At 49.7% G+C, this 121,044-nt stretch overlaps 5 protein-coding genes and 14 non-coding genes across 21 annotated transcripts; 9 read left to right on the plus strand and 10 right to left on the minus strand.

Moving 5' to 3' along the window:
- The first annotated feature begins 2,018 nt into the window (after positions 1-2,018).
- Positions 2,019-2,100, plus strand: TRNAL-AAG. The gene has a single exon. It is a non-coding gene; the product is annotated as a tRNA-Leu (tRNA).
- A 3,073-nt stretch (positions 2,101-5,173) lies between these two features.
- On the minus strand, positions 5,174-5,246 carry TRNAV-AAC. The gene has a single exon. It is a non-coding gene; the product is annotated as a tRNA-Val (tRNA).
- Positions 5,247-6,020: 774 nt separating this feature from the next.
- Positions 6,021-6,092, minus strand: TRNAP-UGG. The gene has a single exon. It is a non-coding gene; the product is annotated as a tRNA-Pro (tRNA).
- A 4,994-nt stretch (positions 6,093-11,086) lies between these two features.
- On the minus strand, positions 11,087-11,159 carry TRNAT-UGU. Its single transcript has one exon. It is a non-coding gene; the product is annotated as a tRNA-Thr (tRNA).
- A 5,734-nt stretch (positions 11,160-16,893) lies between these two features.
- Positions 16,894-29,304, minus strand: TRIM7 (tripartite motif containing 7). 2 transcript variants are annotated; one of them, XM_038770067.1, is made up of 7 exons: positions 28,810-29,304; positions 26,492-26,587; positions 25,315-25,545; positions 21,913-21,935; positions 20,910-21,025; positions 20,098-20,133; positions 16,894-18,314 (listed from the first exon to the last, which is right to left on the minus strand). In XM_038770067.1, exons 1-7 carry the CDS (start codon positions 29,302-29,304, stop codon positions 17,800-17,802), a joined length of 1,512 nt encoding a protein of 503 aa, XP_038625995.1. In that variant the 3' UTR covers positions 16,894-17,799. The 2 variants fall into 2 exon arrangements, with proteins under 2 accessions (XP_038625995.1, XP_038625996.1); XM_038770068.1 differs by lacking the exons at positions 16,894-18,314; positions 20,098-20,133; positions 21,913-21,935 and having other exon boundaries at positions 20,947-21,025.
- Positions 29,305-34,329: 5,025 nt separating this feature from the next.
- Positions 34,330-34,401, plus strand: TRNAA-UGC. Its single transcript has one exon. It is a non-coding gene; the product is annotated as a tRNA-Ala (tRNA).
- Positions 34,402-36,770: 2,369 nt separating this feature from the next.
- On the plus strand, positions 36,771-36,843 carry TRNAK-CUU. The gene has a single exon. It is a non-coding gene; the product is annotated as a tRNA-Lys (tRNA).
- A 719-nt stretch (positions 36,844-37,562) lies between these two features.
- Positions 37,563-37,635, plus strand: TRNAV-CAC. The gene has a single exon. It is a non-coding gene; the product is annotated as a tRNA-Val (tRNA).
- Positions 37,636-39,934: 2,299 nt separating this feature from the next.
- TRNAL-CAA lies at positions 39,935-40,043 on the plus strand. The gene is made up of 2 exons: positions 39,935-39,972; positions 39,998-40,043. It is a non-coding gene; the product is annotated as a tRNA-Leu (tRNA).
- A 2,382-nt stretch (positions 40,044-42,425) lies between these two features.
- On the plus strand, positions 42,426-42,508 carry TRNAL-CAG. Its single transcript has one exon. It is a non-coding gene; the product is annotated as a tRNA-Leu (tRNA).
- Positions 42,509-44,268: 1,760 nt separating this feature from the next.
- Positions 44,269-44,340, minus strand: TRNAE-CUC. The gene has a single exon. It is a non-coding gene; the product is annotated as a tRNA-Glu (tRNA).
- Positions 44,341-54,548: 10,208 nt separating this feature from the next.
- TRIM41 (tripartite motif containing 41) lies at positions 54,549-59,150 on the plus strand. The gene is made up of 6 exons (XM_038769699.1): positions 54,549-55,349; positions 55,925-56,020; positions 56,928-57,158; positions 57,813-57,835; positions 57,996-58,123; positions 58,483-59,150. Exons 1-6 carry the CDS (start codon positions 54,549-54,551, stop codon positions 59,133-59,135), a joined length of 1,932 nt encoding a protein of 643 aa, XP_038625627.1. The 3' UTR covers positions 59,136-59,150.
- A 1,545-nt stretch (positions 59,151-60,695) lies between these two features.
- LOC119948147 (receptor of activated protein C kinase 1) lies at positions 60,696-67,889 on the minus strand. The gene is made up of 8 exons (XM_038770064.1): positions 67,683-67,889; positions 64,735-64,906; positions 63,839-63,986; positions 63,438-63,533; positions 63,211-63,321; positions 62,854-62,994; positions 61,591-61,701; positions 60,696-60,831 (listed from the first exon to the last, which is right to left on the minus strand). Exons 1-8 carry the CDS (start codon positions 67,789-67,791, stop codon positions 60,766-60,768), a joined length of 954 nt encoding a protein of 317 aa, XP_038625992.1. The 5' UTR covers positions 67,792-67,889; the 3' UTR covers positions 60,696-60,765.
- LOC119948345 lies at positions 62,734-62,799 on the minus strand. The gene has a single exon (XR_005456747.1). It is a non-coding gene; the product is annotated as a small nucleolar RNA SNORD95 (small nucleolar RNA).
- LOC119948357 lies at positions 66,141-66,210 on the minus strand. Its single transcript, XR_005456758.1, has one exon. It is a non-coding gene; the product is annotated as a small nucleolar RNA SNORD95 (small nucleolar RNA).
- A 647-nt stretch (positions 67,890-68,536) lies between the features above and the next one.
- On the plus strand, positions 68,537-68,609 carry TRNAK-CUU. The gene has a single exon. It is a non-coding gene; the product is annotated as a tRNA-Lys (tRNA).
- A 19,459-nt stretch (positions 68,610-88,068) lies between these two features.
- LOC119947998 (hereditary hemochromatosis protein homolog) lies at positions 88,069-94,857 on the plus strand. 2 transcript variants are annotated; one of them, XM_038769771.1, is made up of 7 exons: positions 88,069-88,330; positions 89,021-89,128; positions 90,221-90,481; positions 92,321-92,596; positions 93,491-93,766; positions 93,859-93,969; positions 94,061-94,857. In XM_038769771.1, the coding sequence occupies exons 1-7, from the start codon at positions 88,249-88,251 to the stop codon at positions 94,174-94,176; spliced, it is 1,230 nt and encodes a 409-aa protein (XP_038625699.1). In that variant the 5' UTR covers positions 88,069-88,248; the 3' UTR covers positions 94,177-94,857. The 2 variants fall into 2 exon arrangements, with proteins under 2 accessions (XP_038625699.1, XP_038625700.1); XM_038769772.1 differs by having other exon boundaries at positions 94,064-94,857.
- On the minus strand, positions 91,257-91,394 carry LOC119948325. Its single transcript, XR_005456729.1, has one exon. It is a non-coding gene; the product is annotated as a small nucleolar RNA SNORA7 (small nucleolar RNA).
- A 4,832-nt stretch (positions 94,858-99,689) lies between the features above and the next one.
- LOC119948153 (protein LEG1 homolog) lies at positions 99,690-111,543 on the minus strand. The gene is made up of 6 exons (XM_038770070.1): positions 111,120-111,543; positions 108,813-108,899; positions 105,722-105,906; positions 103,248-103,363; positions 102,534-102,772; positions 99,690-99,966 (listed from the first exon to the last, which is right to left on the minus strand). The coding sequence occupies exons 1-6, from the start codon at positions 111,421-111,423 to the stop codon at positions 99,818-99,820; spliced, it is 1,080 nt and encodes a 359-aa protein (XP_038625998.1). The 5' UTR covers positions 111,424-111,543; the 3' UTR covers positions 99,690-99,817.
- Between the last annotated feature and the right edge of the window lie 9,501 nt (positions 111,544-121,044).

Consider the following 121,044-nt stretch of genomic DNA (forward strand, 5'->3'; position numbering starts at 1 on the left):
CTAAGCGCTTGGTAAGTACAAATCGGCAACATTAAATTATGTGTTAAACACTGCTCTAGGCACTGGGGTACGGTAAAATATAATAGAATTTGTAGACATGATTCCTGCCCTCAGGGAGTTTACAATCCAGTGGAGAAGACAGAGATTAAAATAAATTACAGATGGAGGAAGTGATTTAGTATAAGGATTTGTGCATAAATGCTGTGGGCTTGAGGCTGGGGTGAGTATCAAAATGCTTCGAGGGCACAGATCCAAGTGAAGAGGTGACACAGAACAGGTGGAGAAATGAAGCAGTAGCCAGGGAAAGTCCCTTGGAGGACATCAATCAGTCAGTTGTGTTTATTGAGTGTATACTGTGTGCCTGGCACTGTACTAAGTGCTTGGAAGAGTACAAACAATATAACAGACACATTCCCAGTCCTCAACGAGCTTACAGTCTAGAAAATATATGATTTTAGTAGGGATTTAAATTAGTATTTAGTTTTTCACACATCCCTGGACTAGCCCTCTTTTTTAAAATGGCATTTTTTTTAAGCACGTCCTCTCTCCCACGCACTGTAATAAGCGTTGGGATAAGCTATAAGCTAATGAGGTTGGGCACAGTCCATGTTACCACCTGGGGTTTACAGTCTTCATCCCCATTTTACAGATGAGTTAACTGAGGCCTAGAGAAGTGAAGTGACTTGCCCAAGGTCACACAGCAGACAGATGGCGAAGCCCGGATTAGAACCCAGGTCCTTCTAACTCTGAAACGTACACTGTATTCACGAGGCCACATTTGAACTAGCCTTCTTGGGATATTTTTCCAGTTCTACAAGTCTGTGACTTGCAAAGTCTATGACTTCCTCTCCCCCTCGTCCCCCTCTCCATCCCCCGCATCTTACCTCCTTCCCTTCCCCACAGCACCTGTATATATTATATATGTTTGTACATATTTATTACTCTATTTATTTATTTATTTTACTTGTACCTATCTATTCTATTTATTTTATTTTGTTAGTATGTTTGGTTTTGTTCTCTGTCTCCCCCTTCTAGACTGTGAGCCCACTGTTGGGTAGGGACTGTCTCTCTATGTTGCCAGCTTGTACTTCCCAAGCGCTTAGTACAGTGCTCTGCACACAGTAAGCGCTCAAGAAATACGATTGATTGATTGATTGATTGCAAATGCTTGCGCACGCCTTTGTATGCAAGACTCGCTCCAGCCATTATTAGAATCGCCTCCCCGTTCGCGGTTCAGGGCAGAGAAGCATCATCATCATCATCAATCGTATTTATTGAGCGCTTACTATGTGCAAAGCACTGTACTAAGCGCTTGGGAAGTACAAATTGGCAACATAGAGAGACAGTCCCTACCCAACAGTGGGCTCACAGTCTAAAAGGGGGAAACAGAGAACAAAACCAAACATACTAACAAAATAAAATAAATAGAATAGATATGTACAAATAAAATAAATAGAGTAATGAATAGGTACAAACATAGAAGCAGCGTGGCTCAGTGGGAAAAGCCCGGGCTTTGGAGGCAGAGGGCGTGGGTTCCAATTCCGCTTCCACCACAAGTCTGCTGTGTGACCTTGGGCAAGTCGCTTAACTTCTCTGAGTCTCAGTTACCCCATCTGTAAAAATGGGGATTAAGACTGTGAGCCCTACGTGGGACAACTTGATCACATTGTATCCCCCTCAGCGTTTAGAACAGTGCTTTGCACGTAGTAAGCGCTTAACAAATGCCATTATTATTATTATTATTATTATTATTATTATTATTCTTATTATTCCTTCCTTCTCTCTCTGAAACCTCCAGTTTCTCCCCTTTACCATGTAATTCTCTGTCTCCCCTTTCTAGACTGTGAGCCCATTGTTGGGTAGGGACTGTCTCTATATGTTGCCAACTTGTACTTCCCAAGCGCTTAGTACAGTGCTCTGCACACAGTAAGCGCCTAATAAATAAGATTGATTCTTTGTCCAATTTGTCCTGAATCCCGTACTGAAGTGACTAATTTCTGAGCCGCCTTCCCGAGCGCGGTAGCGTGGCCGAGCGGTCTAAGGCGCTGGATTAAGGCTCCAGTCTCTTCGGGGGCGTGGGTTCGAATCCCACCGCTGCCAGTTACTTTTTTTTTTTTCTTTCTTCCCCCTCTTTCCCAGTCTCTTCCTAGTTTTCTCCCGACCCTCTACCTGCCAAGATATGGGGACCGAAATTGCATTTTGAGAAGGTACTGTCCAGGACTGAGCGACGCTTCCCCGCAAACCCTAACCATCATCATCATCATCAATCGTATTTATTGAGCGCTTACTATGTGCAGAGCACTGGACTAAGCGCTTGGGAAGTACAAATTGGCAACATATAGAGACAGTCCCTACCCAACAGTGGGCTCACAGTCTAAAAGGGGGAGACAGAGAACAAAACCAAACATACTAACAAAATAAAAGAAATAGAATAGATATGTACAAGTAAAATAGAGTAATAAATATGTACAAACATATATACAGGCGCTGTGGGGAAGGGAAGGAGGTAAGATGGGGGGGATGGAGAGGGGGACGAGGGGGAGAGGAAGGAAGGGGCTCAGTCTGGGAAGGCCTCCTGGAGGAGGTGAGCTCTCAGCAGGGCCTAACGGAACACGGAAAGCTAGGATTATACAGGGTTTACTTTGGCAGGAGGGAAAGGGGGGTTGGAGAATTGGAGGAATTGGAGGAAGTTGGAGGGGGAATAAGGGGAGGACGAGGGAAAAGAGGTAGGGAGGGATGTCAGAATTCAGGATGGGCATCTGCCTCCTTGTTTTGTTTCACTGTCTGTCTCCCCCTTTTAGATTGTGAGCCCGTTGTTGGGGAGGGACTGTCTCTATCTGTGGCCGAATTGTACTTTCCAAGCGCTTAGGACGGTGCTCGGCACACAGTAAGCGCTCAAAAAACCTCATCTGTAAAATGGGATGAAGACTGTGAGCCCCACGTGGGACAACCTGATCACCTTGTATCCCCCGGCGCTTAGAACAGTGCTTTGCACAGAGTAAGCGCTTAATAAATGCCCCCAAAAAAATACATACGAACGAACGAACGAACGAACGAACGAACGAACGAACGAACGAACGAACGAACGAACGAACGAACGAACGAACGAACGAACGAACGAACGAACGAACGAACGAACGAACGAACGAACGAACGAACGAACGAACGAACGAACGAACGAACGAACGATCGAACTAGCGAAGCACCCTGACAGGCGACAGCTTTCACGTGCTACGGTCACGTGTCGGGGCTCGCGCGGAGGGGGGCGTGGCGACGCACGGGCCGAGGGGGCGTGGTTCTAGGGACGTGGTGACGTAATGTCTGCGGGACGTGTCAAAGGAGGCGTGGCTTCAGAGCGTGGGGCGTGGCGACGTACTGGTTGAGGGGGTGGGTCCGGCAGGCTCGGGGGGCGTGGCTTCGGGGAGAAGGGGCTCGTGGGCTCTGCAAAATTGGGAAGCGGGGAATGGGTGTAGAGTGCTTGCAACTGTATTTACGTGATTTTGCTGGGCAGGGAGGAGAAGAAAGAGAATGTATGTGTCCGTCCGTTCAGCCTTCCTTTACTATATAATAATAATAATAATAATGCTATTTGTTAAGCGCTTACTATATGTGCAAAGCACTGGGGAGGATACAGGGTGATCACGTTGTCCTCCCAGTCTTCGTCCCCGTTTTCCAGATGAGGGAACTGAGGCTCAGAGAAGTGAAGTGGCTTGCCCAAGGCGAGGCCGAGAGGATTGACAGAAAGAAGGAGACTGGAAGAGGGAAAGGATGCAGAGAGAGGCAGGACGGTTAAAAGGTGAGAAGGAAAACACAAAGCAAACGCAGTCACTCTCCTCAGTTCCTTCAAATACAATCCCAGCACCAAAATCAATCAATCAATCAATCAATCGTATTTATTGAGCGCTTACTATGTGCAGAGCACTGTACTAAGCGCTTGGGAAGTACAAATTGGCATCACAAAAGAATCCCTTGGCCCAGAAAGGCCGCCCTTTTTCTTCCCCCCGGTATTTCGGGTTTAGGGAAAGACGGGGGAAAGAGTGAATATTTAACAAGGGAAAGATCGGGGAGAGAGGGAAAATCGAAAAAGAAAAAGTAAATAGAGTGGCTTAGTGAAAGGGCCCGGGCCTGGGTTCTAATCCTAACTCTGCCACTTGTCTGCTATGTGACCTCGGGCAAGGCGCCTAACTTCTCTCCCTTCTAGATTGGGAGCCCACTGTTGGGTAGGGACTGTCTCTATATGTTGCCAACTTGTACTTCCCAAGCGCTTAGTACAGTGCTCTGCACACAGTAAGCGCTCAATAAATACGATTGATTGATTGATTCTCTGTGCCTCTGATTGGGAATTAAGGCTCTTTAGACAGGGACTGTGTCCAACCCGATTACCTTGTACCTGGGCCAGCGTTATAGTACTAGTGCCTGGCTAATAGCGTGCCAGAAAAACAAGCAAATGGATTTTGGAGCAAATTAAGCCAATGTGGTCTTTGGAAGGCCAAATGACTCGAATTAGGTTAGCATGCTTTGGACTCATCGCCACGAGGACTAATTCTCTGGAGAAGACACTAATGCGAAGAAGAGTCCAGGAAAAACGTAGAAGGGGCAGAGCGGCAGCTAGATGGATAGAGACCATCATCATCATCATCAATCATATTTATTGAGCGCTTACTATGTGCAGAGCACTGTACTAAGCGCTTGGGAAGTACAAATTGGCAACATAAAGAGACAGTCCCTACCCAACAGTGGGTTCACAGTCTAAAAGGGGGAGACAAGAGAACAAAACCAAACATACTAACAAAATAAAATAAATAGAATAGATATGTACAAATAAAATAGAGTAATAAATATGTACAAACATATATACATGTGCTGTGGGGAAGGGAAGGAGGTAAGATGGGGGGATGGAGAGGGGGACGAGGGGGAGAGGAAGGAAGGGGCTCAGTCTGGGAAGGCCTCCTGGAGGAGGTGAGCTCTCAGCAGGGCCTTGAAGGGAGACCAGAACAACGAGAACGGAAGAACCTTTAGCAAGGTTACAGATTATGGCAGAAGAGAGGATTTTCTGGAGAAAATATATCCATAGACTCGCCATGAATCGGAAACGACTCGACGACACTTGATAATAATAATAATAATAATAATAGTGATGATAATAATACTAATGCTTCAAGAAAAAAAAAACTGTTTCCGCCCGGTCTCGAACCGGGGACCTTTCGCGTGTTAGGCGAACGTGATAACCACTACACTACGGAAACGTGCCTGACGAAAGGCCTCTCCATAGGTCTCTTGAACTCTTATTTTTTCATTTATTCATTCATTTCCTACTACATAATAATAATGATGATGGTATTTGTTAAGCGCTTACTATGTCCAAAGCACTGTTCTAAGCGCTGGGGGATACAAGGTGATCAGGTTGTCCCACGGGGGGCGCACAGTCTTCATCCCCATTTTACAGATGAGGGAACTGAGGCCCAGAGAAGTGAAGTGACTTGCCCAAAGTCACGCAGCTGACAAGTGTCGGAGTCAGGACTTGAATCCATGACCAAATGTGCACATTCCACAAATGTACACCCCCCTATTGCTGCGTGAATACGTATACACAGTGAATGCGTAAACACAAAGAGGAACATTCTACAGACAAATATGAACACACGAACACTTAGGAAACAGTATATTCAATCACAGGACCAAATCGCCCACTTAAGCAACACAATCTTACATATACTTATACAGGAGCATGCCTTAAATCAACCAATCAGCTCTTTACCGTGTGCAGAGCACTGTACTACAACTAAATATACACACAATCTATAAACTAATTCACGCAAAGCCACCCTACAAAAAGGAGAGTGAGGGGACACACCCCACAGAAACAGACCCACACCAGCAAAGAGAACACGCAAAGAAAAGCTATGCAAGAACGCAACCCCCTACATACGCACTTATCTTTTTCTTCGTTTCATTTTATTTCACTTAGAAAGAGAAAAATCCAACATTTTATTAAATGTTTAAAAAAAAAAATTTAAAAAGGGCTCGTCCGGGATTTGAACCCGGGACCTCTCGCACCCAAAGCGAGAATCATACCCCTAGACCAACGAGCCAGTTACTCTGAGGCCTTCTCCAATGGCTTTTAGTTGCTTGTTATGATGACTTTCATTAGTTTTGATTGGTGGTATTTTGTTCTACCCCACTGCTCATTTTTTTTATTTAGCCTGCGAACCGACAATTAAACCTCATTGATGCGGAAATCAACCCTCCAATGTGTGTGTGTGTGTGTGTGTGTGTGTGTGTGTGTGTGTGTGTGTGTGTGTGTGTGTGTGTGCGTGCGCGAGCGTGTATGTTTTGCTTGGGGGGGGCGGTGTAACTCCTCCTATACCATATGTTTTATTATAATCCAAGGGGAAAGGTATATTTTAGCATTTTACGCACTGTTAACGCCAACACAATCTTACTCTCGCTCACTTTTTGTGTACCTCCGGTTCGATGATGGCATCTACCACTGGGAACGATGGGTGAGCCAAGGTCACAAAGGACTTGATTATAGTGATCAAACTATCAATCAATCATGTTTATTGAGTGCTTACCGTGTACAGAGCACTGTACTAAGCCCTTGGGAGAGTACAATATCACAGAGTTGGTAGACGTGTTCCCTGCCCGCAGAGAGTTTACAGTCTAGATAGACCCTGCCAATCATGATTCTGCTGGCATTTGGTATCAGTGTGTGAATTACACTTTCACTCTCAGAAATAACAGGATTGTGTTTCACTTCTTGGTGACTATACGTTCCTATAATTTACAAGCATCCCTTTTCCTGTTTTCTTTATCCCCACCCCAGCAACCTTCCCATCCAGCCCCAATCTCCTTCCAATCACAACTCCAGGTCTTCACCTTCCAGTAATCCTTCCTGAATTAATGCCCTTCATATTCCAACCTACTAGCACCATCTGGCTTCTAATCTGCCTTCTCCTGAGTGTTCATTCTTGTCAAGTCTGTTTTGATTGCTCCATATCAATGTGGATGGTCTGTCTCTCAGATGCTCGCATCACAGCAGAGAAAAGCATCTACGGTATATATATATATATATGTTTGTACGATTTATTACTCTATTTTATTTTGTTAATACATTTGGTTTTGTCGCCTGTCTCCCCCTTCTAGACTGTGAGCCCGCTGTTGGGTAGGGACCATCTCTAGATGTTGCCGACTTGGACTTCCCAAGCGCTTAGTCCAGTGCTCTGCACACAGTAAGCGCTCCATAAATACGATTGAGTGAATGAATGACTCTATTTATTTTATTTGTACATATTTATTCTTTTTAGACTGAGCCCCCTCCTTCCTCTCCCCCTCCTCCCCCTCTCCATCCCCCATCTTACCTCCTTCCCTTCCCCACAGCACCTGTATATATGTATATATGTTTGTACATATTTATTACTCTATGTATTTATTTATTTATTTTACTTGTACATATCTATTGTATTTATTTTATTTTGTTAATATGTTTGGTTTTGTTCTCTGTCTCCCCCTTCTAGACTGTGAGCCCACTGTTGGGTAGGGACTGTATCTATATGTTGCCAACTTGTACTTCCCAAGCGCTTAGTACAGTGCTCTGCACACAGTAAGCGCTCAATAAATACGATTGATTGATTGATTGATTTCCTCCCACCATCAAGGGTCGCTGCTCCCAACATGCTCCGTGTGCACCAGGCCCCGGGACAGAAGATGCTCACACAGCATAAATCCTCTGCAAAATCCTGGGAAGATTGGTGGATGCAGTGTGTCCTGAACTCTGAGACCTAGGAGCCTGAAATTCTGCTCCTCTAGCGATTGCTCCCCATTAATTTTGTTTTTATTTTGTGTATTTGTCTGTGTTATGCTTTAAATGTTTCATCACTCCTGATGTGTCTGCCTCCAGTCCCTACCCCCTGTTTACACTCTAAGGAACAGGGACCATGTCTAATTCCCATCTTTGTCTTCTCTCCCAGCGCTTAGTACAGTGCTCTGTACCCAGTAAGTACGTAGCAAATACTATTACTACTAAATAAATAGTAATAGCTCCTGAGGGCAGGAGCTGTGTTTATTCTCTATATTGTATCCTAAATGGTTAACATCAGACTGCACACTTCATGTGGGCTCAGGAAAGATTAACCAGCTGACTGCCTGACTGACTGGCAGAGAATCAGAAGGCCAAGACTGTTCCGTCTTTGCTCTCTTTAAACCTGTCCCTTGGTTCACGACTGAATGCCACAGTCATTGCTGCTGCTGCTGCTGCTGCTGCTGCTGTCAATAACGATACAGAAATACACAAAGGTGAGGGGAGGGAGAAGATTATGTTGGCATAAACAATCAGCAATGAGTTAAAATAACACTTTTTTCTTAGTAATCTCAGTCATGATGATAATTACATAATAATTGCAGTATGTGTTAAGTGCTTACTATATGACAAGCACTGTACTATAGTACGCTGGGGTAGATACAAGGTCATTGGGTCTCACGTGGGGCTCACAGTCTAGGAAGGAGGAAGAACTGATATTGAATCCCCATTGTGCAGACAAAGGACCTGAGGCATAGAGAAGTGAAGTGACTTGCCCAAAGTCACACAGCGGGTAAGTGGCGAAGTCAGGATTAGAACCCAGGTCCTCTAACTCCCAGGCCCATGCTCTTTCCACAAGGCCATGCTGCTTCTCTACTATTATGACAAGAAGAAGAAGAAACGGAAGAATTATTATTTTAAAAATTAATAAATACAGCCCACCTCTACTGTCACTTGGGATTATGCCAACCCATTTTTAAGTCTCTGGCTGGGTGGGTGGGTCTGATGCCTGGGAGCTAAATTTAGACACACACCTGCCTTTATCATTCATCGCTTCTTGGTCCGCCTCTCTGGGAAGGGGTCTCTTGAAACATCTATTTAGCTCAGGACCCCAGTATGTAGCTAAAAAAAAATAATAGATTAATATTGCATATAATTCTTCCATGAGTTGAGAGAGGAGGGCTAAAGGGCTTTAAGAGGCAAAGTTGTCACAACTAATTTGTTCTTGGAATTAATTCCCTAGCCCTCTGGCTCTGTAAAATCACCAATCAACCACTCAGTGGTATTTATTGAGCACTTACTGTGTGCTCAATGTTAGCCTCTTGGGAGAGTATTCGTAGACATGTTCCCTGCCCACAAGGAGCTTATGGTCTAGACAGCTGAATTCACAAACCCATTCACCATAGGAAAGAATTGGGTACTATCCCCATGTAAAAATAGTTTGCCACTCTCTGGGTTTTGGGGTGCCTGGGCAGCCCTGGCTAAAGCCTCTTCCTTGTGGGACCCACTGAGAGAAGTCACAGAGGGCAGTGTATGTCTTGGTCCCGTTGCCACAGCAATAGTCAATGGATGATATCAGAGGGAGTGTGTAGTGCAGTATTGCCTAATGGAAAGAGCACAGGCCTAGGAGTCTGAAGACCCGGGTTCTAATCCCAACTCATCCAAGGTCATACAGCAGGTAAGTGGAGAAGTCACTTAACTTCTCTGTGCCCCAGTTACCTCTAGACTGTAAACTCGCTATGCGCCGGGAACATGACTGTACTCTCCCAAGCACTTAGTACAATGATTTGCACAGTAAATGCAATTGATTGATTGATTCATCACCTCATCTGTAAAATGAGGATTAAGACTGTGAGCTCCATGCAGGAGATGGACTGTGTCCAACCTGATTATCTTGTATCTACCCCAAGGCTTAGTACAGTGTCTGGCACATAGTAAGTGCTTAACAAAAAACACTGATGCCCAGGCCTATGCTCTTTCCACTCGGTCATGCTGTTTCCCTCAAAGCTATTAAAAATCTCAAAAACAAATGAATGCCTAGTTACCTTGTGCAACTGACTAGTGTCTGTATTTCTATCCACCCTACTTACCCTCCCTTCTGTGTCCTTATGTTGCCCCAGACTCGGGCCCTCCCCCTCGCTTCTAGCCTTCCCACTCAGGGTGACCACTGCTCAGAGCCCGAGAGTTAAAAGAGGAAAGGTATGTCTTACCTTCGGAAGGACAGGCACAGTAGTTGTGATGGTTTGCGCTGAGCCATTCACACTCTGCTCACAGGGTCTCTCTGATCCCCAGCAGCCCACAGTTGGGTAGGGACTGTCTCTATATGTTGCCAACTTGTACTTCCCAAGCGCTTAGTACAGTGCTCTGCACACAGTAAGCGCTCAATAAATACGATTGATTGATTGATTGAGTGCCACGACAGACAACTGGTAGAGAGAACCGGATGTGTCTGACACCTTAACAGCACCTGATACCACTGGGTTCTCACCCATTTTCGAAGCCACAACAATAATGATGGTATGTGTTAAGCGCTTACTATGTGCCAACCACTGTTCTAAGCACTGTGGTAGATACAAGTTAATCAGGCTGGACACAGGCCCTGTCCCGCATGGGGCTCACAGTCTAAGGAGGAGGGAGAACGTATTCTATTTATTTTATTTTGTTAGTATGTTTGGTTTTGTTCTCTGTCTCCCCCTTTTAGACTGTGAGCCCACTGTTGGGTAGGGACTGTCTCTATATGTTGCCAACTTGTACTTCCCAAGCGCTTAGTCCAGTACTCTGCACACAGTAAGCGCTCAATAAATACGATTGATTGATTGGATAATGAATCCCCATTTTACAGACGAGGAAATTGAGGCACAGATAAGTTAAGTGACTTTTTTTATGTTGCAATACAGGGTCTTTTCCACTTGGAAAACCCAGGGGAAATGCAACATCGCTGAGAGAGATGAGGGCTGACGCCCTGGGTAATTCTTGCCTGATCTGCATTGCCTTTTTTCTTTGCTCTTTGGGCAGCACTGAGCATTTAACAGGAAAGGTTTAGCCGTTCCAAGAGGACCAGGTGGAAGAGAAAGGGCGGGAGGAAAGGATGGAGCTAAAGGAAAAGCAAGCAGACTGAAATCTAAGCTGCCCGGCGATGCAGAAAGCTCAGTTCTTGGCGGCTCTCGCATCTTTCCTCTCCGACCTCAGTTTCCCGGGCCTCCAAACCCCCGCTTCCTGCTCACTCAAGAGAGACAGTGGTGCCTTTTTTTTAAGGAAATTTAAAAAAAAAAAAAGGCGAGGCTATAGAGGCCCCAGCGAGATTTGAACTCGCGACCCCTGGTTTACAAGACCAGTGCTCTAACCCCTGAGCTATGGAGCCAAACATACGTAATTTAGGCCGGAAAGCTGGGATGTTGTCAGGGCTGAGCATGGTTAGTGGATAATTATCATCATCATCATCATCATCATCAATCGTATTTATTGAGCGCTTACTATGTGCAGAGCACTGTACTAAGCGCTTGGGAAGTACAAATTGGCAACATAGAGAGACAGTCCCTACCCAACAGTGGGCTCACAGTCCCCCTCGTCCCCCTCTCCATCCCCCCGTCTTACCTCCTTCCCTTCCCCACAGCACCTGTATATATGTATATATGGTTGTACATATTTATTACTCTATTTATTTATTTATTTATTTTACTTGTACATTTCTATCCTACTTATTTTATTTTGTTGGTATGTTTGGTTCTGTTCTCTGTCTCCCCCTTTTAGACTGTGAGCCCACTGTTGGGTAGGGACTGTCTCTATGTGATGCCAATTTGTACTTCCCAAGCGCTTAGTACAGTGCTCTGCACATAGTAAGCGCTCAATAAATACGATTGATTGATTGATTGATTGATAAAAGGGGGAGACAGAGAACAAAACCAAACATACTAACAAAATAAAATAAATAGAATAGATATGTACAAATAAAATAGAGTAATAAATATGTACAAACATATATACATATATACAGGTGCTGTGGGGAAGGGAAGGAGGTAAGATGGGGGGGATGGAGAGGGGGACGAGGGGGAGAGGAAGGAAGGGGCTCAGTCTGGGAAGGCCTCCTGGAGGAGGTGAGCTCTCAGCAGAGCCTTGAAGGGAGGAAGAGAGCTAGCTTGGCGGATGGGCAGAGGGAGGATAATGAGAGGATGGAGAGGGATCGGCGGTCACAGATGCGCCTCCTTCCCCTGAACGAACTCTTGTATTAATGTCAGTCTCCCCCTCTAGACTGTAAACTCGTTGCGGGCAGGAAACGTGTCTACCAACTCTGTTGCATTGCCCTCTCCCAAGCGCTTAGTACGGTGCTCTGCACCCACTATGCGCTCAATCAATCAATGGTATTTATTGAGCGCTTACTATGTGCTGAGCACCGTACTAAGGGCTTGGGAGAGTTCAGTGCAACAGAGTTCGTTTATTACGTTGTCTGCCCACAACGAATTTGCAGTCGCTAAATACCGTTGATCGATTGACTGTGAATGATTGATTGAACTAGAGTCCAGTTCTCCCTCTCAGCTCGTCCGGGGAAAGAAGACCTGGGCTCTCGAACAGATGGGAGTTTGGGTTCTCTAGTAGAGGCTAGGGCCTGGGAGCCTGGGTTCTTAAAATGTAAAATGGGGATTAAGATTGTGAGCCCCCTGTGGGACAACCTGATCACCCTGTAACCTCCCCAGCGCTTAGAACAGTGCTTGCACATAGTAAGCGCTTAATAAATGCCATTATTATTATTATTATTTAGTAGTTGCTGGGGGCCTGGCTTCTCTAGTGGTTGCTGAGACGTGGGGGCTTGGGCCCGTTCAGACGCTTTAATGACTTGACTCTCTAATCTCACCTCTTTCTACAAATAATAGAGTCTATTTGATTTTTATACAGTCCATCTGGTGAAGTCCATGTGCACAGATCGTGACAACTGGAAATGTTAACACATTTGCAGTGGATGGAGAGAAGATTGAAAGAGTTGACAATTTCTCTCTCCTGGGATCGATGATCACTAATAAAGGAACTAGTAGTCAAGAAATACCCCGAAGATTAATGTCAGGAGGACTTGCTGTGAAGAGCCTGGAAATCTGCTGATGTAACAAGTGCCACAAAAATACAAATTGTCAATTCTGGGGTGTTTCCAGTGACAATGTATGGATCCGAAAGCTGGACGGTGAAAAAACAGGATAGAAAGAACATCGATTCTTTTGAAATGTAGTATTGGAGAAGGTTTTTGCGAATATCATGGATTGCCCTAACAACAAACAACTGGACTTTGGTGCAAATTAAGCCAAAGTGGTCTTTGGAAGGCCAAATGACTCGACTTCGATTAGCATATTTTGGACACATAATCAGGAGGATTAATTCAATTCGGCCCTCTCTACTGACCGACAACAATGCTTCTCCTTTGTAATAATAATAATAATGGCATTTATTAACCGCTTACTATGTGCAAAGCACTGTTCTAAGCTCTGGGGAGGTTACAAGGTGATCAGGTTGTCCCTCGGGGGGCTCACAATTTACTCCCTTACCCACCACCCCCGCCAGACATTTAACTCCCTTATCAAACATCCTGTCCCCCCACCCCCACCATCTTTTTCCCCTAACGCCCTGGCCACATACTTCAACAAAACTGAAACGATCTCCCAATTCCCCCTCCTCCTCCACCCTCTCCGACACTCCTTATTTTCTCTGCAGTAACTCAAGATGAATCCTCCCCCTTCCACTCCAAATCAACCCCCTCCACCTGTGCTTCTAACCCCATCCCTTCATACATTTTTAAAACACTCACCCTCTCCCTTCTTTCCTCCTTGTCTGACATCTTCACCTATTCACTTTCCGACGGCTTCTTCCGCACTGCTTTCAAACATGCTTATGTTTCCCCTATCCTTGAAAAAGCCTCCCTTGACCCCACGGCCCCTTCCAGTTAGAGCCCCATCTCCCTCCTACCATTTCTCTCCAAACTGTCCCCACTTCCTCTCCTCCAATTGTCTCCTAGATCACCTTCATCTGGCTTCCGCCCCTTTCACTCCACAGAAACAGCCTCCTCTAAGGTAATCAATGACCTTCTGACCCAATCAGACGGCCTCTACGCTCTCCTAATCCTCCTAGACCTCCCAACTGCCTTGAACCACTGTGGACCACCCCTTGAATCTTTATCTAATCTTGGATTGACTGACACTGTTTTCTCTGGGTTCTCCTCCTATCTCTCTGACCACTCCTCAGTCTGTTTTGCCGGCTCCCCTCTGCCTCCCACCCTCTGACAGGAGGGTTCCCTCAAAGCTCAGTTCTAGGTCCCTTTCTGTTCTCCCTCTACACCCACTCCCTTGGAGAACTCATTCGCTCCCAGAGCTTCGATTACCATCTCTATGCAGATCATTCCCAAATCTACATCCCCAGCCCTGCAATCTCTCATTTCCTCCTGCCTTCAAGACCTATCTACCTGGATATCCTGGCGACACCTCAAATTAAGCCTTTCCAAAACTGAACTCATTTTCCCACCCAAACCCTGTCCTCCCCTTCTTTCCCATCGCTGTAGACAACATCACTATCTTTCCCTATCTCACAAGGCCTTAACGTTGGCTTTGTCCTCGACTCATCTCTCTCATTCCACCTACGTATCTGATCTGTATCAAATCCTGTCGGTTCTACCTTCACAATACCTGCCTCTCCAGTAGACACTTCGGCCCATTGCCGCTGTTTGACTTCCCTCTGGGCTTGGAGGGACGAGGTTGCTGTGGATCTGGGGGCCTGGGTGGGGATGGGGCCTATCCTTGGAGGCAGTGAGGTGGACCCTGGGGCCGGAGAAGAGGGGAGAGTGTCCCTGAACCTTGGTGGGAGATGGGGAGATTGAAAAGATCCAGGAGCAGCCGCAGGACACCTGGGTCCCTGGAGTGTGGAATTCAATGCCGGTCCTCTCCCCTACTTAGACTATGAGCCCCATGTAGGACAATGACTGGATCCGATCTGGTTATCTCGTATCTCCAGCGCTTAGAACATGTGTGGCATATATTAAGTGCCTAACAAATACCATAATTATCATATTACCCTAGTGCTTAGATTGATTGATTGACTGGGCGATCGGCATTGAATCCCTCCCTCCGACTCATCGGCCCAGTGGGGAGATGGGTTATATTATTATGTAACATATTATATATTTATTGTTTAGGGTTAGGATGATCGTTATTGTTAAATATGATCTAATTATTTTGTCATTATAGATTATTATTGTTGTTATAAAGAGACCGATGGAGCTCAGAGCCAGAATGGGAGGGAAAAGACCCCGCCCCACCCCCCTCACGGGCCCAAAGGGAAGATGGACCGACACAAGGTGCCAGAGGCCCGGTTGCCTGGGTCCCAGGGCGGGGAGGGAGGAGGTGGGAGAACTTCTTCATTGATCTGGCATTCAGGAAGCCAGTTTTCCTAGGTGCTCCCTCTCTGCCGGAGGCCAGCGTGCCTTCCCGGGGCAGGATCGCCCTTAAACGTCATCACGGCTCGCATTGGTGATGCCACAGAGGTGTCAGATCTCCGCTCCACCCCTTTCGGTCTCTCCCTCCACTCTGGAAGCAGCGTGGCCTAGTGGAAAGAACTCGGGCCTGGGAATCAGAAGACCTGGGTTCTAATCCCATTTCTGCCACTTGCCTGCTGTGTGACCTTGGGGCAAGTCGATTGACTTCTCTGCACCTTAGTTACCTCATCTGTAAAATGGGTATCAAAACACTGTCAGCTACATGTGGGACCGGGACTGTGTCCATCCCGATTCTCTTGTATCTACCCCAGCACTTAGGACTGTGCCTGGCACATAGTAAGTGCTTCACAGATACCATTAAAAACAAAAATAAATAAGGGGTTTGCACTCAGGGTTTCAGAAATTCATGCTTGGACACACACAACACATGCGTATCCAAACACCCTGAGAAATGCTCATCCGTACATCTTTAAGAACCCAAACACTCACAACAGTGATTTATGGCTATTAGCACACACCAAGAGAAACAAATGGATTCAGCCTTTGGTACAGTGCTCTGCACATGGTAAATGATCCATTTGTTAGTGGTATTTCCCCTCTAGACTGTAAGCTTGTTGTGGGTAGGGAACATGTCTACCAACTCTGTTGTATTCTACTCTCCCAAGTGCTTAGTTTGGTGCTCTGCACACATTAAGTGCTCAATAAATACCACTGATTGATTTGTTAAGGACTTATTATGTGTCAAGCACTGTTCTAGGCACGAGTACCACTGATTGACTTGTTCGGGTAAGTGTTGAGTTGCTTATAAGCACACACACACACACTCACAGCTGCACTGAGTTACCTGTTCAGATACACAGGACTCACCCCCAAACCCCCATATTCAGATCCCCACATTCACCCACACAGAGCTCCCCCCACATAGGGACACCCAGATACAAAGATAAATAAACACACAATACAACAATTCATGTCTTGATATAAAGCCACCAATCCGAGGATGAGCTCAGACTCTGTATTTGTTTCTCGACCCCGTCTCATGAGAAGCAGTGAGCATCCACTCCCTCTTCAGCGCACAAACGGCCAGGAGCCATCGAACATTTTCGCAAAGGCACAATTAGGAAACTGAGGCACAGGCTGGTGAAGCCAATCATAAAAAGACCCCTAGTGCGAAAGGGCCCAACTCTGATTCCCGCCAGTGTAGGTTTGTATGTGCTCAGAATGTATTCAAGGGGTATCTGTGTAGGTGTGAATGTGTTGGTAGGTTTACGGGTGTGAGTGACGTGGTGTATCTGTTGGAGTGTTTGTTCTTGTGGATGTGTCTGTGCGCTGGGTCAGTGGGTAGGTTGAGGGTGTTTCAAGACGCCCTCAGTCATTCCATAACATCTCAATCAAGGTATTAGTTGAGCACTTGATGATAATGATAATAATAATTATGGTATTTATTACGCACTTACTGTGTGCCAGGCACTGTTCTAAGTGCTGGGGTGGATATAAGCATATTGGGTTGGATACAGTCCCTTGTCCCACATGGGGCTCACAGTCTCGACCCCCATTTTACAGATGAGGTAACTGAGGCCTAGAGAAGTGAAGTGACTTGCCCCAGGTCACACAGCAGACGAGTGGCGGAGCTGGGATTAGAACCTATGACCTTCGAACTCCCAGGCCATGCTGTAACCACTATGCCATGCTGCTTCTCTTACATATCTTGGCTCCAATGCCACTACGGAGCGGTCTTCGGACAACACGTGTCTATCTGGATAGAACACGGTGCGCTGTCGGGAGTAATGGTGGTGTGCCTGGGAGCCATCAAGGCACGCATACTACAACTGAAGTTTTCTTCAGCATCGTAGGAGAACTGAGTGGATTTGAATGCTGAGGTGAGTCCATGTTGATGCATTTTAAAGTGTACACGCAACTGTATAAACAAATGCTGTGTGAGTGGGTTTGTGGATCTGTGTGCTGGTGTGAGAATGTGTCAGGTGTGTATCTAAATAATAATGTGGGAGTGTGAGGGTGTGTCAGTTGTGTACCTCTGTCATTGTGTACCTACATTCTGAGAGTGGTCTATGTCAGCATGTGGGTTTATGACAACACACAGATACACAACCGACACACCCTCAGATATGTCTAGGTCATCTATGAAACCAAATACCGGTGCAAGCGTGGGTGTCGACTGTGCACCTGTGTGTTGGTGCGAGCATGGGCATCAGCAGTTCATCCGTGAGCGTGAGTGTCGATTGTGTGGGTCCCAAGCCGCGGGCACTGGTGACCTCTGGGATTTGTCACCGCACCTGTCGTGAACTGGCCAAAGTGCACGACGGCCAAAAAAAAAAAAAAGTCAAGTCAGAGGCTCCTCCGATCCATCTGCCAAGGCCCAGGAGCCGGGACACCGAGCCTGATGCCGGCTCCTCCTCCATCCACAAGCCGGGGGTGGTGGGGTCGGGGGGGAGAGGAGAAATGGGAGGGACGGGACACACCATCGGGGGGGGGGGTCCCAGAAAGAGGCCGGGCAGAGGACGGACCATCCCACCCCTCAAGGCCAGATGCGCAGGTAGGTCCCGGTGGAGCAGACGGAGAAGAGCGGGAAGACCCGCTCTTGGAAGGGCACGTGGAAGGTGTAGATGTGGTTCATCTCCTCGGCCGAGTAGAACGAAACCTCCCCGGCCTCCAGGTCCAGGTAGACGCGGACCCGGCTCAGCCGGCCGCCGGGGCTCAGCTGGGTGCGCTCGGGAGATGTCACGGCCCAGTACTGGCCGCCGTTCAACTGGAGGGCCCAGATGCCCTCCTCGGGGGTGAACGGCGTCAGGCCCTTGCGGCGGACGGACTCGCGGGCCACCCCGAAGGCCCAGCCGTCGGCCGAGCCCACCTCCACCTCCCAGTGATGACGCCCCAAGGTGAACCCGCGGGCGCCCAGGACGCGGGTGTTGGTGTCAAAACGGCGGGCGCTGGGCGGGACATCCAGGGGTTTGGGGCCCAAGCGGACGCTCTTGAGATCCAGGGACAGGATGAGGCGGGGGTTGGCCGTCTCGGGGTCCAGCGTCAGGTCCACTGTGGGGGGCAGGGAGAGGCAAGGAGCGGGCAGTCAGAGGGTCATCCCGTCCAACCCTCCACCTCCAAAAAGAAGAGTGGGCTGACATAAAGGGGGAGGCTAGCCGGTATCTACTATCTACTAGGGGGAGGCAAGCCTATATACCACCCGGGCTCCGGTCCCACCACTGGCCTGCTGTGGGACCTCAGGCAAGTCACTGAACCTCTCTGGGCCTCCGTCCCCTCATCTGCAAAACGGGGATTCAAAACCCGTTCTCCCTCCCTCTTAGACCCTGAGCCCCAAGGGGGACAGGGACTGCTTCTGATCTGACTGGTTGTTTTGGGTTTTTTGATTTCTATATGGTCTCTGTTAAACACTTACTTTGTGCCAGGCTCTGTACTAAGTGCTGGGGTAGATAGAAGCTAATTAGGTTGAACACGGTACCTGTCCCGCATAGGGGTCACAGTCTGAAATATCCACGTTACAGATGAGGGACCTGAGGTCCAGAAAAGCGAAGTGACTTGCCCAAGGTCACATAATAATAATAATAATAGTAATAATGGCATTTATTAAGTGCTTACTATGTGCAGAGCACTGTTCTAAATGCTGGGGAGGAGATCAGGTTGTCCCACGTGGGGCTCACAGTCCCCATTTTACAGATGACTGAGGTCATCTGAGGCACAGGGAAGTTAAGTGACTTGCCCAGTCACACAGCTGACAAGTGCGGAGCCAGGATTAGAACCCAGGTCCTCTGACCCCAGGCCCATGCTCCTTCCACTAGGTCACCCTGCTTCTGATTGTCTTACGTCTACCCCAGTGCGTAGCATATAGTAAGCACTTGATCAGCCCCATCATCCCTCTAGACTGTAAGCCCGCTGTAGGCAGGGAACGGGGTCTACCATTTCTGTTGTGTTGGACTCTCCCAAGCGCTTAGCGCAGTGCCCTGCCCACAGTAGGTGCTCAGTAAATACCACTGATCGATGGATTGAGCATCATCAGACTGAACCACACTTGAACGCACCCACGGTTGTCTTGTTTCAGCAACTAAGCAGGTTGGGCCTGGTTAGCTTTGGATAGGAGACCCCCTTCCTTCCCAACAAGTCTACCAGGCGCACTCCGGAGAGCTTCCCATCTCCCCTTCCTGCTCTGTTCCAGCCCAACCCCTTCCCCTCATCCGGAGGAGGCGGGCAGACAGAGGAGACTGAGAGGGAAAGAAAAAAAGTCAGTTGGAAAAATAGTGAGAAAGAAGCAAAAGTCCAACCTTGTACCTACCCCAGCACTTAGTACAGTGCCTGGCACACAGTAAGCACTCAACCATTTAAAAAAAAAAAAAACTCAACAAACCAACGACCCAGGATCAGCAGCGTGGCCTAGTGGAAAGAGCTCGGGCCTGGGAATCAGAGGATCTGGGTTCTAATCCCGGGTCCGTAACTTGCCTGCTGTGTGACCTGGGGCAAGTCACTTCACTTCTCTCTGCCTCGGTTTCCTCAACTGTAAAATGGGGAATCAAAACCTGTTCTCCCTTCTATTTTGACTGGAAGCTCCATGTGGGACAAGGACTGTATCCAACTTAACTTATATCTACCCCAGGCGCTTAGAACAGTGCTTGACACCTAGTAAGTGCTTAAAAAATACCATTAAAAAAACAATCACAGGCCCTGCATAGAGGGATTTCGGTTAGACGATGGTGAGGGCAGAGAAAGCGGGGGGCGGGGGGGTCGCTCAGAGAGAGACATAACGAGAGAGGGAAGATTCTTCAAGGTGTCACAAAAATGAACAACTGGGCCGGAAATCATAATTTACCTTTCTCCTCTTTTTCCAGTTCCCCTTGCAGATCCTCTGAAGAGTAAGAGAGACAGGACCCAGCTGAGTATTTACATTGAATTAACATCCGTAACTTCCTACCCAGCTCCTCTCCCCATCACCAAACTTCCCCCTAAACCCCGGCCCCCACCCCCAACTTGGGTTTTTCAGGACAGGCAAGGTGGTATCTGCAGCGAAGGCACCAGAAGTAGTGTGGCCTAGTGAATAGAGTCCAGGTCTGGGACTCAGAAGACCTGGGTTCTAATCCCAGCTCCACCACTTGTCTGCTGTGGGACTTGGGGTAAGTCACTTCTCTTCTCTTCACAGTTTCCTCATCTGTAAAATGGGGATTAAGACTGCGAGTCCCAGGTGGGACATGGACTGTGTCCAACTTGTTTATCTTGTATCTACCCCAGCGTTTAGGACAGCGCTGGGCACATAGTAACCGCATAACAGATACCATTAAAGAAAAGGGGGGGGGCACAAAGAACCTTCTTTCTCTCCCCTTCCCTCCCCCCCATGCGACCTAACAGGGTGCCATACGCCCTGGTCCGGGAACGCTGTGTCCTTCTCCGCACCACCAGCCCCACCCTCCAACTCCCGCAGGCTGCAACTTGTAGCCGTGGCTCCCACACGGGAATAATCTTGCTGCCGCCTGCTCCCGCCGCCTCCCCCTCAGGCTCTGGCGTCATGGCCCTCACTTCCCGCCTCCTCCCCCGAGACGAGGGAGCGGGCTTCCCCAGAAAGCCAGGCGGGCGTCCTTGCCCACTCTGAACAATGCCCTCCCTACCCCCAGCTCTCCGGCCGCTCACCTTTGAATTTCTTCAACAGCCCTTTCAGGACAAAGGTCTTGAGGGAAAGGTTCCAGACCTTACTCTTCATCTCGGAGCACACGGAGGAAGGCTTCGGGCCTGGGACGTTGTCACACCTGTGGGGAGAGAGACAGGAAGTCACCAGGGTCACCGATCACCACTGCTCCCCCGCCCCTGCCCATGGCCATCCCTGAAAGAGGGGAAGAAGGGACCTCCAGCAGGAAGGCCTGGGCTGTGCAATCTGTTTATGCTCTATCTTATCTTAGAGGAGCCTGGAAAGAGGATCCGAGTTCTAATCCCGCTCCGCCACTTATCTGCTGTCTGACCTTGGGCAAGGCATTTCACTTCTCTGGGCCTCAGTTGCCTCATCTGCAAAATGGGGATCCAATACCTGTTCTCCCTCCTACCTAGACTGGGAGCCCCATCGTGGGCTTTGCTGGTCTACGTATCGACTCCAGCGCTTAGCACAGTGCTTGGCACATTAGCGGCGTGGCCTGGTGGCTAGAGCAGGGACCTAGGAATCAGAAGGACCTGGGTTCTAGTACCAGCCCTGCCACTTGTCTGCAGAGGGACCTTGGGCAAGTCGTTTCACTTCCCTGAGCCTTAGTTACCTCATCTGTAAAACAGAGATTAAGACTGTGAGCCCCAAGTAGGACAGGGACTGTGTCCAACCTCATTTGCTTGTATCCACCCCAGCGCTTAGTACAGTGCCTGGCACATAGTAAGCGCTTGACAAATACCATAATTATTGTTGCAACGAGCTGGAGGGAGGAGTCTAGGCTCCAGACCTGCTCTGGTATAAACTGGCAGGGAGGGGCGGGGGACAAGAATGAGACAGACGAAGTAGAGGATGAGGCCAGAAGCCTGGAGAATTCGGTCAGCTCCGGCCCGCAATTGTGAGCTTGCCGGGCGGGCCTCTCTCGCCCTGAATATCTCCTTTTGCCCCAAAACTTCCTGCTCCCCTCTAGGGCGGGGTGGGAGCCAGCTGAGGATATCGACCTACCTGCTTAAGGTGCTCTTGACTTCCTGCAGGAAAGAGGAGAGAAAGGGTTACAGTGGTCAACCCCAGGAAGAGCGGAGAACTTGTTACAGTGGTCGCCCCCCAGGAAGAGGGGAGAACCTGTTACAGCGGTCACCCCGCAAGAAGAGGGGAGAACCAGCTACAGCGGTCACCCCCAGGAAGAGGGAAGAATCTGTTACAGTGGTCACCCCCCAGGAAGAGGGGAGAACTTGTTACGGCGGTCACCTCCCAGGAAGAGGGGAGAACCTGTTACAGCAGTAGCTCCCCAGGAAGAAGGGAGAACCTGTTACAGCAGTCACCCCCAGGAAGGGCAGAGAACCTGTTACAGCGGTCACCCTGCAAGAAGAGGGGAGAACCAGCTTCAGTGGTCACCCCCAGGAAGAGGGAAGAACCTGTTACAGTGGTCACCCCCCAGGAAGAGGGAAGAATCTGTTACAGTGGTCACCCCCCAGGAAGAGGGAAGAACTCGTTACAGCGGTCTCCTCCCAGGAAGAGGGGAGAACCTGTTACAGCAGTCACCCCCAGGAAGGGCAGAGAAGCTGTTACAACGGTCACCCTGCAAGAAGAGGGGAGAACCTGTTACAGAGGTCACCCCCAGGAAGAGCAGAGAACCTGTTACAGAGGTCACCCCCAGGAAGAGCAGAGAACCTGTTACAGTGGTCATCCCCCAGGAAGAGTGGAGAACCTGTTACGGCGATCACCCCACAAGAAGAAGGGAGAAACTGATATAGCAGTCACCCCCCGGAAGAGGGGAGAACCTTCTACAGTGGTCAGCTGTGACAGGCCTAAGGCCATTTTCTTTTGGCTAAACTGCGATTAGCGCCATTATCTCTTCGTCAGTAGACGTTGTTGACGTCCTCAACTGCAGCTGCTGACCCTGAGGAGACGCGGACGCTGAAGGGGTCCGATCAGGAAGTGGTACTCGCCCGTGGCCCCAAGCTAATGAGGAGAACAAGTAGGGCCAAGCAATTAAAAAGACTGAATTCGGCCAGATACGACCCTGGAGCCTGGATTCTATCCTTTGTTTGGTCAAGCTGAGGCGGGACTGTCGCATACACCACTAGCCTTTCCCGGGATCAGCAGATGCCTTGGGGACACACCCCCGGCCGCAGCTGGAAGGCGGCGCGGAAAAGCCGGGGACACGAGCCCCGGATCGGCGGATGCCGTCGGGACCCCCCCGACTGCAGTTGCTGATGGAGGGGCATGATGTTATCACTCAGTCGGCGGACATCGTTGACGTCCTCGACTGCAGCTGCTGACCCTGCGGGGCAAGATAGGGAGGTGGTGTTCGCGAACGCCCCGCAATTTAATGAGCAAAACGAGGTGGAGCACAGCCACCCCAGGCCCCAGAAAAATTGGTGCTGAAGAACAGCCCTCTGGGGACGAGATCACCATCAGCTGGTCCATGACTCTCACTTACTGCTAGGAAGGAGGGGCTCCTGGTTGACCTGGGTGTCTGAGTAGCTCCGGACCGTATTTCCGTGATTGGCACGGTTGGACTTAGGGGAGCCCGGTGGCTTGGGCCCTGATTGTCATGACTTTTCCTCTGAATGCTGGCATGCTAGGTAAAGTAGGGGAGCCCAGCCATTAGGCCGTGTTGTAGTGAAGTCTACTGGTATATTAGATGATCTTGGGGAGCCCGCTTGTGGGCCCTGTCTGCTTCTACCTTTCTGTGATTCTGCTTTGACCTAGGCGCGAGTGGAACCGAATAAAGAAATGGACCAAATAAAGAAATAAAAGACCTCAAGATTCTTATTTTAAACGCATCTCGGCTCGCTCTGTCTAGCTCCCCGGCTCAGACCAGGGGAGCATAAGTGGGATCCTTATCGGCCAGTGACCTCAACCCCAGGAAGAGGGGAGAACCCCTTACAACGGTCACCACCGGAAAGAAGAGGCCGGGTTGGACAGCACTATGAGCAAAAGTCCCCAGGCTGTCTGTCCCCGCCTGGGGATCACCAGGTAAACCTAACCCTACCGGCTCACTGGACCTCGATCTCATCTGTCCCATGCTGTCCCTCCGACCGACCACGGCTCTCCCCACCTTCAAAGCCCTCCTAAAAATCATATCTCCTCCAAGAAGCCTTCCCGGACTAACCCCTCATCTCCTCAACTATTTGCCCTCCCGTCTGGTCACCCCTGCGTTTGGGTCTGTACTCTTTTAAGCACTTTGACACTCACCCCACCCCTAGCCCCCTAGGACTTATGTCTATAGCCTTTCTTGATTTCATTATTCCTACTTAGACTGGGAGCCCCAGTGGGAACCGATTAACTTGTTTCTACCCCAGCCCTTAATACAGTGCTTGGCATATAGTAAGTGCCTAGCAAATACCACAGTTATTATTCAGTTATTATTCAGTGCGTGTCTCCACCACTGAACTGTTAGCTCCTTGAAGGCAGGAATTGTATCTACCCACTCTGCTGTATTGTATTCTCCCAAGTATTTAGCCCAGTGCTCTGCACACAATAAGCGCTAAATAGATACCATTGATTGACTAAGGAATTCAGTCTGAGGCACAAGGAAGATAAATGACTTGCCCAAGGTCACACAGCAGTCAAGTGGCAGAGCCAGGATTAGAACCCAGGTCCTTCTGACTCCTGAGCCCAAGCTTTATTCACTAAGCCATGCTGCTTATTGAGCACTTACTGTGTGTAGAGCACTGTACTAAGCACTTGAGAGAGGACAATATAACAGAGCTGGTAGACACATTCCCTGCCCAGAAGGAGCTTATATTCTAGAGGGGGACACAGACATCAATCAATCAATGGGATTTATTGAGCACTTACTGTAGGCAGAGCACTGTACTAAGTGCTTGGGAGAAGACAATATAACAGAGTCGGTAGACACATTCTCTGCCCAAGAGGAGCTTACAGTTTAGAGACTTGGCTCCTGTCCAGGATAAACCTGCTGCTGTCTCTGGCCTTCCCTCCCGGCTCATTCGGCACCGGGATCCTGTTGAGGCGTACAGGGTAAATTTGCTGCTCTCTGCTTCCTCTCCTGGAAGGCAAGCTGTGTGTAGTGACTCAACTGAAACTTGAAGAGGGACCCCAACTTCCCGTGGCTGAGTTATTGGCCCTGGGAGTGCTCCAATGATCGGCAGACTTCCCCATTCCTCAACGCCCAGTCCCCCTCCGCTCTCCTCTAATAATGTGGTGGTCATCCAGCATCACCCTGGGCAACTGTACAGGATGAACTTGCTGCGGCCTGTCCCCCCCCACCCCCCTGGCCAGATACTCATCACTCATCCGTCCCCAGCCCTCAAGCCTGCATTATCAAAGTCCCTAGTTACCCCCTCCCCTCCCCCTTGTCCAGCACTGGCCCAGAAGCAGCAAGTTAATCCTGTAAGTGCTTCCCCAAGCATGCCCGGCCCCGGCCCCGGGGCTCACCTGGAGAAAGTCGAGGTCAGGCTTGCAGGCGGTCTCCTCCATCTCGCTGACGAGCTTGGTGAGCAGAGCGATCTCGCCGCCGAGCTGGGCCAGATTCTCACCCTGGCGCCGGGCCACCTCCCGGGCCAGGGCCTCTAATCGCCCCAACAGCCGGCTCTCCTGCTCCGCCAGGAAAGCCCGCAGCGCCTGGAACTCGGCCATCACCCTCTCCCGCTCGGCAACCACCTGTTTCTGCTCGGCGGGGGCCGGGAGAGCAGGGGGGAAGGAAGGGGGGAAGGATCTCTAAGCACCAGTGTGGGTCAGTGGGGGAAATCTCTCCGGCCACCCCGGACGCCCAGGTTCCACCCCCCACTCATGCAGCTACATTTCGAGAAGCGGCATGGCCCGGTGGAGGAGCCCGGGCCCGGGACTCAGAGGACCTGGGTTCTAATCCCGGCTGCGCTACTTGTCTGCTGTGTGACCTCGGGCAAGCCACTCTACTTCTCTGGGCCTCAGTTCCCTCATCTGCAAAAGGGGGGTTCAATACCTGTTCCCTCTTCTACTTAGACCGTGAGCCCCATGTAGGATTATTTTGTATATCTCCCCAGTGCTTGGTGCAGTGCTTGACACATAGTAAGTGCTTAACAGATACCACAATTACACTACTACTGGCTGACTTCATTCTGAGCTGTGCACACCAATTCTGACATTCGTACATTTTAACCCCCTTCCACAAAATAATGATAATAATTCATTCATTCAAATAATAACGGTATTATATTAGGTGCTTATTAGGTGCCAAGCACTGTACTAAGTGCTGGGGTGAATACAAGATCATCAGGTTGGACACAGCCCCTGCCCCACATGGGACTGGCTCACAGTCCAAGTGGGAGGGAGAACTGGTAGTGAATCCCCACTTTACAGATGAGGAAACTGAGGCACAGAGAAGTAAGGAGACTTGTTCAAGGTCACACAGCACACAAGCGGCAGAGCCGGGATTAGAACCCAGGTCTCTGACTCCCAGACATGCGCTCTTTCCACTAGGCCACATTGCTCCCCATGTGTACTCGTTCTCTTCTCCTAGACACTCCCATGCCCTCCTTTTGTCACCTATCCATGAGAGCACTCTGCCCTCCACATTCCTCTCCTGCCCCTCACCTATACCCATTCCCGTTCACCCAGGACCCTGGCTCCTCACCATCAGCGCTTGACTCTCCTGCTCGTCAGTAGATTTAAATTCTTCAAAGTCCTCCAGTTCTTTCTTCAGGGTGGCCAGCCGGGCTTCTAGCAATTCCTGGGGACCAGAATTGTGGCACAGAGCGAGGGGTCTCCCTTCCCTATGCCTACCTCCTCCCCTTCCCTCAAAGAGGCCCACCGTCAACCAAGGAATAACTGACAGAACGACAGATTTTGAGCCTCTGAGGGAACACAGTGATGGGGACAGCTGACGTCTGGGGCCCTGAGGGGCTGGATAAGGGACACCAAGCTGAATCGCAGCAAGAGGGAGTTAGGTTAGACCAATATGCTGGTGAGGGAGACAAGAGGAAGAAGGGTTGGGGATGATCTCAGGCAAGATCTAACCGGTATGAAAGAGGAACGGTTCTGGTTGGGAGATGATGATGATGATGGCGGCATTTATTAAGCGCTTACTATGTGCAAAGCACTGTTCTAAGCGCTGAAGATGAGGGGCTGGCCGTGATAAACTCCCTCAGAGTTCCTTCCAGACTGGCAGCCGAGGGGAAAGTCCTCTAGACTGCAAGCTCGTGGTAGGCAGGGAATGTGCCTACCAACTCCGTTGTATCGGACTCCCCCAAGCGCTTAGTCCAATGCTCCACACACAGGTAAACTCTGGGAGTCAAAGGACCCGGGTTCTAATCCCAGCTCGGCCACTTGTCTGCTGTGTGACCCTGGGCAAATCACTTAACTTCTCTGTGGCTCAAAGTTTCCTCACCTGTAAAATGGGGATTAGGACGGTGGGCCTCCCATGGGACATGGACTGCGTCCATCCTGATTGGCTTGTATCTACCCCAGCGCTTAATACGGTGTAAGTACGTAGCAAGCGCTTAACACATTCCATGGCATTTTTTTTTAATACCACTGACGAGAAAGACAAGAGAAAGATGATGACGAGATCATTGTCATACTGTACTGTCCAGGGCTCTGCCCTCAGGAGCGCTCCCTAAATCGGATTGATTGAGCGACAGGGGCTCGCTTGACACCAGGGGGCGCTCGCGGCGGGCCACGCCGACTATGTCCCGAGAAGGCCAGCAGGGGTCGCTCGCGCAGTGCCACGCACACTAGGGCGGGAGGCGGGGGCTGCAGGGCGCCGGGGGGACCAACAGGGGGCGCCGCGGGCAGCGACACCTCCGCCCGCCCGGGGCAGGGGAGGGCTGGGGATCAATCAATCAATCGTATTTATTAAGCGCCTACTGTGTGCAGAGCACTGTACTAAGCGCTTGGGAAGTCCAAGTTGGCAACATATAGAGACAGTCCCTACCCAACAGCGGGCTCACAGTCTAAAAGGGGGAGACAGAGAATAAAACCAAACATACTAGCAAAATGAAATAAATAGAATGGATATGTACCAGTAAGAACACTGTACTAAGCGCTTGGGGAGTCCAAGTTGGCAACATATAGAGACAGTCCCTACCCAACATCGGGCTCACAGTCTAAAAGGGGGAGACAGAGAACAAAACCAAACATACTAGCAAAATGAAATAAATAGAATGGATATGTACCAGTAAGAACACTGTACTAAGCGCTTGGGGAGTCCAAGTTGGCAACATATAGAGACAGTCCCTACCCAACAGCGGGCTCACAGTCTAAATGGGGGAGACAGAGAATAAAACCAAACATACTAGCAAAATGAAATAAATAGAATGGATATGTACCAGTAAGAACACTGTACTACGCACTTGGGGAGTCCAAGTTGGCAACATATAGAGACAGTCCCTACCCAACAGCGGGCTCCCAGTCTAAAAGGGGGAGACAGAGAACAAAACCAAACATACTAGCAAAATGAAATAAATAGAATGGATATGTACCAGTAAGAACACTGTACTAAGCGCTTGGGGAGTCCAAGTTGGCAACATATAGAGACAGTCCCTACCCAACAGCGGGCTCACAGTCTAAATGGGGGAGACAGAGAATAAAACCAAACATACTAGCAAAATGAAATAAATAGAATGGATATGTACCAGTAAGAACACTGTACTACGCACTTGGGGAGTCCAAGTTGGCAACATATAGAGACAGTCCCTACCCAACAGCGGGCTCCCAGTCTAAAAGGGGGAGACAGAGAATAAAACCAAACATACTAGCAAAATGAAATAAATAGAATGGATATGTACCAGTAAGAACACTGTACTAAGCGCTTGGGGAGTCCAAGTTGGCAACATCTAGAGACAGTCCCTACCCAACAGCGGGCTCCCAGTCTAAAAGGGGGAGACGGAGAATAAAACCAAACATACTAGCGAAATGAAATAGATAGGTACCAGTAAACTACGCGGGTCTCACCTTGGCCTCCTGCACCGCCTCGTCCAGCGGCAGCACGGCGTGGGTCCGGTGTTCCCGAGCCCGGTCGCACACCACGCAGATGGGCCGCCCGTCGTCCTGGCAGAAGAGCTTCAGCGGCTCCCCGTGCTGGACGCAGCCGGCCGCCTGGGGCCCGGCCCGGCCCCTGCCCTGCCCCGGCGCGGGGAGGCTGTAGCGGCGAAGCAAGCCGGCCACCCCGGCCAGCTGGCGGTTGGGCCGCAGCTGGCTGGGCCGGGCGGGCTCCCGGCACTGGGGGCAGGGCAGGACCCGCGGGGCCGGGCTCAGCAAGGTGGCCCCCGAGCGGTCCCAGCAGCGGCCGATGCAGGCGCGGCAGAAGCTGTGGCCGCACTCGATGGACACGGGCTCGCAGAACAGCTCCAGGCAGATGGAGCAGGTCGCCTCGCCCTGCAACTCGGCGGCCAGGGCAAGGGCCTCCGCGCCGGGCCCGGCTCCGGGCCCCGGCCCCACGGCCGCCATCGGGCCCAGCTGGAGCCCAGCTCGCGGATTACGGTAGCGACTCCTCGGCGCGGGGGGGGGGCGAGTGACGTCATGGGGCCGGCCTGGGAGCCGGGATCATCATCATCATCAATTGCATTTATGGAGCGCTAACTGTGTGCAGAGCACTGGACTAAGCGCTTGGGAACTACAAGTTGGCAGTCCCTACCCAACAGTGGGCTCACAGTGTGCAGAGCGCTGTACTAAGCGCTTGGGAAGTCCAAGTTGGCAACATAGACAGTCCCTACCCAACAGTGGGCTCACAGTCTAAATCAATCAATCAATCAATCGTATTTATTGAGCAATTACTGTGTGCAGAGCACTGGACTAAGCGCTTGGGAAGTACAAATTGGCAACATATAGAGACAGTCCCTACCCAACAGTGGGCTCACAGTCTAAAAGGGGGAGACGGAGAACAAAACCAAACATACTAACGAAATAAAATAAATAGGATAGATATGTACAAGTAAAATAAATAGAGTAATAAATATGTACAAACATGTACAGGTGCTGTGGGGAAGGGAAGGAGGCAAGATGGGGGGATGGGGAGGGGGACGAGGGGGAGAGGGAGGAAGGGGCTCAGTCTGGGAAGGCCTCCTGGAGGAGGTGAGCTCTCAGCAGGGCCTTGAAGGGAGGAAGAGAGCTAGCCTGGCGGATGGGCAGAGGGAGGGCATTCCAGGCCCGGGGGAGGACGTGGGCCGGGGGTCGATGGCGGGACAGGCGAGAGCGAGGTACGGTGAGGAGGAGACGGAGAACAAAACCAAACATACTAACAAAATAAAATAAATAGAATAAAATAAATAACGTATGTATATTTATTTCTGTATTAAATTGTTATAATAATAATAATAGTGGCATTTATTAAGCGCTTACTACGTGCAAAGCACTGTTCTAAGCGCTGGGGAGGTTACCGGGTGATCAGGTTGTCCCACTTGGGGCTCCCAGGCTTCATCCCCATTTTTACAGATGAGGTAACTGAGGCACAGAGAAGTTAAGTGACTTGCCCAGAGTCACACAGCTGAGAAGTGGCAGAGATAGTTGTCTTATTTCCTGTTACTTCCTTGTTCATCCTAATGCTTCTATCTGTAGATAATTTTTGTCTGTATCCTTATTAGATGATAATAATGATCATAATAACTGGCATTTGTTAGGCACTTATACGCCAAGCACTGTATTAAGTGCTAGGGTAGATACAGGATGGGGGAAAGGCGACCAGGCCGAGGACCCGGCAGCGCCTAGTCCCTACTCCGCGTGGGACCTTGGGCAAGTTGGGTCCTTGGGCCCCAGTCACCTCATCTGTAAAATGGGGGATTCGACACCTGGGCTCCCTCCCTCTTGGACTGGGTGCCCCATGTGGGAGAGCAAGTCGCTCCCATTAGAGAAGCAGCGTGGCTCCGTGGAATAATAATAATAATAATAACGATGGCATTTATAAAGCGCTTACTATGTGCAAAGCACTGTTCTAAGCACTGGGGAGGTTACAGGGTGATCAGGTGGTCCCACGGGGGGGGTCCCAGTCTTCATCCCCATTTTCCAGGTGAGGTCACTGAGGCTCAGAGAAGTGAAGTGACTTGCCCAAAGTCACACAGCCGACAAGTGGCAGAGCCGGGATTCGAACCCATGACCTATGATTCCAAAGCCCGGGCTCTGTCCACTGAGCCACGCTGCCCGGGCTTTGGAGTCAGAGGTCATGGCTTCAAATCCCGACTTTGGGCAAGTCACTTCACTTCTCTGGGCCTCAGTTTCCTCATCTGGAAAATGGGGATTAAGACTGTGAGCCCCCGGTGGGACAACCTGATCGCCTTGTGCCTCCCCAGTGCTTTGCACATAGTAAGTGCTTAACAAATGCCATCGTTATTATTATTATTGTTCTCTATTCATCCCAGTGCTTGGCACATAGTAAACTCTTCAAGCATTATTATTATTCAGAATAATTCACCTGTCCACGTGGTTTGTTTTGTTGTTCGTCTCCCCCTTCTAGACTGTGAGCCCGCTGTTGGGTAGGGACCGTCTCTAGATGTTGCCGACTTGGACTTCCCAAGCTCTCCCCCTCTCCATCCCCCCCGCCTTACCTCCCACAGCACCTGTATATATGTTTGCATGTATTTATTACTCTATTTATTTTATTTGTACATATTTATTCTATTTATTTTATTTTGTTAATATGTTTGGTTTTGTTCACTGTCTCCCCCTTCTAGACTGTGAGCCCGCTGTTGGGTAGGGACTGTCTCTATTTGTTGCCAACTTGTACTTCCCAAGCGCTTAGTCCAGTGCTCTGAACACAGTAAGCGCTCAATAAATGCGATTGATTGATTGATTGACCGTCTCTATATGTTGCCAACTTGGACTTCCCAAGCGCTTAGTACAGTGCTCAGCACACAGTAAGCACTCAGTAAATACGATTGAATGAATGAATGAATAACGCTGATGATGATGATAGGTCGGTTCCCAGGCATGCTGACTCCCAGGACTATCCAAGGTCAGAGGAAAGGTGAACCTAGGGATTTCTAAGAGAGGAGGGAATCTGGGGGGATGTGAAATCTTTCTCCCTGCCCACTCCATCTGTTCCTCCCCTGGCCGCTCTTCCTCCTCTTCTCTGGTTGGCCTAGCCCAACCTCTCAGCTCTGGGAAATGGGCCAAAGCAGGTGGTAAGGGCAAGACCAGAGCTGGTATTTGTGTCCAGGCAGGGTTGGAGGCTTGAGAGACCTGGGAACTGGGCCAACACAAGGGAGAAATCAATCTCTCTCTCCTTCGCCCCATCATCCACTGCCTCCAGCCCCTGCTCCATCCTGGGTTAAAGTTTGATCTATCGGGGACCAAGAAAAATCTCTTCCTGACTTAGCCCTGGCCCAGGCGCTCTCCAGGGCTAAATATAGGGCCCCCCATCCCTGGGTCCTTTGCTGCTCCCAAATATCATCCTTTAAATAGAGGGGAATGCAGGCTGGACAGATTTCCTCAGGTTGATTACCTAGGAAAATCTCTCTCTCTTTCGCTCCCTCTTCTTCCCCCCCACCTCCCCACAGCTCTTTCTCTCTTGCTGGCGATACTGGCTCTATTTCCAGGAATCTTGCTCTAAAGCTGAGGTTCTGTCTCTGCTTCTAATTGTCCTCCTCTCCATCTTTTTGCCTAGCTTGTTGCTTCCTTCTACCTCTAATTTATTTTAGTCTGTCGCCCCCACTAGACTATAAACTTCTTGAGGGTAAGGATCTTTTCCTTTAACTCTATTGTACCCTCCTAAGCGCTTAGTACGGTCGTCTTTATAAGGGCTCAATAAATTGATTGATTTGCTTTCTTTTTTTATGGTACATCAGTGGTATTTATTGAGCTCTTACTATGTGCAGAGAGCACTGTACTAAGCATTTTGGAGAGTGCAGTATAAGAGAGTCGGTAGACGTGTTACCGGCCCACAAGGAGCTCACAGTCTAGCGGGAGAGACAGACATTAAAATAAATTGCAGATATGCACAGAAATGCTATGGGGCTGAGGGTGGAATGAATATCAAGTCCTTAAAGGGTACAGATCCAAGGGCAAGGGCGACGCAGAAAGGAGAGGGAGTAGAGGAAATGGGGGCTTAGTTAAGGAAGGTCTCTTGGAGGAGATGGGATTTTAATAAGGCTTTGAAGATGGGGAGAGTGATAGTCTGTCAGATATGAAGGGGAAGGGAGTTTCAGGTCAGAGGGAGGATGTCGGCAAGGGGTCGGTCCCCTAACCTCCCACAATGATTTTTTTTTCATTTGTTTTATGGTACTCGCCGGCCTGGGAGTCAAAGGACCTAGATTGTAATCCCACCTCCGCCACCAACCTCTATGTGCCCTTGGGCAAGTCATTCTAGACTGTGAGCCCGTTGTTGGGTAGGGGCCGTCTCTATATGTTGCCAACTTGGACTTCCCGAGCGCTTAGTACGGTGCTCTGCACACAGTAAGCGCTCAATAAATACGATCGAATGCATTTAACTTCTCTAGACCTCAGTTCCCTCATCTGCAAAATGGGGATTCAGTGCCTTTTCTCCCACTCAGTCTGTGTGCCCTATGTGGGACCTGATAATCTTGAATCTACCCCAGCGCTTAGTGCAGTGCTTGGCACATAGTAAGCGCCGAACAAATATCACAGTTCTTATTATGCCTGACACTATACCAAGCGCTGGGGTAGATCCAAGCTAATCGGGTTGGACACAGTCCCTGTCCCAAAGGGGGCTCGAGCTCTAAATGTCCCTGCCAACATCAAGACAAATGCCCCAGTGCGAATCCACTGCCCCACCCTTTGAGGGGTTCTGCCTCTGGTTTTGTTCTCTGTCTCCCCCTTTTAGACTGTGAGCCCACTGTTGGGTAGGGACTGTCTCTATATGTTGCCAATTTGTACTTCCCAAGCGCTTAGTACAGTGCTCTGCACATAGTAAGCGCTCAATAAATACGATTGATGATGATGATGATGACTGCGATCCCCATGCCATTACAGCCAACAGCTGACCTGTCATGATGCACTTAACCTATATTCAATCCCCCAAACCCATCAATCAATCGCCCAACGGTATTTAGGGAGCGCTTACCGTGGGCAGAGCACCGTAGTAAGCGCTCGGGAGAGTGCAGTCCAACAGAGTCGGTGGATCCGTGGCCTGTCCGCAATGAGCTTGAAGTCTAGAGGGGGAGACAGGCGTTAATATCAATGAAGAAATTACGGATATGGACGTAAGTGTTGTGAGGCTGAGAGGGGGGTGAGTATCGAGTGCCCAAAGATCACAGAACCGAATACCAAAACTAATACTAAAACTAAAACTCTTGTAGACTGTGAGCCCACTCTTTTAGACTGTGAGCCCACTCTTTTAGACTGTGAGCCCACTGTTGGATAGGGACTGTCTCTATATGTTGCCATCTTGTACTTCCCAAGCGCTTAGTACAGTGCTCTGCACACAGTAAGCGCTCAATAAATACGATTGATTGATTAATATCAAGAACAACACGATCACTTCTTACCGGTCAGTGGAGAATCTGAGAAGGCCTTGGCCGTGGTGGGGATGTAGCTCAGTGGTAGAGCGCATGCTTTGCATGTATGAGGCCCCGGGTTCGATCCCCGGCATCTCCAATTTTTAATCATGTTTCTCCACCTCCCACCGAAATGTGAAAATGTAAGAGAGAAAACACAGGTTGGGGAAGGAGGGCAGACGAAGAAGAGCAACCGGAGTCAGTTATGAGGGTCTCATTTTTGGGGGGAAAGATGTCCAGCTCCAGGAAATGTTGGGCTGCAGAAAGGGGGGAAAGAGAAAAGGGGAGAGAGCAGGCGAGGAGGGATCCTGGGCCTGGAGATTTCGTTCTGGGGAAAGGCAGGGGGGGATTGGGAATAAGGGGTAGGATGAAAAGAAGTTAATAATTATTATTATTAATAATAGTGACGGTGATCATATTAACGGTATCTGTTAAGCGCTCAAGTAGGTTGGACACAGTCCCTGTTCCCACGTAGATTAAAAAATCCTCAGATTATGATGTCCTCAGGTTCCCTAGGTTCAGGTTCCTAGACTGTGAGCCCACTGTTGGGTAGGGACTGTATATGTTGCCAACTTGGACTTCCCAAGCGCTTAGTCCAGTGTTCTGCACACAGTAAGCCCTCAATAAATACGATTGATTGATTCCCTGTTCCCACGCAGGCTATAAAACAATAATAATAATGGTATTTGTTAAGCGCTTACTATGTGCCCAGCACTGTTCTTCAGATTACACAGTCCTCAAGACCTGTTCAGCCCCCGCTTTTAAATTCAGCAGCCGCAGAAGTTACCAGAGCTGGTTTTGTAGGAAGCACGACCGATATCTGTGCAGACACAGAGAAGACAACAAGGGACTACAATAGTTTCAAATGGCGATGAAGAGGGATGCGGATGAAATTTCAGAAACGAGGGATCGAGAAGGAAATGGAATAAAGGAGGGAAAAGGGGAAAACTGCTATTGATGCCTGTCTACTTGTTTTGTTTTGTTGTCTGTCTCCCCCCTTCTAGACTATGGGCCCGTCGTTGGGTAGGGATCGTCTCTTTTGCCGAATTGTACTTTCCAAGCGCTTAGTACAGTGCTGTGCACATAGTAAGCGCACAATAAATACGATTGAATGAATGACAATAGTTGTGTTCAGCCCTTAGGTGAAAGGAGAGTCTGTACCCGCTCTCATCCCCAAAAAGGGAACGCAAATCGGGACCATGTCCAATTCCCACTTGTGTACTCTCTCAGCACTTAATATAGTGCTCGGCACACAGGAAACCCTTAATGCATTTACCTTCGTCTTCAAAGCGCTCAATCACCTTGCTCCCTCCTACCTTACTTCCCTGATTTCTTACTACAACCCAGCCCACACACTTCGCTCCTCTAATGCCAACCTACTCATTGTACCTCGATTTTTTTAATGTTATTTGTTAAGGGTTTACTCTGTGCCAAATACTGTTTTAAGCCCTGGGGTAGATACAAATTTATCAGATTGGACATAGTCCCGTCCCACATGGGGCTCACAGCCTAAGTAGGATCTCGTCTATCAAATCAATCAATCAATTAACAGCATTTATTGAGCGTTTACTATGTGCAGAGCACTGTACTAAGGGTTTGGGAGAGTACAATACGCAGAATTAGCAGGCACGTTCCCTGCCCATAAGGAGTCTACAGTCTAGAGGACGAGTTTACAGTCTATCTCGCCGCCGACCTCTCGCTCGAGTCCTGCCTCTGGCCTGGACCCCCTCCCAGATTATATCCGACAGACAATTACTCCCCCCACCTTCAAAGCCATATTCATTCATTCATTCACTCGCATTTATTGAGCGCTTACTGTGTGCAAAGCACTGTACTAAGCGCTGGGGAGAGTGGGCACAACTCTTCCAAGAGGCTTTCCCTGTCTAAGCCCTTATTTCCTCTTCTTCCACTCCCTTCTGTACTCTCCCAAGCGCTTAGTACAGTGCTCTGCACACAGTAAGCGCTCAATAAATACGATTGATGATGAGCAAACACTCAATAAATATTGCTTGACAGGAGGCCTTCCCAGACTGAGCCGCCTTTGTCCTCTCCTCCTCCCCATCCCACTCGCCCTACCTCCTTCCCCTCCCCACAGCACCTGTATATATGCTTGTACAGATGTATTACTCTATTTATTTTACTTGTACATATTTACTATTCTATTTATTTTCTTAATGAAGTGCATCTAGCTTTACTTCTATTTATTCTGATGACTTGACACCTGTCCACATGTTTTGTTTTGTTGTCTGTCTCCCCCTTCTAGACTGTGAGCCCGTTGTTGGGTAGGGACCGTCTCTATATGTTGCCGACTTGGACTTCCCAAGCGCTTAGTACAGTGCTGTGCACACAGTAAGCCCTCAATAAATACGATTGAATGAATGAATAAATGAATGATACTATTACCCAAATCCCAAAGAGAAACCAGGAGTTGACTACTAAAGTGCATAATTTGAAAGTGGGCACTCAGCTGCCCGGCTAGCTCAGTCGGTAGAGCATGAGACTCTTAATCTCAGGGTCGTGGGTTCGAGCCCCACGTTGGGCGGTTCAAACTTTTTGTTTCTGTCGGTTGACAAAACTCGAATTGGTTTCTAAATTGAACTCTTAAAGAGCCGTCCACACCACTAAATAGCCGTAATTCACACCACCCCCTGCCCTTACTTCCCCAGTAGTAGTTTTTGGTTCAGCACTCCAACAAAAAACGAAATGCGCCCAGTATACCCGCACACTCCACCTAAACGGGATGAAAGCGTCATCGCGCTACGAAACGGAAACCATCTCAACATAAAAACATACATCCCAACATTGACGTCTGATCCCGGCTCCGCAACTTCTTGACCTTGGGCAAGTCACTTAACTTCTCTGTGCTGCAATTCCCTCATCTGTAAAAGAGGGATGAAGTCTGTGAGCCCCATTTGGGACACGGATTGTGTCCAACCTGATTAGCTTGTATCTTCGCCAGCTCTTAGTACAGTCTGGCGCATAATAAGTGCTTAACGAATACCATTAAAAAATGCACATGTTCAGAGATTCATAACCCCACATAAAAGTATAAGCAGCTGGTGATAAACACACAAAATGCCCGCAAAAACACACAGATATACACATACAAGGGATTAAAATTCATAGGTACACATATTTGCACCCACTGAAGTATCCACATGGACAAATTTGACTGACTGACTAAAAATATATTTAATTCTACCCTAAAAAACTGAAATTCTCACTTCTTATATTTCTTTTGGGAGGTGCTTAGTACAGATCGTTTCCGTAGTGTAGTGGTTATCACGTTCGCCTCACACGCGAAAGGTCCCCGGTTCGAAACCGGGCGGAAACAGTTTACTTAATGTTTTTCCTCTCCCTTTTTCCTCTCCCTGGCTTTCGGAGCACTTATTGTGTGCAGAGCACTGTACTAAGCGTTTGGGAGAGTACACTATAACAATAATCCAGACACATTCCCTGCCCACAACGATTTTACAATCTAGAAGGGGAGATTCTCGGGCACCATTTTCTTCCAGAAACATCTCCCCCCAAATTTTACCTTTGAAGATGAAGCTTCTCTTAACGCAACGCAATATACTCTGAAATCGTGTCTACAGTTTCGTTTGACTATGTTATGTTTGTTTCTTCTTAACCAATGGTATTTACTCAGCGGTTCTTAATCACCTATTCATTTGATTCCTGGAAAAATCACCGTCCGTTCCCCGATGCCACCCCCGAAAGTGGGAAAAGTTCTGGGTTTTAATAAATTAAATTAATAAATTAATGGTATTTATTGAGCACTTACTGTGTGCAGAGCATTGTAGAAGCACTTGGGAGAGTACAATATAACAGAGTTGATAGATATGTGCCCTGTCCACAAGGAGTTTACAGACTAGAGGACTTTACAGCCTACAAAGTGCTGTACTAAAGCCGCGGGAGAGTACAATAGACAAAGGCACAGTCCTTGCTCTCAAGGATCTTACAATTTAGTGGGACTAGCTATCAGGTCAGAACAATTGTAATTGTTGTTGCCATTATTATTATAATATTCATTAAGGCCTGCTAACTACCAAGCAATGTACTTTACACACCTCATTTTAAACTTCTAAGGGTAAAGAAGGCCATGGTTGAGCAGGGATGGTTTCTACTAATTCTAGTGTAATAATAATAATAATAATACTAACCCCCATTTTACAGATGGGGTAACAAGCTCAGCGCAGTGAAGTGACGTGTCCAAGGTCACACAGCAGACATGTGGTGGAGCTGGAATTCGAATCCCAAAGCATGTGCTCTTTCCACTGAACCAGGCTGCTTCTCTACCCCACGTTTAATACAGCGCTCTGCACAAAGTAGGAGTTCAATGAATACTACTGATTGATTGATCTGAAACTCTAACTCTGATTCTTCCATTTGGCGTTGTGTGATTTTGGACATGCTTATTTAACTTTCCTGTGTCTCAGTTTCCTCATCTGAGAAATAACTACCTATCCTTCCCCTCCTTAGACTATGACCGTCTTGTGGGACAAGGACTGCGTCTAACCAGATTATTTCCTATCTACCCCAGCACTTAGTACAGTCCTTCGCACATAGTGTTTAACAAAAAACACAAGTAGTAGTAGTAGTAGCTTAGTAGTAAGTGCTTAATACAGGGCTCTGCACACAGTAAGTGCTCAATAAATATGATTGAATGAATAGTAGTAGTAGTGTTGGCATTAAATGGAGAAGAGGGCAACAAACTGGGAAACTGAGAACCCTGAGCTAGCTCCCTCATGAATCCCGTGTAAGATCACCCGCTAACGCTTAATCTTAACTTTCATCATCCTCTCCTATCCACTTACTGTGAAGAACAAATCAAAATTTCATCCTGCAGAACTAGTAATTCCAGCCACTGGGTGGGAGGCTAGAAGAGGGTGCTGGGTCTCAATGAATCAGTGGTATTTATTGAGTTTTTACTGTGTTTAGAGCAATGTACTTACTGCTTGGGAGAGTACGATACACAAGAGTTGATAGACCCAATGCTTTCGTTGGTAGAAGGCCTGAGGTTCCTGTTAATCTAGATTTCACAGGTTCCATAAAAGAGTTATACACAGTTTGAGCCCGTTGTTGTTGGGTAGGGATTGTCTCTATCTGTTGCCGAATTGTACTTTCCAGGCGCTTAGTACAGTGCTCTGCACACAGTAAACGCTCAATAAATGCGATTGAATGAATGAATATAATTTCATAAAAAATTATAAATCACATATTATTGCTCGTTCTCCAGATGCCTCTCAAATCCCCACCTCTCCTACCATGCCCACAAGCTTCAATTCTTGGTCACCCACTGTAATTCTCGAAAAGCCCAGCGCTCTCTGCAGATGATGATGATAACAATGATAATAATAGTAGTAAATGGTTTGTTTTATGAAAAGCACTCTACTAAGCGCTGGAGTAGATACAATATCATCACTAGAATCATTTTCTAATCTTTCCGTCTCTGCCATAGAGTCTCCACGTATCTTTAAGTTTCCGAAAATCTTTCTCCAGATCCGGGGTGCCTGACTCTCTTCGCCTACAAATTTCTCTTTGTTTTTGTTTCACTGGAATTACATATTCTAAACCAGGTTTCGATTTCTCCTAGACTCTTCTAAAGTAAAAACCGAATTAACCTCCAGGGTGTCAGGATGGCCGAGTGGTCTAAGGCGCCAGACTCAAGGTGGTTTCCTTCCCCGAAATGGGTGTTCTGGTCTCCGTATGGAGGCGTGGGTTCAAATCCCACTTCTGACACAGAGGCTTCTTTTTCCTCTCTCACCTTAAAATCAGGGTCTCCAATCAATCAGTGGTATTTATCAAGCTCCTAGTGTGTGCAGTGTGGCTCCTCCCTAGTGTGGCTCCTCCCCTGGGACAATTAGTGACTCAGTGATAATTATCGCATTCATTAAGCAAGTACAATGTGGTAAGCATTTTGCTAAGCGTTTGAGTATAATAAAAAAAAGGACACGGACCCTGACTTTTAGGAGTTTACAATCTAATGGAGAAGACAGGCAAAAGTAGATTATTTACAAACAGTAGGAACAGGAGAAAGGACAGTGCCTTAACTCAATTCCGTAACTCCATCTGTAACTTCCCCTTCTATACTCGCCTGGGGATATTGAGAACGCGAATTTTTTTTAAAAAATGCCTCAATAGGGAACTCCAGTAATGTCCTCCTGCTAGAGTGGTTTTCCCCTCTAGACTATAAGCTCGTCCTCTAAACTGCAAACTCCTTGTGGGCAGGGATCGTCTCTACCAAATCTATTGCATTGTTCTTTCCCAAGCACTTAGTACAGCGCCCTGCACACAGTAAGCGCTCAATAAATGCCATTGATTGCTTGATCTCCTTACCAGCCATATAATAATACCACAGATCTCGTATGGCACTTTCATTTTCCAAAGGGCATTCACATTACTTACCTCACTTTTGTCTTCCCAATATTAAGTAAAAGTAATAGTAATACTATTTAAGAGCTTATGGTGTGCAGAGAACTGTTCTAAGTACTGGGAAAGACTATACGGGTGGAAGGAGCAATGGTATTTATTAAGGGTTTTACTGTATGCCGAAAACTGTACTAAGCACTGGGGAAGAATATTCAGTTGGTAGTAGCAGTGATAGTACTCATTAGGGGCTTACTGTGTGCAGAGCACTCTACTAAATGCTGGGAGAGAATGTACAGTTGGCAGTAGTAGTAATAGTATTTATGAAGGATATACTGTGTGCAGAGCACTGTATAATAAAGACTAGCGATAAATGATAATAGTATTTATTGAGCATCCACTGGGTGGAATACACTATAGGAAACATTTGGGAAATCACAAGACAAAGAAGTTGTGCATCACCCAGCTTAATGGATTGATTTATACTGTATTAGTTTAGAAATCGATAGGCAGGGAGAAATCCTTACTCTCCTCGACAATTCAAATGAAAATCTATCTCTTCCATGAAGCCTTCCCGGGTTAACCTCACTCTAATCACTCTCGTCTATGTTTCTATTGATGGCTCTCTCCTGTATCTTTTGCCGCTGTTTCTTGCTGGCAGGGATCGTGTTGACCTTCTCTACTGTACTGGACTCTCTCATGAATTTAGAACTGTGTTTTGCACAGCGCTTAGAACAGTGCTTCATACATTGTAAGCGCTTAATAAATGCCATCATCATTATTATTATTAAGCACTCGATTGGGGAGCCCAGTGGATAAAGCCATTAAGTTTATCAAAGTCACTAGCCGTTAACAAATACCATTGAAAATGCGAAGATATATATGCTTGAAAACTCCTTGAGCGGTGGGATTGAGTCTACCAACTCAAATACATTATACTAAGTACTCTGCAACCAGTAAGTGCTCAGTAAATACCACTGATTGAATGAGTCGGTCCAGCCATTAGGTCATGACTCTCTGCCCTGCTCTGTTGTATCCCACTCAAACTCCTAACTCTCCTTCGCTTTTGACTTTCGCTATTTCCTTCCAGGTTCAATGTGCCAGGCACTGTACTCAGCACTGGCGTAGATACAAGATCATCAAGTTGGACACAGTCCCTGTTCCACATGGACCTCACAATCTAAATCTGAGGGAGGAGTATTTAATCCCAATTTTACAGATGAGGTAACTGAGGCACAGAGCAGTGAAGTGGCGTGTCCAAGGTCACAAAGCAGACAAGTGGCGGAGTGGGATTAAAACCCAGATCCTTTGATTCCCAGTCCCATGCCCTTTTCTCTAGGCCACACTGCTTCCAACTTTCCCTGAAAAGACCTTCATTCTTTCCCAAACAACATCCTTTCCTTTAAGGTCCTTCTAAAAAGCCCCCTTCTCCAGGAAGCATTTCCAGATCAACACTCCAGGCTCTGCTTAGCCCATCAAGCGTTCAGTACAGTGCTCTGCACACAGTAAATGCTCAATAAATACGATTGAATTTCTGCCCTCATACATTTCTGGTTTACTTGGTATGGGGTAAATGCTCAATAAAGACGATTGAATTTCTGCCCTCATACATTTCTGGTTTACTTGGTATGGGACACAAGGGATGGCTGCAATAGGAGTGTTTCTGGATCCAAACTTCCCTTTCCTTCTCACACAGGGAATGCCTTATTTTGGACTCCTTATCTACTTCCCGCGAAATCAAGCGACTTCCATGTGGTCAGGATGGCCGAGCGGTCTAAGGCGCTGCGTTCAGGTCGCAGTCTCCCCTGGAGGCGTGGGTTCGAATCCCACTTCTGACAGCGACTTTTTCCACCTCCTTCTCACCCTGCGGAGACGGAAACTCTTCGGAAAGTTCTCAATGAGTATCGTATTTATTGAGCACTGTCTAAGCGCTTGGGGGAGTACTATATGCCATTAAACTCTCACATTTTCTGCCAGGCAGACGTTAATATAAATAGATTACAGATATGAGTGCTGTGGAGCTGGTTAAGGCGATTCAGAAGAGAGTTAATAGCAATGGTGTTTGTTAAGCGCTTACTATATGCCCTGTGGTAGAAACAAGCACATCATTCATTCGTTCGCATTTATTGAGCGCTCACACTGTGCAGAGCACTGTCGTAAGCGCTTGTGAGAGTACTCTTTCCTGCTAAGAGCCACCCAAAGTTGACCCACGCTATGCTATAGACTGGAAGCTCCTTGTGGGCAGGGAACTTATCTACCAACTCTGTTATATTGGACTCTCCCAAGTGCCCAGTACAGTGCTCTACACACGGTAAGCGCTCAATAAATACAATTGATTGATTGATGGCACTGTGACCCATCTCGCAATCACTTCCTTCAGGACAAAGAGCCATCTATTTCCCCCCAAACACTCTTCCTCCCTACCATCCTGTGTCTCACCCCCTCTCTGCCACGCCGCCAAACATACATCACTCAATTCTAATCAATCAATCAATCAATCAATCAATCAATCAATCGCATTTATTGAGCGCTTACTGTGTGCAGAGCACTGTACTAAGCGCTTGGGAAGTACAAGTTGGCAACATATAGAGACAGTCCCTACCCAACAGTGGGCTCGGCTCCACCTCTTTTCTGCTGTGTGACTTTGGGCAAATGATTTAATTTCTCTGTGCCTCAGTTTCCACATATGCCAAATGGGGATTAAAACTGTGAGCCCTACGTGGGACAAGGGACTATGTCCAACCGGATTAATTTATATCTACTCCAGCGCTTAGTACAGTGCCTGGCACATAGTGAGCGCCTAAATACCATTAAAACAAAACAAAAAAAGGAACTGTATGTGACACATAGTAATTGCTTACCAATTACAGTAATAATGATAATAATAATAATAAGGAAAGAAAGCAACCGAGTATAAGGATATTCACAGGAGTGTTGTCGGGGGTGGAGTGAGTATCCAAATATTTAGAGATGGCCATTTTCTAGATGAGCGGGCCAATGCTCCTCTGAACTGAGAGCTCACCTCCTCCAGGAGGCCTTCCCAGACTGAGCCCCTTCCTTCCTCTCCCCCTCGTCCCCCTCTCCATCCCCCCATCGTTCCTCCTTCCCTACAGCACCTGTATATATGTATATATGTTTGTACATATTTATTACTCTATTTATTTATTTATCTTACCTGTACATATCTATTCTATTTATTTTATTTTGTTAGTATGTTTGGTCTTGTTCTCTGTCTCCCCCTTTTAGACTGTGAGCCCACTGTTGGGTAGGGACTGTCTCTATATGTTGCCAACTTGTACTTCCCAAGCGCTTAGTCCAGTGCTCTGCACATAGTAAGCGCTCAATAAATACGATTGATGATGATGATGATGATGATGTCTCCCCCTTTTAGACTGTGAGCCCACTGTTGGGTAGGGACTGTCTCTATATGTTGCCAACTTGTACTTCCCAAGCGCTTAGTCCAGTGCTCTGCACACAGTAAGCGCTCAATATACGATTGATTGATTGATTGATTGATTGATAACTGGGTTTGGCAGCTGCAGGGAGTGAGGGAGGGGATGGGAGTTATAAATCAGGATAGGAAAAAATAAAAATTATGTTCCCTGACCGGGAATCGAACCCGGGCCGCGGCGGTGAGAGCGCCGAATCCTAACCACTAGACCACCAGGGAAGCGCTGAAAGCGACGTCTCTTGGAAGACTAAAGAGGTTAATGTTGGGGCCTTCACTCTACTTTCCTTCTTTTTGATTTTGGGTCTAATTTCACCCAAAGCTTCTCCACTTGCCCGCTCGATCTGGACCCCCCGCAATCAGAAGCCGCCTCCTGCCAGGCCTGCGTGCACAGCGACCGAGTCCTACTCAGGAAGGGACTGGGGCCTGAAACTGCAGGAAACCAGGGGTCCGTCTTGGGCCGGGCTTGATGTCTTCAGGGGTGAAAAGGCCCGAGGGCACTGAACAGGTCCCTAGCAAAAGCCCCTACCAATAATATTGTATTGCCCTCCCAATAAATACCACTGATTGATTGCGAGCGGTGTCTTGGGGTGGGGGGCGAGAAAGGGGATAGAGTCCAAGCACTTAAGAGTTAAGCGTTTTAGTACAGTGCTCTGCAATCAATCAATCAATCAATCAATCGTATTTATTGAGCGCTTACTGTGTGCAGAGCACTGGACTAACTGGGAAGTCCAAGTTGGCAACATATAGAGACAGTTCCTACCCAACAGTGGACTCACAGTCTAAAAGACTCTGCACACACACCCCTGATTCTCCCTTGAACTTCAGTGGGTATTCAGCACAGCGCCTGCACCCAGAAGAAGGGTTTTCCTGCTCCCTGTCTTTCTCTGCCTGTTGCCGAATAGAGGACTCCTTCTTGAGAACGAAGCCGGCTGGTGCGTCCTTCTGGGCTTCGGCCGGAAGATTGAAAATGGCCCCGGGTAGCCCTAGCCGAAACAGCCGGCTGCAGAGAGGGAAAGGGGTCAGAGAACTTGTCTTGCTACTTTTATGCTCTCTCAAGTGCTTAGTAATAATAATAATAATGGCATTTATTAAGCGCTTGCTATGTGTCAGGCACTGTTCTAAGCGCTGGGGAGGTTACAAGGTGATCAGGTTGGCCCACGGGGGGGGGCTCACAGTCTTCATCCCCATTTTACAGATGAGGTAACTGAGGCACAGAGAAGTGAAGTGACTTGCCCAAGGTCACACAGCTGACAATTGGCGGAGCCAGGCTTTGAGCCCTTGACCTCTGACTCCAAAGCCCGGGCTTTTTTCCACTGAGCCACGCTGCTTCAAGTATAGTACTTGGCACTCAGTAAGTCCATAGCACTGATTGATTGACTCTTTATTTATTTATTTATTTTACTTGTACCTATCTATTCTATTTATTTTATTTTGTTAGTATGTTTGGTTTTGTTCTCTGTCTCCCCCTTTTAGACTGTGAGCCCACTGTTGGGTAGGGACTGTCTCTACGTGTTGCCAACTTGTACTTCCCAAGCGCTTAGTACAGTGCTCTGCACACAGTAAGCGCTCAATAAATACGATTGATTGATTGATTGATCTAATTGGAGCCGCCTTGCTCTAGGAGGCTGCTCCCTCGTGGAATTAATCGTTATTCTGAGTGGCTGTGCCTCTCTAGCCACATCCCCCCCCCCCCCCCCGCGCGGTGGTACCAATCAATAAATCGATCAATCAAGCAATCAACTACCTCATCTGGAAAATGGGGATTAAGACTGTGAGCCCCATGTGGGACAAGGACTATGTCCAACCTGTTAACTGCCCCCACTCCCAGCCCCACAACACTTATGTACATATCTGTAATTTTCTTTATTTCTATTACTGTCATCCTCCTTAGAGTAAGCTCATTGTGGGTAGGGGAATGTGTCTGTTATATTGTACTCTCCCGAGTACAAAGCCCTCAAAAAAGACGACTGACTGACTAGATGTCCCACCGACACTACAGATTTAACATGTTCAAAACATCTTCCCACCCTAACCCTGTCCTCCCTGACTTTCCCATTACTGTAGACAGTACCACCATCCTCCCTATCTCACAAGCCTGTAGCCATGGTATTATCCTTGACTCATCTCTCTCATTCATCCTGTCACTAATATTCAATCTGTTACTAAATCCTGTTTGTTCAACCTTCACAACATCACTAAAATCCACCCTTTCTTCTCCACTTAAATGGCTAACGTGAATCCAAGCACTCAATTCCGCCTTGATTACTGTACCGGCCTCCTTGCTGACCTCCCTGACTCCTGTCTCTCCCCACTCCAGTCCATACTTCACTCTGCTACCCGCATTATTTTTCCTAAGAAAACCCAAAAACATTCAGTCCCCGTTTCTCCGCTCCTCAAGAACCTCCAGTGGTTACCCATCCACCTTCGCATCAAACAGAGGCTCCTTACCGTCGGCTTTAAAGCCCTCCATCACCTTGCCCCCCTCCCAAGCCCGCTTCGCTGATCTACTACAACAAAGCCCGCACAATTAGCTCCTCTAATGCCAACCTACTCACCCTACCTCCATCTCATCTACCTTGCCGCTGACCTCTTGCCCACATCCTGCCTCTGGCTTAGAACTCCCACCCCTTTCATATCCTACAGTCCACTGCTCTCCCCACCTTCAAAGTTTTACTGAAAGCAAACCTCCTCCAAGAGGCCTTCCCCGACTAGGTCCTTATTTCCTTTTCTCCCTCTCCCTTCTGCATCACCCTTGCACTTGGATTTGCACCCTTTATTCACCCCTCCCTCAGCCCCATAGCATTTATGTCCATATCCATAATTTATGTATTTATATTAATGTCTGTCTCTCCCTCTCGACTGTTAGTTCACTGCGACCTTTGGCAAATCACTTCGCTTCTCTGTGCCTCACTTCCCTCAGCAGTAAAATGAGATATGGACCTAAGTGCCGTGGGGCTGGAGTGTGAATGCAGGGAGCAAATCAAGTGCAAGGGTGACACAGAAGGGAGCGGGAGAAGAGGAAATGAGATATGGAGAAACTTAGCAAGAGTTTCCGTTCTTTCCCTTTAAGGCTGGGTGGGGGCAGGAATGGGGGTTGAATCTTTGGTCCAGGTCTTATTACCAAGCAATCCAAAGATGTGGCTGACAGGCTAGAAATAAAATCCACTGGTAACTTTTGAGCACCTACTGCGTGCAAGGCCCTGTACTAAGCATAGGCAAGCTCCTGTCCTCAAGAAGCTTATGATGTAGCAGGGGAGACCAGTTCTAGATTAACATCCAGTGAGGGGCAGGAGGGCTGTGAGCCCAGGAGCAGCTGTCTATGTCAGATCTGCTCACCACATCTCTTGGGGACAGGCAGGGAAGAAGTGACAGGAATGGAAGTAACTGGGAGTTTCCGAGTCCAGAGATCACATTTTGGTTTTCACGCAATTGGTGGCTCGGGCCCAGCACCACATAAGCATGGGCCAGCGGACTGCTCAAGTTTTCCCCGTCCACATGTATGGCTCGCTTTAACAAAAAAAAATTGCATTTGTTAAGCACTTAGTATGTGCCAGGCACTGTGCTAAGCCCTTGAGTAGGAAAGTGATAATCAGGTTGGACACAGTCCCCATCCCATATGGGGCTCACATTCTTAATCCCCATTTTACAGATGAGATACCTGAGGCACAGAGAAGTGAAGTGATTTGCTCAAGCTCCCACAGGGGGCAAGTGGCAGAGCTGGAATTAGAATCCAGGCCCTTGCTCTATCCATCTCAGAGCCAGGTCTGTTCAGAGAGCACCCCCTTTCCCCTCCATGCTTCAAAGAAGATTGTAATAGACCTATTCATCGACCTGGAAAAATCAGGGTCACGAAAGGATCTTCTGTCATGCCCTCAGCAGATCCCACCCCTTATGACGGCAAAGACCCTATCCCCAAACAAGGGACAACCAACAGGCTTGAGACTGGGGTTGAGACATTTTTATTCATTCTTTTCCGTGTCCTAGACCAGAGGCTTTTTGTGCCTAACTCAGGGGGCACCCGGTGGTGGTCAGAAAGAGCCCCGGGCACCGATCGGTGTCCTGTGGTTGTGTCTCGGGTGGTCTTGGATGGGGAACGGTGAGTCCGGCGTGTTCTGGGATGGCTGCCGGTGGATTCCGGAGGAAGCCGGTGCAGCCGGCAGGCTGGAGGACTTTGGTCCAGGAGTGGGGAATCGCTGCTGTAGTTAACATTGGCTTTATTCTGTGTGTATATATATGGTGGTGGGGAGAGGGGGAAGAGGCGATGAAGCCAAAGGAGTGGGGTGGGGTGGGGGGAGATGAGTCCCCAGGCATTGCCCTCCTCCCTGCCCAACGCTGCCCTGCCGGAGGGTCAGGGGGCACCTAGTAGCAGTGCAGCAGGGGGTTCAGACCCACAGTTCCACCTCCTCCTACCCAATCTTCCCAATCCCCCTCACTGTGCTGCCTCTGCCTCCCCCCTGCAACATGGGGCCACAGAGACAGCCGCCAATCCAGATACAGACACGCTCGCATGACCCCGTCACCGGCCACGGACGCTCACTCACTCGGCCTGAGTCTTCACCTCATTCTTCCCAGACACAGGACGGCCGGGCCGCTCTCGCGCTGGAGGGGGGGAAAAATGACCTCTAGGCAGATTTAGAAGGGGAAGACCCAAGGCAGAGGTGAAAGCCCTGACAAGGAATAAGGCTAAAACGTCCCTGCCCACACGATTCACCCCAAGGATCGCCGGAGAGCCCTCCTTCTCTGGAAGTCTTCCCTGACCACTCTTATCTCGGCCCAGAGGCTTCCAGCTGGACCCTCCGGGGAGAGGCTGTCCCCTGAAGAGAATTAGAATTATTTTCTTCCAAGTTCCTTCTCTTATACCAAATCTTCTGCTTACAGCAGTCGTTCAGTCTGAGCCGGACACACAGCCAGAAGAATCTCCCCCAGGCCTGTCGGTTTCTCCTCAGTCTTTCTGGGAGTCCCGGTTGAAGCCAACGAGGTTTCTGCATCTACAGAAGAGGCGGGAGAGACATTCGTAGACCGCCTTCTACCTGGTACGCTTATTTATAAAGGTCATCAGAGGTGAAAGTGAGTTAGACGTGAAAGACACCACTATCCAATTCCAGTATTTACTGGGTAATTTTTAGAGGAGCTCTGAATTAGATTAAACAAAACCGTACTAGAAATAATAAAGATGGTCTTTGTTAAGCACTTACTAGGTACCAGGCGCTGTACTGAGCATTGGGGGAGATGCAAGATAATCAGATTGGACACAATCCCTGTCCTACATGGGGTTCACATTTTAAATAGGAGGTAGAACAGTCTGTCAATCAGCCAATATTTATCGATCACTTACCGTGCGCAGAGCGCTGTAATAATAATAATAATGGCATTTATTAAGCGCTTACTATGTGCAAAGCACTGTTCTAAGCACTCAGCACTTGGGAGAGTTCAACAGATTTGTTAGATACATCCCTTTTAGACTGAAAACTCATGGTGGGCAGGGAGAGACAGACCATTAATGTAATCAATTATAGCTACGGACCTAAGTGCCGTGGGGTTGAGGGAGGGGTGAATAAAAAGGCAGCAAATCCAAATTCAGGTATTGAATCGGCATTTTACAGGTGAAGAAACTGAGGCACAGAGAAGGTAAGTGATTTGTCCAAGGTCACGCAGCAGGCAAGGGGCGGAGCTGGGATTAGAACCCAGGTTTTCTGATTCCCAAGCCTGGACTCTGCTATCCCACACTGCCCAAACCAAAGTCAAGATAAAATGCATCTTGTCCCAGGATTGTACCACTTCTGACCTGTTCAGGAAGCCCAGTATCATGTTTGCCTCAAACATGGAAGGTCCCTGGTTTGAACCTGGGTGGAAACACCTGATGAAGGCCTCCTTTTAATCCACATGGTGGAGATCAATCAATTGTATTTATTGAGCACTTACTATGTGCAGAACACTGTACTAAGCAGTTCGGAGAGTACAATAAAACAGAGTTGGTAGATATGTTCCTTGCCCATAATAATTGTGTTATTTGTTAAGCGCTTCTTATGTGACAGACACTGAACTAAGCGCTGGAGTAGCTGCGAGGAAGCAGCATTGCCAAGTGAATAGAGTATGGGCCTGAAAGTTGGAAGAACCTGGATTCTAATCCCCGTTCTTATGCTTTCATTCATTCATTGATTCAATTTAATCATATTTATTGAGTGCTTACTGTGTGCAGAGCCTTGTACTAAGTGCTTGGGAAAGAACAATACAACAATAAACGGACACATTTCCTACCCACAATGAGCTTTCGGTCTACAGTGGGGGAGACAGACATTAATATAATTACAGACATAATAATAATAACTGTGGTATTTATTAAGTGCTTACTATGTGCCAGGCACTGTCCAAAGCACCGGGGTGGATACAAGCAAATCGGGATGGACACAGTCCCTGTCCTACGTGGGGCTCACAGTATGAATCCCAGTTTTACAGCTCAATCAATCAATCAATCGTATTGATTGAGCGCTTACTGTGTGCAGAGCACTGTACTAAGCGCTTCGGAAGTACAAGTTGGCAACACATAGAGACGGTCCCTACCCAACAGTGGGCTCACAGTCTAGAAGGGGGAGACAGAGAACCAAACAAAACATATTAACAAAATAAAATAAATAGAATAGATATGTACACGTAAAATAAATAAATAGAGTAATAAATATGTACAAACATATACACATATATACAGGAGCTGTGGGGAAGGGAAGGAGGTAAGGTGGGGGGATGGAGACGGGGAGGAGGGGGAGAGGAAGGAGGGGGCTCAGTCTGGGAAGGCCTCCTGGAGGAGGTGAGCTCTCAGTAGGGCCTTGAAGGGAGGAAGAGAGCTAGCTTGGCAGATGTTGGGAGGGAGGGCATTCCAGGCAGGGGGGTTGACGTGGGCCGGGAGTCGATGGCGGGACAGGCGAGAACGAGGCACGGTGAGGTGATTAGTGGCAGAGGAGTGGAGGGTGTGGGCTGGGCTGTAGAAGGAGAGAAGGGAGGTGAGGTAGGAGGGGGCGAGGTGATGGACAGCCTTGAAGCCGAGGGTGAGGAGTTTCTGCCTGTTGCGTAGGTTGATTGGTAGCCACTGGAGATTTTTGAGGAGGGGAGTAACATGCCCAGAGCGTTTCTGGACAAAGACAATCCAGGCAGCGCCGTGAAGTATGGATTGAAGTGGGGAGAGACAAGAGGTTGGGAGATCAGAGAGGAGGCTGATACAGTAGTCCAGATGGGATAGGATGAGAGCTTGAACGAGCAGGGTAGCAGTTTGGATGGAGAGGAAAGGGCGGATCTTGGCAATGTTGCGGAGCTGAGACCGGCAGGTTTTGGTGACGGCTTGGATGTGAGGGGTGAACGAGAGAGCAGAGTCGAGGATGACACCAAGGTTGCGGGCTTGTGAGACGGGAAGGATGGTAGTGCCGTCCACAGTGATGGGAAAGTCAGGGAGAGGGCAGGGTTTGGGAGGGAAGACAAAGAGCTCAGTCTTGGACATGTTGAGTTTTAGGTGGCGGGCAGACATCCAGATGGAGATATCTTGAAGGCAGGAGGAGATGCGATCCTGGAGGGAAGGGGAGAGAGCAGGGGCAGAGATGTAGATCTGGGTGTCATCAGCGTAGAGATGATAGTTGGAGCCGTGGGAGCGAATGAGGTCACCAAGGGAGTGAGTGTAGATCGAGAACAGAAGGGGACCAAGAACTGAACCTTGGGGAACCCCCACAGTAAGGGGATGTGAGCGGGAGGAGGAGCCCACAAAAGAGACTGAGAATGAATGACCGGAGAGATAAGAGGAGAACCAGGAGACGACGGAGTCTGTGAAGCCAAGGTCGGATAGCGTGTTGAGGAGAAGGGGGTGGTCCACAGTGTCGAAGGCAGCTGAGAGATCGAGGAGGATTAGGATAGAGTATGAGCCGTTGGATTTGGCAAGCAGGAGGTCATTGGTGACCTTTGAGAGGGCAGTTTCCGTGGAATGTAGGGGACGGAAGCCAGACTGGAGGGGGTCGAGGAGAGAGTTGGTGTTGAGGAATTCGAGGCAGTGCGTGTAGATGACTCGTTCAAGGAGTTTGGAAAGGAATGGTAGGAGGGAGATGGGCGATAACTAGAAGGTGAAGTGGGGTCAAGAGAGGGTTTTTTTAGGATGGGAGAGAGGTGGGCATGTTTGAAGGCAGAGGGGAAGGAACCAGTGGAGAGTGAGCGGTTGAAGATGGAAGTTAAGGAGGGGAGAAGGGACGGAGCGAGATTTCATGAGATGAGAGGGAATGGGGTCAGAAGCACAGGTGGCCGGAGTAGCACTTGAGAGGAGGGAGGAGAGCTCCTCTGAGGATACTGCTGGGAAGGATGGGAGAGTAGCAGAAAGCGTTGAGAGCCGGGGGGTTGGAGGGGGGGGGGGGGGAGTGACTTTGGGGAGGTCAGACCTGATGGATTGAATTTTATTAATGAAGTAGGAGGCCAGATCGTTGGGGGTGAGGGAAGGAGGAGGGGGAGGAACCGGGGGCCTGAGAAGGGAGTTGAATGTACGGAAGAGCTGAGGGGGATGATGGGCATGGGTGTCAATAAGGGAGGAGAAATAGTTTTGTCTGGCAGAAGAGAGGGCTGAGTTAAGGCAGGAAAGGATAAAGCTGAAGTGAACGAGGTTGGCATGGTGTTTAGACTTTCGCCAGCAGCGTTCGGCAGCTCGAGCATAAGAGCGAAAGAGGCGGACAGTAGCAGTGATCCAGGGCTGGGGGTTAGTGGTACGAGAGCGGCGAAGGGAAAGGGGAGCGAGTGAGTCTAGCTGAGTAGAAAGGGTAGAGTTGAGAGCAGTAATCTGATCATCAAGATTGGGGCCCAGAGAAGTTAAGTGACTTGCCTAAGGTCACATAGCCAACAAGTGGCGGAGCCCATATTAGAACTCACGTCCTCTGCCTCCCAAATCCGTGTTCTTTCCACTGTAAACTCAAGGGCAGGGAACGTGGTTAACCAACTCCGCCGTATGGTACTTAATACAGTGCTCAGCGCACTGTGAGCGCTCACTAAATACGATTGATCGGTCCCATCCCCTCTGCCTAATGTCTCCCAGCTCTTCTGCCTGATTTCCTTTAGGTCCTATCCCGGGGGCAGGGTGGGAGGTTCATTCATCCATCCATTCATCCATCCAATCATATTGACTGAGCGTTTACCGTGGGCAGGGCACTGTACTAAGCGCTGACTAGTACCAGGGCGAGTAACGGGGTCAGCTTCCAAGGGGGTAGGGATGGGGGAGGTGGAGCAAGGCGCCATGTGGCGGCCGCCCATCCCCACCATCTTACCTCCTTCCTTTCCCCACAGCACCTGTATATATGTATATATGTTTGTACATATTTATTACTCTATTTATTTATTTATTTTACTTGTCCATATCTATTCTATTAATTTTATTTTGTTAGTATGTTTGGTTTTGTTCTCCGTCTCCCCCTTCTAGACTGTGAGCCCGCTGTTGGGTAGGGACTGTCTCTATATGTTGCCAATTTGTACTTCCCAAGCGCTTAGTACAGTGCTCTGCACATAGTAAGCGCTCAGTAAATACGATTGATGATGATATGTTGCCAACTTGGACTTCCCAAGCGCTTGGCACAGTGCTCTGCACCCAGTAAGCGCTCAATAAAAACGATTGATTGATTGATTGATTGACCCCAGTTCCTCAGCCGAAGCCCCGCCCCTCTCAAGTCCTCCCAGCCACAGAGTCAGCGGGCTAGAGGGACCGGAAGCAGCAGCAGCGAGGGCCAGAGCCTCCCCTCCGCCCGGCGCCTTTCACTTCCGGCAGCCACCTGCCCGGAGCAGTCGCGGGAGTCCTCCGCGGCCGACTAGAGCGCCCCCCCCGCAGGGCCGGGCGTTTAGCGGGAGGGTGAGCGCATCCCAGGACACGTGGCCCGCTCCCTCGGGCTTCTCCCGGTCAACGAGGCCAGGTCGCCCCCATAAGCATAATAGAGACGCGGGCTTTTCGCCTTGTCCCTCTGTCTCTCGATCGCCCCGCCCCCGCCGGCCAGAGCGGCCCTTGCCCGCCACTTCCGGTTTGGGGGGGGGGGGGAGACGGCGCAGATGGGGTAGCAGGAAAGAAGGGAGGGGAGAGGCAGGGGGCGGGGCCTGGAAGGGGGCGGGGCCTAGGCGGGGGGCGGGGCTAGAGGGCTATAAGGTGGGGGGGGGGGGGCGCGGCCGAGTTGCTCAGAATTTGCCCTCCTTTAGGTTCCCGGGCGGGAGGCGATCGGGGGAACGAGGCTCGGAACCCCCCAAAGTGCCCGTTGGGGGGTGTCATACGTTGCCCACGGCAGTTTCCCCCTCTTGTCTGGCTCTGGCCGGGCCTGGGGAGGTGGGGGGACGGGGACCCTGAGAGGGGAAGGTTTGGAAGGGGCTGAGGAGCAGGGCTCGTCCCAGCACGGGGGGCGGCGGGGGTGGGTGGGGGGGTGTTAGTTGACAAAATGGCTGGGCCCGTCTCCGTACCCAACCCCGTCCAGACGCTTCAGGAGGAAGCCGTCTGTGCCATTTGCTTGGACTACTTCACGGACCCCGTGTCCATCGGTTGTGGGCACAACTTCTGCCGGGCTTGTGTGACCCAGCTGTGGGGCAAGGAGGAGGATGAGGAGGAGGCCCTGGAGGAAGAGGAAGGTGGGGAGGAGGAGGAAGAGGAGGGGGCGGCTGAGGCCGAGGCCACCGGCGACGAAGACCCCAGTGACTGGGATACCCCCATGAGGGAAGAGGAGTATGAGGGGGACATGGAAGATGAAGAGGAGGATGAGGCGGATGATGAGGACTTCTGGAACGCTAGCTTCAATGGAGATACGTGGGACGACGTGGACTACCTGTGGGACGACGATGCCGAGGAGAACTTTGACTACTTTTTGGAGGAGGAAGAGGAAGAGGAAGAGGCCCTGGAGGAGGAGGAGGAAGAGCCCGAGGGCAGGCCTCCCTCTCCTGCCACCTTCCAGCCCCGCCGTCCCTTCACCTGCCCCCAGTGCCGGAAGACCTTCCCCCGCCGCAGCTTCCGGCCCAACCTGCAGCTGGCCAACATGGTGCAGATCATCAAGCAGATGCACCCCAACCCCCGGCAGGGGAGCCGGCCCGGGAGCGGCCCGGATCAGGGCTTCTGCCCCAAGCACCAGGAAGCCCTGAAGCTCTTCTGCGAGGTGGACAAGGAGGCCATATGCGTGGTCTGCCGCGAGTCCCGCAGCCACAAGCAGCACAGTGTGGTGCCCCTGGAGGAGGTGGTGCAGGAACTCAAGGTTAGTGATGCCCGGGGCGGGCCTGGAGGGCCGAAGACACGGCACCCGCCCTCGAGGAGCGTGCCGCCTGACGGACCCAGGCCGAGGCGTGGGAGGGTGGGACTTCCTTGAGAAGTCGCCACCCGCTCACTCCCCCTTGGAGGAACCTCTCAGGTCCCTCGCCCCCGCACCCATCACACCTCTCAAACCTAAACTCTCAGACCACCTCTTTGACCACTGTGGAAGGGAGACGCCCCCGGTGAGGCTTAGACGCTCGAGGATGCAGATTCCAACATGGCCCGAGGTCGACCGAGATGCCCCTGCAGGCAGAGGGCAAGACACCTCCCCCTGAGCCCCATGTGGGGCAGGGACTGTGTCTGACCTGATGATCTTGTGCTTACCCCAGGGCTTAGTCCAATGCTTGGCACAGAGTAAGCACTAAACAGGTGCAGCCTTGGTTCGGTATTATTAAAAGTGGATAAAGCACGTGTCCCTAAAGCCCCAGGAGGGCCTGGATTGGACCCGGGGAGGTGAGCTGACCCTTGCCCCCCTGGAGGACACTTTGGTCTTTAACCCTCCTTGCCCTGGGGCTCCAGGTCAAGCTCCAGGGCCAACTGGAGCCCTTGAAGAAGCAGCTGGATGCTGTACAGAAACTGAAGGCCAAGGAGGAGAAGAAGATCACAGAGCTCAAGGCAAGTGGAGAGTTGGCTGGCTGGGTGCGTCTGCTGGAGGAGGAGGTGGGGGGGAGGGAAAAGGGTGGGGAGTAGGGTGGGAAGGAGGGGAAAGATGGGGAGGAAGGAGGGAGGGGGAGGGAAGGGGAGGAGGGGAAGGCAGCGGTGTGGGGAGGAGGTGGGGGGATCGTACATGCCAGCTTGCTCTGCACATATGTAGTCCTTTCTTTGTGTGTGTGTGTGTGTGTGTGTGTGTGTGGTGTATTTAAATGGTTACTCTGTGCCAGTCACTGTAGTAGGTGCTGGGTTAGATACAAGCTAGTCAGGTTGGACCCAAGCCATGTCCCACACATGTTTCACAGTCTTAATTTCCAGTTTACAGATGAGGTCACTGAGGCACAGAGAAGTAAAGTGACTTGTGCAAGGTCACACAGCAGACAAGTGGCGGAGCTGGCATTAGACCCCAGGTCATCCGACTTCCAGGCCTGGGCTCTATCCATTAGGCCATGCTGCTTCTCCCCCTTTTTTTGGTTAATGGTATTTAAGGGCTCACTACGTGGGGTAGATACAAGTTAATCAGGTCCGACACAGTCCCTGTCCCGCAGGGGCTCACGGTCCAAGTAGGAGGGAGAACAAGGTCTGCTGTGTGACCTTGTTGGGTAAGTCACCTAAGTTTTCTGTGCCTCACTTCCCTCATCCGTAAAATGGGGACTAAGCCCGTGAGCCCCATGTGGGACCTGGACCCAATCTGATTAACCCTTATCTACCCCAAGGCTTAGTACCATGCCTGGAACATAGAAAGCACTTAAGGATTACCACGGGGGGAAAAAACAAAAAACCAAAAAAACCCCTAGGGCTCAGGACTCGGTCACGGTAGGGGCCCGGGAGCCTGGAGAATCCAGCCACCCCCTTGATTCCCTTTCTCTAGAGCCAAATGAAGTTGGAGCTGCAGGCAGTGGCGTCCAAGTTCAGCCGGCTGGCGCGGTTCCTGGCGGAGGAGCAGGCGGGACTGGAGCAGTGGCTGTGTGGTCGACACGAGGCCCAGCTGGACCGGGCCGGTGCCGCCATGAAGCGGCTCGGGGAGCGGGCCTCCCAACTGAACTGTCTGATTGCCGAAGTCCAGGAGTGCAGCCAGCAGGGTACCCTGAGGCTGCTCAAGGTGAGTGAGTAGGGCCCCGCCTGGCCCCTGTTCTCTTCCCCCTGCCCTTTGTCCCGTCCCTCGGTCAATCAGTTATATCTATCGAGCGCTCATTGTGTGCAGAGCCCAGTCCAGAGGGAGAGATGGGCATTACAGATTGGGGAAAGGATGGGGACCTAAAGGGCTGTGCGGGGTACAGGCCCGAGGGCATAGGCAATGCAGAAGGGAGGGGTTGGTCAGGGGAGGCCTGCTGGACCCTCCGTCCTGCAGCGGGAAGGGTTCAAGGTAGACACTAAGGAAAAAGCCACCGAGGGAGGAGACGGAATCTCCTGCAACGGAGCGGTTTCCTCGTGTCCTCCGGAAAGGCTGGGTGTAGCTTTGCCCGAAGGTCGGGGGGGGTGGGTGAGTCGTGGCCGCACGAGGGCTGAAACTAGACCCCGAGCGCTCTGTGGGTAGAGAATCGTGTTTACCAACTCTGTTGTGCTTTGCAAAGTACTTAGTACGGTGTTTGGCGCAGACTAAGCGCTCGGTGCATACCAGCGGTTGAGTGGGAGGGCGCCCAGAGTGGGGTCCCTTCCTCAAGTATCCTGTGGTCTGGGTGGGGGTGGGGACCCCCCCTTGGCTGGCTGCCGGGCACTGACCCTCCCTCCCCCGCACCCTTTCCCCTCTTCCCAGGATATCAAGGAGACCTTCGACAGGTGAGACCCAGGCTCCCGGTTACACGGCTGTCCCGGCCTGGGCTCCTCAGGCCCCCCTTGGGTCCAGAACCAGGTGCCTGGTGTCGTTTTCCCCTCCCTGGGTCCCCCGGCTGGCACCCACGGGGCGCCGCCCCCTTCCCGGTCCCCTGCTGTCCCCCAGGTGTGAGGAGGTCCAGCTCCAGCCCCTGGATATCTCGTCCTCGATCTTGTGCCACCCCCACAACCAGGACTTCATGATGGATGTCATTGTGAGGAAGATGAGCCGGACCTTCTGTCAGGCTGGCCGAGGTACACGATGTCTTCTCCTCCTCACTCCCCCTCCGCACATACGCTTAACCATCCAGCACAACCACCCCGGACACACACATACACACTCTCACGTATTCGGCACAGCCCCTCCACAAACACAGGTAACCGTTCAGCACAGCCCCCTGCCACCCCAACCACACACCTAACCATCCAGCACGGCGCCCCCCACCCACAACCAGCCAGTGCAGACCCCCAGACATCCACACACACCTGCCCCTGGAATGGGGGGGGGGGGGCTGGTGGGGGGGGGTCCCGGAGAAGGGGGAAGCCCCTTGGCGGCGGCTCCCTCTTCGCCTGCCACCGTCCCCCCCCCCCCACCCCCCCCCCGTCTCCCGCAGTGGACCTGTGCCTGGACCCGGACACGGCCCACCCGGCCCTGAGCCTGTCCCCGGACTGTCGCTTGGTGCGCCTGGGCGAGCGCTGCCCGGCCCTGGCCGGCCGCCGCAAGCGCCACCCGGCCGACCTGTCGGTGCTGGGCGCGCACGGCTTCCGCTCGGGCCGCCACTACTGGGAGGTGGAAGTGAGCGGGCGGCGCGGCTGGGCCGTGGGCGTGGCCCAGGAGGGGGCGGGGCCCGGGCAGGGGGGCGGGGCCCCGAGGGACGCCGGCGCCTGCGCGGTGCCCGCCGCTGCCGGCGCCTGCGCACTGCCTGCCGCCGCCGCCGCCGCCGCCCGCCCGCGGCACCGCCACCACCATCACCGGCGCCGGCCCCCGGCCCCCACCGCCGTCGCCCTCCATCCCGATATCTGGATCCTGAGCAGCAACGGCAAGCGCTACCAGGCGCTCAGCTCCAGGGAGCAGGTCCTGCTCAGCCCCGGCGAGAAATTGCGCCGCCTCGGGCTCTACCTCGACTACGAAGCGGGCTACTTGATCTTCTACAACGCCGACACCCTGGCCCACGTGTACACCTTCTGCAATGACTTCCTCGGGGATCGGGTCTTCCCCTACTTCCGGGTCCTCTCCAAGGGGGCCCGCATCAAGCTCTGTTCCTGAGTGGCTGGCGACGCCCCCCCCCCCCCCCCCGTGCCCGACCTTCTCGGGGGCTCGGGGGAGTCCCTTATCCTGCCCCCTCCCCCCATTTGGGGGCGGGGGCCTTGCCCTCTCTTGCCAAGGGCTCTGTCCCTCCCCTTTGAAGATCTTGCCCCCCTCTCCCCCGATCCGATTTCCAATGTTTGCAGGATGGGGATCTCCCCCCTTCCTCCTCCTCCGCCCCCACCCCTTTGACTTTTACTCTTCCACTCTCAGATGCCGGGCCTACTCCAACTCTTCCTCCAACCTCCGCCACTTAAGTGGAGCAGAGCCCAGAGGGGTCAGAAGTCAGCTTCCTCAAGGGGGTTCCTCAGGCAGAGTGTTTTTCTAGCACCCCCCCCCCCCCCCCACCGTTTGCTTGCCGGGCTCGGCCAGGCCTGGGGCATTGCTATGTGGCTCGCCGTGACCCCTCTGTTCGCTCCCTGGATTCTGAGGACATTAGGCTGCTGGGGGAGAAGCTGCACCTGGAAACATGACAATAAAGTTTGTTTATCAGTTGTTGCAGCCGTCTGGTCCCTTTCCCTCAAGAGGTCCCTACTGCCATCTGGATCCTCACTCTAAAGCCAATCTCCCCCCGCATTCTAGAACCAATTTCCCTGCACCCTCAATCAATCAATCAATCGTATTTATTGAGTGTTTACTGTGTGCAGAGCACTGGACTAAGCGCTTGGGAAGTACAAGTTGGCAACGTATAGAGACAGTCCCTACCCAACAGTGGGCTCACAGTCTAGAAGGGGGAGGCAGAGAACAAAACCAAACATAAAATAAAATGAATAGGATATGTACAAGTAAAATAGAGTATTAAATATGTACACATATATACAGGTGATGTGGGGAAGGGAAGTAGGTAAGGCGGGGGGGGGGGATGGGGAGGAGGGGGAGAGGAAGGAGGGGGCTCAGTCTGGGAAGGCATCCTGGAGGAGGTGAGCTCTCAGTAGGGCCTTGAAGGGAGGAAGAGAGCTAGCTTGGCGGATGTGGGGAGGGAGGGCATTCCAGGCCAGGGGGAGGACACGGGCAGGGGGTCGACGGCGGGACAGGCAAGAACGAGGCCTAACGGTGAGGAGATTAGCAGGCAGTATTCTAAACACTTGGGCACATACAAGATTGGTCTCACCCACACTCGCCCCCTGCAAATCGGCCCCAAACTCCCCTCCTATGGCAGGAAGGATGCCTGAGTTGACAGCAAGCCCCTACCTGGAAACAGTGGGGCCAAGCAGATGGAACACGAGATCCAGATGCAGGAGACGCGGAAGTCAATAATTGGGACAGGGACCTGTATTTTTTATGGCATTTGTTTAACACTGTGTTCCAGGCATTGAAGGTAATTGGGTTGGACACAATCCCTGTCCCACTTCGGGCTCATGGTCATAATTCGCATCTTAAAAGACGCCCCAAGCTCTGTCCCCTCCGCTTCAACGCTGCAGTCCTGGCCGCCACATCTCTACTGCATCACCCCCCACCCTATAGGCCTGGGGTAGAGACTTCCTTCCCCCACTGACTGAGAAAAGACAATCGTTTCCAAAAGACAGAAAAAAAAAAATCTTTATTCCGAACACGGTTTGGGCCGGGAGGGGCCCTCCGGCCAGGCCCCGCCTTATCGGGTGCCGATGGTCACCTGCCACACACGCACCAGGTTGTCCGTGTAGCCGGCGAACAGCGTCTGTGGGGGCGAGAGAGGCAGACGGAAGATCAGTATGGAGACTGAGAAAGCTGAAGGCTAAAGGGGAGGACGGGAAGAAGCAAATCCAGCCCCCTGGCTAGTGTGCCTTCTCTCTAACCCCAATCCCTCCTGCTATAGCTTCTGGCCAATCAGGCCACTGTGGCGCCCATGACTGGGAGGGCAGTTTTCGACTTCTCATCTCCCACCTTCCTGCGTCCCCCTGGCTTCATGATGATGGCATTTATTAAGTGCTTACTATGTGCCAAGCACTGTTTTAAGCACTGGGGAGGTTACAAGGTGATCAGGTTGTTCCATGGGGGGCTCACAGTAATCCCCATTTTACAGATGAGGGAACTGAGGCCCAGAGAAGTTAAGTGACTGCACCAAAGTCACACGGCTGATGACTGGCAGAGCCGGCATTTGAACCCATGACCTCTGACTCCAAAGCCTGTGCTCTTTCCACTGAGCCATGCTGCTTCTCTGCTCTTCCCCCCCCCCACACCCACAGCTCTCAGGTACCTACCTGTAATTTTATTTATTTCCATTTTGAACCGACTCCCTCGAGCCCTCCACAAGGATCCCTCCCCCAGAGCCCAGGCCCTGCTGATCTGCATCCCCCAAGTCCCACACCCACCCTGGGCTTGGGTGCAGAGCTCAGAAACAGCCTCTTGGTCTCAGCAGGGGCAGCTCAGATGGCATGTTAGAACTCCTCATCGCTCTGGCCCACCCCCATGCCTCCCCCTGACCTCCCCGGCTCACCTGGCCATCAGCCGACCAGGCCAGAGAAGTGCACTGGGGTGGCTCTGCCTTGCTGCTGGTGCTGATCACTTCCTGCTTCAGCTCATCCACGATGATCTTGCCCTCCAGGTCCTGGGGCGGACAGGGGAAGAGGGTAGGGGACAAGAAGGACCGGGGGTGGGGTGTGTGGGGGTGGTGGTGTCACAGTCCATGCTCCCGTTGGGAGCCCCCAAGGGACAGGGACCGTGTCTAATCCCCACCTGTGCATTCCCTCCCAGCACTTAGTTCAGTGGTCTGTACATGGTAAGGGCTTAATATTCATTCATTCAATTGCATTTATTGAGCGCTTACTGTGTGCCGAACACAGTACTAAGCGCTTGGGAAGTACAAGTCGGCAACATCTAGAGCCGGTCCCTACCCAACAACGGGCTCACAGTCTAGAAGGGGGAGACAGACAACGAAACAAAACATGTGGACGGGTGTCAAGTCTCTTAGTACATACTACTCCACTCTTGGACTCAGACCTAGCCTCCCTGGCTGGCCTCTCTTTTCACCTAGCTGGCTAGAAGGACCTCCAGGCCACCGTGTCCATCCTCCTGTCTCAGAACCACACACAAACACCCCTCAACACATCCTTAGCAATGCTAACTTCTCTCACACATCTGAGCGGCCCCCCCACCTTCTCCAATGGTTAGTCCATCCCTTCCAGGTAAGGAGTATTAATAGTACTACTATAGCAGTAATGGCATTTGTTAAGTGCTTACTATGTGCCAAGCACTGGGGGGGGGGGGAATATAAGATGATCAGGTTGTCCCACATGGAGCTCACAGTCTTAATCCCCACTTTACAGATGAGGGAACTGAGGCCCAGAGAAGTTTAGTGACTTGCCCAAAGTCACACAGCTAAGTGACAGAGTCAGAATTAGAACCCATGACCTCTGGCTCCATGCTCTTTCCACTGAACCACGCTGCTTCTCTTATGTGACGCTATGTTCAGAGCACTGTATTAAGCGCTGAACGCGGACGCACAGGTGGAAACTAGATGGGGTAAGGAGGCTCTCACCTCTGCCATACACTCTGTTCTCAGAGTCCCTCGGGAAGCCAAGCCCCGGCCTGCCCACCCCAGTCCCCCAGACCTCCTACGATCCTCGGCGCCAGGCAGATGCTCAGAAACAGCCTCTGGATTTCAGCAAGGGCAGTCAGATGGCATGTTGGTGATCATCAGCGCTCTGCCGGGCCGCCCCTGCCTCGGCCCTCCCCTTCCCGCCCCGGCCCCCCTCCTCACCCAGATCTTGATGCTGGGCCCGGTGGCGGCGCACAGCCAGTAGCGGTTGGGACTGAAGCAGAGGGCGTTGATGATGTCCCCGCCATCCAGGGTGTACAGGTGCTTGCCCTCGTTCAGGTCCCACAGCATGGCCTGCCCATCCTGGTGTGTGGAAATGGGGAGAAAATGGGGGAGGGGGGTGTTCAGGGACTGGTACCGTCCCTGCCTCACAACCCTGAATGCTCCACACAGGGATCCCTTCAGAATTGCAGGACGTGTCGTCAGCAGGGGTCGGCCAACGTGCGTCATCTCATCACCGGACCCAAATCCCACTTCTTCACCAGCCCGCCCGCCCACCTCCCCAGAGCAGGCACACACCTTGCCCCCAGAGGCGCAGAGGGAGCCGTCGGGGGAGACGGTCACGGTGTTCAGGTAGCCCGTGTGGCCAATGTGGTTGGTCTTCAGCTTGCAGTTGGCCAGGTTCCAGACCTAAAAAACGGGCAGACGCCGGCTATCGTTGCCCCGTGCTCCTCAGGGGCCGGGGGGCCAGGTAGGGGGTTCCCACGCAGCTGAGACTGGGGGCTGTTTGTGCGGGGCGGCCTCACCTTGACCAACTTGTCCCAGCCACAGGAGACGATGATGGGGTTGCTGCTGTTAGGTGAGAAGCGCACACAGGACACCCATTCTGAGTGGCTCTCGTCCTGCGGGGGAGAGGAAGCTCAGCGGGTGCTGAAGGTCGGCCCTGCCCCTCTGACAGTAGCCCCCAACTGTGGTCCCGATGGAGCCGGCCAAGATGCCAGCCGCGCTCCGCTCCGCCTCCCCCTCACTGGGAAGCCCCCTCAGACTTGCAGCCCCCTTCCTCCAACATTTAAGATCCTGCTCCGGCAGGCTAACTGTGCTTCCGGGCTTCTGCCCTCCCCTCAAAAGGCACCGGTTTTTTGATAAGGGGGACTGGGCCGATGTCCCCTTGGGGCCCTTTCCCGCCTGCCGTCCGTCCGCCCCTCACCTGCACGGTGTACTTGCAGACACCGAGGGTGTTCCACAGCTTGATGGTCTTGTCCCGGGAGCCAGAGACGATCTGCCGGTTGTCGGAGGAGAAGGCCACGCTCAGCACATCCTTCGTGTGGCCCACAAAGCGCCGTGTGGTGGTGCCGCTGCGTGGAAATGGGGCAGGGGGACGGATGGGGTCACTGCTCTGTCCCGGGGCGGGGGGCACCTTGCCCTGCACCGTGTCTCCCGAGCATCCCATCAGAATTGCAGGACGTGTCGTCAGCCCCGACGGGGTCGGCCGCTGTGTGTCATTTCTCATCCTCGGGACCCTCCGCCCCAGCCTGACCTGGGCTCCCCCCCCACCGCAGTCCCATCTCAACAATCGCCACCAGAGACTTCATGCTATTTGTGGGGAAACTGAGGCCCAGAGAAGTGCATTGGCTTGCCCAGGGTCACATGGCAGACAGGTGGCAGAGCAGGGATTAGGACTCATATCTTCTACCCACCAGCCCCTTGCTCTTTCCACTAGGCCACACTGCTTTACAGTACACTGAAACCCACCACCCAACCCCCTCTCTTTTTAAAAAGGTATCTATTAAGTGCTTACTGTATGTCAGGCACTGTTCTAAGTGCCAGGGGAGATACATGGTAATCAGGTCGGACAGTCCACGTCCCACATGGGGCTCGCAGTCTTAATCCCCATTTTACAGATGAGGTAACTGAGGTACAGAGTTACTTGCCCAAGGTCACACAGCAGACAAACTGTGGAGCCGGGATTAGAACCCACATTGATCTGTCCTTTCCCCACAATTCTACCAGGCCCCTGCCTCCGCTTTCCCCTCCCAAGCATTGGGCCCAAGTCCCACCCGTCCCCGTCCGACTCAGCCGGCAGCACTGCAGGTGGGTACTTGCGTTGTGAGATCCCAGAGGCGCAGAGTCCCGTCCCAGGAGCCGGACAGGGCGAACTGTCCATCCGAGGAGATGACCACGTCGCTGACGAAGTGGGAGTGGCCTCGCAGGGCCCGCTGGGGGATGCCGTAGTTGGTCTCGTCCCGGGTCAGCTTCCACATGATGATGGTCTTGTCTTGGAGGGACAGAGAAGGGGGACGATCAATCCGCCAATTGTATTTATTGTACCCTTACTATGCGCCTGGCAGCATCCAAATTTAGGAGTTGGTAGGCAAGTTCCCTGCCCACAACAGTATAGTGACGGGAGAAACGTCTCACCCACACCCTCCCTCTTCCTGGAACCCCCTCCATATATGACAGACCACCGTTCTCCCCCGCCCCCCCTTCAAAGTCACTTTAAAAATCACATCTCCAAGAGAACTTTCCTGACCAGGCCCTCTTTTCCCCTATTCACCTTCCCTTCTGCACTTGATTGATATTCACCCCAGTTCCACAGCACTCACGTCCACCGCCTTACACTCTGCTATTTCTCTCATCTACAATCTGCTTTCATGTCTGCCTCGCCTCGTAGACTGTAAGCTCTGTTTATAACGTGGTATTTGCTAAGCACTTAATATGTGCTAGACACTGTACTAAGCGCTGGGGTCAATATGAGATAATCAGGTTGGACAGTCCATGCCCCTCCCACACGGGGCCCGGTCTTAGTAAGCACTCAATAAATGCCATTGATTGATCTCCTTAGATATGCCCACAGGGAACATGTCTATCGACTGTAGTATTAGACTCTCCCAATAGGTTAATACAGTGCTCTGCACACAGTAGGTGCTCAATAAAGACTATTGACTCTTGATTAAAGGGCCTGCAGCCAGTTCATAAAAGGTCGACTAAGACTATGCAGCCAAGAACAAGCCCAGTCATTGATGGATTGTAAGTTCCTCCTCTAATAATAATAATGATGGCATTTATTAAGCACTTACTATGTGCCAAGCACTGTTCTAAGCGCTGGGGAGGTTACAAGGTGATCGGGTTGTCCCACGGGGGGCTCACAGTCTTTATCCCCATTTTACAGGTGAGGTAACTGAAGCACAGAGAAGTGAAGTGACTTGCCCAAAGTCGCACAGCTGACAATTGGCGGAGCCGGGACTGGAACCCATGAACTCTGACTCCAAAGCCAGGGCTCTTTCCACTGAGCCACGCTGCTTCCCCAAGACTGTAAGCTCCTTGTCAACCAACTCTATTCTCCTACACTCTTCCCAAGCACTTAGTACAGTACTTTGCTCACAGTGAGCACTCAATAAAGGACCGAATGAGTTAGGTGATCCCTTAGATGGATTTTAAAGACTCCACCCAGTTGAAGAATCCGGACTCTGGCTACCACCAGGTTCATGGCCCCCCGGGGACAAGGCCAGATGCTCAGAAACAGCCTCTGGTTTTCAGCAAGGGCAATCAGATGGCATGTTAGGAGTTCATCACGGCTCTGGCCCAAGCCCCGGGGCACCCAGCCCTTCAACTCCTCAGCAAGGTGATCGTGTTTACCATGAGAAGCACTGCACGGCCGGGTGGAAAGAGCAGGGGCCTGGGTTCTAATTCCAGCTCCACTGCTTGTCTGCTGGGTGACCTGAGCAAGTCACTTCTCTGTGTCTCATGGACCACATCTGTAAAATGGGGATTAAAAATTCGACTCCCTCCTAGACTGTGAGCCCCATGTGGGACAGGGCTGCGTCCAACCTGAACCTTGTATTTACCCCAGAGCTTCACTAACCGAGTCGGTGTTCAAGGGCACTTACTGACCCATTTACTATGCTAGGCTCATTGTGGACGGGTAAAGTTTCTCCCAACACTTGTTACAGTGTTCTGCACAGAGTAAGGGCTCAATACATGTGATCGATTGCAGAGCACTATACTAAGCACTTTGGAGAGGACTCCTGCCAACCAATCGCCCCCTTCCTCAGAGGAAAAACTGCAATAAGCTGGACCCTAATGATTGCACCTCCACGAGGAGAAGGGGAGAGGCCACATAACTCAGTGATCTCCAAGCACCACCGCCCTTCTCATCTTCAGTTCCCAGGTAAGGCCTGACAGAGATTTCCTGCAAGAGCCTTTTTTTGGCGGAAGATGTGCAGTACAGAGAGGGGGGGAAGACGTGGCAGCAGGCCTCCTCCTCTCACCAGGGCCATTCCTTTCTTTCCTCTGATGTCTCCCCAGACCACCGGGCTTGGTTGTCTCGCCCCATGTGGAGGGAAATCACTGGAACTGCGGCCTGCAGACACGTGGGCAGGATTCCTCTCGCGGCCTGCAGAAGTAGGCCCCTGCCCGAACCTTAGTCCCTTCTGCTTCAATTCCTGTGGCCTCCCCTCTTCCCCGTTTAAATCGCTTGGCTCCCTCTAACCCTAATAATAATAATAATGGCATTTATTAAGCGCTTACTATGTGCAAAGCACTGTTCTAAGCGCTGGGGGGGATACAAGGTGATGAGGTTGTCCCACGTGGGGCTCACAGTCTTAACCCCCATTTTCCAGATGAGGGAACTGAGGCCCGGAGAAGTGAAGTGAGTTGCCCAAAGTCACCCAGCTGACAAGGAGCCGGGATTTGAACTCATGACCTCTGACTCCAAAGCCCGGGCTCTTTCCCACTGAGCCACGCTGCTTCTCTAAAAGCCCCCACGATGGGTGACTGAACAATTCACAAGCTCCCCCCCGCCCGGGCAACTCGATGGTGCTGCCCGAGGCCTCAGTTTCCACCCATGCAACCCAGAAATTGGGCCTTTCTCCGTTCATATGTTGGAATCCACCCTCTCCATCATGAACTGCAGGGGCCCAAGACGTCCCCTGAAGTGTATCCTTTGCAGGATCCCGCTCCTGGAGGTGCACCCCCCAAAACCAAGAAAAGTGGTCGATCCCGCCCGCCCCCACCCTCCGACCAGGAGAGAACAATGTAGAACAGCCCGATACCTCGCGAGGCGGACAGGATCATGTCCGGGAACTGAGGGGTGGTGGCGATCTGGGTCACCCAGCCATTGTGGCCCTTAAGGGTGCCACGGAGGGTCATCTGCTCGGTCATGGTTGCGGAGGTTCTGCGGGCCGCTCCTGGGGGGTGGATGGAGCCGGATTGGGGGGAGCGCTCGGGAGAGACCCGAAGCTACGACCGCACGGCGCCGAGGCTCAGCAAGGAAAGGGCGAGCGCTTCCGGCCGGAACCGGAAACAACCTTCCTTCTCTGGACCAAAATGGCGGCGCCCACCGAGGCCTCCGCACCCCAAGATGGCGGCGCCCAGGGTTATCCGTACACAGTGGGGGTGGACAGATCATCAGGGCGACGCCCTTTTGAAAAAGGTTTTTTTTTTTTTTTAACCTGGCTGCGGCACGGACGCCCCCTCTGGGCGAGAAGTAGCGTGGCTTTAGTGGAAAGAGAGGCAGAGGTCGTGGCTTCTAATCCTTCACTTAGCTGTGTGGCTGTGGGCAAGTCACTTCACTTCTCTGGGCCTCAGTTGCCTCATCTGTAAAATGGGGAGGGAGACTGTGAGCCCCGCGGGGGATAACCTGACTACCTCGTATCTACCCCAGCGCTTAGAACAGTCCTTGTCGCTTAACAAATACCATAGTTATTATTAAAACACGGCGGCGCTCGTTCATTTCAATTGCCCGTGAGTACTGGTCCTGAGGTTGTCGGGATTGTGTGGAGGTGGTTAATAGAGGAAAATGGGATGGCAAACTATGTACTGGACAACACCATGACACTCTGGACCTTAATGAAAAAGACTTTCCGGCTCACCTTATATGGAATCGGAAGGAGGCCTACTGTCGAGTGCCCGGCTAGCTCAGTCGGTAGAGCATGAGACTCTTAATCTCAGGGTCGTGGGTTCGAGCCCCACGTTGGGCGTAAATATTTTTTTGCTTTTTTTTTTTTTTGCTTTGTCTCGCTTATGAAGAAGAGACCTGTAAATTATTATTTATTTGTTTATTAAGCCAAAAAGTTAAAGACCAAGAATCCCTTCTCCAGGAGCTGGATATTGGGGAACCCCGATTCCCAAACTCCCAACCTGGCTTGGCCAAATTTCCGCGACTCCCTTCTCTTCTGTGCAGACGATATGTCCACTACTGTCCTTCCCATTCATTCAGTCGTATTTATTGAGCGCTTACTGTGGGCAGAGCACTGGACTAAGCGCTTGGGAAGTACAAGTCGGCAACACTTAGAGACGGTCCCTATCCAACAACGGGCACACAGTCTAGAAGGGGGAGACAGACAACAAAACGAAACAAGTAGATGTGTCAATACCATCAGAATAAATAGAATTATAGCTATATACACATCATTAATAAAATAGAGTAATAAATATGAACAAATAAAATAAACGGAGTAATAAATATGTACAAATATATATAAGTGCTCGACCCCCAACCCACGTCCTACCTCTGGCCTGGAATGCCCTCCCTCCACACATCCACCAAACTAGTTCTCTCCCTCCCTTCAAAGCTCTACTGAGACATCACCTCCTCCAGGAGGCCTTCCCAGACTGAGCCCCCACTTTTCCTCTCCTTCTCCTCCTCCCCTCCCTCTGCCCTACCCCCTTCCCCTTTCCCAGCCACAGCTCAAGAGATTTTCTGCCTGATTTCAAAATCTACCTCCTCTAACCTGTGCCTCTGACTGACCCCATCCCCTCACCTTCTGAAAACACGTGCTCCAACCTAAACCATCACCTTGAATTGCTCACTCTTTGACAACTCCTTCAGCTCTGCCTTCTATCACACTATTGTGTCCTAACGTAAAAAAAGTTTGGACATCTCCCTCCCTCTCATTCCTGTCCAAACTCCTGGAACAGGTTGCATGCACTCGCTGCCACGGCTCACAGTCTAAGTAGGAGGGAGAGCAAGTATTGAATCCCCTTTTTAAAATTAAGGAAACCGAGGCACAGAGGAAATGAAGTGACTTGCCCAAGGTCACCCAGCAGACAAGTGGCGGAGCCAGAATTAGAACCCAGATCCTCTGACTCCCAGGCCTGTGCTCTATCCACTAGACCACTCTTCTGCCAAGGTGTGCATCAACAAGGTGATGCTGGCATTAGTGCCCCTGGCATGAAGTACTAGTGAGGCAATAATAATAATAATGATGATGGTATTTAAGTGCTTACTATGTGCCAAGCACTGTTCTAAGCACTGGGGTAGATACAAGGTAATGAGGTTGTCCCACGTGGTGCTCACAATTTTACAGATGAGGTAACTGAAGCTCAGAGAAGTGAAGTGATGGGGCCAAAGTCACACAGCTGACAAGTGGCAGAGTTGGGATTAGAACCCACAACCTCTGACTCCCAAGACCGTGCTCTTTCCTCTAAGCCACGCTGCTAGGGGATCCGTGATGAACCGTGATCCTGGTGTGTGGTCCCTTCAATCATGGTAACCTGTTGGGAAGGTCGTGTGTTAACCCAGCAGGTCACTGATGGCCGTGCATTCAAAGCATTTGAGGGCAGGGACAATTTACAGCCAACGTGACCACGAGGTAGAGCTGATGCCTTGCTTTGCTGTCTTAACCCAGCTGGCAGTTGTCATGGTAACTGCTGAGGTCTCTGCCACCCTCATTATCTAGCTAGGTGGATTGATCAACTGATAGACCGTAAGCTCCTTATGGGCTGGGAATGTGTCTGTTAACTGTGTTGTACATAGTAAGCACTCTATAAATAAAACTGATGATGATGATGATGAACTGGCTATTTTCAGGATTCCTGCCCGGCTGGTCCAATTTGTGGATTGTCCTAGGTGGTTTTGCCCAGCCGAGGTAGGCACTCCACTGCTTACACTAATTCCTTATGGGCAGGGAATTGTTTATTTATATTAATGTCTATATCCTCCTCTAGACTGTAAACTTGTTGTGGGCAGAGAACGTGTCTACCAACCCTGTTATATTGTACTCTCCCAAGCGCTTAGTACAGTGCTTTGCATACCGTAAGTGCTCAATAAATACATTGATTGATTCGAGCATTCTACGAGCTCTGGGTGGAATACAGTTTCACCTGTTTCATCAGTGTCAACATTTGTGGTGTGACCCTATCTATGGCCACCTTCTTTTTAATGGTATTTGTTAAGCGTTTCCTATGTGTCAGACATTGTACTAAGCATCGGGGTAGATACAAGCTAGACAGGTGGGGCACAGTCCGTGTCCCACATGGAGCTCACAGTCTTAATCCCCAGTTTACTGATAAGGGAACTGAGGCACAGAGAAGTGAAGTGAGCTGGCCAAGATCATACACCAGACAAGTGGTGGAGCAGGAATAGAACCCGGGTCCTCTGACTCCCAGCCTGTGCTCTTTCCAATCAGCCATGCTGCTTCTCTAGGCCTGGCCATCTCTCAGTCCTTAGTTTCCTTTAGCAGTAATAATACTATTGATTAAGCACTTCTGTGTGCAGAGCACTGTACGAAGCACTGAGAGAGAACACACATGTGGGAATTAGATGTGGCCCTTGTCCCTCGGGTGGGGGGGACTCGCAATCTACAAAACTTGGCTCCTCAGGTATGACCAAAAGAGCCCCATACTCTTGATAAAGCAAGCCTCTTTTCAAGACCAGTCACCTGCTTCTCCTCTCCTAGTTCTTGCCTATCTCTTGGGGTCCCAGGTGTCCTGGCCTCCTATTCTCCCTTAATCCCACTCATGAATCAGACCCTCTTCCAGCTGCTCTCCCACCTGGGAGACCTTCCCACTCTGGGAGGCTCCACCTCTTCCCATCTTGAAGGATCCTCTATAAGAGGACAAGGCCTGGAGTAGCGTCTGTTAGAGAGCTTGGGAGTAGGCAGCTGAGGGAGGGGTTGCTTGCTTTGGGGGAGGAGGTAGTTTTTTTTTATGGGCCTGGATTTTTAGGGAGCTTCATGGATCCTGATGAGGGAGGTCAGGAAGTGCCCACAGGGGTAGAGAGGGAAGATGATGAAGAAGAAGCAACAGCAGCCCCACCATCAGAGTTGACTGTAGCGGGAGTGGGTGGAGGAGCCCAGGTTGGGGAGTCCATGTCTACAGCTAGCCTTTATTCCCCCTTTTCCTTTTCTTCCCACTCCTCATTCCTCACTCCTGGAAGACATGTTGGCTCTCCTCATTGGTCTGTGGAAGAAGTCCATGACCTAGCCCATTCCCAGGAGGCAGCGGGTACCTCAGTCTCTTCAAACTATGCTCTTTCCCCAGGAGAGGGCATTTCCCCCTACTTTCTTGTCTCCCCACATCAGGGAAGTTCTTCACACTATTCTGCTTCCCCAGGGGGGCCCACTACCCCAAGGCTTCCCCTTTCTCCCCATCCTCCCTTTTCTCTAGAGAGGAGGGATCCCTCAGCTTCTCTGGGCTCTTCAGGCCCATCCATTTCCCCCCAGTTGGGTGCTTCAAGTCCTTCTGCTTCTCCAGGTAGAAGTGGCCACTCCTTACCCCCTGGGAGAGAGGGCCTTCCCCAGTTATCTGGTGTTCTTGATGGGCGGTCCACTTCTCTCGGCCCCCCTATCTCCACAGAGAGGGGAGGTGCTCCAGGCCTTCCTGCTTCCCCAAAAGGTGCTCATGCTGCTGATGGGGGGTGGCCCCTCTTACACCAGGTTGGGGGGAGTCCAGGTCATTCTGCTTCCCCACTTTCTGGGCCTGGCTTGAGTCATTCCCCTCTTCCAACAGGAGAGCCTTCTCTTGAACCTAACACTGCCATCCAGTTGCAGGCCTCCAGTGGGGCTGCCTCTCCTGGAGGGGGAAGCCCCCTGGGCAGTCCCAAGTCCTCCAGTGGAGAGAGCACTATTGGGGAAGGTAGTTCAGGAAGCACCTTGGGGGAGTCCCTCTCCCCTGAGGAAGAGAGTTCCCTAGGCCCACCCCTCACTCCTGGCAGGGAAAGCTTTCTCCTCGAATCCACCATGTCTCCAGATCTGGGGAGCCCCCCTCACTCTCCCGCCTCTCCCAAAGAGGATCCCATGTTACAACATCCCTTGACCCCTGGCAGAGATCTCTGTTTTGAGTCTTCCATCTCCCCTATCGGCTTCCCCCAAGAAGTGGACCGCTCCACCACAGCCGAGGGGGTGGTGGCCTTGAACTCTCCCCCTCCCTCAGGGCCGGGCAGCCTCGAGGCCGGGTCCTCTCCAGGTCCGAGCAGGCAGGCGGCCCACCCCAGCCCAGCTGGGAAAGTGGGTCTCTTAGACCAGGCTGCCGGGTCACCCTCCTTGCCCTGGCCCATCCCCTCCCTGGAGCTGACCGCTCCTTCTCCTCCTCCGGGAGAAGAGACTTTCCCTATCCCGTCTAGCCCCTCCACTGGCTCCTCAGAGCCCAAGGCTGCTGGGGAGAAGGACTCCTAGATGCTTTTCCTCTAAGAGAGCGTGAAGGCAGAGAGTCGTGGGCCGGAGGAAGCATGTTGGGGCGCGGGGGGGAGATGCGGTGCTGCAGTCCTGGAATTGCAGGTAAGAAGGGCTAGGATTGGGTCTAACTGGAAGGTCCTTGCGGGTGAAGAGAAGTTCATGTGCAGAAGACCCATCTTTTTAACAGTATTTGCTTAGTGCTTAAAATAATAATAATGATGGTGTTTATTAAGCGCTTACTATGTGCAAAGCACTGTTCTAAGTGCTGGGGAGATTGTCCCACAGGGGGCTCGCAAATGTGCCAAGTGCCATAGTAGGTACGGGACAATGAGGTTGGACACAATTCAGGTCCCACATAGGGCTCGCAGGCTAAGTAGGAGGGAGAACAGCTTTTGACTCTCTCTTTTACAGATGAGTTACCGGAGGTGTGGAGAGGTGAAGTGACTTGGCCAAGGTCACAGCAGGCAAGTGGTGGAGCTGGGATTAGAGCCCAGGTCCTCTGACTCTCAGGCTCTTTCCACTAGACCACACTGCTTTTCACTATCACATCTTCCCAGTGAGTATGCAAGTCACTGAATTCTTCTATTTAAGCACTTACTATATGTCAAGCACAGTTCAAAGTGCTGGAGTAGAAACAGATCAATGGTATTTATTGAGCATTTACTGCATGCAGAGCACTGTACTAAGTGCTTGGGAGTACAACATAACATGTAATCACATAACAATAGGTTACAATGAAGCAGGGAATGTCTATCAACTCTCCCAAGCACTTAATACAGTCCTCTGCACAAACTAACTCCATAGTACTTCAGATGTGAGGTAGAGTGAGATTCAGTTTTTAGAACAGAGCTTGGCTCATCCTAAGTGCTGAATAAATCCTGTTGTTATAATTTGGCACAGTTAATGTGTGCCACCTGAGGCTTAACTTGTGGGAAGGAATTAAAGATGGTGATTCCTAAAGAAAATGGAGGATCATCTAATCTGGGGGGAATCCCTTGTTTTCCAAGGAGGAGGTGAGGAGCAATGGCAACCACCTGGAGGTGAGAGGCTAAACATGACCACCAGTGAGGAGAGCAGAAGGCAATGAGCAATCGATGGGGACTGAATTCAGCTCTTAAATAGAGGGTAAACGGTAAAAAGCTGGAAAGGGGGTGGGTAATCAGGATCAACTTTGGCTTAAGGCAGGAAACAGATGAGATGAGCTCAGTGTAGGCATGGAATGTCTAACAAATCGGATTGTACTTTCCCAAGTGCTTTAATATAGAGCTCTGTACTCACTAAGCCCTCAAATACCATTGATTGCTTTAATGTCTGTCTTCCCCTCTAGGCTGTAAGCTCACTGTGAGCCGGAAACATGTGTACCGACTCTGTTGTGTTCTCTCAAGTGTTTAGTACAGTGCTTGGCACACAGCAAGTGCTGAATACAGTCCATTGATTTTTTAGAATGAAACCAGCTCCACTAATGCCTTTTTGAGTTGGGTTGCCATGGTAATATTAAAAGGTCAAGGCCACCTTCAAGGATTGCAGGTGGACAATTGTGCTGTACAGACAGTGGATGTGCCCTGAATAATGAAAAAAACAAAACTAGAGAGCAGTTAAGTGGGAGAGAATTTGAGTTGAATTGCCATGGAATCAATCAATGATATTGAGTTCTTACTGTGTGCAGAGTACTAAGTGCTTGGGAGAGTACAATATTGACAGTTGCTAGATATGTCCTGTCTACAGGGATCTTACAATCCAGAAATATCTGAATGCTGCAGAACGGCAACAGTGTAAAAATCTTAGCATGCAGCAGCATCTCAAACTCACTTTCGACCAAAATGCTGATAGGGTTGCGTACAATGTTGCAACTAGAACCTAAGATTTCTGCTGTCCTTCGAACGGTAACTTGGGTCCCATGGGAAAATCCTGTTCCGCACTTGCAGATAGCGTCCTGGCTTGCGGTGTCCTTCCATTTCTCTCTCCCCCCTCCAGCTGGACTTTATAACTGTACATGTGGGGTTAAGGGCAGAGGAGTTGGAGGGGTTAGTCCAGTGCTCTGCACACAGTAAGCGCTCAATAAATACGACTGATTTATTGATGATTTATTGATGAATGAATGAAGGCCGGTGTCTGCCCTCTTGTGGCCAAAAGGAGGCATTGCAACACCTGCCTCGGCGGATCTGGGTTAATGAAGGCCGGCACCGGCCTGCCCTCTTGTGGCCAAAAGGAGTCATTGCAACATCTGGCTCAGCGGATTCAAACCGGAGTCCTGGACGGAGCGGGTTTTCTCCGTCTAGTAATACTACTACTACTACTACTACTACTACTACTACTACTACTACTAATGGCATTTGTTAAGCGCTTACTATGTGCAGAGCACTGTTCTAAGCGCTGGAAATGCCAAGCACTGAGTGGATACAAGGTAATCAGGTTGTCCCACATGGGGCTCACAGTCTCAATCCCCATTTTACAGACGAGGTAACTGAGGCACAGAGAAGTGAAGTGACTTGCCCAAAGTCGCACAGCTGACAAGTGGTGGAGCTGGGATTAGAACCCATGACTTCTGGATCCCAAGCCCGCGCTCTTTCCACTGAGCCATGCTGCTTCTTAATGGCCAAGCACTGTTCCGAGAGCCTCTGTAGGTTCAAATTAATCGGATCGAACGCAGTCCCTCTCACGTGGGGCTCACAGGCTAAGGAGGGAGACAAGTGTAAGCCTGTTGTGGACAGGGGATATCTAACAACTGTTGTAACCTCCCAACCACCTAGTACGGTGCTCTGCACGCCAAGTGCTCAAATAGCATTGATTGACTTGACCAAGGTCACATAGCAGGCAAGTGGCTAAGATTAGAACCCAGGCCCATGCTCTTTCTGCTAGGCCATGTTGCTTGGAGGCCACGCTGAGCATCTGTTTTCTGGATGGAGAATGAGGGGGTGGGAGAGGCAGCAGACAACATACCAGGGGTTATGGGTGGGGACCAGGTGGGAGAACTATTTGTCATGCTCTCCAAAGTGTTTAATACAGTGCTCTGAACACAAGTGTTCAGTAAGTACCGTTAGAGGAGTGCTAAGGAGCAAGAATCCCTCTTGAAGTTCAGCCCACATCTGAGCCAAGGGCAAGGCTGAGCTGGGGGTGAGAAGGGAGTAGAGGCAGGGGACATGGGTGAAAGGGTCTTCTATTCCTCCTCACCCCTGGAATCTAACCTAAATCCGAGGAGGCTAGAGACGAAGTAAGGAAGTCTTCAAACCAAGTGCCTCGTTCTTGCCTGTTCTGCCGTCATCCCCCTGGCCTGGAATGCTCTCCCTCTGCACATCGCCAAGCTAGCTCTCTTCCTTTCTTCAAGACCCTACTGAGAGCTCACCTCTTCCAGGAGGCCTTCTCACACTGAGCCCCCTCCTCCCCCTCCCCATCCCCCTGCCTTACGTCCTTCCCCTCCTCACAGCACCTGTATATATGTTTGTACGTATTTATTACTCTATTTTGTACATATTTATTTTATTTTGTTAATATGTTTTGTTTTGTTCTCTGTCTCCCCCTTCTAGAGTGTGAGCCTACTGTTGGGTAGGGACCGTCTCTATATGTTGCCAACTTGTACTTCCCAAGTGCTTAGTACAGTGCTCTGCACACAGTAAGTGTTCAATAAATATGATTGAATGAATGAATATTTATTCTATTTTGTAAATATGTTTTGTTCTCTGTCTCCCCTTCTAGACTGTGAGCCCACTGTTGGGTAGGGACCGTCTCTATATGTTGCCAAGTTGTACTTCCCAAACGCTTAGTACAATGCTCTGCACACAGTAACACAGTAAGTGCTCAATAAATACGATTGAATGAATGAAAATGTAGTTGAGGAGCAGCATGGCCTAATGGAAAGAGCACAGGCCTGAGTGTCAGAGGACCTGTCTGCTGTGTGACCTTGGATAAGTCACTTCACTTCTCCGTGCTTCAGTTCCCTCAGCTGCAAAATGAGGATTCAATACCTGTTCTCCCTCCTACTAAGACTATGAGCCCCATGTGGGATCTGATTATCTTATATCTACCCCATTGCTTAGAACTGTGCTCTTAGTACAGTGCTCTGCACACAGTAAGCGCTCAATAAATACGATTGAATGAATGAACTGTGCCTGGCACAGAATAAGCACTTAAATACCACAATTATAATTTTATTAAGGTGGAGGCAGGGGAAGGGATGAGACTCTCACCTGGGGAAGCAGAAGGACCTAGTGGATAGGGCACAAGTCTGGAAGTCAGAAGGAAAGAGCCTGGGCTTTGGAGTCAGAGGTCATGGGTTCAAATCCCAGCTCCGCCACTTGTCAGCTGTGTGATTTTTGGGCAAGGCACTTAACTTCTCTGTGCCTCAGTTCCCTCATCTGTAAAATGGGGATGAAGACTGAGCCCCCTGTGGGACAACCTGATCACCTGGTAACCTCCCCAGCGCTTAGAACAGTGCTTTGCACATAGTAAGCACTTAATAAATGCCATCATTATTATCATAGTTATCCCAATGCTTAGAACAATGTTTGACTTAATGATTAACAAATACCATTAAAAAAAACCTAAACACTTGCTCTCTCCCACAGAAAAGATCACATTTGAGGAAGCTAACATATCCACAGCTGGATCTTCAACCCTCTCTGGACAGGAGAAGTCCACTGAGCTGGTGTCTCCGACTGAAGTGAGGAAATGGGGGGGGTGGGAGGGGGCAGGACACCTGGGTCTTGGGAGAGAAGTGGGGACTGGAAGCGTGAAGGGATAGCAAAGGCTGAAGAAGCTTGGGAGTCAGAGGACCTGGCTTCGAATCCCAGCATTTGTGTTTGCCTGCTGTGACCTTGTGCAAGTCACTTTGCTTCTCTGTGTCTTAGCTTTCTCATCTGCAAAACGGGGGTTCATTGTGGTACTGCCCCACCTGATTATCTTGCATCTACTTATTTGATGTCTGTCTCCCCCCTTCTAGACTGGTAGTCTGTTGGGCAGGGATTGTCTCTGTTGCTGAATTGTACTTTCTAACCACTTAGTACAGTGCTCTGCACGCAGTAAGTGCTCAATAAAAGCAATTGAGTGAATGAATGCAGTTCTTGGTACATATAGTGTGCGTTTCTGGGGTCTGATATTCTCCCCCCTCTCTCTTCTCTTTCCCACAGGGGAGCCACAAGCCTCATCAGTGGACATCTGCTCTGGAAGTGAGTTTGAGGGGTGATAGACCCGGCGGGGTGGGGGGGTGCCCTGGGAATGAGAGGTGGGAAGGGAGAAGTTCCATTCAGCTACTCCCACCAACTCTCCCTTTTTTAGCTCCTCCGTCGCTGCCTTGCCTCCATCTAGTCTGGCTCCTCTGCTCTCCACGATGATGGATTCTCTGCTCTGTCCGGGACTGGCCTTGCTGTCTGCCTCTTCCAACTCCTTCGCTCCCAAGATAGAAGACCTTGCTGCCCGGCTTCTCCCAGCCCACCAGCTCTGACCCAAGCTCTCTCGCCTCCCAATTGCCTCTCCCTACGTGGACCAAGTTTTGTTTTGTTTTTCTGTCTGGAGGCTGTCCTTTTCCTCCACCAGATCTGTCGCCCTTCCAGCCCCCACCAAGGGCTTCTCCATTCCTGCCCAACTTCATGTCTCTTTTTTTAACCTCCTCACCATAAATAGGAGGGAGGATGGAGTGTGGGAAGGATTTTTATCCTTAATGAAAATTCTATATTTAATAAAGACTTTTTTGCAGAGAAACCTCAGTCCTCTGTTTAGGGGGCTAGGGGAGGAGTGGGGATTTGAGTGGCAGGGGTAAGCAAGAAGATAATCACTCATTGCCTACTTTATGCAGAGCACTGTTCAAAGCGCTTGGGAGAATATGATATAACAGTTGTCAGCCATTCCCTGACCACAATAAGCTTAGAGGTTAATGGCATTTATTGAGCACTTACTATGTGCAGAACACTACAAGCACTTGGGAGAGGAATATACAACAGTTAGTGGGCATGTTTTTTGCTTAGAGGGGGAGAGTCATCAATAGAAATTTATAGTATCTAATTTATAGGTAGGTACAAGAAGTTTGCTTTGCTGTAAAACAATAACTGTGGTATCAGTTCTCTGGACTAAGCTTGTCATTTGCAGGGTATGTGTCTGCTGTGTTTGTCCCAAGTGCTTAGTACAGTGTTCTGCACACTAAGTGCTCGATAAATACTAGTCATCAGGCACTTAAGTACTAAGGAAGGTGCAGGATAGTCAGATCACATGACCCCCACCCTACGTGGTATTAAGCACTTACTATGTGCCAAGTGAGGTGGTAGATAAGATAATAATAATGATGGTATTAAGCGCTTACTATGGGCAAAGCACTGTTCTAAGCACTGGGGGGATACAAGGTAATCAGGTTGTCCCATAGGGGGCTCACAGTCTTAATCCCCATTTTACAGATGAGGTAACTGAGGCACAGAGAAGTTAAGTGACTTGCCCAAAGTCACACAGCTGACAATTGGCAGAGCTGGGATTTGAACCCCTGACCTCTGACTCCAAAGCCCGTGCTCTTTCCACTGAGCCACGCTGCTTCCCGATAAGTTTGGACATAGTCTCTGATTAGGGCTCATTTAAAAAGGAGGGAGGACAGGCATTGAATCACCATTTTACAGATGAGGAAACAGGCAATGGGACTCAAAATGACTTGCCCAAGGTCCTGCAGCAAAGTAGTGGAGCTGGGATTAGAGCCCAGGTCCCCTGGCTCCCAAGAGGCTTCTTCCTCCTAGGCCACACTGTTTCTCCCCTCTGCTTGCAATTCCCTGCTCTGGTGTTTCTGCTTTTCCTAATAATACTGGAATGTAAGTGCTTTCAATGGGCCAAGCACTGGGGTAGATACATGATATTCAGGTTGCAGACAAATCCTGTCCCACATGTGGCTCACGGTCTAAATACAGGGAGTAGGATTTAATCCCCATTTTACAGATGAGGAAACTGAGGCACCAAGAAGTTGACTTGCCCAAGGTCACTCAGCAGATACTGGGTTTAGAACGGTGTCCCCGGAATTCCTAGGCCTGTGCTCTTTCTGCTAGGTCATGCTGCTTTTTCTCCTGGTTTCTTCACAAGAAACTAGAAAAGATTCATCGTGTTCCCACTCCCTTAAACCAAAGTGGGAATCGGATGGATGAGGGCACGGGTGTCGATTCCCACCAGGTTCTCTGTTATTCTTTTCTGTGATTACAAACTGCACCCATTCTCCCTACCTCCTGCCTCACAATATGTGCTGCTAGTCTAAGGGGTATTGGAGAAGAAAGGCTAGCTCAGAAGCAGTGTGGCCTAGCAGAAAGACCACCAGCCTGGGAGTCAGAAGACCTGGGTTCTAATCCCGGCTCCACCACTAATCTGCTGTGTGTGACTTTAGGTAAGTCACTTCACTCCTCTGGACTGTAAACTCCTTGTGTGTAGGGAACATGTTAACCAACTCTGTTGTATTGTACCCTTCTAATTGCTTAATACAGTGCTCTGTACACAGTAAAAATGCAGCTTGGCCTAGTGGATAGAGCACAGGCCTGGGCGTCAGAAGGACCTGGGTTCTAATCACTGCTCCACCACATGTCTGTTGTGTGACCTTGGGCAAGTCACTTCTCTGTGGCTCAGTTACCTTATCTGTAAAATGGGGATTAAGACAGGGACTACCTTGTATCTCCCCTAGCGCTTAGTACAGTGCCCGGAATATAGTAAAGGCTTGACAAATACCACTATTGGTATTATAATTAGGATTGTGTCTGACCTGATTATCTTGTATCATGGCTCAGTGGAAAGAGCATGGGCTTGGCAGTCAGAGGTCAGAGGTTCGAATCCCAGCTCCACCACTTGTCAGCTGTGTGACCTTGGGCAAGCCACTTAACGTCTCTGTGCCTGTTACCTCATCTGTAAAATGGGGGTGAAGACTTGAGCCCCACGTGGGACAACCTGATCACCTTGTATCCCCCCAGTGCTTAGAACAGTGCTTTGCACATAGTGAGCGCTTAACAAATACCATCATTATTATTGTCATTATTACCCCAGCGCTTTATAAAGTGTGGTGCATAGTGGCTCAGTGGAAAGAGCCCGGGCTTTGGAGTCAGAGGTCAGGGGTCCGAATCCCGGCTCCACCACATGTCTGCTGTGACCTTGGGCAAGTCACTTCACTTCTCTGGCCCTCAGTTCCCTCATCTGTAAAATGGGGATGAAGACTGGGAGCCCCCCGTGGGACAACCTGATCCCCTTGTAATCTCCCCAGCGCTTAGAACAGTGATTTGCACATAGTAAGCGCTTAATAAATGCCATCATCATCATCACCTCAGCAGAGAAAACCAGCGAGTGAAATACTCGATCTGAGCCGCCAGAGGGCGGCCGTGGGTCAGGTTCATGAAGCTGCCAAGGGCGGCCTGGCGCAAAGGTTGCTGGGAGCCCCTTAGGCACCAGAATTAAAGCATGCACCCCCGGGGGTTTTCATAATAATAATACTACTACTACTAATAATAATAGTAATAATGCCATTTGTTACGCGCTTACTATGTGCCAAGTACTGTTCTAAGCGCTTGGGGGGATGCAAGGTGGTCAGGTTCTCCCACTTGGGGCTCACAGTCTTAATCCCTATTTTACAGATGAGGTAACTGAGGCCCAGAGAAGTTGTGACTTGCCCAAGGTCACACAGCAGACACGTGGCATAGCCGGAATTCGAACCCATGACTTTTGACTCCAAAGCCCGTGCTGTTTCCACTGAGCCACACTGCTTCTCTCTTCCTTGCTGTAGTGTACTTTCCAAGCGTTTAGTCCAGTGCTCTGCACCCAGTAAGCGCTCAATAAATACGATTGAATGAATGAATGAACTTACCTAACTGACTGCCTGGGGGTGGGTGTGCAAACCAAGTGGCCCCCGAGGTTTGCCCGCAGGGTTGCCAGCAGGGGACACAAGAGGCCCTGGGCAGTCACAATCCCCGCCAAATTCCCCCTCCCACTTCCCTGCAGAGAGAAGCGACTGACGACAAGATAAGGGAATAATGGCTGCTGAACAGATCAGGGACCTCGCAGGCACTGGCCTTTCTTTGGGTGTCCTGAGTTTCTGTCATGGATGGAGGACCAAGGCTGAGCTTGACCCTAAGACACTCATATCTCCCCTCTGCTTTTCTGCTCTCCTTTCCCAGTACACCCCAGCTCACCCACTTCACTCCTCTCAAGCCAACCCGTTCACCGTGCCTCATTCTCGTCTCTCACTTCCACCCTTCTGGCTGCAACTCCCTCCCTGTTTGCATTCAGCAGATGATTGTTCTCCCCATCACCAAAGCCGTCCTAAAGTCACAAGGGGACTCAGGAGTTAGGAGTGGTACTGTGTCTAACCTGATCATCTTGTATCTATCCCACAGTAAGCGCTCAGTAAATCCAGTTGATTGATTTTTTTGAGTGGAAATGAGATATATATATATACACCCACTTCCTCTTCCTCTCCTTCCATGCACTGGGATATATAGTGTGCAAGGATGAGGGCCAGAGAGAACAGGGTGAAATAGTAGTGGAGTAAGCGGGAGTGGGTCACTGAATAATAATAATAATAATGATAGCATTTGTTAAGCGCTTACTATGTGCAGAGCACTGTTCTAAGTGCTGGGGGGGATACCAGGTGATCAAGTTGTCCCACGTGGGGCTCACAGTCTTAATCCCCATTTTACAGATGAGGTAACTGAGGCTCAGAGAAGTTAAGTGACTTGCCCATGGTCACACAGCAGACATGTGGTGGAGTCGGAATTCGAACCCATGACCTCTGACTGAAGCATCATACAACCCATGATGAGTTGACATGGGGGCCAGGCGGAGGGCATAAACCACGGGCAGCGTCAGCGAAGGACAGTGATGTGAGATTGTACTAAGCGCCTGGGTAGATACAAGCTAATCGGTTTGGACACAGTCCCTGTCCCGCTTAGAACAGAGTCATAATCCCCATTTTACAGATGAGGTCACTGAGGCCCAGAGAAGTTAAGTGACTTGCCCAGGGTCACACAGCAGACAAGTGGTGGAGTTGGGATTAGGATCCACGTCCTTCTGACTCCCAGGCTTGGGCTCTGCTTCTGGGTCTTGCCGCTTCTCATGCTGCTGTGTCAGGAAGGGCTGGGAGTAGGGAGAGGTTGGATCCAGGGAGGCTGGACCTGCAGGCTATGATTCTGGGAATTCGGGGATTAAGGAGATCAAGTAGCCTATCTTTTTTTGTGTGTGTGTGGTATTTGTTAAGCTCTTACAAGGTTCCGGGCAGAAACGACGACGGAGTTCTGGAGATTGGCACCTTCCTGTATGATGGCACCGGCTGCAGGGCTTTGTGGGGGGAGCCAACGCTGCTGTGCAGAACACTGCCTTGGGGGGAGTCCAACTGTGGCAGGGGGGCGGGAGGGGTGACCCCGATTTAAGGGGTTTTACCTCTCTGGCCCAAGTGTTTGGTCGCATACAGCGGGAACTCCTGGAGGAAGTGGACACGCTCATGTTCCAGGTCAAATTTCCTCTGCGCCTCATGGGCTCTGTTGGCCTTCCAGAGGCACTTGGTGATCTGGGTCATGAGGTTGGCCGCCGTCCAGGTGCGGGTCTCCGTGTCATAGAAGATAATAATAATAATGATGATGGCATTTATTAAGTGCTTACTATGTGCAAAGCACTGTTCTAAGCGCTGGGGAGTTTACGAGGTGATCAGGTTGTCCCACGGGGGGGCTCACAGTCTCAATCCCCATTTTATAGATGAGGTAACTGAGGCAGGCACAGAGAAGTTAAGTGACTTGCCCAAAGTCACACAGCTGACAACTGGCAGAGCTGGGATTTGAACCCATGACCTCTGACTCCAAAGCCCGTGCTCTTTCCATTGAGCCACGCTGCTTCTCGCTGCTACTAAATGCCCAGTCCCTTCATGCAGGGTCATGGAGCCTTGTGAGTTGGGCTTGGGCAGACAAGACATGATTGTCACGGGACGCAACGTGGGCCAGTGGAAAGAGCATGAGCCTGGGAGCCATAATAATAATAATAATGATGGCATTTATTAAGCATGTACTATGTGCAAAGCACTGTTCTAAGCACTGGGGATTACAAGGTGATCAAGTTGTCCCGTGAGTGGCTCACAGTCTTCATCCCCATTTTACAGATGAGGTAACTGAGGCCCAGAGAAGTTAAGTGACTTGCCCAAAGTCACACAGCTGACAACTGGCGGAGTCAGGATTTGAACCCATGACCTCTGACTCCAGAGAAGCAGCGTGGTGCAGTGGAAAGAGCACGGACTTTGGAGTCAGAGGTCATGGGTTCGAATTCTGGCTCCCCCACATGTCTGCTGTGTGACCTTGGGCAAGTCACTTAACTTCTTGAAGCCTCAGTTACCTCATCTGTAAAATGGGGATGATGACCGTGAGCCCCACGCGGGGCAACCTGATCACCTTGTATCCCCCCCGAGCACTTAGAACAGTGCTTTGCACATAGTAAGTGCTTAACAAATGTCATTATTATTATTATTATTTATTTTACTTGTACATATCTATTCTATTTATTTTATTTTGTTAATATGTTTTGTTTTGTTCTCTGTCTCCCCCTTCTAGACTGTGAGCCCACTGTTGGGTAGGGACCGTCTCTATATGTTGCCAACTTGTACTTCCCAAGCGCTTAGTACAGTGCTCTGCACACAGTAAGCGCTCAATAAATACGATTGATTGATTGATTGACCTGTCAAATGGGGATGCAGTACTTTGTTCTTCATATTTGGACTGTGAGCTGAGCCCCTAGAGGGACAGGGACTGTATTCAACCTGTTTATTTTTGGATTTATCCCAGCACTTAGAACAGTGCTTGACAGTGCATTTGGCCCCACAGAACACTTTGCTCCTCTAGTGCTAACCTCCTCGCTGGGCCTCCATCTCCCCTGTCTCACCGCCCACCCCTGGACCACATCCTGCCTCTGGCCTGGAATGCCCTCCCTCCTCAAATCAGAAAATTACTCTCGTCCCCTCCCCGTTTCCCTTTAAAGCCTTATTGAAGAGGTCTTTCCTTATCTCCCACTCCCTTCTGCATGGCCCTGACTTGCTCCCTTGGCTCTCACCCCCTCCCAGCCGCACAGCACTCATGTCCATATCTGTCATTTTATTTATTTATTTTTGATTTTATTGACTGATTGATTGATCAATCAATCAATCATATTTATTGAGCGCTTACTATGTGCAGAGCACTGTACTAAGTGCTTGGGAAGTACAAATTGGCAACATATAGAGACAGTCCCTACCCAACATTGGGCTCACAGTCTAAAAGGGGGAGACAGAGGACAAAACCAACCATACTAACAAAATAAAAGAAATAGAATAGATATGTACAAGTAAAATAAATAAATAAATAGAGTAATAAATATGTACAAACATATATACATATATCCAGGTGCTGTGGGGAAGGGAAGGAGGTAAGATGGGGGGGATGGAGAGGGGGACGAGGGGGAGAGGAAGGAAGGGGCTCAGTCTGGGAAGGCCTCCTGGAGGAGGTGAGCTCTCAGCAGGGCCTTGAAGGGAGGAAGAGAGCTAGCTTGGCGGATGGGCAGAGGGAGGGCATTCCAGGCCCGGGGGACAACGTGGGCCGGGGGTCGACAGCGGGACAGGCGAGAACGAGGTATGGTGATTGATGCCTGTCTGCCCCACTCTAGACTATGAGCCCACTGTGGGCAGGGAATGTAACTGTTTATTACTATATGGTACTCTCCCAAGTGCTTAGTACAGTGCTCTGCACACAGTAAGCGCTCAATAAATACGATTGACCGATCACCATTGATTGCTTGATGGAGCTAGGCAGGGAGGGGTTGGGCTTGCCTCCCAAGCAAACCCCTCCCCGGATGCTGACTCTTAGCTCTAATTTCCTTCTTCCTCGGGTCCTCACAAACTTGGTCGCCTCGAGCCCAGCCCGTTCCCAGGTAAGAGCATTGTCTCAGGCCCCTGCTTCTCCTGCGCTTCCTTGCAACACCTTTACTTGCTCCTTATTTACAAGCTGTCCCTCTGTTCTCAGTCCATCAAGCGATGGTATTTATAGAGCGCTTACTGTGTGCAGAGCAGTAACTACGTACTTGGGAGACTGCAGGGCAAGTTAGGACTAATAATTAGGGTACTTGTCAAACGCTTAATCTGTGTCAAGAACAGCTCCCTGCTGTCATGGAGTTTAGGGGCTAGCCGGGGAGATAGACATTAAAATAGATTGCAGTGAGGGGAAGCAGCTGAGTTTAAAAATCTCCACGCAAGTGTCCTGGGTGGGGCGGGGTGTGTGTGTGTTTGTGATTGCATAAGTGCTCTCTACATAAGTGCCCTGACCTTCTGGTGACTCTTCAAATGCTCCCACTTCCTCTTCGCACAAACAAATAATAATGATTGGGGGTGGGGGGAAGGAAAGGACTGGAAGAGAGTAGGGCAGAGAACACTAAAAGGGGGGCAGGGGAAATAAAATTTAGTAATAATAGCACAATTAGCCTTTCTCACCATCCCCAGTGATATCTGGTTCATCAGCCGGGGTCTTTGGTTGCTGCTGAGAATGAGAGGCAGTGTAGCCTAGTGGAAAGAGTACGGACCTGGGAGTTAGAGGACCAGCTCTGCTACTTATCTGTTGTGTGACCTTGAGCAAGTCACTTTATTTTTCTGTGTCTCAGTTTCCCTCAACTGTAAAACGGGGATTAAATACCTGTTCTCCCTCCTATTTAGGCTGTGCGCTCCTTTTGGGACAAGGACTTTGTGTCTAACCTGATGAACTTGTATCTATCCCGGTGCTTAGACCAATTCATTCATTCATTCAGTTGTATTTATTGAGTGCTTACTGTGTGCAAAGCACTGAACTAAGCGCTTGGGGGAGTACAATATAACAACAAACAGACACATTCCCTGCCCACAACGACCTTAATGCTCGAAACATAGTAAGTGCCTAATAAATCTATCTCGGTTTGTGTTGTAGAGTCGTTTCTGACCCATAGCGACTCCATGGACACGTCTCTCCCACAATGCCCCACCTCCACCTGCAGTTGTTCTGGTAGTGTATTCATAGAGTTTTCTCGGTAAAAATGTGGAAGTGGTTTACCGTTGCTTTCTTCCGCGCAATAAACTTAAGTCTCCACCCTCGATTCTCTCCCTTGCAGCTGCTGCCCAGCTCAAGTGAGTTTTGACTTGTAGCAGATTGCCTTCCACTGCCCAAGCTAGGAATGGAATGGGTATGCCTCTGCTTGATTCTTCCTCTCGTAGTTGAGACTGGTAGAGCCCTGGAAGCCCTCCAGGTGCGATCCTGAGAGGGGGCTTTAATAAATACCATAATAATAAGGAAGACTGAAAAACGGAGTCCAGGAGCTTGCTTGATGGATAGTAATCACCAGGTGGCTTTGGATGAGATTTCTGCTTCTTCCAGCTTCCCCTTATCATTTCAGAGACAGTGATTCCCACTGATTCTGGGCCGAACTATTCAAACCACTTCCCCGTGGGGAGCGGTGGTTGTGGAGGCCTGGGTAAGAGAAGCCACGATAATGATGATGAGGATGATGATGATGATAGTGTTTAAGCACTTCCTATGTGTCAAGCACTGTTTTAAGTGCTGGGGGTAGATACAAGATACTCAGGTTGGACAAAGCCCCTATCCCACACAGGGCTCTCAGTCTGTGAGGGAGGTGTTGAATCTCCATTTGACAGATGAGGAAACTGAGGCCCAGAGAAGTTAACTGGAATCTGGTTCTTGGACAACTAAGACTGCCCCCCCCCCCACCCCCCAACCAGTCTGGCCCTTTTCCCTGACTTTCCTCTTCCATCTCCATCTCCTCATTTCCCCATCTCCCTCTCCCATCTGTTGCCTACGCACTGTACCCTATGTGTACCCATGAAGCACTTGCTATTCACCTCACCCTCAGACCCACAGCACTTACCCCCCTACCTGTATTTTACTTTAATATCCATCTCCCCCTCTAGCCTGTCCACTCCTTGTGGTCAGGGAACATATTTACAAACTCTGTCGTACTGACCTCTCCCAAGCGCTTAGTACCGTGCGCTGCATTCAGTAAGTGCTCAATAAATGCTATTGATCCATTGATTGACTTCCCTTCTCTGTCCCCCTTAAGTTTCACTTTCTGTTCAGTTGGAATGAGCTCTGCCTGGGAACCCGTGGACTAGAGTATCTCACTGGAAGTTCGCGGAGCCACAAGGACCAGTCCTGAAAAGTGTTTCCGCTCAAAACCCAATTCCAGAACGGAGCTGAGAGACCGACTGGGGAGACCCTCTCCGTCTCCAGGGGTATTGTGATTGCAGATGAGGGGGCTGTGGGGTAACCCCTCCAAATACCTCCTGCTATTGATCCTGGAGTCATTGGCTTTCCACGAAAGCCAGGCTGGTGAGTACCGGAGAATCAGGAAGGGCCCTTAATTTACTTATTTATTATTTTGTATTAATACAAATCAAATTTTAATCATCATCAATCGTATCATCAATCGTATTTATTGAGCGCTTACTGTGTGCAGAGCACTGTACTAAGTGCTTGGGAAGTACAAATTGGCAAAATATAGAGACAGTCCCCAACAGTGGGCTCACAGTCTAAAAGGGGTTAATGATAAACCACGTCATAAATTTATTTATATTAATGTCAGCCCCCCAACCTCCCAGAATGTACATTGTGGGCCGGGAACGCTGTGCTCTGCACACAGTAAGCGCTCAATAAATACGATTGAACCAACGAATGAATGAATGAGTGCATCTACCGGCTCTGTTGTATTGCCCTCTCCCGAGTGCTTAGTATAGTGTTCTGCCTCTAGTAAGCACCTCCAAAAATTGATTTATTTGTAATGTTCTGCCTATAGTAAGCACCTCCAAAAATTGATTCATTTGTTGGCTTCTAACAGCCATTCACCGAGCTGACAGTGCAGCAGTACAGATCTCAGGAGATTGCTGTATCTCCCACACTCAATACCAATGATTGATGGACTGGTTGGATGGGGGTGGAGACGGGTGGGAGGGCAGGAAGAACAAGCAAGAGACAGTTCTCAAGGTCTCTAACTTCCTCTCACGGAGACCCTCTCGTTGGCAGTAACCCCATGGGGTCTCCCCGTTTGGGGAGACCAGCCGACCTTGCAGATACAGGCTGCAATGGAAGAATTGGCAGCCTCAACACGGACACCTAGTTACCGGCCAGAAGGTAAGTGGGGCTTTTCTCCTCTCCGTCCCTTCCCCCACCATTTCCTCTCTTGCTTCCAAGCATTGGTCACCATTCCACCCCTAAACTCCCTAACTCCTTCCACCCTAATCCCGGGGGAGCAAGGATTCTCTCCTTGGGTGATGAGGGTGGAACTATATCACTTTCTTCAGAAATGGCGAGGTAACATTATACGGCCCTTATAGTTGGCCTTTTGGGTCTGGTCTGCGTAGCCTGAAGCTGTTCAGACTCGGCACCCACCAGATATATAGTTCCAAAGTTAACATCAGACTTTGGTGTCCCATGTTCCCTGTAAAGACTAAAGCTTTTTTAAAAAATGATATTTAAGTGCTTACTACATGCCAGGCACTGGAGTAGATACAAGCTAATCAGGTTCGACACAGTCCCTGTTCCATATGGGGTTCACAGTCTTCACCCCCGTTTTCCAGATGAGGTCAGTGCAGTGACTTGCCCAAGGTCACACAGCAGACAAGTGACGGGGCCGGGATTAGAACCCCTAAGTCCTTCTGACTCCCATGCCCGTGCTCTATCAATTAAGACATGCTGTTTCTTTAAAAGGCATTGTTTTGAGAGCTGCCACGACATACTTATTAAGCTGTGGCCAGTGTCCAACATATGAGGCTTTCAAAGATGTTCACAAATAAGATTTGGTGGGGTGGGATGGTGTCACCTCTTGTCCAGGGATGGGTTTGAGAACCGGAGTCAAAGGCTAGCTGCATGAAATTTATTCCACGTGGCACATTGAACTTCCTTTTTGGGAGGAATATAATTATTTAATTATCTTGGATGCGGCAAATTGAGCTTCTCTTTTGGAAGGAATATACTTTTGTAATTATTTTGGACATGGCAAATCGAGCTTCCCATTCAGGAGTCCACTTACGTGTTCCTCACCCGTGTTTCTGGTCCCGCCTTGCTAGCTCACAGAGTCCTGGAGAACATTTTGACCTTGAGATGGCAGGTGCCTGGCTTCACCTCGGCAGAGGCGGGAAGGAACAGGCTTCTATTCCTTACCACTGCACCTCCTGGGAGGGTCGTTTCCGGGCTCTAACCCCCGGATGCCTACGTCTCTTTCAGGCTCTCACTCTCTGCACTATTTCTACTTGACGTTGTCCAGTTCCGGCCAGGAAGTGCCCAACTTTGTGTCCGTGGGGTACATGAATGATGAGCTCTTCATTTGGTATGACAGTAAGACCCATCTGGCAGAGGCCCGGGCTCCATGGATGTCAGCGTTGGAGGCTGAGTATTGGGAGCGGGAAAACCAAAACCAGAGGGCCTGGGAAAACGTGCAGAGAGCAGAGATCCAGTCCATCATGAAAAGCCTCAATCACAGTGGGGGTGAGTGCCCAGATCCCAGCCCAAGGTGGGTGAGGACCCCCGGCTGCTGCCCCTACATGGTGACGTGGTTGAAGGACAGTGGGACTCAGACAGGGGGAGAGCAAACAGTCCAAGAAGTAGGATTTAGTCCTGGAAAAACCTGGTGAGTAGTAGCAGTAGTAGTCAAGTAGTAGCCATAGTAATAGTAGTCTTGTCTTATGCCGTCGAGTCGTTTCCGACCCATAGCGACAACACGGACACATCTCTCCCAGAACACCCCGTTCTCAATCAATCAATCAATCAATCGTATTTATTGAGCGCTTACTATGTGCAGAGCACTGTACTAAGCGCTTGGGAAGTACAAATTGGCATCACATAGAGACAGTCCCTACCCAACAGTGGGCTCACAGTCTAAAAGGGGGAGACAGAGAACAGAACCAAACATACCAACAAAATAAAATAAGTAGGATAGAAATGTACAGGTAAAATAAATAAATAAATAAATAGAGTAATAAATATGTACAACCATATATACATATATACAGGTGCTGTGGGGAAGGGAAGGAGGTAAGACGGGGGGATGGAGAGGGGGATGAGGGGGAGAGGAAAGAAGGGGCTCAGTCTGGGATTGACTCCATCTCCATCTCCATCTGCAATTGTTCTGGTAGTGGATCCATAGAGTTTTCTTGGTAAAAATACGGAAGGGGTTTACCATTGCCGCCTTCTGTCCAGTAAATCCGAGTCTTCACCCTCGACTCTCTCCCTTGACACTGCTGCCCAGCATGGGTGAGTTTTGACTTGTAGCAGATTGCCTTCCACTCGCTAGCCACTGCCCGAGCTAGGAATGGAATGGGTAGGCCTCTCCTAGGCTCTCCCTCCTGTAGCCGAGACTGGTAGTGTATTTGAAACTCTCCAGGTGCGACCCTGAGAGGGAAAGTAATAGTAGTAGTCATAGTAATAGCAGTAGTAGTAATCGTAGTAATTATAGTAATAGTCATAGTACTAGCGTTAGTAGCAGTCAGAGTAACAGCAATAGAAGTAGTGACAGTATTTGTTAAGGACTTACTGTGTGTTGAGCACCAGTAAATGCTGGGAAAGAATATTCAGGTGGGAATTAGATACAGTCCCTGGCTCCTCAGGGTGTCACAATGAAAGACTAGCACTTCTTGAGCATTCCCTGGATGCAATACACTGTACTAAGCACTTGGGAAAAACACAAACCAAGAAGGGACACATTCCTCTTTATAGAGCTTTCACTCTAATGGGGAAGACAGAGATAAAAATATTTACAGGTAAGGTCACCAGAATCGACAGTTGAATGTCCGGGTTCTTTTTTATGGTATATATTAAGCACTTACTCTGTGTCAAACACTGTTCTAAGTGCTGGGGTAGATACAAGTTAATTAGGTCAGACACAGTCCCTATCCCACGTGGGACTCACAGTCTAAGTAGAAGGGAGAGCACATATTTCATCCTCATTTTACAGTTGAGGAAACTGAGGCACAAAGGAGGTAAGTGACTTGCCCAAGGTCACACAGCAAGCAATTGACAGAGCCGGGGTTGGAACCCAAGTCCCCTGACTTCCTGGGGGATTAGGACTGTGAGCTCCACGTGGGACATGGACTGTGTCCAACCTGTCTAGCTTGTATCTACCCTGGCGCTTAGTTCCGTGTTTGGCACATAGTAAGCGCGTAACAAATACCATTTTTTCCCCTTAATTTCATCAGTGTGGGTGAATGGGGCAGGTCCCAAGCGGTCCTTGCGGGGAGGGGAAGGGAAAGGGTGGCTGAAATGGAGACCCATCCACCTGTTAGACCCACCTCTAACTGCACTTATCCACATTGGGTTGGTCGGAGTCAGAGAGTCACAGCGTTCAGAGGATGTTCGGCTGTGAGATCCAAGAGGACAACAGCACCAGTGCATTCTGGCAGTTGGGTTACGACGGGGAAGATCACCTGACCCTGAATCTGGACACGCTCACCTGGATCACCGCTAACCCCTTAGCCCAGGAAACCAAGAAGTGGAGTGATCAAGAGGAGTGCTATGCCCAATATAACAGGGCCTACCTGCAGGGGTTGTGTTTCACCTCTCTCCTCCGATACCTGGAGTTGGGCCGAGGACACTTGAGTCGAAAAGGTAAAGGCTTTACGGGCAGGATAGTTCCCATTGCTGTAGATCAATCAATCAATCAAATGGTATTTATTGAGCGCTTACTGTGTGCAAAGCGCTGTACTAAGCACTTGGGAGAGGACAGTGCAACAGAGTTGGTAGAGGCGTTCCCTGCCCGTAACGTGATCCCTGGCGGTAGAGGGTCCATGAGTTTGAAGCAGCAGATTGTCAAGCCGGGGTTCTGACCACTGGGAATAGGGCAAGGTCCGGGGCTGCCTGCAGTTGTCATCCTCCAATCCACCCATCAATCAATCAATCAGCCCTATTTATTGAGCGCTCACTGTGTGCACAGCACTGTATTAAGTGCTTGGGAGAATACAGTACAGAGGAGGGGGCAGACATGATCCCCTGTCTCTTTTTTTTTTTTATAATGGTATTTGTGAAGTGCTTACTTTGTGTCAGGCATTGTACTAAGTGCTGGGGTAGACAACTGTGAGCTCGTTGTGGGCAGGGACTGTCTCTGTTGCGGTGTTGTGCTATCCCAAGTGCTTAGTACAGTGCTCTGCACGCAGTAACCGCTCGGTAAATGCGATCGAATGAATGAATACAAGATAATAACGGTGGACACAGTCCCCGTCCCATTTGGGCCTCACAATCTTAAGCCCCATTCTACAGTTGAAGTAACCGAGGGCCCAGAGAAGTGAAGTGACTCACCCAAGGTCACACAGCAGTCAAGTGGTGCAGCCGGGATCAGAGCCCAGGTCCTCCGATTCCCAGACCCGAGCTCTTTCCACTAGGCCGTGCTGCCCTCAAGGAGCTTACAGTCTAGTTGATAGTTCAACCCTGACCCTCGGTCTCCTGGGCCCGATGTTCCCGACTCAATCCCACAACCTTTCCCCCTCTCTCGCCCCCTGCACTCAGTGCCCCCTGTGGTCCACGTGACACGCCACCTGGCCCACAGCGGGGAGCCTATGCTGAGGTGTGGGGCCCACGGCTTCTACCCGCGGGACATCTGGCTCAGCTGGCGGCGGGACGGCCAGGAGCTGATCCAGGAGATAGAATACGTGGAGAGCCGGCCCGGAGGGGACGGGACCTACCAGAGCTGGGTGGCCGTGGGGGTCCCCCCCGGGGAGGAGCACAGATACACCTGCCACGTGGAACACCGGGGGCTGGAGCGGCCCCTCATCGTCACCTGGGGTGAGGCCTGGAGCCGGGGGAGAGGCCAGGGGAGAGGGAGAGCGTCGGGGGAGCCGAATCCCTGGGTTCTCACTCCTGCAAACCTATTTCAGAGCCGCCATTTGACCCCAGCCCGTTCTTCGTCGGTGCTGTCGTTGTCCTGGCCCTCTCCATCGTGGCCGCCGTGACCTGGATGAGGAGGAAGAAGAGGAGGAAAAGGCCAGGTGGGAAAGGATGGTGTTGGGGAGGGGCGAGGGAGCCGGGGGCTGACGAGGCGGTCCAGGTCCAGCTCCCTCACTCTGCTTTTCCTCTCAGCAGCCTCAGGGGATCCCGTGGGAGAAGGCGAGGGCCACGAGAGAGGCGCCTTCCTAGAGACATCTTCCACCCCCGCCGCACCGACGCAATCAACGCCCGGCCCTCCTGCGTGCTAGGGTGGAAACCCGGGTGGAGACCAAGTTCTGCCCTCTTCTGCCCTGCCCCTCGGTGCTCTGCCCCTGCTGCCCCTGTACCTCTCTATAAACTCTGTTCCGTCCCCCTACTTTTCACTTTTTTTAGTGTCTGGCTCCCCAGCTAGATTGTAAGCTCCTTAAGGGCAAGGATATGTCTGCTTAGGCTATTGGATTCACAGGTACTCAACAAATCTTTTTGTCCAACACGACTGTTATGCAGATTGAGGCCCCATGGCAGCACTATGGAGAACATTCAGTTCGCTGCACATTGAACTAATGATTTCAAAGCAGTCTCCTGTGATATGATGTCACAGGGGTGCCATTTGCATGTGGTTGATCTCCAAGGTTGTCTGGGACCCTAGCAAGCCTACCAACCTCAAGGTGAAGGGGTTCAATTACTTACTCTCCTACATGGTGCTGCCCTGTCTTCCCCTGCCACTTGCCTCCCGAGTTACCTTGGGCAAATCACTGAACTTCTCTGAGCCTCAGTTTCCTCATCTGTAAAATGGGGATAAGATTCCGGGTCTCCCTCCCACTTAGACTGTAAGCCCCATATTGAACCGTCTGGTCTGCCTATATTGTTTCAATTACATCACTCGGTACATAGTAAGCACTTCAAAATTACCATTATTATTAGCTCAGTTGGAGGTGTGATGATGGTGATAATGGTATTAATTAAGCGCTTACAATGTGCCAAGCACCGTACTAAGAGCTGGGGTAGATACAAGACAATCTAGGTCAGACACAGTCCTTCTCCCACCTGGGGCTCACAGCCTAAAGGGGAAGGAGAACAGGTATTGAGTCCCCATTTTGCAGATGAAGTAATTGAGGCCCAGAAAAGTGAAGTGACTTGCCCAAGGTCACCCAGCAGGCAAGTGGCAGAGCCAGGATTAGAATCCTCTGGACTGTAAACTTGTCCTCTAGACTGTAAGCTCATTGTGGGCAGGGAATGTGTCTGTTACACTGTTATATTGTACTCTTCCAAGCACTTTGTACAATACTCTGCACAGAGTGAGCGCTCAATAAATACGACCGACTGACTGATTCTGACTCTCAGGCCTGGGCTCTTTCAATTAGGCCATGCTGAAATAAGCAGGGTTTATTATGTGCTAACTGCATAGCCATTCCCCACGTAACAGCCGTGAACAGTTGATATCATCCTCACTTCCAGACACTCAGAGGGAATGCGTAGTGTATGTCTCCCCCCACCTCTAGACTGTGAGCTCATTGTGGGCAGGGAATATGTCTGTTTATTGTTGTATTGTACTCTTCCAAGCGCTTAGTACAGTGCTCTTCACACAATAAGCACTCAATAAATACAACTGATTGATTAACACATTTCTCCTTTGACTGTGAGCCCCGTGCGGGACAGCGACTGTGTTTGATCTGGTTGTTTCTCACCCCATTCATTCATTAATCGTATTTATTGAGCGCTTACCATGTGCAGAGCTTAGGCCAGTACTTGGCACATAGTAGGTGCTTAAAAAATGCCTGAAATTCTGCTCCTCTAGCCACGGCGCCCTACTGAGGTTTGTTTTGGTCTTTACGTAGTCTTAGAGTTTTGTTTCAACTTTCCTTGTGTATCTGTTGCCCCTTTTTATTTTTAGATTGGAGCCTCCTGAAGGGCAGGGACCGTGTCTAATTCCCATCCATGTCTCCATCCCCAGGATTTAGCACAGTGCTCTGTGCACAGTAAGCACTCAATAAACACTATTACTACTACTATTACTAAATGTTAGACAAACAGGGATAGCGATTGAGATGGTGTGGGAGAGAAATCCAGGCAGAGCAAGAGAGAAAACAGTGGAGACTGAGAAGGAGAGTTTGTCAGGGACCAAAAAGGGCAGAGAATAGGTGGGGGGTGAGAGAGGGAAGGAGAGAGGTAGGTGGGAGAGAGAGAGAGGCAGGAGAGAAAGAGAAGTTGGAAAGAGAGGGAGAGAGGAGAGAAAAGTAGATAGGCAAGGGGGAGATAGATGGGATAGAGGGAGGGAGAGAGGCAGGGAAGAAGAGATTGGAGAGAAGGAGAGATGCAGGGGAGGGTGAGAGACAGGAAGGAGAGAGGAGAGGAGTAAAGACAGGAGAAAGTGAAGTAGGGGAGAGAGGCAGGTGAGGGGGTCAGAGGCAGGTGGAGGAGAGGGAGAAGCAGGTCAGGGGAAGAGGGAGAGAATGGTAGAGGGGAAGATGGAGAGAGGGGAGATGGGGAGAGTGACAGGCAGGTGGGGGAGGGGAAGAGTGACAGAGGCAGGTGGGGGAGAGGGGAAGAGTGACAGAAAGAGGCAAGTGGGGGAGAGGGAAAGAATGACAGAGGCAGGTGGGGGAGAGGGAAAGGGGTAGATAGGGAGAGGCAGTCTCTGGAGTGGGCAGAGACAGGAGTGGGGCAGACTGCTCCTGCCCTTGTCCACGGAGGCAGAGGCTGGCTGCTGGCTGAGCCCCACTGCCTCGGGCTTGGAGAAGTTCTGGGACGGGGGTGTGCATGGTGGTGGGGTGGGGAGAGGGACAGGGAGTGGAGATTCCCAGATTCCCCAGATGGAGGGGAGGCAGGCCCATTTTGCCTCCCATGGGTTCAGGGCTCTGGCCCTCGAGCCTAAGGATCCGGAGGAGGCCCAGACTGCCCATGACCCCTAGTCTGGGGAACAACGAGTCTGGAGTCAGCCCTTCCTTCCCCGAGCCCTCTGGGCAGAGGATTTGGCCGGCCCGGTCCCCACCAAACTCACCGGCCCAGCCCGGCTTGGGGCCTGGAGCCCCTTCCCCACCTTGGCCCGCCCTGCTCAGATCCCACAGGGGACAAGATGGAGTCTCCCATCAAGAATGAAGGACAGTAGTTCATAAAAATAACCCTCTTGGTATTTCCCAAGTGCTTAGTATGTGCCAAACACTGGGGTAGGTACAAGGTAATCAGCTCAAACACAGTCCCTTATCCCACATGGGGCTCATAGTGTAATGGGGAGAATGGATATATAATCCCCATTTTATAAGTGAGGAAACTGAGGCTCAGAGTCTTTCTCTTAGACTGTGAACCCTGTGTGGGACCTGATTAACCTGTATCTACTTAGTACAGTGCTTGGCACCTCATAAGCACTTAACAAATACATTATGATTATTATTAGGTGACTTGCCCAAGGTCATGGCAGGTAAGTGGCAGAGTCAGGATTAGAACCCAGGGCTTCTGACTACCATCTCTGGGCCCCTTCCTCTAGACCAAGAAGCTGATGAGTTCATTCCAGTGCTAGTGGCTTGGGAGTGTCTCTCACACTCCCCGTCCCTGCCTGTCCTTCCTCCCACTGGGGCTCAAGGTTCTGCCGGGGACTAGATGGGCAAGGGTGCAGTGTGGACCTGGGTTCTAATGCCATCTCTGCCACTTGTCTGCTGTGTGACCTTGGGCAAGTAATTTTACTTCTCTGTGACCCAGTTACCTCATCGGTAAAATGGGGATTAAGACTGTGCGCCCCATGTGGGTCAGGGACTGTGTCCAACCTGATGATCTTGTGTCTATGCCAGCACTTAGTACAATGCCTGGCACGTGGTAATAATAATAATAATAGTGTCATTTATTAAGAGCTTACTATGTGCAAAGCACTGTTCTAAGCGCTGGGGAGGTTACAAGGTGATCAAGTTGTCCCACGGGGGGCTCACAGTCTTAATCCCCATTTTACAGATGAGGGAACTGAGGCCCAGAGAAGTTAAGTGACTTGCCCAAAGTCACACAGCTGACAATTGGCGGAGTGGGGATTTGAACCCGTGACCTCTGACTCCATAGCCCGGGCTCTTTCCACTGAGCCACGCTGCTTCTCTAAGTGCTTAACAAATATCACAATTATTATTATTGATAACAATATTTATTATGCACTTACTATGTGCTAAGCACTGCTTAGTGTTTAAGCATCTGTTCCCCAATTCTCTTCTTTGCCCTCCGCATTATGACTTTTACCCCTTTCCCACCATTGAGACCATGGTCACCTTCAATAATCTCTTTTGGCCATATTTAATGGACTGTGTCCGGTCTTAAGCATTCTTGCCCTCTCCATAGCCTTAAGCAGAGTGGCCTAGTGGAAAGAGAACAGACTTGGGTTCTAATACTGGCTTTGTTATCTGCCTGCTGTGTGACCTTGGGCAAGTCACTTCACTTCTCTGTGCCTCTGTTACCTCATCTATAAAATGGAAATTCAATTCCTTTTCTCCCTCCTACTTAGACTGTGAGTTCCACATGGGACAGGGACTGTGTCTCACCTGATTAGCTTGTATCCACTCCAGTGCTTGGCACAACGGAAGCACTTAACAAATACCACAGTTATTAGCACCATCAACTTCTCCTTCTTCCTAGAAACAACTTTTAGGCCAAGACAATGTTCTCTTGTTCTCTTCCTACATCTCTGACCACGCTTTCTCAGAATCCAGGTCCTCCGATTCAATCAATCGTATTTACTGAAGGTTGGGGGAGGACAAGGCAACAGAGTCGGGAGACGCAATCCCCGCCTATGAGGAGCTTACAGTCTTCAGAGGAGCTCATGGTCTACAGTCTAAAGTCCGCACGTCAACGTGGACTGCTCCCCAATCCTCGTCAGTGGTCCTGTCCTCTCCGCTGCCTCACAATCTCCCATTTCCTCTGCCCCCCCAGAACCCGTCCCCTGCCAGCACTGTAAATCAGTAGAGCTTCCCTCCTTCTTTCCCTTCGTGCTCAGCGACACTGCTATCTTCTCCGATCCAAAATTGTGTAGCCTTGCTGTCACCTTGGCCTCCCTCTCCGTCTGTGACCTCCCACCTTCGGATGCAAGATAACCCAGTCTGCACACAGTAAGTGGTCAATAAATGCCATCGATTGATTAACTGATCGAAGAGGGAGGGAGACCAGGTATTTTATTCCCATTTTACAAATGAGGAAGCTGAGGCTGTTTCTTTGTCATTTGTCCCTTCATCTGGGTTCTCGTCACTCTTAACTCTGGTGCCCACTGTCTTCCTGCTTAAATTGGAATCTTCTTAAGGGCAGAAACACATCTTGTATGCTTTCTACCTGTCCCCCAAGCCCCTAGCACAGTGCTGTGCAGACGGCAGGCTCTCAGTCAACAATGGCAATGCTGATATTGAAAAGGGTGAGCTAAGCAGCAGTCAGTGGATGACGGGTGGTGACATAATGTGGGGAATGAAAAGCCAATCTTAAAATAACGACCGGGTGACAAGAAATGGATCTCGGGCCCACTCTTTCCCAGATATTCTTTGATTTCAGCTGTTCACCAATTGTGGAATCAGTGTGACCCGGTGGATAAAACACTGGCCCGAGAGTCAGAGGGCTCAGGCTGTAATCCCAGCTCCACCACTTGTCTGCTTTGTGACTTAGGACAAGTCACTAATCTTCTCTGGACCTCAGTTCCCTCATCTGCAAAATGGGGATTAAGATGGTGAGCCCCAGGGTAACTACCCCAGGGCTTAGTGCAGTGCTTGGCACGGAGTAAATTCTTAGCAAATACCACGAAAAAAATGAATTGATGCAGCAACAGATTGACATGCAGCGCTTTTAATTAGTCAAGAATCAGATCTACAAATCCTGTGGTGGTCATCATCTTAATAATTCAGCTGAAGAAAGGCACAGACGGGGCTAAGTGGAGACTGAGTTGGAGGATGTGAAGTTTCAGACGTGAGTGGGGATCCCCATTTTAGCCATCTCAACTGGAATGTCTAGAGGTGTGCCAGCCAGAATCAAATACAGCATGTCTCGGGCCATCTCTCTCGAAACTGGGCTATTCATGAGGTTCCTCCAATGGGTCAGTGAGGAGCCACCTGGGAAAGGAACAGAAACTTCATTTCTTTGGGCCTCAATTTCCTCATCTGTAAAATTCAATACCTGTTCTCCCTCCCCCGGAGACTGTGAGCCCCCCGTGGGACACGGACTGTGTCCGACCTGATTAACTTGTATCTACCCCAGCACTTAGTACAGTGCTTGACACATACAGTGCTTGACACATAGTAAGCACTTAACAAATACCATGATTATTGATTATTAAATGCCCTGGGTTAAAAATACCTTTGAAAGGAATGGTGTCAAGAACAGGCCCTATTCTCTTGTGTTGTACTTACCCAAGCACTTAGTACAGTGCTCTGCACACTGTAAGTGCTCAATAAATGCCAATGATTGATTGGCAGCCACAGAGAAGGTTTCAGTCATTAATACCTTATATTTCTTCAGGGCTTTGGCTTTTCCGGGACACACACTCCCCATCATTTTATAATAATCCTCTTCATTGTATTTACTGAACTGTTGCTACAGGACAAATGCTGGGGTCTTGCAATGACTCCAACGCGGTCTTGTGAGAAGCAGCGTGGCCTAGCAGAAAGAGCCTGGGACTGGAAGTCAGAAGGACCTGGGGTCTAATCCCAACTGGGCCACACATCTGCTGTGTGACCTCGGGCAAGTCAGTTCACCTCTCTGGGCCTAAGTTACCTCATCTGTAAAATGGTTTTTAAGACTGTGAGCCCCATATGGGACAGGGACTGAGTCCAGCCTGATTAGCTTGTATTCACCCATCCCTTAGTAGAGTGCTTGGCACATAGTACCCAGCGCATACCATGAAAAAAAATTATACAAGTCTTCCCAGACTGTCTTCATTTCCTCTACCCACCTTCCCCTCTGCATCGATTATATACTTGGCTGCGGACCCCTAAAGCACTTTGATGCTCCCCTCAACCCCACAGTATTTATGTACATTTTTAATGGTATTTGTTAAGCACTTATTATGTGCCAGGCACTGTACTAAGCTCCGGGTTAGAGAAAAGCTAATCAGTCTGGACACAGTCCACGTTCTGCATGGATCTCACAGGCTTAATCTCCATTTCACAGATGAGGGAACTGAGGCACAGAGAAGTGAAGTGATTGTTCTCTGCACACAGTAAGTGCTCAAAAAATACCTCTGTTTGAATTAGACATGGTCCCTATTCATTGAGGGGGCTCACAGTCTATAAATAAAAAGGGGGAGAGGGGTCTAGTGACAGACACATAAGGAGAGATGAAACAAAACTCTAAGACAACTAGCTCTCTTCCTCCCTTCAAAGCCCTACTGAGAGCTCACCTCCTCCAGGAGGCCTTCCCAGACTGAGCCCCCCCTTTCCTCCCCTCCTCCTCCCCTCCCCATCGCCCCCCTTCCCTCCCTCTGCTCTACCCTCTTCCCCTCCTACAGCACTTGTGTATATTTCTACATATTTATTACTCTATTTATTTTATTAAACATGTATATAGCTATAATTCTATTTATTCTGATGGTATTGACACCCATCTTCTTGTTTTGTTCTGTTGCCTGTCTCCCCCTTCTAGACTGTGAGCCCGTTGTTGGGTAGGGACTGTCTCTATATGTTGCCGATTTGTACTTTCCAAGCGCTTAGTATAGTGCTCTGCACACAGTAAGTGCTCAATAAATACGATTGAATGAATAAAGATCAAAACGAAGCTCAACAGGGTGCTAAGCGCTTAGTACAGTGCTCTGCACACAGTAAGCGCTCAATAAATATGATTGAATGAATGAATGAGGCTAGAGGAGCAGAATTTCCAGCTCCTTGTGGCTCAGAATCCACAGTCACGACCGCGATCACAGCAGCCACTTGTTTTTCCTGAAGTTACAAAAAAAATTGGATGTTCAAGCCCAGAGATAGGGTAATAACAATGATCATATTTGTTAAACACTTTGTGCCAGGCACTGCCCTAAATACTGGGTCATTTTTTTTTTATAGTATTCGTTAAGCACTCACTATGTGCCAGGCACTGTTCTAAGTGCCGGGGGTAAATGTAAGGTAATCAGATTGGACACAGTCCCTGTCCTCCATGGGGCTCACAGTCTTAATCCCCATTTTACAGATGAGGTACCTGAAGCTCGGAGAAGTGAAGTGACTTGCCCAAGGTCACACAGCAGACAAGTGGCAGACTCCCAAGCCTCTATCCACTAGACCATGGTGGGTCTCATAATCAACCCCGTCCATCGGCTCCTCAGTAGGTACAAGGCAATCAGGTTGGACACAGCCCCTGGCCCTTATGGGGGCTCATGGTCTAATCCCCACTTTACAGGTGAGGTAACTGAGACTTAGTTACAGTTTATTAATCCAGTGCTTAGTACAGTAATAAGTACCAAGCTCTTAGTACAGTGCTCTGCACACAATAAACTCTCAATAAATATCGGTCGATCGAGGCACAGAGAAGTGAAGTGACAGACCCAACGTCACACAGCAGATGTGTTAGAGCCAGGATTAGAACACTGGTCCTGTGACCCCCAGGCCTGGGCTCTTTCTAGTAGGCTATGCTGCTTCCCTTGAGAATCGGTCCACTTACGCTACAGAAACAAGTGTAAGATCGAATCTCTTACCTGAAAGGGAATGAACAGAGTAAAATCCATGAAGTGCCACCAAGAAGTTATTTGTCTTCATGTCCATGTCGGGAATGAACGGGGCGACATCCCCAAACCTGAGCTGGCGATGAGGCATGTCCCTGATGAACTTCATTGTTTCGGTAAAATTTGTCCGGTAATTGGTGGCGGCTAAGTAGAGCAAGCTGATAAGGTAGTCCTTTTCCAACTGGCGCTCATTGTTGTTGTAATTCTTTAGTCTAGAAAATGAAAAAAAAAAAGAATCCATATCTTCAGCTCTTTGAGTGGAATGGGGCTGGCTGCTCACGTGATGATCAATCAATCAAGCAATCCATCGGTATTTATTGAGCACTTACTGCATGCAGAGCATTGTACTGGGCACTTGGGAGAGTCCAGTGCAACAGAGTTGGTAGAAACGTTCTCTGCCCACAAGGAGCTTACAGTCTAAAGGGGGAGACAGATATTAGTCTTATACTCTCCCAACTGCTTAGTACAGTGCTCTACACATAGTAAGATAATTGGGTTGGACACAGTTCTTATTTCATATAGAGCTCTCAGTCCTAATTCCCATTTTTGCAGATGAGGTAACTGAGGCCCAGAGAAGTGAAGTTACTAGCCCAAGGTCACACATCACACACTGGGAATGGAACCCGGGTCCTCTGGCTCCCACTTCTGGGCTCTCTCCTCTAGGCCAGGCTGCTAACCCAGGGTTACCTTGAGGTGCAGACTGCAGCTGAGTTCTCCATGCTGGTTACGTGGGCTTTCCATAGCAGCAGCTGGGCTTTGTCCATGTCTATGGATTCACTGGTCTTCTCAAGGGACATTAAATACTAACAGAGAAAACAAATGTTTTTAAACACCAGTGTCCAGGCCAGGATGAAAGTAATAATAATAGTAATAATAATGATAACAATAATGATAATTGTGATACATGCCATGCGCTTCCTTTGTGCCAGGAACTGTACTAAGCTCTGGGGGAGACACAAGCTAATCGGGTTAGACCCAATCTCTGTCCTACATGGGGCTCATTGTCTTTAATCCCCATTTTACAGATGAGAAAACTGAGGCACAGATGAGTGATTTGCCCAAGGTCACACAGCAGACAAGTGGCCTGGGGGGCGGGGACCTGTTAGAAAGCTATAATCAATCAATCAATCAATCGTATTTATTGAGCACTTACAGTGTGCAGAGCACTGTACTAAGTGCTTGGGAAGTACAAGATGGCAACATATAGAGACAGTCCCTACCCAACAGTGGGCTCACAGTCTAAAAGGGGTTCCCTTCCCATCTCAGAGGATCCAGGGAGCTCTGAATCAATCAATCAATCGTATTTATTGAGCGCTTACTATGTGCAGAGCACTGTACTAAGCGCTTGAAGCCTGGTGGGGGTTCCAGGCTGGGTCCTAGTTCATGCTGCTTGATGGTGGGGATGGGGACGCTGGCCCCAGTCTGAGAGTTCCCGGTATCCTCTGGGCTCATCGTTGGATGGCCAGACTGGGGTGTGATAAGTCCACAGAGCTTGCAGTCTAGTCCACATCAGAGTCTAGTCATTTCAGAAGCCCACAATCCCAACATTTCCAAATGCTTCTTTCCAAGGCCAGAAGCGATTTCCCTCGTAACGTTCGAGGGCCACGAGTAAACCGCGGGCCGAGTCAGCGGTCTTGCGGGACCGAATCAAGTAGTACAGTGCTCTACACACAGTAAGCGCTCAATAAATACGATTGAACAAATGGTCCGAGAGGCTGCCGCCCGGGCTCGATTCCTGCTGTTTCCTCCCGGGATGTCACCCGGGCTTCTCAGGAGCCAGAATTGGGAAGAGCTGGATGTGAAATGCATTGTTCCCAAAGGGCTATACTTGGGATTCTGCAAGACAGAGCAGATTAGATTACTACCCACATCTAATCAGCCTGGGCCTTTGCATCTCTGTTCTAGTTTGAAAGGAGGGAATTTTTGCCAACATGGGCTCTAGACAGAAAACTCATTATGGACAGGGAGCACGTCTGATAATTCTGTTGGACTGTACTCTCCCAAGAGCTTAGAACAGTGCTCTGCACACAGTAAGCACTCAACAAACACCATTGATCGATCAATTGGCTCCATCAGCACAGGACAGGAGTATTGATCGAAAGGCCCTGTCCCCTCCCATCCCTTCCCCTGCACGGACTCCGGCCAATCCCCGGAGAGCAAGAGGCTGGAGGCAAGAGAGGCAGCTGTAGCCTAGTGGATAGAGCACAAGCCTGGGTTTCAGAAGGACCTGGGTTCTAATCCCCACTCTGACGTTTGTCTGCTGTGTGACCTTGGACAAGTCACTTGACTTCTCTGGGCCTCAGTTACCCCCTCTGTAAATTGGGGGTTAAGGCTGTGAGCCCTGTGTCCAACCTGATTAACTTGTATTTACCCTGGCTCTTCGTACAGTGCCTGGCACATAACAAGCACTTAACAAATTACCATAAAATGAACAAACATAAAACCCCAACAAAAATTAAAAAAAAAAAAGTTAAGTGACTTGTTCCAGGTCACACAGCGGGGCAGTTAGGGCAGGAACTTGAACTAGGGTCTCCTGACTCCCGGGTTCGTGTTCTTGCTACTGGTAGTGGGACTATCCCCAGAAACCAATCTGATTTGGGACATGAAGCCCAGCTGACCTATATCCACTGACGTGGACATTCTCTCCAGAAGAATGGATCCCAGAATTGTTCCAAGAAGTTCCGGATCGCTATTTTCAGCTGTAACAGGTCACAGTTACAAACTCACCAGTACCCCTTTGCAGGTTTAGTATCCCCTGCTGAAATATCGCTTCCCCCCACACCCCCATAATGGTATTTGCTAAGTGCTTACTACGTGCACTATTCTAAGCGTTGGAGTAGATAAAAAAGCAATTAGGTTGGACCCAATCCATGTTCCCACAGGGCTCCCAGTCTTAATCCCCATTTTACGGATGAGGTAATGGAGTCGCAGAGAAGTGAAGTGACTTGCTCAAGGTCACACAGCAGATGAGTGGGGGAGCTGGGATTAAAATTGAGGTTCTTTGCCACCTAGGCCCCATCCACTGGGCCATGCTGCTTCTCCCTTTGCTTGGAGCAGGCGCATTGAGAGTTTAGATGGCATTCGTATTTCCCAAACGCGCTTGACTCACTGATGCTGAATCGCCCCCTTTCCCCCTCCCCCAAACACTCCTTCAAGCTTACGTTGAAATAGTCCAAGTACCCAGCCATCACGTCGGGGTAGGCGGCTTGGCACTCTTCTTCACTACTGCAGTAAGGTGAGTTTGCTTCTTTGGGCTTCACCAATACGATGGTCTTGTTCACATCACCAAATACGCCGGCTTTCTTTGCCGCAAAGAAGGAAGTGACAGCTTGGTTGTATTTGATGCCTGAAATGCCAACACAGTGGAATCACAATCCTGGGGTCAGGCCCGGCCCCTTTAAGAACCTTTGGCAACAACAGACTCTACCCAATCTTGCCTGTGGTCTGTATCTTTTCCCATCAGCCTCCTCCTCTCTTGAGGGTAGGGGTTGAGGGGGCCGGAGGGAAGAGGGTATGGCTCCAATGGGGCCAATCTGATCTGTGTTGCCAACTTGTACTTCCCAAGTGCTTAGTACAGTGCTCTGCATGCAGTAAACGCTCAATAAATACGACTGAATGAATGAATGAATGAATGAATCCGTGACTCCGTCTTGCAGACGCAAACATTTTCGCCAGCCTAAGGACTTTTTACATCCCAATCACACTGACCCAAACTTCCCCTTTCCCCCTTTTGAAAGGTCACATGTTGCTTTCCGGCAAAAATCAGACGAGCTCGAGGGGACGGAGAGGGGAGATTCCAGGAGGAGGAAGTTCAGGGTGGCCGGAATTTTCCCTCTTCGGACATTGGGGGAACGTGAGCATCTCTGAGCCCCGGAGGCTCATGGTAATGCTCTTCTCATCTCTAGTCCTTTTCTCTGCCTTCCTGTCCCCCAGGTTGAATGGGTTTGGAGGGAGGAGGAGGGAATTGGGGTCTTTGTGTGGAATGGGGGGATAGGCCTGAAGCCCGGGCAGGGACTAAATGTTTGTTGGTCCAGAAGAGCCATCACAAGGGATGTGGGCTGGTGGGATGGGACCCACTATTTTGCATAATTCATTCATTCAATCGTATTTATTGAGCGCTTACTGTGTGCAGAGCACTGTACTAAGAACTTGGGAAGTACAAGTCGGCAACATATAGAGACGGTTCCTACCCAACAACGGGCTTACAGTCTAGAAGTAATAATAAGTCTAATAATAATAATAATAATAATAATAGCATTTATTAAGCGCTTACTGTGTGCAAAGCACTGTTCTAAGCGCTGGGGAGGTTACAAGGTGATGAGATTGTCCCACAGGGGGCTCACAGTCCTAATCCCCATTTTACAGATGAGGGAACTGAGGCCCAGAGAAGTGAAGTGACTTGCCCAAAGTCACACAGCTGACAAGTGGCGGAGCTGGGATTTGAACCCATGACCTCTGGCTCCAAAGCCTGGGCTCTTTCCACTGAGCCGCGCTGCACAATAATATTTATCAGTTACTTAAGGAAGCAGCTTTGCCTAGCGGAAAGAACATAGGCCTGGTAGTCAGTTGCTGGAAGGGAATAAACTGCACTTCCAGGGGGAGGAAAAAAAAAAAAAAAAGCATTTTATCAGAAAGCAAAGAAGGCGAGGACCTCCACTCCTCTGCCACTAATCTCCTCACCGTACCTCGTTCTCGCCTGTCCCGCCATCGACCCCCGGCCCACGTCATCCCCCGGGCCTAGAATGCCCTCCCTCTGCCCATCCGCCAAGCTAGCTCTCTTCCTCCCTTCAAGGCCCTATTGAGAGCTCACCTCCTCCAGGAGGCCTTCCCAGACTGAGCCCCTTCCTTCCTCTGCCCCTCGTCCCCCTCCCTACCCCCCATCTTACCTCCTTCCCTTCCCCACAGCACCTGTATATATGTATATATGTTTGTACATATTTGTTACTCTATTTATTTATTTATTTTACTTGTACATATCTATTCTATTTATTTTATTTTGTTAGTATGTTTGGTTTTGTTCTCTGTCTCCCCCTTTTAGACTGTGAGCCCACTGTTGGGTAGGGACTGTCTCTATACGTTGCCAACTTGTGCTTCCCAAGCGCTTAGTACAGTGCTCTGCACACAGTAAGCGCTCAATAAATACGATTGATGATGATGATGATGATGACTTGGGGTCTAATCCTGGCTCTGCCATTTGTCTGTTGTGTCACCTTGGGCAAGTCATTTCACTTCGCTGGGCCTCAGTTTCTTCATCTGCAAAATGGGGATTCAATCCTACTTCCTCCTACTTAGACTGTGAGCCCCATGTGGACAGGGACTGTGTCCAACTTAATTATCTTGTATCTGCCCCAGGGCTTAGTACAGTGCTTGACACATAGTAAGCGCTTAATGAAAACCATTATTATTATTATTATTACTACTTATTTACTAAGTACCAAAACATTGTGCTAAGCACTGGGGTAGAAACTGGATATTCAGATAAGACCTGGTCTTACGATACGGTCTCTACATCATACTAGTTATCTGACAGACGTTTATACTCCCCACTTTCAAAGACTTACTGAAGGCATTATCTACTCCGAGAGGCCTTCCCTTACAAAGCCCCGCTTTTCACTTCTCCCACTCCCTTCTGCGTCGCCCTTGCACTTTGATTTGCTCCCCTTTTTCACCCCTCCCTCAGCCCCACAGCACTTACGTATACATCCGTAATTTCTTTATGTGAACGTTTGTCTCCCCTTCTAGACTGTGAGCTCGTTGTGGGCAGGGAACTTATCAACTCTTTTGTACTGTACTCTCCCACTGTTCAGTACAGTGCTGTGCACCCAGTAAGCACTCAATAAATATGGTTGATTGATTGATTGATCCACTCCCACTACCCCCCCCCCCCCCCCACACAAAAAAGAAAACATCTGGAGCCACTGTTCTGAGCAGGGCGGGAAGCCCAGGCTCCCATCCTAAAGGGGATGCTGAGCTGGGCTGGCCATAGCTAGAAATGTGGGGACCCACCCATTCCTTCAGCTGGAGTCCACTGGGGCAGAGGGCGAGCACCCCTGCCCAGCCCTGCCCCCAATTCCTCTCTCCTCCAGTCGTGGCATTGCCATGTACAGATTTACAGCCTGGGCACCATGGTTTCTAAATTTCAACCCTTGCCCTAAATCCGGCAGGACAAGACGTCAGGCTGCACACCCCCCCCAACCTCCGGCTGAGACAACACCATGTTGGATAGGAAGGAAAGAAATTCTTGCTACTCACAGTTCCACCAGGACTCTTCAGCGAAGCACATGGGGTCTCCATGGGCAAGGGCACAAGTTGAGTGACCAGTGGGGTCTGCTGATCTCCCTGAAAAAAGAACCCCAAACCATCACTTATCCCATTAGTGTTTCCCAGTGCAATTACAAATGAATCTGCCCACCAAGTTGTCCGAGAGGGTCAGGCTAGCCGAAGGCCAAGTCAGGTTAGGGTCTGGAGATAATGATGTGGAGAAGTCACAGCCTATGCACTCAGTGGCTGAGTCAGCAGTGGGGCCAGATCATACCCTATGAGATATGTTCGTCCCCCCTGCCCCCTCCTGCTGAGGGAGAGACTAATTTGGTTTTCCTCTGTCAGAATTCTTTTGGCTACAATCAGCTGGAAGGGGAGTTTGTGTGACACAGACACCAGAAATAAGCTTGGCATCTACTACTTCATGGCTTCAGCTGCTAGCTAGTCCATCGTCAGGGAAGTGATGAAGAATTTATGGAGTTTCATCGGATGAATGAAAAAAAACCCAGAAGCCACGACTAGGCTTAATACCTAGGTTCCCAATTCCCTTGAGTTCTGCTTTAACCTGTTAGTAATTTTTACGAAACCCCTTTTTGTCCCACTAGGCGGCGCCCCCTCCCCGGAAAGGCAGTATTAGTTCAATCGTATTTATTGAGCGCTACTGTATGCAAAACACTGTACTAAGCCCTTGGGAAAGTACAATATAATAACAAAGGCAGTAGGGAGACAATGGATCCGTTGGGGAATGATGTGATCATTGGCATCTTTCTACTCATTCCCTTCCTTTCAGCAAAGAACATATTTCCAGGTGGGGAATCGTCCTTTCTTTGATGGCGTCAGCCATGAAGCGAAATTTTAGAGAGAGCTCATGGGAGCAGAGAGAATTTTCATCCAAGATTTCAAATATTTTCCAGGCAAGGAAACAGGACGAAGATCCAATCAATCAGTGGTACGTATTGAGTGCTTACTGTGTGCAGAGCACTATCCTAAACACTTGGGAGAGAGCAATACGATAAAGTTGGTAGACATATTTGCTGCCCACAAGGAGCTCACAGACTACAGGAATCCATCCATCCATCCATCAGTCAATCAATGGTATTTATTGAGTGCTTACTGTGTTCAAGCACAGTACTAAGCGACCCAGAGACCCAAAGAGCAGAGTGAAAGAACCCAAGGTGAAGGTTGGTCAGAGAGAGAGAGAGACAAGATGGAGAGTTAGATGGACCAGAGTGGAAAGCTGGGTGGTGGGGTGGAGTGGGTTACGGGACGTGGAGAGGATGAGGAAGTCCAGTTTGATCGGGATCTACTTGGGAAGTGATGTGTTCAGAGTTAGAAATGCATTCACCAACCCATCAATCAGTAGTATTTATTGAATGCTTACTCTGCAGAGAGCACTGTACTAATCACTTGGAAGAGTACAGTAGAGTGAGAAGACATGATCCTTGCTCTCGAGGAGTATAATCTAGCAGGGTAGATTGACACTAAAAGAAATTATAGGTAGGGGGAAGCAATACCAATGAATCAGTGGTACTTATTGAGAACTTAGAGGAGAGCACCATACTAAGTGCTTGGAAGAGTACAATAGAGTGAGGAGACACAGTCATTGCCCTCAAGGACCCCACAGTCTAGCGGGAGAGACTGACACTAAAAGACATTAGAGGTCGGGGGAAGAAATACGAATGAATCAGTGGTATTTATTGAGCATTTACTGTGTGCAAAGCACTGTACTACGTTCTTGGGAAGCAATAATAATAATAATACTAATGGCAGTTATTAAGTGCTTACTATGTGTCAAGCACTGTTCTAAGTGCTGGGGTAGATACAAGTTAATCAGGTTGGACACAGTCCCTGTCTCACACGGGGCTCACAGTCTGCAGAAGATACAATCCCTGCCCACAAGGAGTTTACAGTCTATATGAGGAGACATAACAGACTAAGGATAGGGGAAAATAGTAGAATATAGAGAATAAAGATATATAGACTGTAAGATTTGTAGACTCTTGACTATAAGCTTGTTTGTGGGCAGGGAATGTGTCTACCAACCGTGTTGTATTATATTCACTCATTCATTCAATTGTATTTATTGAGCGCTTAGGTTGTGCAGAGCACTAGACTAAGCGCTTGGAAAGTACAATTCAGCAACAAAATTATACTCTCCCATGCTTTGTACAGTGTTCTGCACCCAGTAAACAATAAACGCACTCAACTGATACGTCCCCAAAACACATCCTAATTCTTCATCCACATTCCCCACCCACTTTCCCTCGACAACAAGTTTTGCTACTGACGTCTCCATACCTGTGGCGAGCAACCAATTCAAGCACATGGTAAATCCCCAATAGATGTTGGCAGTATTGTTGGGGGCAAAGCTGTCAAAGCATTTATGGGTTCCTTCTAACACCATCTTGAACATGGACAGCCTGTCGAGATAGTGGAAGGCGTCCATGAAGATGGCGGTGTCATTGGCATTAAGTTCGTCCAGGGTGGAGGCCGCGTCATCCCACATGAAGGGAAAACCATCGCCCCGGCCCAGGGTCGGGTGGGCCACGTGACCTGAAACGACAGAAGCGAGAGTGAACAGCACACAGAGGGAGAACGCCATGGTGAAGAGCGAGTCTGGTTGGCCCCGGGGACTTGAGGTGGGGTGCGAGAAGAGGACGACAGAGGTATTTATAGGGCCCGGAGTGGGGGTGGCTCCCCGCCAGCAAGTGAAAGACGCTCCTTCCTCAGAAGGACACCTTGAGGCTGACGTGGCACTTCCCTGAGGCGGGCCGTGTGTTGGCACCGGTCAGAGCAGTGCCCTCATTCTGGGTTGGTCATGCTGAGTCCCTCTTCTTAGAGGTTGGCACCCCCTGCCCTCCAGAGCATAGGAGATGTTGAGTACTTGGAGTGTGGGCAGATCGTCTCCCCCCCAACCGTCAATCGATCCATCAATGGCATTTATTGTAAGCTCATAGTGGGGCAGGGAATGTGTCTGTCTATTGTTGTTTTGTACTCTCCCAAGCACTTAGTACAGTGCTCTGCACACAGTAAGCGCTCAATAAATATGATTGAATGAATTTATTGAACATTTATTGTGCGCAGAGCACTGTACTAAGGGCTTGGGAGAGTCCAATGTAACAGAGTTGGCAGACATGATCCCTCTCCTTGAGGAGCTTACAGTCTAGAGCAGGGGACAGACATTAAAATAAATAACAGATAAGCGACGGCATAAGACAAGAAGGGATCCAGCAGAATATAAGGATATGGACACAAGCGTTGTGGGGCTGGGGTGATAGCAAAGTGCTTAAAGGATACATAGAAAATCATCAATCAATCATATTTATTGAATGCTTACTGCATGCAGAACACTGTACTAAGCGCTTGGGAGAGTACAACATGACAATATAACAGACACAGTCCCTGCCCACAAGGAGCTTACAGTCTAGAGACAGGTGCATAGTCATTCATTCATTCATTCAATCAATCGTATTTATTGAGAAAATGGCTCTGGGAGTCAGAGGACCTAGGTTCTAATCCCATTTGCAGCACAGGCCTGCTTTGTGACCTTGGGCAAGGTACTTACTATGTGCCTCAGTTTTCTCATCTACAAAATGGAGATTCAATTCTCCCTCCCTCTTCAACTGTGAGCCCCTGGAGGGACAGGGGCTGCATCCAACCTGACTATCTTGTATCCACCCCAGAACTTAGCGCAGTGCTTGGCACATAGCGAGCGCATAACTAATACCACAGTTATCATCATCATCATCATCATCATGGGAACCTCATTAGGTGATGGAAGCTCAGTGGGAAGACTGAGTAGGCGAGAGGGGCCATCTGATCCTAACCTATCCATGAATCTAATAATTATAATTATTAATAAATATGGTATTAAGTGCTTACTATGTGCCAAGCACCTCTAAACTTTAAGCTCATAATGGGCAGGGAATGTGCCTGCTAATTCTGTTGTATTGTACTTTCCCAAGCATTCAGTACAATGTTCTGCACATAGTAAGTATTCAATATTGATTGATTGATTACTTCATTGAAAGGATTGTACTAAGAGCTAGGGTAGATACAAGATCATCAGGTCCTACATAGAGCTCACAGTCTAAGAGGGGGAACAGGTATTGAAACCCTATTTTGCAGATGAGGGAAATGAGGCACAGAGATGTGAAGTGACTTACCCAAGGTCATGCAGCAGATAAGTAACAGACACAGGATTAGAACCCAGATCCTCTGACTCCCAGGTCTGGACTCTTTCCACTAGGCCATGTGGCTTCCAGGTCTAGAAGAGTCTAGAAAGGCAGAGACCTGATTCAAGGGCCTGTGAGTCAAAACCCTGCCAAGCCAATTAACTGTGGTGTTTCCTGGTTCAATAAGACTTTTGCCAACTGATTTGGTAAATCTGATTCAAAATAGATTCAGAGAGCAAAACAAAACTCCAGTTAAGTTCTTGGAAAAACAAAAAAAGAAACCCTGGAGGAACAGGGAGAAGCGAATGTCCTTAGGAGCACTTCCTGGAGAATAAACAATAGAAAATGGGTCTAAGTTCTTTCATTCATTCATTCAATCGTATTTATTGAGTGCTTACTGTGTGCTGAGCACTGCACTAAGCGCTTGGAAAGTACAATTCAGTAATAGAGACAATCCCTGTCCACAATGGGCTCACAGTCTAGAAGGAGGGAGACGGGCATCAGAACCAGTAAACTGGTTATATTGATCCATAGCATCAGTATAAATAAAGAGAATTCTAGATACACATCATTCATATAAATAAATAGAGTTATAAATATGTACATATATACGCAAGTGTTGTGTGGAGGGGAGCTGGGGTAGAGCAAAGGGAGTGAGTCGGGGGGTTGGGAAGAGGAGAGGAAACAGAGGAAAAGGTTAAGCACTTACTACGTACCAAGCGCTGTACTAAGCCTTGAAGCAGATATAGCAAAATCAGGTTCGACACAGTCCCTGTCCCCCACGGGGCTCACAATCTTAACCCAGTCTCGCATTTCTTCCTGCCTTCAAGACATCTCTGCTTGGCTGTCCCGCTGACACCTCAAACTAAACATGTCCAAAACAGAACACCTTATCTTCCCACCTAAACCCTGTCCTCCCCTGATTGATCGATTAACTGATCGGAGACCAAAAGGACAACCGGATAGGAAGATGAAGGGGAAGCCCCCACCCCAGGAAGACGTTATTGATTCATTCAATCGTATTAACATTGCCACTAGTTAGCCCCATACCTTTTTAAAACCCTTTCTTGGCACATCAGGTGAAGGAGTGATACCAAGGGGGAGAAAACCATTAGTCCATCAGGGTGATGGAGTACATGGGCCTCAGCAGGATTTGGACCTCAGAGTTCATGGGAGCCGATTCCATCAGAGTTCTCCCCCAAACTGCTAAAATGTCTCTGTTCTTACATAAGCCCGGTGCTGGACAGCGGTCCGCCAACTTCACCAACTTTGCGGCCAAAAATTTGACATTTCACAGATGTTTGCACTCCAAATGTGTTCTCAGTCTAGCCCGGAGCAATAACAGATCCTTCCTTCAAATTGTGCCAAAATTAAATTGACCTCTAACTCTCCAGCCCCTCCTTAAATTGCTAGTGCGCCCAGCTATTCAGTGTGTTCGCAATCCCTGCGATTTGGGGTGTTTGGTCACAGCTGGGGGAATGCCCCAGGAGGTTTTGAGAAGGTTTCGTGCTTGGGGGAATGGTGTTTTCTGGGGGGATTTTTATGGTATTTGTTTAAGCACTTAATATGTGCCAGGCACCATACTAAGCGCTGGGGTCGATACAACCTAATCAGGTTGGACCCAGTCCATGTCCCACATGGGGTTCACAGTCTTAATTTCCATTTTACGGATGAGGTTACTGAGGCCCAAGGCCCAAGTCTTGCCCAAGGTCACACAGCAGGCAAGTGGTGGAGCCAGGATTAGAACCCAGGTCCTTCGACTCCCAGGCCTATACTCTTTCCCTTAGACCACACTGCTTCTCTTCAGAGCTGCCATGTCAGTCCCTCTATTTGTATTTCAGTCTTCCCTTCTAGCTGTCATCTATAACTCAGCCAGAATCTGCTGAGGGTATCTTCTCCTTACAAATGGGAGAAGGCTCAGCTCTGCTTCTCCATTAACAATAAGCACTTACCCTGCACCAAGCACTGGGGTAGATAGAAGATTATTAGATTGAACACAGTCCCCATCCTTTATGAGGCTCATAATCTATGAAGGAACGAGAACAGATATTTCCCCTTCCCCCACCCCATTTCACTGGTGAGGAAACTGAGGAAACTTTCAATGACTTGCTCAGGGTCACCCAGTAAGCAAGTGGCAGGGCCAGGCCCCTTGGCCCCCAATCCCACATGCTTTCCAGACCACAACTCCACTTGAACCACTCAATCTCCCGAGGAGACTTTGTTTGACCACAGAGAACCGAATTAGTGACAAGCGAGGACACTGGATGTGGTCCAAAATGAGCTCAACTTCTTCTTCCTTCTTTCTCCTTCTTCTTCCTTCTTTCTCCTTTCTTCTTTCTCCTTCCTTCTTCCTTCTTCGTCTTTCTTCTTCTTCTTCTTGCTTACAAGTGCCAAGCATTGTATCAAGTGCTGAGGTAGATTCAAGATCATCAGGTCCCACATGGAGCTCACATTCTAAGTAGAAGGGAGAACAGGTTTTGCAGATGAGGGAATTGAGGCACAGTCAAGTGAAGTGACTTGCCCGAGGTCACAAAGCAGGCAATTGATGGAACTGGGATTAGAACCCAAGTTCTCTGACTCAGTTTCATCACCAGTTTGGGCGCAAGGATTTTTTAGGAAGCTGAGAGGTTTAGACATTTGAGCCACTGGATATTCTGCTTCCAAAATCAGCCAATCCCAAGATTCATCTTTCCCTCTTTTCAGGGTGGAGCCAACATAACAGCTGCCCCAGGGCAAACATGGGAGAGGGAATAATAAGAAGGAACAGACCCCGGAGAAGGAAGGGAATGCAGGATTTTTTGATCCTTCCAATACCATCTCTAAAGTGAACAATTTATTCAGATAATAATGGTGATATTTGTTAATCAGTCTATGATATTTACTGAGCACTTACTATTTGCAGAGCACTGTACTAAGCGCTTGGGAGAGCACAGTACAACAGAGGTGGTAGACATATTCCCTGTCCACAGTGAGCCTCCAGTCTAGAGGGGCCTGTTAAGTGCTTCCTATGTGCCAAGATCTGGGGTTGATACAACACAATCAAATGATTCACTCATTCATTCCTTCAATCATATTTATTGAGCACTTACTATGTGCAAAGCACTCTGTTTGATGCAGAGGTGGATGGGGAACCACTGGAGGTTCCTGAGGAGTGGGGAAACATGGACTGAACGTTTGTGTATAAAAATGATCCGGGCAGCAGAGTGAAGTATGGACTGGAGTGAGGAGAGACAGCAGACAGGGAGGTCAGCATGGAGGCTGATACAGTAATCAAGGTGGGATAGGATAAGTGCTTGGATTAACGTGGTAGCAGTTTGGATGGAGAGGAAAGGCTGGAATTTAGCAATGTTGGAAAGGTTGAATCAACAGGATTTGGTGGCAGATTGAATATGTGGGGAATGTGAATATGAGAGACATGTGGAGAGTGTGAGGGATGCAGCAATTTCATGAGATTTGTACTCTTGGGAGTCAATGATTTAATCAACCGATGGGATTTATGGAGCATTTGCTGTTTGCAGAGCACTGTGCTAGGTGCCCGGGAGAGTACAATAGGGTTAGTAAACTTGATCTCTGTCCTCAAGGAGCTTAGAGTCCAGCTGGGGAGATGGACCCCAAAATAAATTACAGGAGGGGGAGTCTTCCTGGAAGTCTAGTCCTCAGAAATGAGTGTCCACTGGGAACTGGGATTCAGGCTTTTTTAAACGGTATTGGTTAAGCCTTTACTCTGCATTGAGCACTGCTCCAAGTGCTGGTGATAGACACAAAGTTAACAGGTCAGGCAGAGTCCCTGACCCATGTGGGGCTCACAGTCTAAGTAGAAGGGAGAACAGGTATCAAATCCCAATTTTATGGTTGAGGAAACTGAGGGCCGGGGAAGTGAAGTGGCTTGCCCAAGGTCAGGTAGTTTGTGTCTTGGCTCGGATCGTCAGCCCAACAAGAGTGAGTTTGGTTTAGCTAATGGATAACTCAATAGTTAATGGACCATATGAAGGAGTCCACAACGTCTGATAGTGGCTTGTTTGCTCTGAGCCTCTTGGATTTGAGCCTCTGCTTAAGCACTCAGCACTATCTATCAATCAATCGCATTTATTGAGCTCTTACTATGTGCAGAGCACTGTACTAAGCGCTTGGGAAGTACAAGTTGGCAACATATAGAGACAGCCCCTACCCAACAGTGGGCTCACAGTCTAAAAGAAATTGCGGACCATGAGCCAAGTGCTATTCTAAGTGTTGGAATAGATACAAGTCGTTCAGGTAAGACGCAGTCCCTGTCCCACATGGGGCTCACACTCTTAATTCCCATTTTACAGATGAGATAACTAAGGCCCAGAGAAGTCAAGTGACTTGCCCAAGATCACACGGCAGACATATGGTGGAGCCGGGATTAGAACCCAGTTCCTTCTGATGCCCAGGACTTTGCTGAATCCACTAAGTCACTTCTGACTCCTTGACCAAAATGGTGCACTCTTGCCAAGAAGCACTCAAGCAATCCTGTTTTGCTAATCTCTTATGTCAACAAACAATGTCAAGTCCTGGTGGGTCTTCTTGGGGTTGGCCTGGGGGCCTTCTTCTGGGCAGGGAGGGGGAGGAGGAGAGGATAAGGGAGAAGGTTTCCTTGAGAGCCCTCCGGCTGAGTTGTTCTCTTCTGTCTAGATCCTTCACCATTCCTGCCCCTTCCCCAAACCAAAAGCCAACCTGGCCAAGGAAAGCTAGCTGGAGTTCAGGGTGTTTATGACACTGGCAACCCAGATTGGTGTCATGTTGTTCGGAAGGATGCCAACGTGTTATTAGGACCTAATCTATCAGATGCTGAGCGGGAGAGAGTCCAGAAAGGGGCCCTATTATATAGTGGTAGAATCACAGTCACTTTGCCATCTGTAGCCCCATCCATCTACGCTATGGGAAACGTAGAGCACGGGCCTGGGAGTTAGCAGGTCATGAGTTCTAATCCTGGCTCTGCCACTTGTTTGCTGTGGCAAGGGACCTGGACTATTTTGCATTGCTTTGGGACCAGTTTATTGAAACAGCAGGAGGGAGGGGGCTGAAGTACAATTCGGCAACACGTAGAGACGATACCTACCCAACAATGGGCTCACAGTCTAGAAGGGGGAAACAGACAACAAGACAAAACAAGTAGACAGGTGTCAATACCGTCAGAATAAATAGAATTATAGCTATATACACATCATTACTAAAACAGAGTAGTAAATATGTACAAATAAAATAGAGTAATAAATATGTACAAATATATACAAGTGCTGAGGGGAGGGGAAGGGGGTAGGGCAGAGGGATGGATGGGGGGTGACAGCAGGGGAGGAGGAGGAGGAGAGGAAAAAAAGGGGGGCTCAGTCTGGGAAGGCATCCTGGAGGAGGAGAGCTCTCAGTAGGGCTTTGAAGGGAGGAAGAGAGCAAGTTTGGCAGATGTGTGAAGGGAGGGCATTCCAGGCCAGAGGAAGGACATGGGCCAGGGGTTGACGGTGGGACAGGCGAGAACGAGGCACAGTGAGGAGGTTAGCAGCAGAGGAGCGGAGTGTGCAGGCTGGGCTGTAGAAAGAGAGAAGGGAGGTGAGGTAGGCGATGGAGAGCCTTGAAGCCAAGAGTGAGGAGTTTTTGCTTGATTCGTAGGTTGACAGGCAACCACTGGAGATTATTGAGGAGGGCAATGACATGCCCAGAGCATTTCTCTACAAAGATAATCCGGGCAGCAGAGTGAAGTATAGACTGAAGTGGGGAGAGACAGGAGGATGGGAGATCAGAAAGGAGGCTGATACAGTAATCCAGTTGGGATAGAACCCGCAAGGTAGCGGTTTGGATGGAGAGGAAAGGGCAGATCTTGGAGATGTTGTGGAGGTGAGACCGGCAGGTTTTGGTGACGGATTGGATGTGTGAGGTGAATGAGAGAGTGGAGTCAAGGATGACACCAAGGTTGCGGGCTTGTGAGACGGGAAGGATGGTAGTGCCGTCCACAGTGACGGGAAAGGCAGGGAGAGGACAGGGTTTGGGAGGAAAGATAAGGAGCTCAGTCTGTGTACATATTGGTAATTTATTTTTTAATATTAATGTCTGTATTTCCCTCTAGACTGTAAGCTCGCTGTGGGTAAGGAGCATGTCCACCAACTCTGTTATACTGTACTCTCCCAAGACAGTACTTTGCACACAGTAAACACTTAATAAATATAATTGATTGATTGATCCAGGGCTGCAGATTAGTTGTACGAGATTGATGGAAAGACAAGGAGAGGGTGGAGTTGAGGGCATAGACTTGAGCATCAGGAGAAGGAAGCTTGGGTAGGAGGAAAAAATGGGTTATGATGGTTGGGATAAGTAGAGGGGCGTCAACAGATCAGAGGTCTCTGTGGGGGGACAGGACAGTTTTACAGGAAGGGGTTTTGTGGGAGATGTGGCAGAAAAGGAACTTTTGGTCGGAGACTGGGATTTCAGATTTGATCAGGTTTGAGACTGTACAGTAGTTAGGGATAATAATAATAGCAACAATAATAATCGCACTATTTGTTAAGCACTCAATATGTGGCAAGTACTGTGCTAAGTGCTTGGCCTTATCCTTGACTCCTTTCTCTCATTCAACCCACATTTCAATCTATCAGTAAATCCTGTCAGTTAAACCTTCACAACATTGCTAAACTTGGCCCTTTCCTCTCCATCCAAACTGCTACCACGTTAATCCAAGCCCTTATCCTATCCCACCTTGATTACAGTATTAGCCCCCTTGCTGACCTTCCTGCCTCCTGCCCCTCTCAACTTCAGTCCCTACTTCACTCTGCTGCCGGGATCATTTTTCTACAAAAATTTTCAGCCTATGTCACCCCACTCCTCAAAAAACTCCAGTGGTTGCCTATCCACCTCCACATGAAAAAAACCTTCTCACCAGAGGCTTTCAAGTGCTCCATCTCCTTGCCCCCTCCTACCTCACCTCGCTACTCTCCTACTATAACCCAACCCACACACTTCACTCCTCTACTGCCAACCTACTCACTGTACCTCGATCTTGTCTATTTCGCCTCCGACCTCTGGCACAAATTCTGCCTCTGGCCTGGAACAGCCTCCCCTTTCACATCCGACAGACAATTACTCTCTCCACCTTCAAAGCCTTGTTGAAGGTGCATCTCCATGAGGCCTTCCCTGACTAAGCCCTCATTTCCTCTTTTCCTACTGCCTTCTGCATCACCATGACTAGATCCCTTTATTCACCACCCACCCAACCTCAGTCCCACAGCTCTTGTGTACATGTCTATAACTTATTGGTTTATATTAATGTCTGTCTCTCTAGACTATAAGCTCTTTGTGGGCAGGGAATGTGTCTGTTGTATTGTTGTGTTGTACTCTCCCAAGCACCTAATACTTTCATTCATTCATTCAATCATATTTATTGAGAGCTTACTGTTTGCAGAGGACTGTATTAAATGCTTGGGAGAGGACAATATAACAACAAACAGAGACATTCCCTCCCCCACAATGAGCTTAGAGTCTAGAGGGGGAGGCAGACATTAATAGAAATAAATACATTACAGATATGTACATAAGTGCAGCAGATGCCCTGCACATAGTAAGTGCTCAATAAATACAACTGATGGATTGACTGAAGTTCTGGGGCAGATATAGAGTAAGTAGGACAGAGATCAAAGGGGCGCCCAAGCTGGTGAGTGGGTGAGGTGGGGAGGAGCTGGAGTTTGGTGGAGTCGAGGAGTGAGAGGAAATGGGCAGCAGGAAGGGCCATCAGGACTATCCACCTGGATATTGAAGTCCCTGAGGATCAGAGTAGGGATGGAGAAAGAGAGAAGGAATATGAGAAAGGCATCGAAATGGTTGAGACAACTGGAGGTAGAGTCTGGGGTTCAGTATATGACAGCGACCAGTAACTTGAGTAGGTGGCAGAGTCGTCTGATGTGGGCTTCGAAGGCCTCCCTGCACCTCCCTCCATTAGTCTTCCCTCCATCTAGAATTAGGTGTAACTGAAGGGGATAGTCATTCCACCCTGGTACATGTACTTTCCAAGTGCTTAGTACAGTGCTCTGTACACAGTAAGTGCC

This window comes from Tachyglossus aculeatus, chromosome X4, assembly GCF_015852505.1.
Source record: "Tachyglossus aculeatus isolate mTacAcu1 chromosome X4, mTacAcu1.pri, whole genome shotgun sequence".
In the NCBI taxonomy this organism is placed as follows: domain Eukaryota; kingdom Metazoa; phylum Chordata; class Mammalia; order Monotremata; family Tachyglossidae; genus Tachyglossus; species Tachyglossus aculeatus.

Bases quoted from the DNA above. Each gene is read 5' to 3' on its own strand.
- TRIM7 (XM_038770067.1), bottom strand. From the start codon at position 29,304: ATGGCGGCCGTGGGGCCGGGGCCCGGAGCCGGGCCCGGCGCGGAGGCC. The intron at 21,026-21,912 runs GTAGGTCGATAT...CTCTCCCCACAG, and splicing joins GTCAAGAGCACCTTAAGCAG to GTGTGACAACGTCCCAGGCC. The intron at 20,134-20,909 runs GTGAGCGGCCGG...CTTACTCTTCAG, and splicing joins GCTGTTGAAGAAATTCAAAG to AGGATCTGCAAGGGGAACTG.
- LOC119947998 (XM_038769771.1), top strand. From the start codon at position 88,249: ATGAGGGGGCTGTGGGGTAACCCCTCCAAATACCTCCTGCTATTGATC. The intron at 90,482-92,320 runs GTGAGTGCCCAG...GGTCGGAGTCAG, and splicing joins AAGCCTCAATCACAGTGGGG to AGAGTCACAGCGTTCAGAGG. The intron at 93,970-94,060 runs GTGGGAAAGGAT...TTTTCCTCTCAG, and splicing joins GAAGAGGAGGAAAAGGCCAG to CAGCCTCAGGGGATCCCGTG.
- TRIM41 (XM_038769699.1), top strand. From the start codon at position 54,549: ATGGCTGGGCCCGTCTCCGTACCCAACCCCGTCCAGACGCTTCAGGAG. The intron at 56,021-56,927 runs GCAAGTGGAGAG...CCCTTTCTCTAG, and splicing joins AGAAGATCACAGAGCTCAAG to AGCCAAATGAAGTTGGAGCT. The intron at 57,159-57,812 runs GTGAGTGAGTAG...CCCTCTTCCCAG, and splicing joins GTACCCTGAGGCTGCTCAAG to GATATCAAGGAGACCTTCGA.
- LOC119948147 (XM_038770064.1), bottom strand. From the start codon at position 67,791: ATGACCGAGCAGATGACCCTCCGTGGCACCCTTAAGGGCCACAATGGC. The intron at 64,907-67,682 runs GTATCGGGCTGT...TGTCCCTCCAAG, and splicing joins GATCCTGTCCGCCTCGCGAG to ACAAGACCATCATCATGTGG. The intron at 60,832-61,590 runs GTGAGCCGGGGA...TCGCCCCCACAG, and splicing joins CCTGGTCGGCTGATGGCCAG to ACGCTGTTCGCCGGCTACAC.
- LOC119948153 (XM_038770070.1), bottom strand. From the start codon at position 111,423: ATGGCGTTCTCCCTCTGTGTGCTGTTCACTCTCGCTTCTGTCGTTTCA. The intron at 108,900-111,119 runs GTATGGAGACGT...TTCTTTTTTCAG, and splicing joins GAATTGGTTGCTCGCCACAG to GGAGATCAGCAGACCCCACT. The intron at 102,773-103,247 runs GTAACCCTGGGT...TTCATTTTCTAG, and splicing joins GCTGCAGTCTGCACCTCAAG to ACTAAAGAATTACAACAACA.